General features: G+C 37.2%; 9 protein-coding genes across 10 annotated transcripts in view; 4 read left to right on the plus strand and 5 right to left on the minus strand.

Annotated features, from left to right (window-relative positions):
* Positions 1–1,959: 1,959 nt before the first annotated feature.
* LOC117295053 (endoplasmic reticulum-Golgi intermediate compartment protein 1-like) lies at positions 1,960–13,631 on the minus strand. Its single transcript, XM_033777624.1, has 10 exons — positions 13,422–13,631; positions 11,188–11,249; positions 10,578–10,650; positions 9,020–9,108; positions 8,246–8,370; positions 7,325–7,432; positions 6,163–6,229; positions 4,551–4,651; positions 3,341–3,463; positions 1,960–2,507 (listed from the first exon to the last, which is right to left on the minus strand). The coding sequence occupies exons 1-10, from the start codon at positions 13,439–13,441 to the stop codon at positions 2,400–2,402; spliced, it is 876 nt and encodes a 291-aa protein (XP_033633515.1). The 5' UTR covers positions 13,442–13,631; the 3' UTR covers positions 1,960–2,399.
* Positions 13,632–16,822: 3,191 nt separating this feature from the next.
* Positions 16,823–37,104, plus strand: LOC117295044 (dual specificity protein phosphatase 4-like). The gene is made up of 3 exons (XM_033777616.1): positions 16,823–17,462; positions 34,417–34,878; positions 35,333–37,104. Exons 1-3 carry the CDS (start codon positions 17,069–17,071, stop codon positions 35,803–35,805), a joined length of 1,329 nt encoding a protein of 442 aa, XP_033633507.1. The 5' UTR covers positions 16,823–17,068; the 3' UTR covers positions 35,806–37,104.
* A 2,753-nt stretch (positions 37,105–39,857) lies between these two features.
* On the plus strand, positions 39,858–43,925 carry LOC117294971. Its single transcript, XM_033777527.1, has 3 exons — positions 39,858–39,962; positions 41,857–42,345; positions 42,973–43,925. Exons 2-3 carry the CDS (start codon positions 42,008–42,010, stop codon positions 43,499–43,501), a joined length of 867 nt encoding a protein of 288 aa, XP_033633418.1. The 5' UTR covers positions 39,858–39,962; positions 41,857–42,007; the 3' UTR covers positions 43,502–43,925.
* An 18,292-nt stretch (positions 43,926–62,217) lies between these two features.
* LOC117295099 (protein FAM184A-like) lies at positions 62,218–82,174 on the plus strand. The gene is made up of 16 exons (XM_033777668.1): positions 62,218–62,355; positions 63,179–64,042; positions 68,777–68,897; positions 70,780–70,961; positions 71,914–72,120; positions 72,561–72,845; positions 73,768–73,889; positions 74,472–74,622; positions 75,149–75,361; positions 75,554–75,707; positions 76,288–76,415; positions 77,553–77,737; positions 78,732–78,878; positions 79,167–79,284; positions 79,680–79,787; positions 80,752–82,174. The coding sequence occupies exons 1-16, from the start codon at positions 62,218–62,220 to the stop codon at positions 80,965–80,967; spliced, it is 3,339 nt and encodes a 1,112-aa protein (XP_033633559.1). The 3' UTR covers positions 80,968–82,174.
* Positions 82,175–84,177: 2,003 nt separating this feature from the next.
* On the minus strand, positions 84,178–97,146 carry LOC117294698 (cell division cycle protein 23 homolog). Its single transcript, XM_033777208.1, has 14 exons — positions 97,017–97,146; positions 95,286–95,358; positions 94,533–94,670; positions 93,593–93,741; positions 92,801–92,933; positions 91,804–91,981; positions 90,885–90,982; positions 89,571–89,652; positions 88,840–89,004; positions 87,802–87,910; positions 86,902–87,118; positions 85,365–85,481; positions 84,697–85,171; positions 84,178–84,492 (listed from the first exon to the last, which is right to left on the minus strand). Exons 1-13 carry the CDS (start codon positions 97,139–97,141, stop codon positions 84,986–84,988), a joined length of 1,770 nt encoding a protein of 589 aa, XP_033633099.1. The 5' UTR covers positions 97,142–97,146; the 3' UTR covers positions 84,178–84,492; positions 84,697–84,985.
* A 127-nt stretch (positions 97,147–97,273) lies between these two features.
* On the plus strand, positions 97,274–105,254 carry LOC117294977 (serine protease HTRA2, mitochondrial-like). The gene is made up of 6 exons (XM_033777534.1): positions 97,274–97,818; positions 99,144–99,363; positions 100,139–100,330; positions 101,502–101,652; positions 102,768–102,972; positions 103,727–105,254. Exons 1-6 carry the CDS (start codon positions 97,274–97,276, stop codon positions 103,890–103,892), a joined length of 1,479 nt encoding a protein of 492 aa, XP_033633425.1. The 3' UTR covers positions 103,893–105,254.
* Positions 105,255–106,004: 750 nt separating this feature from the next.
* Positions 106,005–118,273, minus strand: LOC117294956 (C-type lectin lectoxin-Lei1-like). The gene is made up of 4 exons (XM_033777512.1): positions 118,066–118,273; positions 111,195–111,422; positions 109,845–110,030; positions 106,005–107,024 (listed from the first exon to the last, which is right to left on the minus strand). Exons 1-4 carry the CDS (start codon positions 118,124–118,126, stop codon positions 106,759–106,761), a joined length of 741 nt encoding a protein of 246 aa, XP_033633403.1. The 5' UTR covers positions 118,127–118,273; the 3' UTR covers positions 106,005–106,758.
* Positions 118,274–121,300: 3,027 nt separating this feature from the next.
* Positions 121,301–126,020, minus strand: LOC117294656 (perlucin-like). Its single transcript, XM_033777160.1, has 4 exons — positions 125,954–126,020; positions 125,228–125,455; positions 122,137–122,316; positions 121,301–121,565 (listed from the first exon to the last, which is right to left on the minus strand). Exons 1-4 carry the CDS (start codon positions 126,018–126,020, stop codon positions 121,315–121,317), a joined length of 726 nt encoding a protein of 241 aa, XP_033633051.1. The 3' UTR covers positions 121,301–121,314.
* An 11,988-nt stretch (positions 126,021–138,008) lies between these two features.
* Positions 138,009–144,179, minus strand: part of LOC117294466 (EIN3-binding F-box protein 1-like) — a 24,735-nt gene continuing 18,564 nt past the window's right edge. The window contains exon 12 of one of the 2 annotated variants that reach the window (XM_033776881.1): positions 138,009–138,089. The gene's annotated coding sequence lies outside the window, so the exon portion shown is untranslated. Of the gene's footprint in view, positions 138,090–141,346 lie in introns of those variants that run through there. The other variant, XM_033776880.1, reaches the window with a different exon arrangement.

Genomic DNA, 144,179 nt, shown 5'->3' on the forward strand with positions numbered 1-144,179 from the left:
GCTGGTGCTTGCGTAAAGAGCCTTGGGCAAGGCTAGCCACAATGTTGCCAACTCAAATATAAAAAAAATGTGTAGTTATAGATTCTTCATCAAATTAGGAATGTATCTACAAGTCCATTAAGACTATAACCAGTAACCACTAAGCAGCTAGCTCTGGGTAGAGCATGGAGGAGTTCCTGTCTCCATGCTTTAACCATACACTGATACCTGAGTTGAAATAACAAACATGCTACCCTGAAAGACATTGGACACTATTGGTAATTGTCAAAGACTAGACTTCACAGTTGGTGTATCTCAACATATGCATACAATAAACCTGTGAAAATTTGAGATCAATTGGTCGCCGAAGTTGCGAGATAAGTTTGAAAGAAAACAACACCCTTGTCACAAGAAGTTGTGTGCTTTCAGATGCTTGATTTCGAGACCTCAAATTCTAAATCCGAGGTCTCGTAATCAAATTCGTGGAAAATTACTTCTTTCTCGCAAACTACTCCACTTCAGAAGGAGCCGTTTCTCAAAATGTTTTATACTATCAACCTCTCCCCATTGCTCGTTACCAAGAAAGGTTTTAGGCTAATAATTATTTTGAGTAATTACCAATAGTGTCCTCTGCCTTTAAAGAAACCCTCACTGGAAGAAGCTTTGGCTTTTAAACTACAAAATGCTTTCCAAAAAATATATATATATAAATCATGCACCAAGAAGAGAAAATAAAGTACACCTTTGTATTTACACAATTGCAAGGCTTTTACATTGTTTATTGGAGTCAAGAATGCTGTGGTTGGTATCATGTTACACAACTGAGCAAGCTGCAGGCTGTAGACCTCACAGGTCTCAAACCGAGACAAAATGACGCTAATTTTGAAGACAAATAATTTGATCGATTTTGGTCAGTACTCAACTTGAATTACAGTCAATAAAATTTTTTTTTTTTTGCAAACAACTGAGTAGGCTTAAGACCTCATTGGTCTCAAACCCAGACACAGTGATTGTCATTTTGAAAACGAAAGTCAAACATTTGATCTGATCTACAGTCAATAAAGTTTGTTTTGATTGTACATGGGGCTTTGTTTTTAGATGTTGACTTCTCAACGATCAGCCTACTCTAATCACCTATGATTAGAAAAAGAAATTAGCAAGTCATTCATGCACTGTACGATAATGGCCTATAGAGGGCGCTGCAGCTCACTTTTCTTAAAATGTCATTTACAAAGTTATGACAAGGAACAATGACTTGTGTTTAAGCCTTCTAAAAAGAAAAAAAATGAAAGACAACGAAAACAAAAACTGCCTGCAGACAATTCTTTGTCAATGTAAAAAAAAAAAAAAAATGAAAAGCTATCTACAAAAATAAGTTTTAAATAATCAAGTTCAGGAAAACAAAAACAAGTTTATCTGCAGTAAAAGTTGAAGACACTTAATTTCATTCTGTACGGAAGACAAATGAGGAGAAAAGAAGTAAATGGTAATATAAGAAACAAATATAATTTTACCCTGGCATGAAATGTGAACCATTTACTCCAAGATATAAGCAAGTGAACTCAACAAACTTGAACCAAGATATGAATTCAACTGAATTCAACAGGCTCAGTGTAGCCCAATTTGACGTATTTTTCTCCAGCTAAGAAAAGGTTTTTGCCCTAAACTAATAATATCTACCACAAAGGTACTGATTTTTTTTTTAAATAACCTTTTTTTAAGACACTTTACTCAAATTGAAATGAGAGGCAGAGCACCATTTATACATCTAGAAACGATATCACATCTGAGAAGTCAGACAAGTCTACACATAGGTTAGTGTCAAAGGTCGTATCTCAAAGGTCAAAGCTGACAGCTCAGAGCAAGTTCGAGTGTGTACCATGGTTAACTAAAGGTTGACCATTTTGACTTGAACCCAGGCTGGTCGACCATTGGTTGACTACTGTGGTCAACCATTTAGAACCAGCCTCATGACCACTGTTTCTTCACTGGTCCCAATAACCTGATCCATAATAACATGTGTAAAGCACAGACGGGAACCAGTGACACTATAGCGAACACGCAAAAGGCAATTGAGTGTTGAATACCGTGGTACCTGTGGTTGACTTCCAATTGAGTTGTTTGATTAAATAAGTCACTGCACAGGTACGTTGCTAGTCAGTGGTCAACCACAGGTCAACTAATGTGTGCACCTGAACTTGCTCAAACAAGATCTTAAATACATTTTGTGGATAGTAACAAAGTTGCAGCATCTAAAAACACACCAATAATTTCTCTGCCATCCTTTCCCTTACCTTAATGTCAACAAATCCATGTGTGGAAAATACTTCTCCGCTAATAAAAAATGTCATAAAATTTTCTGGTTTTCTACGTCGCTACAGTTGCTTAAATCTCCCGACTGACTGGAGAGATGAACCTGATCAGTGGAGTTTCCCAAGCTCGGCTTTTCTGAAGACTTCAGCTGCTGTGAATATTAATGCATCGATGATCCCCGCTACAGTAAAAGTTCCTCCAACAATCGCACATATCTGGAAAGGAGACAACGGTGTAAATGTTTTGGTTTTCACCCATACAACACTGTGTGTTAGCACTTTATACTCTGTACTTTCCAGAGTCCTGTGAAACAAACATCAAAGGCATATTACTTGGGTGGGATTCGAACCCACTACCCTTGCAATTCTAGAGCAGTGTCTTACCAACTAGACTACCGAATTTGCCTGGTAGCTAGAGGCAATTCGAACCCACTACCCTTGCAATTCTAGAGCAGTGTCTTACCAACTAGACTACCGAATTTGCCTGGTAGCTAGAGGCAATTTGAATCCTATGTTTTGGCTGCGGGTTCTGCAACGATATAATAGATGTTAAATTTGCATAGGGATAAAGAATATTAATTTTTGGTTTTCACCAATACACCAATGTGTTAGCACTGTATACTCTGTACTTTCCCCGAGTCCTGTGAAACAAACATCAAAGGCATATTACTCTGGTGGGATTCGAACCCATGACCCTTGCAATTCTAGAGCAGAGTCTTACCAACTAGACTACCGAGATTACCAGGTAGGGAGAAAACAGTGAGTGAATACGGGTTAGACATGAACACTTCATGAACAAAATGTTGTTACAAAGCAGTGAACGATTTCTCTTGTACATGTAAAGCGGAGCAAAGTGCTTTAGAAGTTGTACCAGTTGCTACCCAAAAACCATCAACTTCTACTCAATATTGGCGCTCAGTATGTACAAATTTACTTCTGTCAAAATATTTTGCTATTTAGAAGTACTGGACGAAATCGATCTCTGAAAGAAATTCATTCACATGGTTGTCAGCAGTTGTTCGACTCAAAATTAAAAATGGTTTACTTACTGTTGTGATAAAGGTGTAAAATGGCGCCCTCTTTTCATGATATTTGACTGTTATTGGACTGATGTCGTAACGGAACCAAATTGCTGGCAAGACTCGATGACCGTGCCCGTGATTCTGATACTCCTGAATAAAAATAATTTTTCCAAACTCAATTAATGGCAGAATATAAACAGTTTATTGAATTTATATTGCGCTCTCTCCAGGACCAGCCTAGAGGGCACATAACAGTCGAAATGTCATAATAAATTTACACAGAAACATAATAAACTTACACAGAAACATAACAAATTTACACAGAAACATAATAAATTTACACAGAAACATAATAAATTTACACAGAAACACCAGTAAAAATAAGCTTACTAGAAATAAAAGCCTCTTAGACAAAACAAGTTTTTTTTTTAGTTTTTTTTTATATTAATAACAACAATATTATTGTAAAGTAAGAAAGATATAAGCACATTTGAGAAAAAAATTATTTTTAAATAAAGACAATTGCCAAAAATGAAGGACCCCAAAGTTATGAAATTACACACCACAAGTTGAACAAATAAACAAACAAAAGAGACAGTCAGTACTTTCCCCGAGTTCTATTAATAAAGTCACAGGCATATTACTCACGACTTTTGCAATTCTTGAGCAGTTCCATATCATACCAACTAGACCCCTGAGATTTCCCGGTAGCTAGAGGCAGTTCGATATAATGGATGTTAAATTTGCACCCAGGATCAAGAATATTAACTTTGTTTTTACTACTCAACCAACGTGTGTTAGCAGAACAACGGGAGACTTTTGGGACGCAGCAGACTTACCAGGTAAAATCCACTGTTCTCGGTAATGTGCGCATGCTCAGAGCTACATTAACAATAGAAATTTACCTGGTAATTTGCCACCTAGCGTTCAAAAGTCTCTAATTCTCCACACAATGTGCGTCTGCCTTTCCCACCAAATTTGGAGTCAATTCCTTTGTGTATATTTTGACTCCCAAAATGGCAGACAGGATAGGCGCGCCTAGTGTGCTGCGCGTTATGCGCAATTTTTTTAAAGCTAGGTGGCAGCATACTAACCAGGTAAATTTCCATTGTTTACGTCGTTCTGAGCATGCTCACATTTCCAAAAACAATGTATTTACTGGTAAGTCTGATGCCTTGTAGAGTTGTAAAAAGTCTCCCATTGCAAAATGTATTAAATAGGTCAAAGGTCAACTTACCTTATAAGCAAATGTATATTGATATGAAATGTTCTGGTTTCCCCAAAGATCTTCATAAACAGTTGGGACAATCTTTATGTAATAATCATGTGACGATTCCGCTAAAACGACAGAAAAACAAGGAGGACTGATTAGAATAAACAGTCTCAACCCTCCTACTGTCTGATCATTCAATATCATCCACTGTGGTTTTGCATGCAATATATGTGTGTTGATTGCATGCATCTAACTGTACCCATGCACCACAGTTGTGCCATCATAAAATAATGAAGAGTTTGGACTAGCAGGGTTAGAAAAAATGAGCGGTTTAAAAAGGTAAAAGATCAAAGGGTTGAGAATAGCAGGGGTAAAAGAATGAAGATTAGAATAGCACGGTTTAAAAAGCACTGAACATTATAATTGGTAATTACACACAATAGTTATTAGCATAAAAACTTACTTGGTAACAAGCAACATAGAACTGTTGATAGTATAACAAATGGTGAGAAACTGCTCCCTCTGAAGTAACGTCGTTTTTGCTCAAATATTTGAATCTGATAAAAGACTTCAGGCCTGAAGCCTTTTTTTAGGCATCGGAAAGCACACACATTTGTGCAACAAGTGTTTTTCTGTCATTATTCTCTTGCAACTTTGATGATCATTAGGCTCAAATTTTCACAGGTTTGTTATTCAATGCATCTGTTGGATACACCAAGTGAGAATACTGGTCTTTGACAATTACCAAACATGTACCTTTAAGGATTGAAAGGTCTACACAAATTGAATGTTTAGAATAGCAAGGTTAAAATTTAAAGGTCTAGAAAGCAGAGGTAATAGAATATTATAGGGTTTAGAATAGCAGGGGTAAAAGAATATAGGGTTTAGAATAGCAGGGGTAAAAGAATATAGGGTTTAGAAAAGCCGGGGTAAAAGAATGGATATTTAGAATAGCAGGGGTAAAAATTGAAAGGTCTAGAATAGCAGAGGTAATAGAAAAACAGGATTTAGAATAGCAGGGATAACAGAATATAGGGTTTAGAATAGCAGGGGTAAAATAATATAGGGTTTAGAAAAGCCGGGGTAAAAGAATGGATATTTAAAATAGCAGGGGTAAAAATTGAAAGGTCTAGAATAGCAGAGGTAATAGAAAAACAGGATTTAGAATAGCAGGGATAACAGAATATAGGGTTTAGAATAGCAGGGGTAAAATAATATAGGGTTTAGAAAAGCCGGGGTAAAAGAATGGATATTTAGAATAGCAGGGGTAAAAATTGAAAGGTCTAGAATAGCAGATGTAATAGAATAATAGGGTTTAGAATAGCAGGGGTAATAGAATAGAATAACAGAATAGAATAACAGGGTTTAGAATAGCAGGGATAACAGAATATAGGGTTTAGAAAAGCAGGGGTAAAAGAATATAGGGTTTAGAATAGCAGGGGTAAAAATTGAAAGGTCTAGAATAGCAGATGTAATAGAATAATAGGGTTTAGAATAGCAGGGGTAATATAATATTAGGGTTTAGAGTAGCAGGGATAAATAAGAATATGAATAGCAGTGGTTAAAGAATGATGGTTTAAATCACTTCAAAAAGTTTGAGTTAGAAAAATGTTGGCAGAAATGTTTTAATTCTTACCTTTTGCATTTAATCTGTCTTTGTTTAAAAGTGGATTAAATGCTGCTCTTTCACCAACAGACGAATTCTAAAAAGTTAAAAATAAGCAAAGTTTAGTCTCATGTGAAACTGAAATGTAGGAAATAATACCGATTTATCTGGTATCAAAAGCTTGTCTCTAACAGTTAGTGTGGTTTAGTTTCAATGGACTATCAAAATAACATTACAAATATTTAAAGGGCTTGGGTACTTTTTGTACAACACAAAACACAAACGCCCACAGATTTACATCTAACTTACATTGTTTAAAGATAAAGGTGACAGAAATCTTCTGTTTAAATACTACTTGCTGAGGTGCTGTAGTTTTTGAGAAATGAGTCAAACAATTTCACCAAAAATAATTTATGTCTTCAGCGAAACGAAAATTATTTTAGCATGTACAAAAGATTTATGTGACTCTCCTAAAAACATTGCTCTGTGATTTTCACTTTTTTTTCTCTCAAAAACTTGATGACTAATGAAGATGATGTAGTACAAACATCTTCATTCGCAGTGAGTAGGGAATCATGTCATATGGCCAACAAACTTGATCTACAAAAGGTATCAAAACCCTTTAATGGCCTGACATTTTGACTTTATCAGAGCCTTTCTCTCATTGTAACCTTTGAAAAAGACTGTTAGGCCGTGTCCGAAACGGCGACTTCGGCTACAGCTACGGCTAGATCGCGCGCGTCTGCCTATTCTTCAACACTGGTAGACGCGCTGATCTAGACGTAGCTGTAGCCGAAGTCGTCGTTTCGGACACGGCCTTAGGGTCAAAGCACCAGGACATTAACTATTTTTTAAATTTATACCATAGGTCCTTATGGTTGGTAAGCAGCTATCAACAGTCAATTCTATTTTCTAAATTACATTACGCTACAAAGTTAGCATAGTATGATGCTAGGAAAAAATGCTGTTAGGGTTGAAGCGTCAGAAAATTTATTACTTTTTTGCATTTCTACCATAGGTCAAAAAGGACCACTTGGTTGGTTATTAGTTTGCAACAGCCATTTCTTTTTCTAAATTAAATTACTTCTTGAATTTAGCAAAGTATGATGCAAATTTAAAGGGGGAAAAATGCTATATAATTTCTGAACGGTAATGATATTGATTGTTTGTGATTGAAACTTGCCACACTCACCGAAAGATCATCACCAAACGACACATGATCAATAAAATGAGCAAAGTCCGGTTTCAGTGGCTGGTTCATACCGGCTGCATGTGTTGAGACGTGGAAATTACCAGGAACCTTTGAGAGAAAATAAAGAAGGATATCAAAGGTTGAACTGCAACCGATTCTACAAAGAGATGAGATTGATCTTAAAGGCATTGGAGCCATTTCGTAATTATCAAAGACCAGTGTTCTCAGTTGGTAAAACCCAACATTATATGCACAAAATAAAAAAAATTCTGAAATTGCGACCCAACTTGTCATGGAAGTTGTAAGAGAAAATTTATACACAAAAAACTTGCACAAATTTGTTTGCTTTCAGATGCCTAAATATTAATATAATAGACTTCATCCCTGAAGCCCTTTAATATTTAAGTAAGAAATAACCTCTTTCTCAAAAACTAGGTTACAAGAGGGAGCTGTTTCCCACAATGTTTTATACTATCAACAGCTCTCGTTACCAAGTAAGCTTTTTACGCTACCCTATTAAATCGTTTGCAGTACCCGCTGCTAAACATAGGACTCAAACTGCCTCTAGCTACCAGGCAATCTCGGTAGTCTAGTTGGTATGAACCTGCTCTAGAACTGCAAGGGTCGTGGGTTCGAATCCCACCCGAGTAATATGCCCGTGATTTTGTTTTCACAGAACTCGGGTAAGTACCCAGTACACAGTGCTAACACACATCGGTGTATATTGGTAAATATATTACCAATATTGTCCAGTCCTTTAAGAATAATCTTAGTTCTTTGTGAAATTGAGCTATTGAATCATCTGTAAACCAATAGCTAGATTACACAAAGATGGGGTTAGAGGTCATAAGAGGTCACTAGAGGTCGTTAGAGGTCACAAGAGGTCGTTAGAAATCTTGAACATGTGCTTATTTGATTTACCTTATTTACAGAGAAGCTCGTTTCAAACAAACATCCTTTGTTATCATTGATAGGTATCTTCTTGGTGTTGTCTACGTATCCGACCTCATGGCGGCCCATGTCATCTTGTATATCCAATCCAAGTACTAAGACAAATTAAACCAATCATTAAACCATCAATCTGCATGCTTGATATCTTTACTACCAGGGGTCCAATTTCATAAAGCTGTTAAGCAGAAAATACTGCTTAGCACAGAAAATACTGATTAGTCAATTTCTTTGCCAATCAGAAACGAGTGGGGCACCAGTTGCAACAATGTAAACTTTGTGGAATTTCGGCTGGTGACTAGTTTCTGTTTTATGCTTACATGCTTTATGAAATTAGGCCCTGGCAACAGTCCAGCATTTGGAAACTACAGGGTACCTGACTAAGGAAGTCACAACAGGGCCAAGTTTAATTTTTAATTTTTTAATTGATAACAAATGCATTTTACCGGCTTGTATGCTTCGGTTTTGAAAGGGCAAGGACACCAAGGCATTTTCTTCTTGGTAAAGGGCACCCATATGATGAAATTGCAAATTTGTACTGGAGCATTTCAAGGGCACCAGGGCAATGACCAGGGGACACGGAGGCAATCGTGAAGTATCAGGCCTGATTTTAGTTTACAAGTAGCTATGCTGCTGGTACCGTAACCATTTTTTAAACAAAAAAATTTCTCAACAAACATAATCCAACAAGAGTGTCCAGTCCAGTCGTAGAGCCATTTATTGATACTTCTTTTCAATTTGTCTTACCTGTGCATGATAAACGAGGTAGGGTAATATTCAGTCGTACTTCAAGGCGTGCAATGGTGCCTGGATTGTCCACATACAACTCACTCACTCTGTTAAGAAAAAAATATCATATAGAAGTTTAATAACTATTTAATTCAATTTAAGTATGCAATTATTCACTCTTTCGTAGTGTTATCCAAAGTATCAACAGGGACAAAAATTTGAAAGGAATTGAAAAATGTAAAAGCTAAAAAATGCTTGTTAAGATATTGCCAACATGTCATTGTCTAGAATTTGGGCAAGGAGATGGGGCCTCAGCGCCCACACTCTGTGTGAAACGCAACTGGCAGTAGACTTTGGTAGGAAATTGTCGGATGCGAATTTGTGAAAATCTGCTTCAAACGTTCATTGGCATCAAGTATGTACCAGGTTTTAGTGCAAGTTCTCTTTTGTTATTCAAAGCATTCACAGACTTTTTGCAAAAGTGCAAATACCACGGCAACACCAACAAATGGTATACAGCCTAAAAGCCCAGTAGAATTACGCTAAAACTCAACAAAAATCAAAATTTCAAATCAATAAAACCAGGAGTCTGTGATGTATTATTTGCTAAATAAGCCAGGTGTATATAACCAGGCCTGGAATGACACACAAGCCACGCAGACCATGGCCTCTCTGTTGCCCTTGATCTTGGCCTTGATGCCTTTCAAAGGTTTCCCAGTGACATTCAAACATGCCCATTGAAAAAACTATGAAATTCCAGGCCTTGATAACAAGTTGAGATAACAATGAAGAATGCTGATGGTCATTAATTCATCTTCAACTTATCAAGCCACTAAAACAATATCACTTTCCTGGTAATAGGGAGCTTTCGTTATGGACAACGAATGGTTCTGCAACGGTAGGTAGTTTTCAGCCAAACGTTGTCGTTTTCAGCACAATGCAGATTCATCCCAAATACCGTTGTAGAAATTAAGGGACGACTATTCTCAAAGCTGACGCATGCGTAGATGACGCCAAACATCATCATTACCGTCGCAGAACCATCCTTTGTCCAAAACCAAAGCTCTCTAGTATACTATTTTGATAATTTACGACAATTTTACAAATTATAATGGAACTAATTTAATGCCTCACTTGGATGCCCTGTCTTTATAAACAAATATTTGCAAATTGGAATATGGATTTTTCTCTGTGGGCATTTAGACCATATGGTCTAACACAGTCTGTATTCATACAGCACATTATGCATAACCTAACTTTACTATGATACGTGAATATTCATAGCACAAAGTATCGCAGAACAACTACATGTACCCACCAGTATTTTAGAGATGCATGCACAATTGCCCCCCAAAATGAATTCCATTTCATTGGTGTCTAGTAAAAATTGTACTACTTTTTACTCTGACTGTAAGTGTTTTAAAAGTATATTTTTGTAAATAATGTTTTTCCTTATACTCATTTTTAAAGAAAACAGGTCCACAATGTAAAACAGCAGTTGTGCTTATGTTTGTATCTTGTATAGATCCCTAAAGATCTTGAAATAAATTAATAGTTTTCTGAGTAAAATACTTACACATCTGGTTTGATGAAAGTTGTAAACTCTGACAGCAGCAAGAAAACAATGAACAAAATACTGCATACCGACACTGAAAATGAACAAAATCCCAGAAAATATTGGTTGGTTTGTTAGCATTTCATATCTTGCCAGGCCTTGCTCCGTATCTTGTTATTAATTAAGTAGCCAACCGTGCTAAGAAACTCAGGGTTTAACTTGCCCCAGGAAGTTTTAGTAGCCCTGATTTTAAGCATGTATTGTCACAATCTTTCTGATGCATCAATGGTAGCAATAGCAACAAGTAAAAAAGGCAAATAAAGTTACACCCAAACACTAAAAAAAACTAGGCATTCTTCGATTACACAGCTAGCCCATAAATTTGGCGCTTGAACAGTGAGCAGAGAATGGTGTCAGATCATAAAATTGAATATAGTTTGTAATCAACCAACACTAAGCAGGACAAAAAATACATTGAATGTAAAATAATAAGTGCTCTCCTCAATTTCGTATTAATACTCAAGTGTAATCAAATTCTGGTAAACATTTTAATATTTTGTTGATGTTTTCTTAAGAATTAAAATAAAACAAAGGATAAGTTTCCCTTCGTTTAAGGAAAGTGCTAACGTACCTGCCGCCCCAGCTAGTGTTGGCTGTGTCAAATCCTTAGGAACTTTCCTGTATACGTCAAGTCTATAGAGCAAACCATAACATTATAGTAACAATATAGTAAGAATTTCAGAGTGTGTGGCTATTTTTCTGGTATAACTTTCCATATGGCGCCACCACTTTTTCACTCATTTTATTTTTACAAAAAGGGATATCTCATTTAGGTAAATTAAATACTATATTATTTCATATCAAATGAAAAAAAGGTGGCGCCATACGGTAACTTTTCTTTTTTCTGTTTACCAACCTCGCTTTTTTTAAAATTTGTATCCATTTTAAATTTACTATAAATGATGTTAAGGGCAATTCCACGTCATGGACATTACGTTTGGGGACATTACGTTTGGAGACATTTTTAGAACTTTGTTGGTCAGTTAAACACACCAAGAGGCTTTGATTTATAGTTTTGTGTGTGATACTAGTATCTTGTGTCCTAGTAAGTCAAATGATACTATATACTTGGAAAAGTTTGAATTAATTAAGGAGTCAGAGCATTGCTAACGAGCGGCATGGACATTACGAAAAGCGGAAGTGGGTTTTGGGTACAACACACTCAATTCCAAAACTCTGTGAAGTTAAAGTTCAACATTTTTAGAATACCTTTTTATTTTCTAAACAGGGAAGCAGTTAACATGAACAGTGATAATATTTTTAAGAAAACTTGTCAACTTTCTTGTTACACGTCTTAATAGAGCGTCATGGACATTACATTTTGGGTTATTTTTAGCGTCATGGACATTACGTCAAACTTGTAAAATATGCGTCATGCTTTTACCCTGAATTTATAAACCCATGTGCTGCCAATAATTTATGTGTTTTAAACTATATTGAATATGTCCCTGTCTTAATGTTTAACCTCTTCCAAACATTTTTAAGAACCAAAACTCCCCCGGAATCTCACTTAAACACCGCCCCTCGGTAAGTCCCCTTTTTTCACTTTCATTGTGAATAAATTTACAATGAAGTTTCTTTAAAATTGTGAATACTTACCCCCAGTTATATGTTTTAAGCTAAGAATAATTATAATATCATCTAAAATGTAACCAGGAGCCTCCTGGCAGGAGGGCATAATAGACAATTGTGCCAAACATTTCCCAAAAATCATAAAATTGGCAAAAAAAAGCTTTTTTAATAAACGATGAAAAACATGGAAAACCCAGAAAAAAAGAAGAAACAAACATAGATTTGAAATCCCTAGGTATCGCTCTTTCTTGCTACCCTAAATTTAATTCCGCAAATTTGACTTCAACTGAGGACACTTTTTGGTGGAATTGCCCTTAACAGGGATTACCAAACGATTTATTTGTCCCCATAATGTTATGCTAATGACAAATGTAAAACCCAACTGAATATTGCATAAAAATACGTTGTGACTAGAGACCCTTACAGTTCCCCCCCCCCTACTCTCCATTTGCTTTTAAAGGGAAGGTACATGTTTGGTAATTACTCAAAACAAATATTAACCTAGAAACTGACTTGGTAACGAGCATTGGAGAGCCGTTGATAATGATAGTATAAAACACTATGAAAAACGACACCTTATGAAGTAGAAAAGATTTTGAGAAAGAGGTAATTTCTCACCAAAATAATAAAAGACTTCTAGCCAGAAGTCTTTAATTCCTATCTGAAAGCACACAAATTCATACATTCGTCATTTTCTCGCAACTTCGATGACAAATTTAGATCAAATTTTCACAGGCTTGTTATTTTATGCTAAATCATGTTGGGAAACACCAAGTGAGAACACTGGTATTTGACAATTACCAAACATGAACCTTCCATTTAAATCTCTTTATTTAACGGTATTCATTTAATTTAGCTCTATTTTAAACAATGTCCATACATACTTTCCAGATAACTTTCTCCTGTATCCTGCCACCACTTTTTCACTCATTTTTTACAAATAAAAACTTTAAAATGGATCTCATTTGACAGTTTAAATTAAAACTGTTGAGAAAGACAGGTATAAATTAGACACTATTTATTTCATATCGAATGAAAAAAGGGTTGGCGTGATACGGAAACTTTTCCTCCTTTCTTACTTCATCAAATGATGTTGTGGGGGAACAAAATAAGTAAGTCGTTGTTGTTTCCTTCCTCAATGTTTACATGTTTTTAAAATGGAATGCAATGATGATGCAAACACCCGTTTGTTTTTTACCCCGTCCGGAAACTGGGCGCAAATATCTTACTCACCTCCGTATGTCAAATCCCATGATTGCAAATACGTCAGCTGCAGCTTACCATCAATAAATCTAAGGAAACTATATTTACTTCACCCTCCTCAATCCGAAAGTAATTAAGTGTTTAGAAACCTCAAAAATCAAACAAAAACACTGGTAAAAACACACACAGCCGGATGCAGAAGGAAATCACTACATGTTGAAGTGATCTGGTTTCGGCCGCATACAGCTCTTGCGTGTACAAACACAGACGGTGAGGTACAGTAGTTTACGCTATACAAAATTGGACCAGACTACATGTGAGAATAATTGACACGTCCACATGGTTGCTTGTGATTGGCCAATCAGCATTCTTGTTGATGATTCTCGATTTAGATCTACAAGTGTATCATCACAATGATTTAGAATGATTTTATCAAAAATGCCCTTTAAACTGTTGTCATCAATCAAAATGGACTTTAAAAGAAAAACTAGACGCACCCTTTTTTTAACTTCTTATTTCGTTTCAGCATGGAGGTAGCAGTGATAAGTGTGGGTGTCTCCCCGTCCAGGCCGTGCCATCCCACCCAACCAGCCCCCGGTCGCGCCCCCCGGCCCGATGCCCCGTCAACGGGGGAGGATAGGAATGACCCAAAACGTTGAGAAATCTTTCGAGAAATAACATCACAATGACACACTCATTCATACACTTTCTCAAACACATGTTTGTTGAATGACTTTTACTTCGGTAAAAGAAAGCGATGTCAAAATGTCACATAAAATGTACTCAGAGTGACCTTTGACCCTTCGGGCGTTACCACTCCTCCGTAGGGGATAGGCTACACCGCCGGCCTCTAACATTGTTTCTCTTACTACACAATAAATTGTCAAAAACTTAATACAGTCCAATCTGATCTTGTAAAAGATTTCTTCTTCTCGCGTATTTCGAGACAATATTTTTAGATTTCCGGAGTTGTGAAGCAGCCATAGGCTCTCTCGTGGCCTCGTCCACTCCCATCAGCACAGGGATGCCATTTGGTGGTTTAAACAAATGCATAAAAATAGTGATAATATCACTTTGATTTTTAATTATTGTTCCACAAAGTCTACATGTGTATTTATCATCATTTAAGTTTTTTGTTAAAGACAATGTTTGGGGCGTTTAAACCATTCGACTTTTTAACCCTCTATAAAAGTAGTTGAATAATTAACCTGTAAATTATCATTTCCAAAAGGTTGTCGCGGTTTTGAGATTTCGCCGAAACTCCAGAGAGAATAATAGAGTCCAGGCGCATGAAGAATAATCTATAGGAAAACACTATCTGAGAACGTTAACGCAGCAACGCTTCTCATATTTTTGGGATATGGTCCCTTTTCCACGTTTCTCAAAATGCGTGTCTCTATCCAAAGATGCTGTGGGCTACTTCTTGCCAAGTAAATTGTATTGCCATTCATTTTCAGATTATTTACAGGGCTTAAAGACTTCTCTTGAAATATTATTCCATGAAAAGCTTTACTTTTTGGGAAATCATTAAAACAATATAAATTCTTGATAGCGAGAATTACGGATTTATTTTAAACACATTATGTCATGACACGGCGAAACGTGCGGAAACCAAGGGTGGCTTTTCCCGTTATTTTCTCCCGACTCCGATGACCGATTGAGCCTAAATTTTCACAGGTTTGTTATTTTATATATAAGTTGTGATACATGAAGTGTGGGACTTGAACAATACTGTTTACCGAAAGTGGCCAATGGCTTTATGTTTTTATTTAACTTCCGGCGGTAAGGGGTAACATACGATTAAAAACACTTACTATACCAATACAATACTACATCAGACAGTATTCAATGAGAAAGAAAGCAAAAGGTGTCTCATTTTTAATTTTAATTTCATGACAGCTAATTATAGTGAAAGTTTGTCTCAAAAAAGAAAGCGAAACCACATCTGCTGGAAGTGCTGATTATAATCAGTAACTTTTTTTCCGCATGAAGTCAATTTAATTTCCTGGTTTCGAAGACATTTTCGTCTATTTTAGGAAAACGATTATCCTGGAGTGGTTTCCGTGTTTTGCTTTAATTAGACTAGACCTAATAATAGACCATAAGCAATTCTTTAGACTCGAATAGGGGAAATAATATGCATAATAATGAGTTCAAATGAACGGCTTTTTTAGCAACAACATTTTCCGAGAATACTGTTTACGAATAATAATGCCGCGAGAGACCTTTTTTTGTAAGAGACAATTTTAAAAGGCATTACCTTCGGTAATTGTCAAAGACCAGTATTCTCACTTGTGGTATCCCAATGTTGTTTACAATCAACAGCTCTCAAGTGTCCAGTAAAGATACACATGATCGTTAACAAATTCGGGTAATGAGACAGGCCGCAACACAGAAAAAAAAACTTAATTTTAAAAACATTTTAACTCTAAAGGCCCTCGCGGGCATCCTCTTTCTAGCCATCGATGTTTGGGTTTTCCCTTTTTGTCATTTTATTTTACGGAATGCCTGGTGGGCCATACGCATTTTATTTTCTGTAGTATTTAGACTGCCATCCTAAAAAAAAAACTCTCCCGATTTGTTGTTAAAAGGTTTTCTTTTTTTTAAATCGATTTAGAAAGAAAGACATTTCAAAAGCACCACGGCAGTGGCAGTTTCGGAGTGCAGAACAAACCACGTTTGAAACTTAAAAGCACTGGCCACGTGTCAAAAACATTCTCACTTGGTATATCCAAATATCTGCATAAAATAACAAATCTTTGAACATTTTGACTCATTGGTCATCGAAGTTGGAAGAAAATAATGAAACAGAAACAAAACCTTTTGTTTGTGCTCTCAGATGCATTAAAAGACTTCACGTTTGAAGCCTATAACAACTAAGTAAGAAATAAACAATATGCCAGCAACTATTTTGAATAATTGACAATAGTGTCCAGTGCCATCTTACATGGTTATATTCATTTACTTATTAAATTAATAACCAACAACTAAAACTGTGTCGATACGACCTCATTTTAATATCCAATCAGCGTTGCTGAACAAAGACGCTTTGCATGGGGAAAACCCTGTACTTGTGACGTCAAGGTTCATGAGTCACTGCGGAGTCTTTCATTATTCGGCATAGATCGGAACTATTTCATGCCATGTTTTGTTCAATTCCTAACAATTTTGAGTATAAACTGTTTCGATCAAAACGGTTTTGTATGATATGTTAATATCTTAGAAATCATATTATATTTTTAAATGCGAATTAATTATGAGCTATGATTTTTGACGTTTGTTATGAGGATTACTTTCTTCTGCGGAGGCGGAAGTTATAGCATGTGCTGCGGTATATTTTATGAATGGAAGTCGCGAGGCGTATCAAGCAATGATTGGTTGGGGCAATTCAGCTGCGGTTTTAGTAGCAGAACGGGTCATTCCTCACCACCACATTTCTATATAAAGATATTGGTTATATTCATTCGCGCCCAAACGTCAATAATAATCAACAGAACGTGGACGGTGAAAACACATGGACCACAGAGGAACCTCTGGCACTCTTGTTGTAGTACATTCTATCACGACGATCCCAGCACGACCTACCGTTCTATTGTGGTTGTAGTGTTTATGTGAAGACCAAACTCATAACTCATATCGAACTGTACTGTAATACACTTAAATCTACACGAGCAACAATGACGGTGTCCGTGCAAGTCCGGCCAATCTCTACCGTGGAATTGAGGCATTTCCTGGCAGGTGAAGCCGGTGAGTCTCGCGTCTTGCTCGTGGACTCTCGGCCATTATTGCAGTTCAACGAGAACCACATCACCGGCGCTCATAACATTCACTGCCCTACGATTCTCCGGCGTCGATCGAAAGGCCCACTGGCAATGGACTTCATTGTGACCTGCCCTGAAACAAAAGCTGAATTATTGGCAAGTTTATTCTCGACTGTTGTTGTGTACGATGACATGACAATTGAGGTAGACCCAACAGCGGAGAGAAACAACAATGATTTGATGTTGGTTTTAGAATCTCTTTTGCACGCACCTTTCAGCCATCTTACTACAGAAATTACATTTCTTCAAGGTAAGAATAATAATATTCATATTTACATTTGTAACTGTTGACATGTACCTGACTGTTCGTGAGTACTAAATTAGTGGTATTAAAATGTATTCAAGCAAACCACAGAGATCAATAAAAAACAGGAAGATTGACCTTAAATATTGAAATTGTGAACCTTATTATATTACTTACACGGTGATTAAATTGTTCAAATTTAGGGGGGTTTTTTTCTCAAAAAAAAATCCATCATGAGATTGGCTTGTGATTCCATCGATCTGATGTTTGTATAAAATAAAAATATAAAATAAAATATTAATAACAACATATTTACAAAGCCTTAACACTAATAGAAGCAATATAAACAAATAATGCTCATAATAAATTAATTAATACTACATAAAAAAAACAAATTAATGAATCAATAAAAATGAAAAAAGTAATAAGACAATAATAAGAATAATTTAGGGCCTTTGTATTTTACCCCTCCCCTTCTCCCCCAAAATAATGTTTAAAGGCTCTGTACACGTTTGGTAATTGTCAAAGACCAGTGTTCTTGGTATATCCCATCATAAGCATAAAATAACAAGCCTGTGAAAATGTGGGCTCAATTGGTCATCGAAGTTGCGAGAAAATGATGAAAGAAAAAATCACCCTTGTTGGACGAATTGTGTGCTTTCAGATAGGAATAAAAGACTTCTAGCTAGAAGGGATAACTTTCTGTATGGCGCCACCACTTTTTCACTCATTTTTACAAAAAGGGATATATCAATCAGGTAAATTAGATACTATATTTTTTTATTGCGAATGAAAAAAGTGGTGGCGCCATACGGAAACCTTTCCGCTAGAAGTCTTGTATTATTTGAGTAAGAAATTACCTCTTTCTAAAAAGTTACGTTACTTCAGAGGGAGTCGTTTCTCACAATGTAACATCTCTCCAATGCTCGTTACCAAGTCAGTTTTTAAGTTAATATTTGTTTTGAGTAACTACCAAACATGTACCTTCCCTTTAAAACCGGATCCTTTCCACTCTCTGAAATCTCTAGTTGTTTTTATCATCACTAGCAGGAAACGTATACAGCCCCATGTAAAGCATCGACTGGTTCCCTTTTTCACATCCAATCAGTTCTGTTGCCTTGATAAATATTAAAATTCAGGAACCGATAATTAGGTCGACTTGTTCAGTTATGTTATAGCACTCTCTGGAGAAAAAGCTGGAAAGAGTGATTTATTTATTAATTGTTCTGATAATTGCAAGTGTTGGTGCAGTGACGCACGCTGTTTGCTTTGTTTTGTTTTCTTTCTTTTTTTCCTCCTTAAAACAAGTACACTAGCTTCACTTCCTATTGTGTTTACTCTGACAGTCAATGATGTCCAAAACTAACAATAACATCCGATCTGGGAAACGTAGAGAATATTTATTTCGGTCTGTCCGCTTTTTTCCTTTTTAACCTTTCAATATTTACAGGACTGTGAAAAGGTGATTTTGCCAGCCTGATTTTGTTGATATTGACGTAATATAATACAACATAATATACACATAGTGTTAACATAATGGACAATTATGAACAATCAATGGTTTGAACAAGGCTTTTAAATAATAAATAGCCAGTCTAACAAATTATTGTTTTAAAACTCCGTACAAAATGTTACATACCTTCTTCAAGAAGAAATAAGTGTCTATCTACGTAAATACTTCAACTGTAATTTTGAATTTGTCAACAATTCCTCATCTCCTGCGGTATATGTACAAACAAAAAGTGATGTTATTTTTCTCAATTTCGCTCTTATGATCTGTATCAGTGGAGCCACAACTCCTACCTATAGGAAATAGAAATACTTGTAACATCGCAGAAAGGGTTTGGATTTATTGGTACATACCAAAATAAATATGTTGGGTATAAGGCAGACCTTTAATCTCAGTAGGCCATACAACGTGGTGTTGTTTAATCTTTAGTATTTCTTCTTAAGCAGTCATTTATATCAATTGAATTGAAGTTTGTTGACGTGTTTACTCAATGACAAAGTTTCATCAAACCACATCAGCCTATCAAACTTTTTACGCCCGTTGTGACGTCACGTGTTGGGTCTGTTAATCACCCATGCGTAAGTCCCGAATCCACACTGAGTTGTTTACAAAGCGGAACAATAGTCTGACACAAAAGTGTCAATATTTACTCACCTTCTGATGATCCCTGGTTATTTTTAGGCATTACATAATGTTTCTCCATAATCACTAAGAATAGAGCGATGTCATAAATGAGTCGTTGGTTTTGAACACACAAATTAAGTTATGACGTATTCAGATCTTGAAATGGAGTCCAAAAAAACTTTGGTATAAACCTGACTGGGGAATATGAAATACTCATTGGTTTTAAAATGCAAGCATTGCATATGTTCACAAAGAGGTGATTTTTTTAAACAACCACTTAAACAAACAATAAAATACAGACTTATCGCTCAATATGAAAGATATCAAAGGTGCCATACGGGTCTGAATCATCATTGAGTCGGTCAACGAAAGCTTCCTTGAAAGGAAAGGACTCATTTTTTCTCTGGCCTGATCATCGTTTGATCTGGTCCTTGCTGTATGTATAATGGTTTGATTCAGCAGTCACGAGACAAGGAGCTGTTATTGGGTTGTATATAAACAAGTACTTATTATTTTGTCATTAGGCTGCCCACATTAAAGTGTTTGGGTACTTTTGGGGGACAATAACTGGTAGATACGTGTATTTTCGTCTCCTGAGACGAATACTTTCGTGACATTGTTTCACTCCTTTCTAAAAATCTACAGCACAGTCGGCAAGTAATATTTTAAGTGAAGCTTTCTACCATCATTATCTTCAAACCGTGTATGTTTAATGTAAGGCTGTGGACATTGTGTTTTGTGTCGATGTCCTACAAAAAGTACCCAAACCATTTAACTGAATGGCATGCAGTCTAAAGTGTGTACATTACAGAAACACGATAATTGCATGCCATGTTCTCAATCGTTCAAATCAAACATTCCTGCGGTTTCTGTCCTATACAGTCGAATGGAAATCACTCTTTCTAATAATTCTCACTAACAAGGAAAACAAAAACATTGAGATTAAAATAAACATTCGATCAAGGACAGCTGATAAGAAGATGTTTCACAGCATAAAGGTAGATTTCGCGGTTGAAGTGTGTTCCCTTTGCGCGGGAAATGACCGTAATCCGAGTGATCACGCGGGAATCTGCCGGATATACCTGCTTCAACTTCACCTCATTAAGTCCAATTTACGCTGTGTCGTGGCATGGAAAGGTCGAAGCAATGACTTTATTGGAACATCCTCGTAGTTTTCGTGTAGTTTGATATGCTTGTATTATACAGATCCCTCCAACAATTTGGCACTATAGGCCTTCTCATGATTGTGTGGGTTTTTTTTTTTTGGGGGGGGGGGGTCGTTTTAATGTTAATTTTTTTTATTTTTTTTTTTAATCTTTATCTTTAGTTTTTGTTAGGTTTTCCCCTTTTTAAATTTTTGTATTTCAACACGTCACAATAACATCGAACAGACGCCAATTGTATTCGAAGTTCATTTATAGGCAACGACTTAATTACCACACACACAGGATCTTGTGAATTTTAACACCTTATACGGCGTGTGTTTGTTGATATACTGTCTATATAGCCTCAGCTTGAAGTCAATAAACGTATCTGTGTCAAACTGTATGAAGAGAAACTGGAAAGCCGATTCACAGTGGAGGAAGCGGGCTAAAGACTCTCAGACCTCGTGGTGGAAATAGAAAACCCACGGCCATTGATTGGTGTTTTATTCAATCAATAGGTTGCCACATCAGCGGAAGTCGTGTACATTACAACCGGAGGAACTTGAGCCTGTATTGAGCGACCCAGAGTTATCAAATAGAAGGCCTCTATGTTTGCTCAAACCCTCGGTGCAAAGGGAAACCCGAACCAGGGCTGTGTCCAAACAAAACGCTATTCCAATTCCTTGTGCTTTGAGCGGGATGGAAATTTAATATAGAATCCATTGGATGTTATTAATATCTCAAACTAAAAATGGACAGATTGTATCCCCGTCCGTTCTTTCCGGATATGTACTTTTTTTTCAATTCATGGCTTGTTTTTTAGTAGAAAGCTGTCTGGATGTTGACGAGTTTTTGAAAGAAGAGACTTTTGTGTGTCAGTGTGAAGGGCTTTGATAAGGTTTATCAAAGGATGATATTTCCGAGTTCTGTTTAAGTGTTAGCAATTATTTTCACTTTCATTTTAAACATGATTTTTTATTTTTTTTTCCTATTTTTTTTTTTTTTATAGTCTGTTTCCGTCCTCCAAAACTCTTCGGTGTTCTGTTAATTATTTGATTACAGACACAAATGGTTTTTGAGATTTGCTCCACCACTTTTTGCATTTGGGGTTTGTTATACTATTTTGGGGGAAGAAACGACACATTAAAGGTACGCGCAATTATCAAGATAAAAACTTGTAGATATTCCACCAAAACAGAAATAGTTGTTTCTTGTTTCCTTTGCCTTTCAAAATACTTTTGTAAGAACAAAATGATGAATTCATTTTTTTATACGAAGAGGTCAACTTATATATTCAAATGGCATAATACGATAATAAAGTTAAGTGATGTAAGAAAAATGCAATGCAATTGCGGATATTCCAGAGGTAAATGTTTATAGTTATAAGTTACAAATAATATTACTGATAAGTAATGTTTAAAAATTGCATCGTAAGTGTGGATAATTCAGAGGTAAATATTTATAGAATGATTGGAAATAATAATGAATGGCGACGGTAATAATTCATAGGAGCGAAACATCCGGTCTTCCCTCATTACGCTGGTTCAATTGATTGGTTGACTTAATTACCGGATGTCCTTCATCTGCTGTTTGATTTAGCCTGTTCTTATGTCTCATCCATACGGTATTAGGCAATGAGTGAAGGTAATTCCCAGTCCAGGCTATTAGCTTGACGGAAATGTTAATACAATTACAAAGCAAAAACAAAACAAACAAAAACACTTGAAAATAAATATTCGTTTTGCGGATCTTGGGTTCACTTATTTCTGCCCGTTATTTCATTGTTTTGTTGTGAAACAAATTGTCCTTGAACAATGTACAACCATGTACAACCATTTCTCCATGGTGCAGCAGAGTCATTTGGGAGTAAGGAAAAGTAATTCCAGTGTTTCAATTAATTAGTCGTTACGTTCCCGTCCATAAAGCATTATTACTCAATAAATCATGCCATTTTGCTCGATCCCTTTCCCATATTCATTTTTGTACTTGCGGGAAAATAAATTACCCTCTTCAATTTTCATGGCCGGAAGTAAAATGTAAATGAGATTACGAAAGACATTATGCTGACTGGCTATAATTCCCACCATTCTGTTATTTTCAGTGATATTGTGTGTTCAACTGGTATCACTTTTCTGTTTAGGGTTTAGGCTTTACCCTTTACCATATAATTATGATCACAGCCTCTGTGAGCTGTATAATGATCGCTATACACTTATTATTGACTACGTGTGGTTTATGAATTTCATTTTCGTCTGTACATCATTTAGAATCATGATTTTACAGAATATTAACGCAATGTCCGAACTGATGGCTTCGCGTAATAGTGGCTATGGCTGCAACATTGTCCAGCGGGGTCGTTGCAAGTAACAACTAGTATGTAGCCAAGTTATTTAAACATGGTCTATATACACATACATTATGTCGTTATGTATTGGCGAATAAAATTTACAACAAATTTCACGGTTCATGAATTGAAAAGGTGACGTCATGTATGACATCATCGGACCTTTGCGCAGCGAGCCAAAAGAATGCAAAACAAATTGAAGTTTATACGTATAGGCTATACTAATAGTAATACGCGACAATGGACACGTTTTCCTATATGGAGTTCTAGATGTTGAAGTCACCTTGTTCAACCATTGAGGAAGGAATAGTTCAACACAGATATTATAAGAAAGAACCGTGTGTATGAATGTACCACATTACATGTAACAATACATGATTAATTACCACATAACAAGAGGTGATCATTTCATTGTATGACGTCATCTTTGGGCGTTTGTCTTGTGTAAAGAGTTCTGACCGCTGGGATTATATCTCATTGGTGATCTATTTGTGGTTGGTGCGGTTGGATGACAGTCGATGACAGTCGTCACACGACATGGATATAAAATAATACCTTCATAGCGATAAGGTATTGCTGTTCTCTTATTCGGTACATTCCGGAGACCAGGACAAAACAAAAAGGGGGAAATAAAAGGACACAATTTATAAGGACATTCTAAAGTGGGTGCTCCATAAAGGAATTTGTGTACAAAGTTTATGGGAAAACAGTGAGTATAATTATGGACAATGGAAAGAACAAAAGATGCCTCCACATGGATGCATACAGGGATGCATATTTGTGAATGTGTGGACAGAAAGTGATACCAATTTGAAACTGGAAGAGTAATCTTATGTTTTTTTTTGTTTTTTGGTTGTTTTTTTTTTACATTACAATGAATACAATTTGATCAGGGGCTATCAAGGAAACACAATTAATGTATACAAACTGTCATGTCCTTAAATACATTATTCAAATGGAATCGATAGTGAACAATTTTACGAGTTATGTTCTTTTACAAGGATCCAATAGTGTTTTACTTCAAACTTTAAAGATATTTCGGTCCTTAGTAGCAATGGGAAATGGTTTTTAATGATAAAACATTGCATTCTTGATTGTGACGTGGAAATGAGGAACTTTGGATTGTATTATGCAATGATACTGTGGTATAATTTACAGAAAACCCAACAATTTTCCTGGAAAACAATGTCACGAGTCTGTGCGGTTACGTTAACAATTTTGTGGTATGTTTCGAGGTTACGAATTTGAGGGCCACGTGAACTCTACCACACTCGATAATTGTCAGGGTTTGTTGATAAAACGTGTCAACAATCAGAAGTGAAATTTTGTGTCCGTTTCTACAAATCAATATTCAAAATATGTTTTTGTTTTGGGATGCCTTCATATTGATTTCAGTTCTTGTAAATTGAATACCTGTTTTGTTTTTGTATCTTGTAATTATATACTCGAGTATTTCTTGTGTTACGACATTTTAGTTTTCCTTGTTTTGATCATGGGCTTTGACACAATCTACTTTTTACCAGCAAACCGCCCTTTTGCGTGACATACCACTACAGGATCGCAATAACATTCCAATCCTACAAAACATTTTGTACTTGTTTTTAGTTTTTCCATAAAATCCAAATCGAAACTGGACTCGTGTATCTTCACAATCTCCCACGTGAATAGTTTAAGTGAAGTTTTTTGTTTTTCAATCCATTGGGGGATTTTTTTTTGTTTCAATAATCAGAATCGGAACCGGAACTAAAGATGAGAGACCTTTTTTAAACGGAACGCCAAAACTTCCGCATTGGGTCGTGTTAATTGCCTCTCATGACACTCCTGTTCCTGCAGGATCACGTATACCACTGGGTCAATGATGGATCCGTTTGAAACATAAATCACGATCCCTTATTTTCCAAACGTCACAAGTTTAAGAGCTTGGACTGTTCGGAATCTCAGTAATGCAGTTGATAAATGTGCCCACGCGTCCGTGCGACCCCACTGGTATTTTATAACTGCCATAAAAATGGCTATGATATGAATGGTACATGAACATGCACTATGTGCCTCTCTGACTCTGAGAATCTGTGTAGGGATTGTTGTAGGCCTTATTCTGTTACAATTCTTGTGGTAACACTTGGTTTGATTACCGTCAAAACAACCAGGTTTTTAGACGAGACATCAAGAAGCAAGTTATAAATGTTGACATCAATTAGGAATAAATGAATGGTACGATCTTTTTTTTCCTTTTTTTTCGGGCAATTTTTTTTTTTTTTTTTTTTTTACAATTATCAGACATTAAAGGCAGTGGACACTATTGATATTTACTCAAAATAATTATCAGCATAAAACCTTACTTGGTAACGAGTAATGGGGAGAGGTTGATAATATAAAACATTGTGAGAAACAGCTCCCTCTGAAGTGACCTAGTTTAGGAGAAAGAGGTAATTTTCCATGAATTTGATTTCGAGACCTCAAGTTTAGGAAATCAAGCATCTGAAAGCACACAACTTCGTGTGACAAGGGTGTTTTTTCTTTCATAGTTAACTCCGACGACCGATCGACCTCAAATTTTCACAGGTTTGTTATTTTATGCATATGTTGAGATACACCAAGTGAGAAGACTGGTCTTTGACAATTACCAATAGTGTCCAGTGTCTTTAAGAATCAGCATTCTAAAGATTGTTATGTAGACAAATAAATGAAATGTTAATATTATAGGATGGTCGTATTGAGAAACATAGATGTACCGAACGTGTTGGCCTAAATGAAAGTATCAATTTGTTATCACGGACCATGTGAACTCTTCATTATTTAGAAAAAAATAATCCAAAGTAAATAATTATGTATAAGCAAAGCTTCAAATGTTAGTTCAACAACAACCTTAAAGAAACTTAAATCTTAAATCCATCTGAATGTCTGAGATATTTAATTGTTTTCAATGTTATTTGCAATATCTTATACACAAAAACAACGCATTCCAATTCACATTTTTTAGCTTTCTCTGTGTTGATTTGTTCTAAACCATTCCCTTCACAATTCGCATTATTATTTAGCACGAGTACAAGGCTGGTATAAAGTAATGTGATCGTACGATCGGAAGCCATTTTCTTCCCTAGAGCTGTCAAATCTCGCGAGATTACCCTTACAATTGATACATATATAATTACTTCCGTCGTGTATTGAGTTACAGAACTCCACTGTATACATCGCATCTGTCAAATCGAATACACAACATGCCCCGACACAGTGTTATCAGGATGACGGAACGTTAATGCATGAATAATGAGATCCGGCTACAGGATCGATTAGTACTATTCGAATATTTATGTTGTCGAGTCTCAATAAATTGTAAACCAGATAAATGTGTGTGAACACCAATTTGTATTTTTGTTTAAAGACATTGGACACCTTTGGTAATTGTCAAAGACCAGTCTTCTCACTTTGTGTATCTCAACATATGCATAAAATAACAAACCTGTGAAAATTTGAGCTCAATTGGTCGTCGAAGTTGCGAGATAATAACGAAAGAAAAACACCCTTGTCACACAAAGTTGTGTGCTTTTTTATGCTTGATTTCGAGACCTCAAGTTCTAAACTTGAAGTCTCGAAATCAAATTCGTGGAAAATTACTTCTTTCTCGAAAACTACGTCACTTCTGAGGGAGCCGTTTCTCACAATGTTTTATACTATCAACCTCTCCCCATTACGTGCACCAAGTAAGGTTTTATGCTAATAATTATTTTGAGTAATTACCAATAGTGTCCACTGCCTTTAAGGCACTGATGGACATGTTTGGTAATATTGTCAAAGACTAGTATTCTCACTTGGTTTATCACAGCATATGCATTAAACATTTGGGCTCAATTTTGGACATCGAAGTTGCAACTGGAAAATAAGGAGAGAAAAAACCATGTTGCACATATTATTTTGCTTTCACGCCTGAGAAAGTCAGACCTGTTCTCAGATTCAACTAATTAGTGAGAAATGCATTTTTCTCAAAAACTAGACGTTATTAAGTAAGTGTTTATGCTTATGTTCTGTGAGTAATTACGTGACGTGTAAAATGCTTTTCAGTTTTCATGAGCTTTTTATAGCTGAAGAATGGAATTTAGATGCGGAAGAAAAAAGTGTCATTACATGTATCGACATTTTTATTATAATTTGATTTTCGCAATGCTCATGTGTTGCGGAGGTATTTTTTTTAAACTAATGAGACAAGTTCAACACCACCGAGAGAAACCTTTTTCAAATTAAAAAATGACCAATAATATTTGAGAGTAAATATTATCCAGCTGTGATGTGAATGTAAAGAATTGCGTCCTGTGGTTAGGTCGACATCCGTTTGACATTAAGACGGAAATCCTAAGTAAATAAATACATTTATTATATAGTGTATTAATTATCATCGAGGGCAAATATTGGTGTGATGGGGTTTTAATTGTTGAGCATGTTGACACAGGACGAAACCTATGCAGTGGTACACCAACAATGCGACCTCATGGTTTAAAAGATTCGGGTACTTTTTCAAAATGTCCATAGATTTACATTAAACTTACATGGTTTGAAGATAATGATAGTGGAAAGCTTCCCTTCAAATATTACTTACTGAGGTGCTGTAGTTTTTGAGAAATGAGTATATAAAACAATGTCATGAAAATACGTTTGTAAATGTTTAAAATAATTATTTTCATGACATTGTTTACTCATTTCCCCAAAAACTACAGCACCTCAGCACGTAATATTTTCAGGGAAGCTTTCTACTATCATTATCTTCAAACTGTGTAAGTTTAGTGCAAATCTGTGGACATTTTGTTTTTTGTCCTACAAAAAGTACCCAGACCCTTTAAATGCACAGGGCCGACTTCACAAAGAACTTAGGACGAGTTTTAAGTTAGGACGAGTAACTCGTCCTAACTTGAGATGAGACTAAAGTCTGCTGAACTCGTTGTGAAATCCACCCCTGGCGGATTTGGTAATTGTCAAAGACCAGTCTTCTCACTTGGTGTATCCCAAAATATGCATAAAATAACAAACCTGCGAACATTTGGACTCAATTGATCATCGAAGTTGCAAGAGAATGTGATAGAAAACACCATTGCTGCAATTATTTGTGTGGTTTATTAGATTCCTTTAAAAGGAATGCACTAGACGTTTAAGAGAAATGGAAATTAACGCTTTCGCAAAAACTACGTTACTTCAAATGAAGCCGTTTTCACACTGTTTCTAACAGCTTTCTCCATTGCTCGTTATCAAAGTAAGTTTTTATGCTAACAATTATTTTGAGTAATTAGGCGTCTTTATAACACTGGTCATCTGATTATTTTAACCACAATGTTTTTCCAATCACATGTTGGTAAATCACCCTATACGTTTTACTGGGAATTTGACTAAAGTTTGTGGTTAAAGGCAATCAGTTTTATTTTCCGTGATTCTTTCCTCGGAAATGCGGTCAGACTCAATTTGTTCATGTAATCTTAAACAAAATGGTCAAATTACCACAAGCCTCACTCGTAATGCAAACATGCATCCACTTCAAAATGGAATTTACTTTTTATTTCCAGTAGTCAAGGTTTGTTCGTAAAAAATAAAATAAAAAATAAAACAACTCAACCTTAATTCAAGGCCACGCTACCGATACCCTGCTGTATTGTATTTTCTTCCCTGAAAAAGAAAACGGGAACAATAAACTCACCAATTCCCCCCCCCCCCACCTTTCCAGATTGCATTTTTCTTCCTGCACTCCGAAATTTCCCCTGTCGTAGTGCTTCTCAATTTGGAAGAAAAACAAATTCTAAGACACATTGGTAATTGTCTAAGACCAGTCTTCTCACTTGGTGTATCTTAACATATGCATAAAATAACAAACATGTGGAAATTTGAGCTCAATTGGTTGTCGAAGTTGCGAGAAAATAATGAAAGAAAGAAAAAACCTTGTCACACGAAGTTGTGTGCTTTCATAAAAATATGCTTGATTTTGAGACCTCAAATTCTAAATCTGAGGTCTCGAAATCAAATTCGTGGAATAAAATTCTATGTCACTTCAGAGGGAGCCGTTTCTCACAGTGTTTTATACCATCAACCTCTCCTTATTACTCGTCACCAAGTAAGGTTTTATGCTAATAATAATTTTGAGTAATTACCAATAGTGTCCACTGCCTTTAAACAACAAAAAATCAGGAACATTTTTTAGGATGGCAATTCTAAACTGCAGAAAATAACAAAGTTCGCCCCGATCTGGGCCCAATTTCATGGAGCTTAAAAGTTGTCTGCTAAGCAGAAATTAGCAGGATACCAGTCACAAGATGTACATGTGATATGGCATTGGGTGATAACATTATTCTGGTATAAACCATAAATTTGTTGTGCTTAAGCAGCTCTTTGAATTTGGGCCCTGCTCTTAGTGCCCCATTTCTAATCGTTCCTAAACCACAGCCGAGTATGTATTGCAAAGAAACACTGTTAGGCACAACACTACAACAATGTACGTGTGGTTTGTGAAGGCAATGAACAAAGGAGTTCACTGATATTATCGGAAGTGTCTACACCCAACCTTGGGGGTACTACACGTCATCAGTCATGCCCCGGGGGAAGGGAAAATTTATCACTCACGGTACAAGGTTTTGACAATTTTCTTTACAGTTTAGTTAAAAATAATATCAACTTTAACTTGTTGTTGTTGTTATTGATGTTTTTGTTAAATATCAGGTAAGGTTTGCGGTAACACCATACTGTAATAACGATGACCTCTAATTGCGTTGGGGTGGTTCTGAAAAGAACCGTAGGTTCCAAATATTGTTGTTGGTGTATTTAGTCATTTATTTGATAAAATCTTTAAAGAAATATTTATAGGGATATAAGTGACTTGTTCCAAGACGTTTTTGTTTAAACTTTCATCCAGTTGCACGCACATTTTGAATAGTGTATAGGCCATAGGGTCAAGTATAACGTTTATTCCAATCAAGTTTGTGCTCTTCAAAGCTAAAAGCAAAACAAACTTGTTCTTTTGGACACCTGCGGTTTTCGTCACTCAAAGAAAAATTGTCGACAAGATATTGCATGTAAATTTTGAATAGGCCATAATATAGGGCCAATTAAAACGTTTGTTCACATCAAGTGATTTATACACGTTTAAAGTTTGTGGTCTTCAAAGCTAATGTAAAAGCAAAACAAACTTGTTCTTTTGAACCCCTGCGGTTTTCGTTTAAAAGAAAAAAATGTTTAAAAGAAAAAAGATTTGATGCTTGAACTAGTTCCCTACAAAGTTGAACCAGTGGGGTTTAAAGGGTGCTATTTTGTTTTCGCATCTACTACGTCACAGAGAGGTATATTTGTCATAAAGGATCCATGTGTTAAGGAAACTACACACGGCCAATGTCAAGGTGAATGCTGCGGTTAGAGAGCCTTGATGATTGAAGTGTAACACTTAACCTGATAACCTACAACAACATGACGTTTAAAGGCACTGGACACCTTTGGCAACTGTCAGAGACCAGTATTTCTCACTTGGTGTATCCAAACATAATTTATAAAATAACAAATCTGTAAAAATGTTGACTCTTTGCAAGATAATAAGGAAAGAAAAACACCCCCGTTGCTTTACTTTGTGTGCCTTCAGATGCAAAATAAAAGGTTTCAGGCATATAGAAAGTATTTTATCAGATTCAAATATATTCAAAATATCAAATTCATAATATTTGAGTGAGAAATTACCTCGTTCTCAAAAACTGCTTTAGAGGGCCTAATAAAGATAATGATATTAAGCGCTGTACAATTTAGCAGGGTTCGTTTCTCACAATGCTTTATACGTTCTGTTTATACTATCAGTCTACATTAACAATTATTTTGAGTAATTACCAATTGTGTCCAGTGTCTTTAAGACAAAGCTCAGCCTACCAAGCTACGTGTGTTTACACGTGTCACTATCATTAGTGGATCAAGTGTCATAAACAATAAAGTAGTAGTTTCAATTTACCACGTTAGTGGAACGGAACAAACTATCGGGTAAAGGTTATTTTTGAAAAGCATTTGGTTATGGGTTTTTATTTTGGCGGCATGGTCAAGGATGACATGGGTCATTGACGGGTTCAAAAAGGGGTCATGATCGCGTGTGGGGTCGTTATTAATCAGAAGTAAATTAATATTTAGGTTGATGTACGACTATGATTAATATGGATTGGATGCCACGGTTTTATTTATTTAGGGAAATAATTATAACTTGAAAAATAGGAAGTTGAAATTATAATGGTGTTTACTTCAAACTACCCCATGCGCTGCAAGGAAGTATCTTGTAAAGGTATAAATAAAAAATAAATTGTCCCAACGGCCCCCATTAAAATTGTTGGTGGAACATTCCTTTAACATTTTTTATGACAAATATTTGTTATTTCTTCGTAAAAGAAAAGCAACATTTTTTTCTAAATAATGAGCCTGTCAAACAGAAGGTACTGAAAAGAAACAACTTCCACATTGAAGGGTTTGGGTAAACACAATATCCACTGATTTACATTAGAGGAACACGGTTTGGAGATAATGATGGTAGAAAGCTTCCCCTAAAATTTTCCTTGCTGAGGTGTTGTAGTTTTTTGTATAAATGAGTAAAACAATGACAGTCAAGAAAATAATTTTCGTCTTACGAGACGAACATTATTTCAGCATGTTCAAAGTATTTACCAGCATAGGCCTACTGGTAAAAACTTAAGTATTACCGTATTTATATTATACGCATCTCTCCTAAAAACATCGCTCTGCGATTTTCATTTTTTCTCAAAAACTTGACGACTAATAAAGCTAACACGTCCATAGGAAATTACAAACATCTTTAAATTTACAGCTAGTATGGATTAATGTACAGTGGCCAACAAATTGATCTACATAAGCATAAGGTATCACAACCCTTTAAAGAAATGATGTATAGTGTTTTTAATAACTACGAGAGGTGTGCGGTATAACATCATGTCAATATGTCTTTTGGGTGGTGTTGGGTCTGAAAAGAACCGGTGGTTAACGACTCAACGTTTCGATCAGTAATCTACGATAATCTTCAGGAGAACAAGAAATGTTGTAGTGCCCCCTTTAAGATCTGTGAATAACAAACTAGTACTGATCCCATCAGACCCCTCCGGGAACCGGTCACTCAGGTCCTCATTAGATTACTTCCGCGAGTCAATCCGGAACGTTCCAGTTTCTCGGAGTACAGCGGAACTCTTACTGATTTCCCTCAGTGTTCTGCCTTTGGTCTCTTAACTCGAAGTCGTTATAATTCACTGTGTATATTTTAGGATTATGTTGTCTGTAAAATCTTTCGTTTTATTTTGTGATTTCATAATAATCAAGTAATACTGCAGCATCATGTTTGTTAAATCTCTCTCAAAAGATTTCTTTCTGTGATCAGCCAGACTGTTCTGCCAGGCTTCTGTACATGTCCCCCCCCCCACATTCGTTGTACGTTATCTTACATGTTGTAAATTAACTTGAACTTCAGAAAAACGAAACTCTGACTACCTTTTATCGTGTCACATCCTGAGTAGCCCAAACAACATTTCCTTCAAGAGGTCGTTCATTTGTATGGCTGCTGGACTATGTTTAATTGTAGTTTCAATTAGGACGCTATAACAGTCAATAAAAATACATCCCATAAAATTCACCCAAGGTCAGTTCAATTATTGCATTTATAGCATGATGCCATTTTGGTGCTACAGTATTATTTTTGAATAGATTTGGTATTCGTAATCAGTTCAACCTGTTTTTACGAGTTATGTAAGGCGCGAGTGGATGAGTTTTGGTTTTCAAACGGAAAATGTCAATTTTCCTCTAATATGATAATTTGACAGTTCCTTTGTTTTCATGTTGCATGGTAATTCACCTTCCTGATGTATGTACAGCAACAAGTTCACTTACGATAATTGCATCTGTCCTCTATAGATGTTAAATATGTTTATCATAGTCAAATTATAGAAATCTTGAGTTGGTTAGTCAGTATATTATGGTGTATTGTTAAATCCCAAAAGATGATACCAATAGGATTGTAACAATGGACATGTGTTTTCGGTTTCAGATGATTGTCAGTATATTATCATGTTTTGTTACAACACTACAACAGATGATAACAATAGTGTATTGTTACAACCATTGTTATTGTTACAATCTTCTAAAGGATTGTAACAATGGTAATGACATGTGCTTTCGGTTTCAGATGATTGTCAGTATATTATCATGTTTTGTTACAACACTACAACAGATGATAACAATAGTGTATTGTTACAACCATTGTTATTGTTACAATCTTCTAAAGGATTGTAACAATGGTAATGACAGGTGCTTTCGGTTTCAGATGATTGTCAGTATATTATCATGTTTTGTTACAACACTACAACAGATGATAACAATAGTGTATTGTTACAACCATTGTTATTGTTACAATCTTCTAAAGGATTGTAACAATGGTAATGACAGGTGCTTTCGGTTTCAGATGATTGTCAGTATATTATCATGTTTTGTTACAACACTACAACAGATGATAACAATAGTGTATTGTTACAACCATTGTTATTGTTACAATCTTCTAAAGGATTGTAACAATGGTAATGACATGTGCTTTCGGTTTCAGATGATTGTCATTATATTATCATGTTTGTTACAACACTACAACAGATGATAACAATAGTGTATTGTTTGTTATACAACCATTGTCATTGTTACATCCCTCTATTGGATAATAACAAAATGACAGGCACTTTCGATTTCAGATCTAAACTTTTTTATAGGTCGAGGATTGTTTACAAGTTCTAGATCTGGATAATTGTTCTCGACGCTCTTAGAGCCAAACAAGAAGAAAAGATGATAAAGAAATTTTGGATGTGGGAGGAAAACCCCAGAGACTGATTCAGTCAGGGAAAACCCACGCAGTCAAAAGTTAAAGATTACTAAAGCCCCAGATACTCATCTACTTATTATTACATAATACATTGATACACAAGACGCTGGATTGTTGTCCATGACCACGCCCTGGTCTATGCAGCAGGAAGTATAAGTCGCTCTCTGATTGACTTGGGAATAGAATGACAATGGGCAGTGTTGATTCAAACATTTTCATCTTTCGGACTGCCTCTATTTAGCTACCGGGTAATCTCGGTGGTCTAGTTTGTAAAACACTGCTCTAGAGTTCCAAAGGTCGTGGGTTTGAATCCCACCCGAGTAATATGCCTGTTGTTTTCTTCACAGAGCTCGGGGGAGTAGATACTACGTATACACATCGGTGTATTCGGGTAAAACCAAAGTCAATATTCTGTATCCCCGATGTAAATTTCGATCTATTTTTTCATCTTTATTATTCATTCTGTGTGTCATTTCCAGGTGGCTTCAATAAATTCAGCTCGGAGTATTCCTCGTTGTGCACAGCATCTTCAATCCAGTCTAAGCCACCCACCGAAGCAGCAGCAGCAACAGCAGCAGCAGTAGAGCCTCCTGCCGCCGTTGTCCCACCCTCACTACGCCTACAGCGTCTCACGAGGTGCGCCACTGTACCTCTCGTACCAACCTCAGCGAATGAAACCTCAATACCAGCCCGTACCATCCCGATCCACACCGAGGGTGAACCGGTCCAGATCCTCCCTCATCTGTTTCTTGGGAACGCCTTCCACGCAGCTCGGCGAGACCTCCTTGAAGTCCATGGAATCACGGCTGTGCTGAACGTCTCTCGATGTGTTCCGAACTACTTCATGAATGATGGCGCGATCACATACAAGAGCATACCTGTGGATGATGATAACGAGGCTGATCTGTTGTCATGGTTTCCTGATGCCATTGATTTCATAAGTAAGTTTGTCCACTAAAGCTAAAAGCAGGACAGTTCTTTTCAGAACTGAGAAGTCTCCCGGACCGAAAATCTACTCCGCGGTAGTAGAATGTAAAGCAAGACAAGTTGTCAAAAGAACAAAATCCACTTTGCATGCAAAATCTACTCCGCAGTAGTAGAAAAGCAAGTAGTCTCACACTCTACCTGTAGATACACACATGGTGTAACCACAAACCAAAACATTAATACCTCACCATGCAACTCCTCAAATTTCATTCATTCTAATCTGGGGGTTTTCAACCAAGAATGCAGCGAAAAAAGCTTGTCAGACACTTTCTGATCGGTACCATCCCCCAATGTATTCATCTAATACATTTTGGTACAACAACCCACTGTATCGTCACACTACCCATGCAAGAACACTGGAAGACAAATTCTTATTATTGGTTCTTTTTTGTTTATTCATTTGTTTAGATGCTGTCCAACATGCTGGTGGCTCTGTCCTGATTCATTGTCGAGCTGGTATAAGTCGCTCAGCCACCGTCTGTCTCGCCTATCTCATGAAGGTTCAATCCATGCGACTAGAGGAAGCCTTTGAGTTCGTTCGCAGTCTCCGCAAAGTCATCTCTCCAAACTTCTCATTCATGCTACAACTTCTGAAGTACGAGGCCGAACTGAAACAGCAGCGGGACAACCCCCTCCAGCTGCCGGGCAGAGACTGTCAGACGCCCCATGACTTTAGGAAGTCACTGCCGGTGCTTTTCCCCGGTGCCAGGAGGACCCGGAGTGCATCCCTCCCGTGTCTGGTCCCAGCCTCTGATAAACCACGACACCAAGTGCCGCAGCCAAAATGTCCGTCCGTATTTAATTTTGCAATAGCGCCCTCTTGTGGTTGGCAACACCCTGACCATGGACAGGGCGCCAAACCAATTTGTTCGCCATCTTAGGAACAGAGAGAGACAACCATTATAAGTAAATTGTATATTTTGTATATTGTATAAAAGTTGATGTGTTTAACTCAAGAGATAACTTATTCATGATATTTTTCACATTTTAAAGTCAGAATAAAGTGTTTTGTATAAAACAGACCCAGTGTGATTGATAAAGTCAAAATCCAGTATTATAAGATTAACTATAAGCTATTGTCACAAACAAGCTATTTTTATTTCCTAAACATGGTGTGAAGTGAGCGATTGTTAACAAATTTTGAAGTTTTTACAGTAAATGTTATTATGTGGTTGTTTTTTAAGCTAGTTTTTAAATTTTTCACAATATACACCCACCCAAGTTCACATTCAGATCTGATCCAATGATAGTATATACTGTTTCCATCGACTATGCCATCGACCCTTCAAAATGACTGTATAATAATTATAGTAAGTATTCCTGACAACTCGGACCATTCAGACAGTCCCTGCTGCACTTATTTACAATGTGGAAATGTCAGTTTACACCAATCAATCAGCATTTTTTCAAACCGCTGTGTTGTTCTGTGAACTTTTACACTAAGTTCACTCATTTTCCCTGTCATAAAAACAGGGTCTATATACACGTAGCAGATTATTCGGGTCATAAAATGACATGAAAAAGATAGTTTTTTTTTTTCACAGCGAGTTTTCGAACAGTTTCGAACAGATGACAAGCAGGATACTATTTAGTCACAATGGTATGAAATGATATCTTGGATGGTTACCGTATTATAATAAGCTCTTTAAAATCAATATACCAGGGCCGTAAGCACCTCTTGTAACAGAGAGTGGCATTTTGAAGTAGAATATAACTTTATAACTTCATAATGTTGGGGAAGAAGGGCAAGACAATTTGGGCGGGCGCTTTGTTTACATCTCATTTTAATATTATTTACATCTTTGTTCCGTCGTGTATTTTTACAGTGAAAGTATTACCCTTTATTTATTTAAACCTAATATAATTTTGTTGTTAAGGTTTTGTATGTATTTTGTGCAATTTGTTACACATTTATTATACATTTGTACACTATTTGTAAGAAACCAAGTCGACTTGCCACTTTTGCTATATATGCCGTTTTTAAGCACGTTGTGACGTCATCAAGTTGGAGTGTTCCGGAGCTCCTGTTTTGTAAATTTTTTGTGTTTTATTAATTAGCAAAATATTCGTTTAATTTATGCTGAAAAGTGAGATTGTATTTTGATGTCGGCGGCTTTTTGATGCCGGCGACTGTTTCATGTTCCATTCAAAATAAACATCGAATGTTAAAGTATTATTAACACTTTGACTCAATGGCCATTATTTCATGTCAATTACTTTTGAAAGACACTGGACACTATTGGTAAGTGTCAAAGACCAGTCTTCTCACTTGGTGGGTCTCAACATGCAATCACAAACCTGTGATAATTTGAGCTCATTTGGTCGTCGAAGTTGCGAGATAATGATGAAAGAAAAACACCCTTGGCACACGAAGTTGTGTGCTTTCAGATGCTTGATTTAGAGACCTAAAATTCTAAATCTGAGGTCTCGAACTCTAATTCGTGGAAAATTTCTTCTTTCTCGAAAACTACTCCATTTCAGAGGGAGCCGTTTCACAATGTTTTATACCATTGACAGCTCCCCTTTAGGCCTACTCGTTACCCAGTAAGGTTTTATGCTAATCATTATTTTGAGTAATTACCAATAGTGTCCAGTGTCTTTAAGTGTTTCCTTTATTATTTATACTCGACCAATAGAGTCTCTGAACAAGTTATTAACTTTGGGGGGGGGGGGTATATATCTCCAGTTAAATTTAGAATGACCTTTGCGTTGTTTACATTTTTCTGGCGGTTTATTAGGACAGTGCATGGTAGCCATTTTGCAGCCATCTTGAATTTCTTCCATTGGTATCAATGTTACCAAACCGAGGCTGGAAGAACAAAATAGTCTGGTTCCTATTTGCAAAATGGTTATTAGCATTCATTATTGGTATTCGATACGATCGAGGAGTATGACCAATATGGAGGAAGCATGATAAAGGTCAATAGTTGTTAGACTGCATGCTGCAGGAATTACATTTACAAAGATGTGGGTTCGAATTATACAAGCTGCTGATCATCCAACGACTAGAATCAGCATTGGGCCCTACTGAATCACAGTTTCTTGATTTGTACAACTCATTCATAGAAGCTAAACCAATGCTTGTATGAGAGAGATTGGCTGGTGCCAGCTTGGTGTTAAACTCCCTCGCGGGAGTTTGCCGAGTAGTTCCTTTGACAGGTGAAGATTTTCAATTGTAAACAAACGAACGCTCGTCCAAAATTTCAAATGACACACAATAATTACGATTCGAACTCCCCTGGTCACGAGAGGGCGCAATAACATTAAGAAAGCCACTACTTCGGTCAAACCATGGAGTTCTTCCTCCGTGGTCAAACAAAAAAACGTATTTTGGGTTGTGCATAGAGACATGACATGTGCTGTGTAACGTTTGGAGAGAAATGTAGCCCATTTCACGTCAAGGTATTTTCAGCAAACTGCTGTTAGAAAAAACAAGGTTTGAACTTGCCCTTAACAAACAGGGAATAATCAAACAACTACAACCGAGATCTAGTGACGTTTGAGTATTCGTATCTCATGCACGAGTAGACATACATGTTGTCTGTTGTATACACTCTCCCCCCCCCCCCCCCCCCGTCCACTCCCGCAACCATATACTCGACCTAAACGCCCTCTATGCCCCTACCATAGAGCTATATAAAAGTTCTTTTAAATAACAGCTCTATGACCCCCTACTAACAGCCGTTTGTCACACTTCTATATTCAACTCAAATTCTGATTATGGATATAGCTTTGTAGCCTGAACATCTGACGTCACGCTCGGTCGAGGCTCATGGGTTACCAGAAACCTTTCCCGTGGGCCTACGAATGCACCAGCAATTTCAAATTGAGATTCCACAGTAATTTATCAAACAAAATACTTGATGTACAATCATTACGGTGCAAAACAACATCGGACCAATCAAAACACATGGAAAGCTTATACGTCATTTTACGTTTATCCAATGAAATCATTGTAAAACAAGGGCCCAATTTCATAGAGCTGCTAAGCACACAAATTTGCTGAGCATGAAATTTTTGCCTTGAAAAAATCAGGATTACCAACCACATTTCCACGTGATTTTCAGGATCAGCAAACAACAGCTGAATACCAGTATCAAGCAATATGCAACAGATGGAAATTTGGTTGGTTATCCTGTTTTTATCAAGGAAGAAATTTCATGCTAAGCAAATTTTTGTACTTAGCAGCTCTATGAAATTGGGCCCAGGGGACCGATCTCGGAGTCTATAGAGGGCGCTATTTCATTTCGCTAATGTCGGAAGGAACTCTAACTCATTACTTATGTCCCGATTATTTGACTATGGGTTTTACAGTTACAACGAACCAGAGTTAGGCCGTGTCCGAAACGACGACTTCGGCTACAGCTACGTCTAGATCAGCGCGTCAACCAGTGTTGAAGAATAGGCAGTAGCTGTAGCCGAAGTCGCCGTTTCGGACACGGCCTATGTCTCAATGGCTCCCACCATCAACAAGTAAGAATTCAAAAACTTGGGTACAACACGTGGAAGTTTTTTTGTATCTACTCGCCTATCTACGGAAGCGTATTGATGCCCTGACATGAATAAGAAAAACCCCTCTCTTATCGTGTTCGTATACTTCATCTTATCATGTACGTTCACGATCCAATTTTTACTTACTTTTTACTTATTGTGTACGTACACGATAAGAGAGTTTGTTTTTTATTCATGTGGCGGCAGTGTGCTTCCGTACCTTACCTATCAATTGCTGCGGTAAAAAAACAAGCATGGTTTTATTTTCACTATTGATTGGTGTTCTATGGAAATATAGGTCCATCACAACAACTGCATCATGAATTGTGTGAAAACGCCACCTATTGACTCTTCAATTTGGGTCAAACTGTTGGATTCCGATACTGAAAGTACGAATCCATCACCAGGAACTTACTCATTATTGTGGATGATGGTAGCGAAGTGTTAACACCGTGTCCCGTCGATTAAAACAGTTAAAGCAAGAATAAATAACACCACAGAGACGCGGAATGGAACAAAACCAACATCTCCTATAACTCCAACTACAGTAAGTTGAACTAAAAATAAGCAAACTAATAAACCTAACAAGTCTGCAATTTTTTTCATTTTCTGCCTTCCTAAATCCGGATTTTTATCATCGTAAGTGAACAACGCAGTTCAAAATGTCTAGGCTTACTAGCACAACATAGGAAAGAACGTTCAGACCAAACCCAATTCTATTTTTTTTACCATAAAGCAAAACAAATTTCAGCCCAAACCTAACAACATTTCAAAGTTTCTACTAGCAGAATATTAGAATGATGAACGTTTCGGTTTAAACCAAAATATCAAAATTTCTACTAGCATAACATTTGAATGAACAATACAGACCGAACCAATGGGTTGTCCACTTTTGGTCCTCCATAAAGTCACCGGTATTACGGAACTCACTAGATGGGTAGCGGTTGCATGGAAACAATTAAATGATTAAAACAACTAAGAAAATTGAGTTCCTTATTGCAAAAACTTGGTTGGGTTCTTTGCTAACATATGCAGGTTCATTTTGTGCCGTTTTTGCGACTCAGTTTTGGGTTAGCGACTCCGGCGTAGCACTCGTCAGAATGATGACGGGACTTAATGGCAAAGTATCAGGGAGCGATTTCGTCCAAATATTTGTTTGCGTAGGAAAACTACTGTGCATTTTTTTTTTTTTTTTTTTACCGAAATCATACTTTTGTTAACTATATAGCAGTCCATACATTTTGCAATCAGAAGTTAAGAATTATTTTTAAATACTGCAGGTAATGTAAACCTGCGAACAGTATGGTTTCCACGCGGGAAATGCTGTGGTTGTGAATGCTGTCGTGTATTCTTCATTGGTAAAATAAAAATCCAAAAGTCACATCTCCCGGCATAAATCTGGGAACCGTTCGATTGTGCTAAATCATATATGGACATGAATGTAGATATCAAAAACTAACTGTGGAAGTTTCATTTCAAAAGGTAAAAGCATTTTCGATATATCGCCGAAAATTCTGGAGCGGATATTATTGTTCGGGAAGAATATAATCCGTAATATTGTAACGGAAACGGAACCAGACCACAATATTATGCAATAGATATCGGATGATCAAGGCAGGACCAGACTATTCTCTATGACGACATTTTCAGAGAAAGTTAAAGGCACTGGACTATCGGTATTTACTAAAAAATTATTGTTTCCATGAAAACTTATTGGCATAATACCTTTCTTGGTGACGAGTAATGGGGAGAGGTTGATGGTATCAAACATCGTGAGAAACGGCTCCCTCTGAAGTGCCATAGTTTTCGAGAAAGAAGTAATTTTCCACGAATTTGATTTCAAGACCTCAGATTTAGAACTTGAGGTCTCGAAATCAACCATCTAAACGCACATAACATCATGTGACAGGGGTGTTTTTTTTTTCATTATCTCGCAAGTTCGATGACCGATTGAGCTCAAATTTTTACAGGTCTGTTATTTTATGCATATGTTGGGATACACCGACTGTGAAGGCTAGTCTTTGACAATTACCAATAGTGTCCACTGCCTTTAACAAACAATATTGGATAGAAATATATTGATAAAAAACATTGTGAGAAACGGCTCCCTCTGAGAACGTTTGGGAAAGAGGTAATTTCTCACTCGAATAAAATAAGACTTCATTTTATAGGAATCTAAAAGCTCACAGCTGTGTGCAACATGGGTGTCCGCTTTCTTTCATTATTCTCTTGTAACTTCGATGACCAGTTGAGTCCGAATTTTCACAGTTTTTGTTATTCATGTTGGGATACACCAAGTGAGAATACTGGTCTTTGACAACCCAAAGGTGTCCAGTGCCTTTAAATCTCTTTCATTCCATGTCAAGCCAACTTTGCTGTACTCAAATATCAATGCATAATGCAAGATCATCACCATGCAACTGTTTTCTCCCCCACCCTAGCCTCCAGAATGTTAGGTAATACTACTCCCATCTATCAGCAAATGTTTCAATGAGAACATCTCAAGAAAGGTGTTGCAAGAGCATCCGGGAACAGAAAATGGCAAGGACCCAAACTCGTTAGCTACATGTAGACCAGAACACATCAACAAACATGGCTGCTGAAACAACAGATTCAACTCGGGTGAAAAGAAATGATGTTTCAAATTCCACCAGCATGAACCAAACTTCGGAATACATGTCTGGAACTACACTTTCGGAGCAGCCGGATTTCTCCTCCTATAATACTACACCAATAATCAACACTACGTCCGGATTGTTTAATACCACAAGCAACACTACTTCTGGGGTTTCGGAACCCACTGCTAGTGTATCTTCGTGGGTGCCTCGAGAGCCTAGCATTGATCTTCAGGTGATCATACCTCTTTGTGTGGCCACCGGAATTGTTTCTTTTATTATCATTGGTCTCTGCTGCTTCATGAAGATAAACGAGTATGTCAACTTTCTTTACTTGGGGGTTTTATTTCCTAACGAAATAAAGCATAAAGTGCAGATCGTTTTCCAGATGGGTAAAACATTCCATAAGAGATAATATTGTCACAATGTATAAACAAAGCTTAGGGATATCTTAAAATTATAATAAGTTATAATATTTATCATCATTATTATTATGATGATAAATATTTTAATTGGTTCAAAACCCTAATGAATTGTTCTTCAATTTACTTTCTGATATATTACAACTTCTGAAAACTATAAGTCTTTTGGTAACATTTAAACTCATTGCCAGAAAACGACTCATCGAACCTTAAATCCCAAATTAGCAATCGTGGCTGGAGTCCCATCTCAAAACAGTTTGCTAATGATCTTGGCGGTTAAGGTGCACCAGACTATTCTCACAGTAGACCACATAGAGACAACATAGCCCTATCTAAAAACTACATTAAATGACTGATATTAATAGATTGAAACTTTCATCAGGGATAAAGAATATTAACTTTGGTACCCATATGCCTATACACCCACCGATGACTGTGTGCTAGCACCGTATAATCAGTAGGGCCTACTTTCCTTAGCTCTGTGAAAAAAACCCGTATTTTTCTCATTTTTCTTTGCCAGTTTGATGCCGAGTTTCAGCCGTAGTAAAAGACGTTCTATGAATGTAAGAAGAAGACCAACTCCAACATCACAACCCAGACAAGAGGCTCCTGGTGACACAGTCTTACTGCACAAACGGCACTCAGTATCAGCACCCAATCTATGCATGGTCCCATCCCACTCCTACCCAGCCTTTATCACCACAAACCAGAGAGTAATACAAATCCGACCTCCAGCCGAACGTGTCCCGAACACCACCGCACACTCAGACGATGACATTCATGCAGACATTCGATTGACCCAGAATAAGACATTTACTCAGAAGGGTCAAGTAGACGCTTACATGCTTGGACAAGAACTCAACATGGTGCCAACCAAACCAAACTCGATTGCGAGCAAAATATCGAACCCTCATCTCTATCAGAGTGTTAAGGCGGCTCAGAACATGAAGTCCTCTGATCATGGGCAATTTGCTTCGATTGGTAAACGGCGCTTAGCGCAGGCAAGAGTAGGTCAGGTACAGTTGACCCAACTGTGGAATCAAAATTAAGTGTTTTCAGATTGAATTCATAAGAAAATAGATTTAGCTGTTGCAAACAACTTATCAACCAAAAGAACCGATGGTATAAAGCTTTTAAAAAAATAGTTGATGGCCTGACGTTTCGATCCTATCAATGTCTCGAAGGATAAATATCCCTTCGAAAAAGCTTTCGAGAAAAACTGTGTTGGGTTGAAACGTCAAGCCATTGTCTATTTTTTGCAGATTGAATTTAGGCATGAAAGTATAGCTTAAGTACAACACAAACTTGCCTATGCTCCCATTCACTCTCGGTGGTTAGAACAAAACGCTCTAATCTGTACATAGGTAAATCATACTGCATAGTTCCATATCACAACAGGTGGAATGCCGAATAAAGGCACTGGACACTATTGGTAGCTACTACAATAATTGTTTGTTTAGCATAGTAACGAGCAACGGGGAGCTTTTGATAGTTTAAAACATTGTAAGAAACGGCTCTCTCTGAAGTAACGTAGTTTTTGAGATAGATGTAAGTTCTCACGCAATTAATATTTTAACACCTCAGGCCTGACGCTTTTTGCTAGGCAATATGAAAGCACGCAAATTTGTGCAACAAGAGTGTTTTTTCCTTCATTAATCTCTTGCAAATTCAATGACCGATTAAGCCCAAATTTTCACAGGTTTGTTATTTTATGCAAATTTTGGGATACACCAAGTAAGAATACTGGTCTTTGACAACTACCGAAGGTGTCCAGTGCATTAACATAAATTTGCCAGCTCCCATTCACTCTCGGTGGTTAGAACGAAACACTCAAACTGTACATAGTAAAACGTACTGCATAAGTCATATCATAACATGGAGAATAACATATCATGTCAAGAAATAACTGAGCTGTATAAATACTAAACAATGCTTGAGAAATGTAGTGCCTTTCCTTTCAAGACGTCTACGTTTTAAACATTGTTTTATTGCTTTAGGATTTTAAATGTAGGAGGAAAAATAGCCACAAATAATCAAATAATCAGAGTATTATGTGCTCCACTTAATAAGTAAAGTACGGATCCAAAATGACATTGAGTTTACTGTAATCAATTAGAACCTTGTGAACTTGTTTATTGAGCACCTTAATTGATTCCATCAACTCCTTTTTTAATTTTCGCAATTATTTACAAAGTAATGCGTTATGAAAACAGCCGGGTTCAATAACAGTGTAAATAACAATTAAGTATTGATAGCTTCACACCGCTACATGTGTAGAATTTCCCACATTACTAGAAAACTTGGTTCATTGTAATCTCTGTATATTCTCATCTCTTTCGCGTCACCAACCCATGACGTCATGCACAAGTGGGCGGGGCATCAGGGAGGAGGAAACTCTTAAAACCCAAACGTAGTGGGAATTTTGTTCTAAGGATATAGAGCCATTGCTTTTTGCTAAAGGCACTGGGCACTATTGGTATAGTTACTTAAAAAAAAATAGCAATGGAGAGCTGTTGATAGTAAACAACATTATGAGAAACGGCTCCCTGTGAAGTAACATACAAAGGGGAAAAGGTAATGTCTCACTCAAATTTTAGAATACTTCAGGCCTGAAGCCTTTTATTGGGCACCTGAAAACACACACATATTGAGGAGCTTCTTAAGTACAAAAAGCAGTAATATAAGCACAACAAAATTATGCTCAATAATATGTTACACGTTCAATTTGCGAGAGGTGCCCTTCTTAGTTATGCTTAGCAGAAATGAGAAAGTAATATTTGCTTCTCCTAAAAGTAATTTAGCCCAGAACAACTTAAAGTCACCTGGAAATAGATTTTTGTTTTCTTTCAAACATAAGAGTATATGATTACGAACAATAAAACAATTTTTTTAGTAATTGTTTGTCACGATTTATATGTTTAAAAAATATATAAAGTTGTTTGGGGGGCTGACTCCGCCTACCCCTTTTGTGACGTCAATCGAGGCAGACTTTGCCTGCAATGCGTGCATGTACGTCCAAGTCGTGAGTTGGTACATTTCAAAAAGTGTTTTTCTGCATTCAGCAGCAATACACCTGGTCGGCATTGCCGGGGGAAACAAAATAAAAATTCTTTTGAAACGTACAAAATCACGACTTGGTCCGTACATGTACTTTGCAATTGTGTTTACTCTACGCATTACAGGCAAAGTCTGCCTCGATTGACGTGACGAACAGCGCCCTCTCGGGTCGGGGTCTACTCTTAAATTTATAAATAACATAAGAACTGATTTTTTAAAACCTTAGTTAACTGTTTATTCACATTCCAATCATCAAAACACATATATTAGTGCAAAAGCTTTATTTTGAAAAAATACCACTTCCAGGTGACTTTAAGTAATGTCCTTCGTAGAATCTGTGTAATTCTAGGCCTGTTTTTGCAATGGAGATCACTTTACTTTTATTATAAGCAATTCGTCAGATACTAACTGGAAATTCCCTAAAAAGAAAAAGGAAAACGCAATTTGCAATGGCAATGTTTTCTGTTTCGGTTTTTATCACGAAGTTTCCCCTGTTCTGCCTCATGAGTAAAGCAGACTATACCGAAAGTAGGAAGTATGACACCAATTTAGCAGTGAAGATTCCATTCCGTGTGTTTTCTTAACTTAATCTCTTGAATCAACTTTCAACTTTTATGTGTTACACCGTTTTATAAAATGATTTCCGGATGAATTATAGAAACTATGAACCTACACATCAATGATGCTGATTTCTGAAACAACATTATTGTGGACTTATGATAACACACAATAAGTACGCAAGGTATGCAAGTCATGTTGACTTTATGTTTGTATTATAACGATGTATTTACTGAAAGAGCGTAATAACGATGATATAAATAAAACACGGCCTACGCAAGGTAGCAATTCATGTTGACTTTATGTTTTTGTACAAATACATCGTTGTACGTATTTAACAGGGTTTGGATTCTTATAGATATCGATATTTATCACAATAAAATGTTTGATGTTTTCCCGATAATGTTGTTCTTACTATGCAACATTGTTAGAAACGGCTCCCTATGAAGTAACGTGGTTTTTGAGAAAGAGGTAATTTCTGACTCAAAAGACTCATGAAGCCTTTTTAGGCATCTGAAAGCAGGAAGGTTAAAGGGTATTTTGGCAACTTCAATGACCGATATTGAGTCCAAATTTGTCAAGATTTGATATTGTATGCAACTATTGGGATACTGGTCTTTGACAATTACCAAAGGTGCCTTGAAACACAAAGGGTGGAATTAATAGAATGGAAAGGAGGATGTTTGTGTAAAGCTCAACAGGTTATTAGTAATTTCTTGCATGTTCGAGAAATGATACAAGATTCACAAAAATACTACCTTAGGTTTCTCAGTAATTTGCTTGTGTTTTTACATATTTTTTTGTTGTTCTCTTTTTATAACCATTGTATTGCTTTTTCTTGTAAATCTTTGATGTGCAATTTTTTAATACATGTATGTGTTTTTTTTCATGTTTGCTGGCAAATAAAATGAAATGAAATGAAATGAAATAGATAGTGAAGATAGTCCTAAAGGATTTTGTGCTCACATTGAGAAGCGTTGTGGCAAATCTGTGTTTGCTGTGTGCTAGTGTGCTTGTAAATGCTGGTTAATTAATGAGACTTTTGAAATGCTCTTGAGAACGTTCAGTTCAGGAATGGAGGTAGGGGGATTTCTACCTCCATGGTTCAGGCTCAGTCACACGCTAGCCTGAACATCTGACGTCACACTTCGAGGCTCGTGAATGACTGCATGCAGGCAACCGAAAGAAAGCTTTCCATATCTGTGTTTTGATTGGTCCGAGGCGATGTTTGTCAGCCGCACCCACATCATCCCGACCAATCAGAACACAGATATGGAAAGCATACGTCACTGCACGTTCACCCAAATAAACTATTGTATCCAATAAAATCACTGGTTCTGAAAAGCAAGTACCTTTCTTTATCATTGTGGATAAAGACAGGGGACCAGTCTACTTGCCAGTTTACCTCCGTGAACTTGGGGGAACCATCTATACCGTGTGAGACTTACGCGCTAGTGTCAACATTCCCACCACACAGATGTTGCACTGTGTGAAGTTATGATTTGTGAAAATATTGGCTCTTGCTAAACAAATGATCTCGTATCTACTATCTAAGACTAAGAATTTAAAGGCACTAGGCACATTTGGTAATTGTCAAAAAACAGCCGTCGATTTCACCAAACTGTTCATAACTTGAGATTAATCTTAGGACTTAGGACGAGTTAAGCTCCGTATCAATATATGTAAGACGCATTGAACCCATCCCAAGTTAAGACAAGTTATATATTCGTACCTTTAAAACTTTCCTTATAACAACTTTCTAACTTTTAGTTGATTTTGTAACAATAATAATGTACTTCCGAATGTTTCGGCATAAACTAGGAATTACCGTGTTTCGTTTAAAGGTTTAAAACAATGTTCACAATGCAAGTTCATTCATGACCGGACTCGTGCAACAGAAAACAGGAATTGCATTTAAAACAAATAACTAAAGAGCTGAACTTTATCAATAATAATGTTTGGTTAAACATGATTTTATTAAGAATGTTTTGTTGTGGGTTTTTTTGTGTGGGGGGGTTCATGTTGTGTGTGTTTGTGTGTTTGTTCTTTGTTTTGAGCTGGGGCTCAATATTGGCGTTTTGGTCGCGGTCGCATGAACCTGAAATGTTCATCGGGCCACTCGCCTGAAACTTTACGAACCTTTCGAGCCACTCTTAAACGTGTAATCACAACAAGCTCATGTATTGCAGATCTACCTCAAAAGATTACATGCTAATATGCCGTTACTAATTAAACAGGAAACTTGTATATACTAATCATATTAAAATAGTAATTGAAACGCAGTTAAGATAATAATTGAAAGTTAGTACATACGCCTCACCCAACCAAAGGAAATTAGACTCCTTTCATTGACGTCACAATAGCTGACACCCTACCTCGGAGAAATCGTGTCAAATCTCATGCTTCACTTGCAGTTCCCGCTATCAGTTAAAGTAAGAAAGGAAAGTGAACATTGAGGGGTATGGTTTTGCCTTGTGTCGCTAACGCACTGCACCGTGAGGCTAGCATGGGACCTGAAAATGGGTCCACAGTCAGGCCGTGCTTCCAGTGCGTAATCCCCCGGTTACTTGTCCGTGTCACGCTCGGTAACCGCCCGGAAACTAATCGCCTAATCTGCCCACTATGGACACAATTCGGATGAAAGGACAAATCAAAATAATATTTGAGGCTTCCTCTTATCACACAGTCAGTGATTTCAGGCTGTTTAAGACGTTTGTTTGTTCACTAACGGCTGCCGCTCGATCGTGTCAGCGTCGGATAATTGTTTGTTTTGGTAAAGTGTGTTACGAAATAAGGCATTATTTGATTTCAAAACCAATTCGAAACTAATTTAATCTGTATGGTATTAACTGGGGCATGAATGAAAACACGGTTATCTTGCCAGACGGAAGTATGTTCAATGGTTTGAAATCGATTTATTGTCAGAGTCTTGAAAAAATAATAATTTGACGAAGACCATTGAGTTATTGTGGCAAAATTAGTTGGATACAATGAGCGCGAACTAAAGCTATTGTTGTCATAACAACTGAACGTCAATCAATAATGGGGAAACAAATACCTTGAAATTAATTCCAGCGATTGAAAATGAAAGCTTTTCGATCTTTCAAAACAAGAACCAGGTCGGTAAAGAAGACGTCATTCGGCAGATGGGGGTTGGGTTCCCGATGGAACCTCCCATTAAATATAGGAAAAGTGTGCAGACTGGTGGGCATGCTCATATTGTGTGCACTCACTGTGTAGCCCACCCTCACTAAGGCCGTGTCCGAAACGGTGAGTTCGGCTTGAGATACGACTAGATCGCGCGCGTCTGGCTATTCTTCATCACTTGCAGACGCAGTGATCTAGCCGTAACTCAAGCCGAAGTCGCCGTTTCGGATCTGGGCCAGTAGTTCTAAACAACAAGTAGGCAAACTTGCATACCACAGGACTGATCTTATATATACCCAAGTCCAAACAAGTTGCTTTTGGGTGACATAGGAGTCTAGGAGATGGAGAGAGATATGCCATAGTAACAAAATTGCCTATAAGACTGTACGGGTTAGCTACGGTTTAGGGAAGTCAAAGTTACGGAAAATTATTATTGAACATTTATACCAGGTCAAAAAAGTAGGTCAGGCAACAATTTTCGTTAATTTATGTTCTGTAAATCGATAATATTTTGTGATCGCTGTTGTTGTCGATATGTGTTCAGCGTGGTTGATTTGTTGTTTAACAAGCGTCCAATGTTCGTGCAATTTTCTAGCACTACTACTACTGCATGCTAATGTCTGCCCCATGTCAAAGTCACTGTCGTTCTGTCATTGTCAATGCTGTTGTCATTGCTGTTGTCATTGTCGTTAATGCTATCAACGTTGTGTACTTTTAATTCCAGATCCTTAATTTAAAAAGACACACTTCAATACTTTCAAATGAAAATCATAAAATTGTCTCAGTTTTTAAAATATGTCAATGGAATCCAATTTCGGAATTCTGTCAATGAGCATATTAAAGCAGGACGTCATAACTGGACATTTACATGGGAGGGCATAGCCATAATTTGGGTGGGGCTATCTAACCATCAATTTAAGCAATGTTTCGATCCATTTGGCGTGGGGGGGGGAGGGGGGGGGCAAGAGGGCTAGCACAACTCCCCATTGTCAAAATAACTGATGGAATTGGAACCGCCCAAGCCGGAGCACAAGCCAAATTCGTTGTTTCGATAACGCCATAATGAACCAAAATATTCTGCCAATAGAAAAAATTTGTTGTGTGTTGTGTTATAAATCCAACCGTCCAATGAAGACTACCCAAGGCTGGTGTAGGCCTAACACACACACTGCCTCATCCATCAACTTCGTTTATTCAGCCTCTCATAATGCTGAATGAATAATTAATGGTCCATCATCCTCCCGTTTTTCAATGTGTGTACCGAGTTCGATTTTTTCCTCCCAGTGAGAATGTAAATAGAACAAGTTGATGGGATTAGGGGGTTTCAGACAGATGATTACAGCTCCACTGTCATTCACGTCACCCGTTGAAAACCACTTAAATACGGAGGCGTTACTGGCGCTAAGCCTCACACAACCCGTCACCACCCCGAAAACACCATTTATCAAAAGCGATGAGTTGGTGGAACTTCAAGGAGTATTAAAAGTGTCCGGTGTTCCATTCGGCATCTCATGACATTGAAATCCACTTTAAACAAACTCTGAGCTGAGAAAAGTCTGGCCCTTGCACAGCGAAGTATTTTGGAAATAGCAAATTTGGTACTTTTCACAATGATGAGTCCAGAGTCGTACCCAACTTTGTTTCCGTTCTCTTCACCGAGTGTCTGGCATACCAGCACCGGTCTACCACTCTCCTACGGCCCCATGGTTATCAGCCAAGCCCGCTATCTGTATCCTCTCTCCGCATCGTCATCAAAGAGACGACATCCGCGCTGCAGTGATGAAAAAAGAACATCTTCCTTCACCATTGATGCCATCTTAGGTCTTCGGGAGGCTGAGGTGAACAATTCAAAGGAGAAACACAACCTCGAAGATGCAGTGAATGAAGTATCATCTCATGAGACTCGTTTTGATGGTGTTGAGAAGATACCGAACAGGCGACACGCGACCGTGTTCTCACCCAAGTTGCCGGCCGGTCATATCGCGTTTGTGCCCGGTTGCCTCTCTCCTCTGTCTGGTGGTGATGATCAAACGGCTCGGAGATCCATATTGAAAGGAGAGATTGTGAAAGAGAGCACCTTCATCAAAGGGACTAATGAAGAGTTCAAGTTTCTCGGTTCATATGGAACAGCTGAAAGCTGCCGACAAGGACTAGGTAATTATGCAATGGTAACTTTCTAGGGTCTATAAAATTGAAAACAAAATGCACAGTGACGAATAGTCCCGCTTTTTCTAAGGAAATTTGATTTGAAACAGTCTAATTTAAAATACACTAATGGTACAGTATTCTGTTTCAGAAGTCCTAAGGAAAATAAAATATACTTTAATTATACAGCATAATAATGAAATTTCTGTATGATTTTGAAAGGTAGGCTATATAAAGAGTGCCTGAATAAGAGTAGGTTGGACGAGCAAACATAAAATGGTAAACTATATGCTGAACTTCTCCACACTACAGAATATTGTGAACGGTTGAATACAATCAATGTCATTTGTTTTCCTCTTGAGAATCGCCACATACACTTTGAATCGATATTGCCTGAAAATGTTGCCCCATTCAGTTTCAATAGAAATGTTAAATTAATTTTGTTGTGTCAATCGTCGAGTGCAAAACAGAAGTTTAATTCTGCACCTGTGTTATGACTCGCATGTTTTTTGCCAGAGCAAGGACCAGAGCTTGCTCTATGCATGGTTTTACTCAGTCACAATTAGATTGGTCAGAGATCAGTCCATCTTTATAAGTTGACGTTAGTCAAGATAAATTACCCCTGTCACTACCACCCTCGCCGTCCCGAGAGACCAGGTACTTCATTAACTTTGTTAATTACAATTCAATTGGAGCGAAGACTCCGCCTGGGCCACTTCGAGTCGTTTTGTACCCCTATTGATTATTATACCGAAATAGATATACAGTGCTAGCCTTACCCTGTCATTATTGTGAATAACGTTGTTTGTATTCAATTACGTCCAAAGAATACATTGAAAGAGTAGGGGATGGCAGCACATTAGGGAATCCTTTAAGATTTCAACCCCTCTTATTCAGACTGTCTTATGTGACAATGCCCAGGTGCGAAGACGGTCCCACTGGGGTCTAGAGGAGACAGTGGAAGTATCAACCCCCTTGTGAGAAGGGTGTGAAATGTACTGACCGTGTGAACAAAGTGTTTCCTCTCAGGCTATCGAATTAATCATGTTTATAGAAACAGTTTGGACAAGAAATCTGAAGAGCAAATAGAAAGTACTGAAGTAGTTTTAAAGATGGTTTAAACGAATTAAAGAGGGTGGCAGATATCTTGATTGATAATGTGTGATATTGCAACAAAGTCGGCTTAGGTCGAGGTGTTCTCTCTCATAAAAGCACTGATGACCATTGGTAATTACTCACCACTTACTTGCTAACAAGCAATGGAGAGCTGTTGGTATAGTATAAATTATTGTAAGAAACAGCTCACTCTGAAGTAACATAGCTTTTGAGAAAGAAATAATTTCTCACTAAAATATTTGAATTGAACAATTCACTCCGACTCTTGTCCGAGTGGTGACAGTTTTGCTCTTTGTAGAGTGAAAGTCAGTCTGTGTCACTCTTTTTGCGTGCACTTTGGAACGAACTTCATACTCTAAATCGAGTTGAAAGTATCCGTCTTAAGCCGTGTTCGCAAACTAACCGAGCCTATGGGTATAGCTTACACATTTCAAGTCCAGTGCGAACAGTCCGGGTAACTTTCCTGACAGGTATAACTTACACACGCCTAAAGAGTTGTCCGCCATTATGGCTCTTTGAAAGAATGGTTTGGCGGACAAAACACGTGATTTTTATTCATTTTTTCATTTTAAGCTGAAAAGGAGCTTATTTTTCAGACGAAATCATTCCAAACTTGAACCAGTCTTTATTATAACAGCTACAATCTTTTCTTCCATGAAGACTTAAATGTTACAACAACGATACAACAACGAGGGCAATTCAAAAATACCAATCTGGAGTTAATCTTATCATTTAAAAATCAGCTCAACATGAAAGCTTTTTTTCCATTGCTGCCCAGTCGAACCATTGAAAAAAATAATACTTTTATAAAACAAGACCATTACAAAAATTGCACAACCAACAATAAAAACAACGAAGGGAAAGGAAATTTTGGACTTGAGGATTGCTCACAATAAACAAAATTGGACTCATAAAATTACTCATCGAAGTTGCAAGAGAATAATGAAAAATAACAGACAATTAGTGCACAAGTGTGTGCTTTCAGATGCCTATTAAAATAAAAGGCTTCAGCTGAAGTAGTTTGTTATTGATTGAGAAATTACCTCTTTCCTCAAAATCTACGTAATATACTTCAGAGGTAGTCATTTCTCACAATGTTTCATACTATCAACCGCTTAGTTCTCGGTATCAATGAAATTTTTATGCGAACAAAAAAAATATTTTGAGTAATTACCAACATAGGCCCCTAGTAAGTGTCCAGGGTCCTTTAACAAGAAATTCGGATCTGGGTGATCTTATGCTATAGGTTGGCTTCTCTAACACTAACACTAAATAGTACCTGAAAGCTCATTAATTTATTTTGGTTTGGAGGGTTTTTAGTCCATTCTATGGTTTTTATTTTTAAAATTGTTGTCCCTCCCTCCTATTGCTACGGTGTTTTGTTGTGAGTGCATTTTTGTCCCTCTCAATAATCTGGATTTGCTTGTGTTTTAATGTTTTCTTGAGTGATTTTTAAATGTTTCAGTGCAATCTCCTTGTTATATTGTATAATTATATTTTTATTGTTGGCAGGGGTCTGGTTTTATACATCTTTTGATGACAGTTTTTATACTTTTGTTTTAACCTTGACAGCCCCTGTACAACTTCTGCCCTTTGTGTTTGTCTCAAGATTTAAAATAAATAAATAAATAAACAAAAATAATATCCTTTCTGAATGTAGGTCGACATGACTCCGGATTGAAACGGTCAACTCGACTCGATTGGAGCGATGATGGTATCCACGAACAGACCAAACCGAAACGGGTCCGAACCATCTTCACGCAGGACCAACTCGACCGTCTAGAGAATGAATTCTCCCGGCAGCAGTATATGGTCGGCACGGAGAGGTTGTACCTGGCATCACAGCTGGATCTGTCTGAATCACAGGTAAGGATTTGGCCCCAATTTCATAGAGCTGCCTAAGCACAAAAAGCGGCTAAGCACCAAATGCTTAACAGAATACTGTTACCAGCTAAAGTACTATGTCACATGTACAAGTGGTGACGGGTATCCTGCTCATTTCTGCTAAGCAGACCATTTGTATATCATATTTTCTGTAACATGATGGGTCCACAGTACAAAACTGGCAAAGATTCAAAATCTTAAACAAACTGGGCAAAAAGTAGTGAGTAAAATGCATCTAAATATTCTAATGACGGCCAGGAGCCGAAGCCGTAAAGGCTTTGCGTTCGCACATTCTTCTCGTAAAGATATGCCTTACGCTAAACGGCAAACATGTTCCCCTTATTAGCCAACCAATTCTCCCTAAAAATAGCAAATTTGGTTAAGGCAAATAAAGCACATTTACAAATTTGGCATAAATAATGTGTTAATTGCACCAAAACCAGAGAGCAAAATTCATGGGGCCCTAAAACGGGCCCGGAACCCACACTCGTTTTTCTAGTAGTTTTAACATCCTGGCTAGAATGCTGTGTGTATCGTGCGGCCCCTTATATAGGCGACTAATTCTCCCCTAAGAATATTAACCAAACAAGTTGTAATAAAAGGGAAATAAAGCAAAGCTCAACTGGGTGAAAACAATAACGTGAAACGCCTCTGAGGTGTCACAGAGAGCATTTGATGTAAACAATAAACCGCCGGGCCCACAGCGGACCCAGACCCCATGCCGTAAAGGCTTTGCGCTTCGCTTACCCGTTCTTGTGTTGGAAATTACCCATACTTGGTAAAGGGGTGTGATGCGTGGTCACGTTTGGACCCACACCCTCTCACCAGTTAGACAATTAAGAATCTTTTTAATTACAATTGGCACTGCAGTTAACTCATGCCCCACCGATGTCGCATGTACTATGGACACGAGCCCGTATAGAAGGGCATAATACGTCAACTGAGTGACGATGTATCAACAAGTATTACAGCGTTTATATAGACTACATGTAGTTCTGTAGCAAGAAAAGCCTTTATAGGCCATCATGCCAGACACGCTAACGCCCAAAAGCTTCAAAATTTGGACTCAATATTGGTCATTTAAGTTGCAAGAGAACAATGAAATTACTATTGGTAATGGTCAAAGATCAGTCTTGGTGTATCTCAACATATGCATAAAATAACAAACCTGTGGACATTTTAGCTCGGTTGGTCGTCGAATTTGCGAGATAATGTTGAAAGGAAAAAACACCCTTGTTACACGAAGTTGTGTGCTTTCAGATGCTTGATTTCGAGACCTCAAAATCTAATTCTGAGGTCCCAAAATAAAATTCATGGAAAATTACTTCTTTCTCGAAAACAACGTTACTTCAGAGGGAACCGTTTCTCACAATGTTTTGTACTATCAACAGCTCCCCATTCTCGTTACCAAGTAAGGTTTTATGCAAACAATTATTTTGAGTAATTACCAATAGTGTCCACTGCCTTTAACACATACTTTTTTTTCTTTCAAGGTTAAAGTGTGGTTCCAGAACCGTCGAATCAAATGGCGCAAGCAGAACTTGGAGCAGCAACAACACAAGTTGGCCAAGTATCGAGCCTTGAGGGACACAGAAAGAAAAGATCTACAAAGCGGCGACGATCGAAAGGTAAACGAGAGGTTTGACGAGGGTGACGTCACAGTAGACGTAAACATCGCCGAGGGAATTGTTTGTCAAGACAAGGAAAAAAAAACTATAACGAAAGGAAACCAGTCGTCAGGGAAAGAAGGCAGTTTCGATCCAGCCACCTCGTCCCCAAACTATCTCCTTGAAACCCATGAGTTAAAGGTGTGAAAAGAGTGTCTGTTATAATTAATTTACGAACGATCCATGCAGCCACTGGACGAACTTCGGCCCCAAAATATCTCCTGAGGATGTACAAAAATAATAGTTATTAGTATATTTTATTCCTATAAAATAGGAATTCAATGACAAATATAGTGAGTTGAATTTGTCCATGATGAAGGATATCGTAGTTGCAGTACAATCATGGTTTTATTAGCACGATGGAAATTACAAATTGGCCTTTACTTGTAAATACTCTGTTCTCTGTCCCTGTAAAAAAAAACATATTTCATGAATATCATGAGCTTTTAATCTATTAACGCAATCAATACATTTCTTACTTCTTTATTGTTTATTAAACCCAGATCCTACTTGTAGATGCCTTTTATCAAACAGTTGTCTATGCATCGTAGGCTCCAAAATGAGCATCTTCGGTCGGCAGTACTTGCGCTTTGTAAGTCTTACTTATTATTTATTATTTTCGCCGCTCGACCATTTACGTTCCCCGTCAATTACTACATAATGGGTCTTTTAATTTGTACTTAATTGGTCAAATTATTTAACTTGTGTGTAGGCAAGCCAAAACATTGATCCATTTTTCATTACACCTACCAAACGTTTAATTATTTCTGAATACCAAAACCGTGTGAAAACAGCACCCTGCCCCGTCACATCTCCTTAGACAAACATTTGACATATCGATTGGTTATAAGGATGCTCGTCAGTGAAGGGAGACTTTGCTTATAGAAGCATTGATTTCACGGCTACAGCTCATGTCGGTAAAAACCCAAATCATGATGATTGATTGCATTTTTGTACAAATTTAGTTGAAGTTTATCAGGAAATATTTACTGAAACTTTTGTGGAGTCATTGATATGGTCACAGCAGCTCATGTCAGAATGATTGGATTTTGTGTGTGTACAAATTTAGTTGAATTTATACATATTTAGTTAAGTTTATCAGCAAACTATAATGGCATATAGTATTTACTGAAACGTTTGCGGAGTCATTGATTTCATGCCACAGCCCAAAACATGATTGATCGCATTTTTGTACAAATTTAGTTGAAGTTTTACATTAACTGAGACTTTTTTGGAGTCATTGATTTCACGGCCACAGCTCATGTCAGTAAAACCCAGAAGATGATTGACTGCATTTGTTGTACACAAAATTTTCTAAACTATTTACTGAAACTTTTGTGAAGTCAAAGTTACATAAGTTTTAGAAATTAAAATAATATTATTTAAAATAATGATTGATTGCATTTTTACTGCAAGTTTAGTTGAAGTAAAGTTTATCGGCAAACTATTTACTAAACTAAAAACCTAAAACATGATTGACTGCATTTTTTTGTACAAAGGTTTAACTAAAGTGTATCATTAATTAGCAAACTATTTACTGAAACTTGTGTGGAGTCAAAATGACATTAGTTGTAGACATTAAAATAATATTTCAATTTGGAATTTAGCATGATTAAGATTGTTAAAGACACTGTGAGACAAATTGACAAAGACCAGTCTTCTCACTTGGTGTATCTCAACATATGCATAAAATAACAAACCTGTGAAAATTTGAGCTCAATCGGTCGTCGAAGTTGCGAGATAATAACGAAAGAAAAAACACCCTTGTCACACGAAGTTGTATGCTTTCATGCTTGATTTCGGCACCTCAAAATCTAATTCTGAGGTCTCGAAATCAAATTCGTGGAATTTCTTTCCTTCTCGAAAACTCCGTTACTTCAGAGGGAGCCGTTTCTCACAATGTTTTATATTATCAACCTTTCCCCATTACTCGTTACCAAGTGAGGTTGTATGCTAATAACTATTTTGAGTAATTGCCAATAGTGTCTACTGCCTTTACACACAATATGAAAACTAACTGGACTTTCATAGCTAAGGGTTATTATTTCTGATCATAATTGAGTTCTACTTCCTGGATATTAAAAATTTCAAATAACTATTTTAAATAATATACTTTTTGTGGAAGTAGATTTAACGATGTGTTTATATTTTCTTTCGAACAAGTGTCACTGACGGAATTATACTATTTTTGTTAGTATTCAAGTTTAAAAAATAGAATTTACTGTTTCAATCTGCCCTCAACCAAAAAGAATTTGGTATACTGGTCCAAGAAGTATTTTATTATGCACTGGATACTCTCTCAATGTAATAAGAGTGAAAACACCACTCTTTACATTTCGAGTTGTCCCTCATTATGGCTCTTTCAAATGAGTGGTGGTTATTTCACTCTTTTTGAGGGGTTTCACTCCAGGACAGAGTGAAAAATCACTCAAAAAGATGCAAACTTCAATCTAAAAGAGTGGAAGACCACTCGAAAAAGAGTTGTCCTTCATATTATGGCACTTCAAAGAGCGCCTTCACTCTTTTGCATTTAGAGAATAAGTGTGTTAATAATTGTCAAAGAACAGTATTCTCTCACTTGATGTATCCAAAAAATGAATCAAAATAACAAATCTGTTAACATTTGGGCTCAATTGACAAACGAACAAATGGAAGAAAAAACACCGTTGTTGACAGATGTGTGTTCTCTCAGATGCTTGAGAAAGGCTTCGGGCTCCAAAGTCTGTCTCAGATTCAAGGATTATTGTTTTAGTGAGAAATCAAAAACGAGAGAGTCGTTTCTCATAATGATTTTATCAACAGCTCCCCGTTGCTCGTTATCCAAATAAGTATATAATGCCAATATAAATTTGGAGTAATTACCAAACGTGTCCACACTGCCTTTAACGGTCGACGTTTCGATCCGTGGTCTTTAGAGACAATTAACGGCCAAAAAGTCTGACCATTGACTGTTTTGTTGCACTTTGTTTGATTAATTCAATGTCACATCGAGGGGTGCATCTGCGTTATTATTCGGCGGGGGAGGGGGTACAGACCAGGGCAAAGAACTAATTTCTATTTCAGTGGCATCGTACTTTACCAATTAATTACAGTGTAATGATCTATTGAGCCGTACAACAATACGTTGCGAAGCTAATCGTCTGGAATTATGAATATGAACAGTTATATTCGTGCGCATGCATCAATTTAACCGCAGAGTTTTACAAAAATGAGAAACAAATTGGCTCTGAATACCATTATTACCGGTTTATTGGGTTTTAAAGTTCATGGACTGATTTGAATAAAGAAATCTATGTTAACGTGTAATTTGTTGGCATTGGATTTATACACCTTTGATAGACGTTCAGTAGTCAACAACTTGTCTTCTTGTCGGTTTAATTAATTCGTTTATTTTGATTTATTATCACCAAGTAGGAGTGGTGCGGTGGAGTGGCTGGAAAACAGTCTTGAGGGGGGGGGGGGGCTTGGTCAGATAATTATGGAGTTATTGTGTACGTTAGGTTTTTAATAAAAAACTAGCGGGTTGCCGCGCTTCGCGCGGCACCCCGCTAGATGAGGAGGATTCTAGTAATAATACAAATGTTGTAAAAGGTAATGTGGGGTAAGGGAGGTATTCTTACAGGTAATAATCATTTCGTAGGATTGGATTAGAAATTATACTTATAATCGGTATTGAATATTGTCATTAATGTTGTATTTTGATAAATTGTTGAGCGTGCACGACATAGTTGTTAAACGTCGCCTCCCCTCCTCACCTTCTCTCTCTTGCGTTCTCCAACTAAAGGAATTAGTGTTTGTTTCTGGAATTGAGCTTTAACATTTGGGAAGGGTATACTTGGCATGATATGTAGGGTTTTACGTGATATTTTAGTGTTGATCGAGCGGGCCTACGCATTATCCCATTCGACTGTTTTATTCTTTATAAGAGATGTTAAATTTGCATCGGGGATAAAGAATATGAATTTTGGTTTTTACCCATACACCGATGTGTGTTAGCACTGCTGACACTCAGTGCATACCCAGTACTGTTTTATTCTTATTTAACTACAGAGTACAATAAAACAACAAACATGGGATACTTCCATTACAAAATAGGCGTTATGATTGGGTTACGAAATAAATGTAGAGTTCAAAGACTGGTTCAGGGGTTTGAATAATAAATGTAAAATTTAATTTATTGCCTGATAGATATTCAGTCGCTATTACTTTTCCAAAAGGCCAATACAAAAATATGTTTAGAGCCCCCCCCCCCCGCTTTTTTTTTTTTTAATGGTCGCCTTTTTTTAACTATAAAAAGGGAGACATTTTAACGATCTCAGACGGGAAAAAAACAACTTTGAATAATAATCATAGCCGATTGTTTTTCAAAACGTGTCCTCCTCCTTCCTTTTTTCAAAAAAGACATGTTTTTTCGCCTTATCGATTTTTGCAAATTTAGATTTTGCTTAATATTGGAGAGTGACAGAGGGCTAGAGGGCTGGGTAGTAGTATACATTTGTTTTTTTGGAAAAGTTTGATTGTTTTATATAATGCTCTTAAAGATGCTATGTCAGATTTTTTGCCCCAAACATTAAAAACTAGATTTTTTGAGTGAATGGTATTTCAAAGAGTATCACCCGCTATAACGAGAAAAAGTTAAGCTTTTAATTGTAATGGTCAGGAACCATGACAACAATTTTAAACGTTTCTTATAAAACACATAAGAATTGGTCTCGTGATATTGTCATGATCCAGACAAAAACTAATTTTGAGCACTTGATTTCACTGCTACTAACGATTGGCGGACTTTTTCGAGCAATGGCTCAAAAATGAAAGCTTGTAACTTTCTCGACCCCCATCAAAATACCTATTGAATTTTAAATCAAAACCTTGGGGTCAAATTGGCCAAAAATCTGACACAGCATCTTTAAAGTTAGATTATAATAAAACACATCTTGTAGGCCTAGCCTGAAACTGATATATATATTGTTCCGTAACCCTACTAGAAGCAATAATTTTAATTTCTAAATGATATTATTATGTTGTGATTATTTTCAACCACTTTTTGTAGCTTTGTTTTCCTGTCAGACGACAGAAAAGTTTTCCTAAAGTCCTCTTTCGATGTCCGCCCGATTCCCCCCCCCCCGTGAGGTCCTGCCGAAAATACCTATAAATCCGTCGCAATCTATCTCACATCTCAAACCTATCGCAAGCGCATTTTAACAGGGGTATTTAGACATCGAAGCCCCCTACCTTTAACCCCACCACCCCCCCAAAAAAAAAAAAAAAAAATAATAATAATAATAATAATATAGGTTTTCTCGGTCAAATTCGGGAAAAGAGCAGCCAATTTCATTTTCACGCTTTCGAATTAAAGCTGTTTTGCCTCTCCAGCTGTTACTGCGTTTCAAATTCAGAATTCGGCCATTCAATTTCGCTTTGAGTCGAGTCAAATTCCTTCAGCTCTCTGTTCAATTTAGCATAAAATCGCCATTCTTTTTCGTGACACACACGCCTCAAGAAGCGTCTGCGAATTTGAATGCTGCTTTGATGAATTGTTAAATTGAATGATTATTTTGTTAAATCGAATGACGCAACATTACATTTGACTAATCATAAAACGAAATCGAATGACGCTTTTCAGTAGCATTTGATTTCGCGCGAAATAGAATAGCTTGGTAGTTAAATTGGCTGCTCTTTTTCCGAAATTGACCGATAAAACCTATAATAATAATAATAATAATAATTATGGTTTGTGGTGTTCTGTTGAATTAAATAAATTTTATAAAACATTCTCCGGAAACCTTTCTTGTAAATTCTCATGTTTGGATACTTGAAGAGGCGCACACGAATGATTTTGGTTCCGTGTGGTTCAATTGCAACACCGCCCTCACTCGGTAACAGATCATTTTCCATTAATTTGCATAACAGTAGCGTAGCAACGGTAACAATGAACTACCGCGCTAGAGATGGTCAAAAGTTGAACTTCAAAATGTACCCGAAAACATAATCCTACAAATATACACAAAAATACACAAAGGTTACCCAATACGCTCAAATATGTTTTATCTAATCTTTTTGTTATCCTTTGAGTTAAAGTTTGTTTGGAATTTTCTATAAACAGTTGAAACTGTCCAAATAAAGACTGGCGGATGAATTAGGTAGTGGTATGGGATTTGTAGTTCCGGCCGGCCGTAAACATTGTGACCAAAATGGCGACCAAAATGTCATTCGGGAATTTATTTCACGGTAAACTCGGCGCTAGCGGGGCTGCCAGTGGGCAGGCTAGCGCCGATGTGACGCCAGAATTGCATCTGAAGATGTCAAAGAAGATCGCACAACTCACAAAGGTAAGTGGCATTAACAAAAATCTTGTAAATCGGTAAAACTTAATTGCAAAATAATTTGCACTCTACGCCTCGTATTAATGAACGGGAAGTCGTGTATTTCCGACACATGTACCCTGATGATGAGCTGACACGACTTGAGTAAGTTGAGTTGGGTCCTACTAACCGTATTAAAGTCGACAACAACCGACAACGCAGACGTTTGTAATTTTTCTGCTGAGTCTGGCTCCCAGTCCGACTCAATCCGAGCCTGAACTGAATCTGATTAAAATTAGTCATGAAAGTTCAAGTGACATCAAAACAGCCACGAGTACAGAGTATTTATGAGTAAGAATTTCATTGTCAAAATTGTTCGAAGGGGATTTCGAAATTGTTCTGGGATTTTTTGAGTAATTTGGCAAAAAATGTGCGTAATTATTGTGCTGTACATTGATAATATTGTGTTTTTCTAAAAATAACTTTGGTTTATATAGATTTAAAAAACAATATAAGGCTCCCCTGAAACTTATTAGTTTCTAGAATTGTACATTGTGTTCAGTTCAGAATATACAATACAATTACAAATCAAACTGAAGTTATTGCTTTCTGAACATTCAGAAATGGTCTAATGAACATTCTGAAAATGTATTGTTTGTGTTTTGCCCCAAGCTAGACTTTTTGATATATGAAGTTTCACAAAAAGAATGACTGAAAAAGAGTGGGAATAAGCTTTTCTCCAAGTTTACTTGATCCATTATTTCAGTAGCTGTGTGAATGTTTGTCTTGAATAAAAAAAAAAGTATATTATATAGTAACTTTTATTTCAACACGATTTCTCTGTGTTTAGGTTATCTATGCATTAAACACCAAGAACGATGAGCACGAAGCAGTTGTCAATAGTCTGAAAGAAACTCATGAGCAAGAACTTCAACAGCTCGTTCTTCAAACCAAAGATAAGATCGCTTCCTACCAGAATCGCATCGGCCAAGAAGCGGAACTCCGTCAAAGAATATCATCCTTGGAAACATCACTGAGAGACCATGAAAACCACAGACAAAATGCAATAGTACAATTCACCGATTTCAAACGTCAAGCCGAGCAGAGAGAATCAAATCTCAAAGCAGATCATTCTCAAACTGTACTCGGTTTATCGCAAGATCTCCTTGCAATCAAGAGGAACTTTGAAGAGAAATTGAAGCAGTTTGAAGATACGAGACGTAGGACTGAATTAGAACGAATTAACAACATTTCAGAGCTGCGCAAAACACATGCAACAGAAGTGGATGAATTGAAACAATGTTTAGAATCTAACCAGAATGGTCTTACTCAAGAAAGGCAAGATCTCATCGATCAGTACGAGGCAAACATTAAGAAACTTCATGAGCAGTTTGACGAGCTTCAAAGGGAAAAGAATCAATCCTCTGAAGACTATGAGGCAAAACTAAGCAAAGCTCAAGCTTTCTATGAAAGAGAACTCGCAGCATTACGAGATGGTGAACTGCGTAAGAATGCTGAAGATTGGAGAGAGAAAGAGGCCGTTCTTAGAAGACAATATTCTGAGAAACAACACGAAATGGAGAATCAGATTGAAGGTCTGTCGATGCAACTTGCTGTGTGTGAGGAGGATTTGGTCTTGAGTAAGGAAAAATTATTGAAGGCAGAAAATGAGCTCAAATCCAAGGAAAGTGATTCAAGCAGTTATAGCCAACAGGTAACTATTTTTCTTTCCTTTTCATTCCATTGGTTTCAATATCAAGCAGGCCTGTATGCTTCATTTGTGAAAGGGCAAGGGCACGGATGCATTTGCTCCTTGGTGACGGGCACACTAGTGTCAGGTCTAGGAAAATGCAAATTTATACTGGAGCATTTCAAGGGCACCAATGCATTTGCTCCTTGGTGATGGGCACTCTTTAGTGTTAGGTCTAGGAAAATGCAAATTTATACTGGAGCATTTCAAGGTCACATATGACCAGGGGGCATGGCATTGTGAAGTATTGAAACTACAAGGGAAACTGACCCAGTTAAATTAAAAAAGTTTTCCGGTTGATCGAAGATAAGTTTACTAGGTAGACAAGATTTGAATTATGCAATCTTTAAAACAAGGACATTGACAAAATAGGGAGACTGCCAACTTTACGGCTAGAAAGCTCGTTTGGTAGAGTGCCGGCATTTGTAACCCAAAATTATCTTCAGCAAAATCAACTGTATTTTTGTTTTAGATATTTTAAAAATATTTTCATTGAAAGCACCACTTACAATTTAGAAGTTGTCACAACCCAATTAGAACGGGCCAACAACTATAACAACATCCACAAATGATTGTTAAACATGGTTATTATTTGTCTTTATGAGGAAACTATTTTAGTGAACAAGCAATGAGCCCACAGATTTGAGCTTATTTCTACACACAGTAGCAAACTACTTATTATAGCTTAGCTTAGAGGGACTTAAAAATCTAGCTTAAAAGCAACCATTTGTGCTCAGAGTGGTATTTGGAACTTCTTATGTGTCAACAAAGGATGTGTCAACAATTAGAAAAGCTATCCTCCTCTGCTGTTTAAGCCCCTATCATCATGTGGCCTTGATTGACTCGACTGTTCTCTAAAGAATGCTTCTTACTGTACAAATCACAGGAAAGATTTGCTTTAAAGGCACTGGACACTTTTGGTACTCAAAATAATTGTTAGCATGAAAACTTACTTGGTATCGAGCAATGGAGAGCTGTTGATTTGTGTGGATCATTGTATTCTACTTATTGCAATATCTCTCTAACCAATATGCATTTTATAACAAACGACTTTTATAGACCAACTCGTTCGATCCAATGCAACGTGTCCCTTTAAGTAGTTTTGTAGTTTTGAGAAAGAAGTAATTTCTTACTCAAGTATTAAAATGCTCACAGGCCCGAAGTCTTTTAGCATCTTTGTATCTAAAAACACACAAATTTTTGCAACAAGGGTGTTTTTTCTTTCATTATTTTCTTGCAACCTCGACGACCAATCAAGTTTAAAACTTCACAGACTTGTTATTTTACGCATGTTTTGGGATACACAAAGTACAAACTGGTCTTTGACACTTACCAAAGGTGGCCAGTGTCTTTAAAGGGAAACAGATAACTCAAATTGTCTCATGATGATATTTTTATCTTTATTTATTGTAATCCATGGAATGTGAGGAGGGGGGGGGGCACTTCATTCAATAGGCATTACAATTTATTATAATATTACATTTCTTTTTCCATGATTCCAGGATTCCAATAAGTGCATTTAAGGCTTACTTCATATGTACATTATTCCTATTGATATATTTTAAAGTTAAATGGCAACCTAAATACCAAAGCTGGAATCACGATGGGGGCAGTTGCCTTCGTTGTCCAGATGCCCAGTGGCTTCAGAATGTTCCCCGCTGACTTTTATTTCAAAACATTGTGCTGTTAAAAATATCAGGGCAGATGTACTGGTACCTGCTGTGTTTTGCAAACTTCTTGCTGGCTAAAATAATCCTATCCTCTGATTTTGGCAAGCTGGCGCCTACATGTACTGCACATAATAAACATCTAAATAATCCTGTCAGTGTCTAGTCCCATACAAGACAGCTTTAAGATTGTCCTAGTACAGTAGTATTTAGATGGAGCCAAAGAGAATGATTAGCATATTGGGCAGATAATAGCTGGAGAGGCAGGAGAAGTATCAACATAGAGTAAGGGTCTCAACAAGGGACTTCTATCAAGGCCAGACACTTGATAGACTGGTGTGATAAGGCAGTAAAGTGGTACATATTCATGCAGATGGTTAGTCTTGGTGCAAGACGTTCTTATTGAGTTCCAAGGTCAACCTCTATGGTAAACACCATAGGCCCCATTCACTCACTGCTACACACGTTAATAACAACTTCTTGAACCAAGACTAGCAGATAGTTTGCAGAGCTGAAGGAAACTTAGCTTAGTAAACATGGCCAACAATGTTCAGCTGTAGCTACTCCTCAATGCTAAATCGCCTTGAGTGTCACTGAGCGAAGGATACTTATAAGCTGTATTAGAAGCCACTATTATGTAAAGTAGCAACCTGCCACACCCCTTCATTCCAGAGGGTTGATATAAAGTGTGGTTATGATTTTAACATATTTGAGAAGACAAATTATTTTGGCACTGGACACTATCAGTAATTACTTAAAATATTTATTAGCATAAAACCTTACTTGCTAACGAGCAATGGAGAGCTGCTGATAGTATATACATCAGCTGCTGATGTGAGAAACAGCTCCCTCTGAAGTAGGCCTAACATAGTTTTGAGAAATAACCAATTGACTTCGACAACCAATTGACCTCAATTTTTCATAGGTTTGTTCTTTTATGCATTGATGTTGAGATACACCAAGTGAGAAGACTGTTTTTTGACAATTGACAATAGTGAATGAACAGTGTCTTTAAAGGGTTTGGGTACTGTTTGTAGGACACAAAACACAATGTCCACAGATTTGCATTTGGTGTAGAAAGCATCCCTTAGAATATTAGTTGCCGAGGTTAAGCTTGGGCGATATGATATTATCGAATATCGCGATATTAATTTGGAAACGATTTCGATATCGGATGGATTTGGTTTTAATCGAAATATCGATATATCGCGATATATCGCGATAATCTTGCACCCCATAGGTTTGGAGTAAAACCAGAAGAATAGGTCATTAGAACACCTCTCTTAAGCTATGACTGTCTCTTCTACAACTTTCACTTGGAGTTTGAAGACTGATGATGTCAAATTTAATTAATCGCGATTATATCGAATATCGCGATATATTGTCGGCGATATATCGTGAATAAAACAAAATCGATATCGCCCAAGCTTAGCCGAGGTGCTCTAGTATTTTTTAGGAATGAGTAAAACAATGTCACAAAAATAGTGTTTGTCTAAGGAGTTGCTTAGAGGCTGGTAACAAAAAATTAATGAAAACATTCACTTTGAAACACAACCTTGTGAAATTCTGTTTGATTTCTGAACGAAGAGAAAACACAATTGAAATCTTTTACACACTGAGTTTATATTGTCTGAATTAAAATATATCTGTGAACCAATTATCAAAGAAAATAATTAATCATGACTGTCTCTTCAGGAATGTGTTAATTAGTCTATTAAATGATAGAAATGTAATGTGTGCACATCACCTAGCAATGACCAGACAAAACGGACCTACAAAATCTCAACAGATATTACATTTTAAATTGAACTTGTAAATTATATTTGTGTGTTCTGGGAAGATGTTGATGCATACTAAAAAGATTTTTAAATCTCAGGGCGACTTGAAAATAAAATTGTGTTGCATGTAAACATATTTACTGAACGTTTGATTTGATTTTCTGTGGAACTACATCGATTTGGTTCTGGGTGCATTAGTTCTAATGCAAACTATGATACCCAGTAAGAAAATAATGAAACTGTGCAGAAAAAATAAACTGTAGTATGAAAGGTGAAATTCTTAAGTCACTCTGGGTAAGGAGTGCTCGCTTCAATGATTGATAGTGAAAGCATAAACATAGGAAGACAGCTTGGAATACTCAAAAAAAAAAAAAAAAACGATGAACGAGAAATTAAATGCCAACTGTGCAATGTGTGCATGTGGACTTCAGGCCTGGAATTTGATCTTTGAAAGGGCAAGGCCATTTCATTTTGCAAAGAGCGCTTCCATTGAATATTATGGTCTACTCTATTGAGAACTTTGGAAAGAGCACCAAGGCCAATACTGGGAGCAACGAAGGCCATGGCCTCCTGGGCACCTTGGCCTGTGTGTAATTCCAGGCCTAGGACTTTAAGGAGTGAATTTAGGCCCAGTGACCAGGGGTAATAATGTGAAGTGCTTTGGGCCGCCCTCCTGGTGTGAAAACCGCTATATAAAAACTGGCTATTATTATTATTATTATTATTATTATTATTATCATTGTGAAATAGGGACAATCTATTAATGTCACTAACTATAAAGTTTCAATTCATAACTCTACCCTTTCCTTCTTCTTTTTTCTAACATCAAAAATCATTTTCCTCTTTTAAAAACAATTGCAGGAATGTTCTTGTTAATGAATGCTTTTGAAAAGTGAAAGACAGTGTACCAAACATCATTTATTTTACCAACATAAAACTGTTGACAAATTAACAAAAAACATTGCTTGGATCAGCTTAATTCCTCTTTTTATATTCCCATTTGTGCCATTCAAACTTGAAAAGATAAAAACATGTAGCCTAATTCCCTCTTTTTTGGTGAAGTTACAGGTGCATGCCTGAATAATACATGAAACCATAATCTGATTTTCAATGATATAAACAACATCTTAAAAATAGGTTTGTCAAAAAAGGTTGTCAATAAATTTGTACTTATTTTGATGCTGTCTATTCAAACAACTTTTTGTGGGTTTTTGAATAATTTTTTGATATTTTATGACTTGTCTGTCCTACAGCTTCTTGAGGCAAAGCAAGATTCATCTCAAGCAATGACAAGATTAAAACAGATTCAAGGAGAACTAGCAGCATCCAGAGAAAGATGCCAAGACCAGGCTAATGATCTTATCAAAAAATCAAGTAAGTAATGACCTTCTTAAGGGGTGATAATTTTCTCCTACTTAAAACTGCTCTGGTCTTAATGTTTAAACCAACTCAAAATAAACAGCTATGCACAAGCATGCATTTAGCAAACTTTCCACCATGACTCCTCTTAAATCCTTCACAATCCAACCCATTGGTCTCCCTGAATTTGAAATAACCATGAACAAACATTCCAATTTTGTTCATTCAATCGAAAATAGACAGCTTTTTACTAGCACAACATTTGGCAAACTTTCAAAACCTCTACAGTCCAACCCATTGCTCTCTCTGAATTTGATGGATTCCTTAGTAGACAAACTAACCATTGGTAAACATTCCAAAGTTGTTAGTATTCACAAGTCTGGATTAGTCCACCTGATTTTAAACAAGAATTAACATAAATGTATCTTTCTGATTCATTAATGGTATCAATCACAACCAGTATAATATGCAAAGAAATTTACACTCAAATACTCTTACTTTTACATTTCAAAAAATGTATTATTCACATCCAAATGGAAGAAATATCAGCATTTTAAACAAGTAGGTTGCACAGTTTCTGATAGCCCACAGGGCAAGTTGAGAGGTGGTGTTTACTAGCCTGTAGCAGTTTTGACTAAACAATGTATGCCAGGCTAGCCTGTAGCAGTTTTGACTAAACAATGTATGCCAGGCTAGCCTGTAGCAGTTTTGACTAAACAATGTATGCCAGGCTAGCCTGTAGCAGTTTTGACTAAACAATGTATGCCAGGCTAGCCTGTAGCAGTTTTGACTAAACAATGTATGCCAGGCTAGCCTGTAGCAGTTTTGACTAAACAATGTATGCCAGGCTAGCCTGTAGCAGTTTTGACTAAACAATGTATGCCAGGCTAGTCTGTGGCAGTTTTGACTAAACAATGTATGCCAGGCTAGCCTGTAGCAGTTTTGACTAAACAATGTATGCCAGGCTAGTCTGTAGCAGTTTTGACTAAACAATGTATGCCAGGCTAGCCTGTAGCAGTTTTGACTAAACAATGTATGCCAGGCTAGCCTGTAGCAGTTTTGACTAAACAATGTATGCCAGGCTAGTCTGTAGCAGTTTTGACTAAACAATGTATGCCAGGCTAGCCTGCAGCAGTTTTGACTAAACAATGTATGCCAGGCTAGTCTGTAGCAGTTTTGACTAAACAATGTATGCCAGGCTAGTCTGTAGCAGTTTTGACTAAACAATGTATGCCAGGCTAGCCTGTAGCAGTTTTGACTAAACAATGTATGCCAGGCTAGCCTGTAGCAGTTTTGACTAAACAATGTATGCCAGGCTAGCCTGTAGCAGTTTTGACTAAACAATGTATGCCAGGCTAGCCTGTAGCAGTTTTGACTAAACAATGTATGCCAGGCTAGTCTGTAGCAGTTTTGACTAAACAATGTATGCCAGGCTAGCCTGTAGCAGTTTTGACTAAACAATGTATGCCAGGCTAGCCTGTAGCAGTTTTGACTAAACAATGTATGCCAGGCTAGCCTGTAGCAGTTTTGACTAAACAATGTATGCCAGGCTAGTCTGTAGCAGTTTTGACTAAACAATGTATGCCAGGCTAGTGTTAAGGGCGAGCCTTGGGCCAAATTTCATAAAGCTGCTAAGCTCAAAAATTTGCTTAGCATGAAAGTTGTTCCTTGATAAAAACACAGGATTACCAACCAAATTTCCACGTGATTTTCATGATAAGCAAACAACAGTTAAATACCAGTAACAAGCCGTATGCAACAAATGGAAATTAGGTTGGTAATCCTGTTTTTTGTCAAGGAAGAAATTTCATTCAAATTGTTGTGCTCAGCAGCTCTATGAAATTGGGCCCTGGTTTAATTGTTTTACATGAGGCTCTGATGTGTTTTACAATAACAGGCAAGATTGGTACCCTGGAAGCCACCAGATTGAGTAATGAATCAACGATAAATGACCTCCGAGCGTCTCTTGCCAAACTAGAAGACAAACTTCAATGGATGGAGAAGGAGCGACAGAGTCTTGAAAGCAGCAAAAAGAATCTCTCTCAGGAGCAGAGCAGTCAGCTTCGATCTCTGGAAAAGGTACGTGTTTGTGCATGGTTGGTATTTAAAGACAGTGGACACTACTGGTAATTGTCAAAGACCAGTCTTCTCACTTGGTGTATCTCAACATATGCATCAAATAACAAACCTGTGAAAATTTGAGCTCAATTGGTCGTCGAAGTTGCGAGATAATAATGAAAGAAAAAACACCCTTGTCACACGAAGTTGTGTGCGTTCAGATGGTTGATTTCGAGACCTCGAGTTCTAAACTTGAGGTCTCGAAATCAAATTCGTGGAAAATTACTTCTTTCTCAAAAACTACGTCACTTCAGAGGGAGCCGTTTCTCACAATGTTTTATACCATCAACCTCTCCCCATTACTCGTCACCAAGCAAGGTTTTATGCTAATAATTATTTTGAATAATTACCAATAGTGTCCACTGCCTTTAAATAAGAAAATTATGCGATTTCGCCCAACTCACAAGGCTGTACGGCCACTCCAAGGTGAGGGCTACACTTAACTGATTTGCCGTAATGCTAATAAACCAAAATCAACTGTCACCAGGAACACGTTGCCACATGTATGTACTTCCTGGGGCAGAAACAGGGTTACTCCCTTCACACAAGGATGTAGGCTTGGGTATCATCCACTATGGGGCCTGCATTACCTTCTCAACTTTTTACAAAGCAATTTATGGTTGAGTGGCTTTGCTCAAGGGCACAAGTGTCATGACTGGGAATCAAACCGACATTTTGCTATACAAATATATAATATATTTGCAATGTGTGTTAAGCACTAGTGTTGTACTTTCATAAGTTTTGTGGCAGAAAAAATCCACTTGCATATCACTCGGATGGGATTCGCACCCTGACTCTTGTATGCTTGAGCAGATGTCTTACCACTGGGCCACCGGGCTAGCCCGATTACTAGAGGCAGTTCAAATCTATCAAAAGTAATTAATGTTTTCAATTGTTTTTGATATTTCCTAAGGCTCTGGATGAGTTATCAATCGAGAAACAAACCATGAAGGAGAAATATGAGAAGGAACTTGAGTTTACAAGAACCAACAGTAAAGATGAACGGACGAGACTTGCCAAAGATCACGAGGCACTGATTGGTAGAATACAACGAGAGCATAAAGAAGAGAGAACGCTAGCTAACACAGCTGCTGCACAAGACATTGCCAGGCTGAGAGAGGTTAGTAGTAAGGACACTATTAGAATTTTTTGTAATGTTTTTTTTTATTTTTAAATTAGATATATTGCCCAACTCACAAGGTCAGACGGCCACCAAGTTAAGGGCTATACTTAATGATTGGGACTGTCGATCTAAATCAACTGTCGCCAGGGACATGTTGCCACCTTCTTCTGGGGCTGAAACAGGGTAACCCCCTTGACTTTCCATATGGTCTTGTTGCAAGGTTTATTCCATTCAGTAGGACCACAAAGTCTGTTTTGGAAAGTGAGATCAGCGACACAACATTTGTGCAGAAAGTTATTGACAAACCCTAACAAGTGGGTTTTTTATCTTGAGTGTAAAGTGCTTTTCTGTATATCTAAAATACTCAAAGTCAATTTAAATTAAATTTATGTTTCTGTGATTAAAGTCTATTTTATTTATTTGTTATTTTTCTGTAGGAGTTAGAAAAGACTTTAGAAGAGACTACTCAGAGGCTTTCCAGCGAGCTCAACGCCGTCCAGTCCCAACTCGACAACACGAGAGAAGAACTGACCAAGAAACTAGAGACAGCCGAGGCGGAGTGTAGACGTCTTCAAGATATTCTTGATCAGAATAAACAAGGTCTAGGATCAGCTACTACCGAGATCACCAGCTTGAGCAAAGCTAACGCTGGACTCAAAGTAGATCTAGAGACATTGCAGAAAGAGCTGAGAGACTCAAAGAATCAGAGTCTGGCGTTCAGGGTGGGTAAAGGAGAACCTCTTGACAATGTTGTAATACTTTCTGCGATGAAACATTTCAGACCTTTAAAGCAATCGCACAACATCGGTAAACAGTATTGTACAAAGGCCCACACTTCTTGTATCACAACTTATATATGAAATAACAAACCTGTGAAAATTTAGGCTCAATCGGTCATCGGAGTCGGGAGAAAATAACGGGGAAAACCCACTCCCTTGTTTCCGCACGTTTCGCCGTGTCATGACATGGGTTTAAAATAAATCCGTTATTCTTCATATCGAGAACTGATAATTGTTTTAATGTTTTCTCAAAAAGTAAAGCATTTCATTGAACAATATTTCAAGGGAAGTGTTTCACCATTACCTTCTGTAAACCCTGTACGTTATTTGTAAATCTGTGAACTTTTAATTTTTGTTCTGTTCAGAAAGTGTCCAATGGCTTTAACTGAATTCAGACTTTATAGTGCTCAAGTCCGTCACTCACTGACGCTCATGGCACTCGTACATTATAACCCTTTATCACTGGTCCATTTATTTCATTCCTTTAAAAAGCTCAGCTCCCTGGGGAATAAACAGCCTGAACTACAAAGTATTTGGCGCACTAAGCTAAATCAATCACAAGAACCATCTCTGCCGTCACAGGTACCCATTTACCCCTGGGTGAAGAGAAGCATTTACAGTTAAGTGTCTTGCTCAAGGACACAAGTGTCACGACAGGGATTCGAACCCACACCCTGACAACTAAGCCACCAAAACTAGAATTTGTTGCTCTAAACCACTTGGCCATTACCATTTAACACCCCATATAAATAAAGGCACTGTGGACATGAAGTGGTGACTTGATATAAAAGAGTAGTGACTACAAATGTATCTACTTTATCCCATCAACTGTTTATTGTTTATTTGTATCTATTTGATTCTTCAGACCGAACTGGACAGGTTGAAACACACTCATGAAACCAAGATGGCCGAAGCTAAAGAGGAATTAAAATCAAAACTCAACCAGTTATCAAAAGATCTTGACGGACAATGGACGGATACACTCAGGTACTAAGACATTTAGAGCTCTCTGTCCTTAACCTTTCCCCCATTTTAATTTGTTGTTGAGAATATCGTTGTTACTTTAAAACTATGACTTAATCAAGTTAAAACATCAACCATTTTGGTAACATTTTGGTAATTACTCAAAATGAATGTTTATGACCATAAAAACTTGGAAACAAGCAAAGGAGAGCTGTTGATAGTATAAAACATTGTAAGAAACGACTCCCTCTGGAGTAACATCGAATTTTAGAAAGAGGTAATTTTTCACTACAATATTTGAATCGGAGAAAGATTTCAGGATCAAAGCCTTTTTTAGGTATCTAAAAGCACACACAATTATGAAACAAGTGTGACTTTGATGACTAGTTGAGCCCAAATTTTCACAGGTTTGTTAATTTATGCATATGTGAGATACACCAAGTGAGAATACTGGGCTTTAACAATTACCAAAGGTGTCCAGTGCCTTGTAGCTATATTCTAAGGTATTCTAAAAAAGTTATCAGAAAAACTATTTAGTTCATTTGGATTCTCAAAACGCAGTGATTAACAGACAACTTACTGGATGAGTTATGATTTTGATTTTAGGAAAGAATGTGACAAGCTTCAGAGTGAGTTAAATGAACAACATCATGAAGACAAGAAAGCTGGTTTGACTCAACTAGCCTTGATGAAGGAACAAGAACTAGAAGCATCTAAGATTGGATGGGAAAACAAACTCAAGGAACTTCTTAAAGAGGTATGAACAATAAATTGTTCCTTTATTTACTACTACTTATAATAAAGGGAATTTATAATGCACCTGTATCTAGTTTAAAGGGTTTTGAAAAAAAATTGTAGATCAAGTTATTTGCCATGACATGATTCATGAACTCCCTTCTCACTGGGAATGAAGATGTTTGTAATAAAATTTACCTGTTTTTTCAGCTTCATTATCACCAAGTTTTTTTGGGGAAAAACAAGTTAAAATCACAGAGCAATGTTTTCACGAGAGTTGTGTAAATCCGTTGTGCATGCTAAAATAATTTTTAAATGGAGGGCAATTGTGTTTACCATAATATTGTAAGCATTAATATTCATGAAATCAAAATTTTGAATTGAAAAAGAAAAAACTAAGCCAAAAAAAAAACATGACTGAGATTTTGCTATTTTTTACAATCTGTTGTGAAAGGGCAATCCAACCAATTTTGTTTTTTATATCCTAATAGCCAATAAGCACTCACATAATAGTGTTGACCTCTTATCTGTACCTCATTATTCTCTAGGTATCTCAACTAAGGAATGCGTTATCTTCAAAAGCAGATCAAGCACAGAGTGAGCTCGTGACGTTGCAGGGACTTGCCGACCAAAAACTCAATAAATTGAAATTTGAGATGGCCGCTCTCGTAGAGGAACATGCAAGGGCTATCAGTTTACTCAAAGCAGACAAGGAGAAAGAAGGAGAGACCTTGAGGCAAGAGAAAGAGGATGCCTTAAAGGTGGGTTACAGGACTTGGTAGTGTACCAAGTTAACGGTGCTTAAAGGCACAAAACACTTTGGGTAATTACTCAAAATATATATTAGCATAAAAGCAGTACTTGGTAAGGAGTAACGGAGAGCTGTTGATAGTATAAAACACTGTGAGAAACGACTCCCTCTGAAGTAACATATCCTTTGTTTTTCCCTCTAGGAATTAGAAGAGCGCCTAGTAAGCCAGTACAGAGAACAGATGGAAAAGGTGTTGAAGTCCCACAGGGATGCCGTTGAGGCATTACGAGATGAAGCAGAAAAATCACGACAATCCGATAAATACTCGACCAGTTCTCAACATAAACAGGCCATGGGTAAGATCCAGTTGATAAAAGTCAAATTTTGAAAGAATTTTCAAAAAGCTGTAATGAGAAAATAGAATTAGCTTTTGCAAACTGCTTACCAACCAAAAGGAAATAATTATGGTATAAATGCAAAATGGCCTGACATTCAGACCCTAGCAGAGTCTTTCTTGAAGGCTATTTTTCTTCTTCTTTTTTTAGCCTTCGAGAAAGACTCTGCTAGGGTCAAAAACTTCAGGCCGTTACTTTCTTTTTTTGCAAAATCTGTATTGTTTAAATTATTTTTGTCTTACTAACTGTTAATGGAAAAACTTTTCTTAACCCTTTTGATAGTTTTTTTAACCTTTGAGATCATAGTGAATTAAAATGTTATCAGCAAATCTGTGGTGAATGTGCAAGCTGGCTGTTTAACTTTCTCGCTAACCTATGATGTATGCTTATGCTTAAGCAACATTTTCTGCAAAAGTAAGCATGGCAATTTAAGCAGTGCTATAACATTAGCCCCTGGTGAATAAAGTAAATAGATTATCATCGATCCTTCCCCGAAGTAGAAATAAAACTTCTTTTTCTTATTATTACAATGTGATTGCAGAAAAGTTGAAGTTAGAGTTAACCCAGAGACAGATGGCCGAGATGGATCAACTTTCAAGAACACATCGTGGTCAAATGGCTGCCGCTAAAATGGAATTAGAACGCTCGATAGAGATCAAACAACAACAGGTCAGTTTAACGTTCACTACTTCAAACCAATTCAATGTTAGGCCTAAAAAAAAAATATGTTGGATTGCCCTATCCCGACCGACCGTAAAATGAGGAAAGTCTCGGTCGCGGTTTTTTTTATATTTTTTTTTACACTTCAGAATTGTGATTTCATGAATATTTTATGCTCACAAAATGGTAGATTTGACACAAATATTTATTTTCGGCCGACTACTTACTGTCGTCAACAATAATTATCCAGCAGTGCAACCATGGTGCAACACAGTCGTGGTATTCAACGGTCACAAACGCGCATTGGAGATCGATTTCCCTCTCACACATATCAAACCGCACGCATCTTATCCGACGTCACGATTTTACAAGGAACCAGTCTAACAATCCATTGAACAACAGAGGGCGCTGTTGCCAGTAATGCCCTTATATGGTATCGCTCGTTTATTGAATGGACGAAAAACACGGTGAATGAAATGACTCTCGGAAATAGTTTTGGAAGGATTTTGCCAAAATAAAGATGCAAAAAGAGTGCTTGAAGCGAGATATATAAGATGAAATACCTTGCTTGTTTGACAAACAGATCTTTCATGAAATGTTTATGCAGTTTTAGCAGGGCATTCTTTGACATCTCAAAAAAACAAAAAAAAATATCCCGACCGACCGACCCAAGCAAAAAATCGGGTGAAAGGGCAATCCAACATATTTTTTTGGGGGGCCTTATGTGCATTTTAAAGGGTTTGGGAACTTTTTGTATGACACACAACACAAAAGTCCACAGATTTACATTAAACTTACACCGTTTAATGATAATGATAGTAGAAACCTTCCCATAAAATATTACTTGCTGCTGTGCTGTAGTTTTTGAGAACTGAGTAAAACAATTGCATGAAAGTTATTTTAGCATGTACAACGGATTTACTCAACTCCCCTGAGAAACTTACTCTGTGATTTTCACTTATTTTCTCACAAACATGAAGACTAATGAAGTTCAAACTTCTACAGGAAAAATATATTACATACATCTTCATGCACAGTGAGTAGGGATTCGTGTCTTGGCCAACAACTTGATCTACAAAAGTTCCCAAATTCAGACACCCAAACAAAACAAACAAGCACCACTAACTTCTCATCTCTTAATAATAGGAGAAAGAAATGAAGTTCCGAGAGCAGGAGTTGAAAGAAGATGTTAAGCAACGAGACAGACACATCGATAATGTTGAGAAACACCTTGAAGATGTCAAGCAAGAGATCACCAGGCTGACTAAGGAGTTGAAGTTCAAAGGTCAAGAGGTGTTAAAGGTCAAGAGTGAGGCTGATGAACATCTCAGGTCAGTTGGTTATACACATAATAGTAGGGACTTTTCGTTTTCGACGACGGATGGTTCTGCGACGGTAAAGATGACATTTGGCGTCATCTGCGCATGCGTCGGCTTTGAGGACAGTCGTCCCTCAATTTCTATGACAGTACTTGGGATGAATCTTCGTTGTGCTGAAAACGACAACGTTTAGCTGAACAACCGTCGCAGAACCATCCGTCGTCGAAAACGAAAAGTCCCTATTCATCACCGATGCTAAAACATAGAATTCTAACTGCCTCTAGTTACTGGGCAATCTCAGTGTTCTAGTTGGTAAGACATCTGCTCTAGATTGGCAAAAGTCGTGGGTTCGAATCCCACCCAAGTTATATGCCTGGGATTTCTTTCACAGCACTTGATAAAGTACTCAGTATACAGCATTTACACACATCAGTGTTAGGGTAAAACCATAGAGCAAGCAGGCCTGATACTTCACGGAGGCAACGGAGGCGATTGCCTCCGTTGCCCCTTGTCATTGCCTTGGTGCCCTTGAAATGCTCCAGTAGAAATTTACAATTTCCTCATAGGGTGCCCTTTGCCCAAGAGAAAATGCCTTGGTGCCCTTGCCCTTTCAAAAACGAAGCATACAGCCCTGGAGCAAGGATGGTCAAACCAAATAATATCTAGTTGGTTATTGACCCAATTCACCTGACATCATCATCGAATAATCATGGATGAGCCATATTGGTGGGCAATGTCACTGGGCATTATTCATTGAAGTGCGCATATTAGGCGACGCAGCGTTTACACGTAAACCTAACTGCAAACCAAAACGGTGAGCGTGGCACAGTCGCCGCGTGTGACGTGGGTGCAAGGGGTCAATAGTTATATTTATGTTTGAAAGTAAATGGTTGGCTGAGGTGGTAAAGTATTGGGATTGGACAATCAACTCATTTTGCTTGATCGCATCACATTTTCTTTTACTCCGATTATTTGATTTTTCTTCCTGATTTGTTGGTCAAAACAGAAAGCAAGAGGAGAGACTCATCGAAGCTCACAGCCAAGACATGGACGCTCAAGCAGCAGAGCATATCCAAGAAACTCAGAATATGCTCGGAGAGTTCAACCGAGCGCAGGAATTACTCAAAGATAAGATCTCAGCTCTACAGATTATGTGAGTATCAAATGTTGAAAGTGTTTCTGAATTCAAAACTTTATTAGAGCTGGGTAGCATAGAATCGTAGTGGTTAGCAGAAACAGGTTGTCAGCTAAACGTGGTTATTTGTACTGTTTGTGACTGGTTTTTAATAGTGCTTAAACAGAGAAATTCGTAAGCAGTATTGTCTTGGGATGAAATAAGACAGAAATTGTTTTACTTCAATCTCACAGTAACCTGTAAAGACCAAATATGTAAAATTGGTAACCTGACTATATTGTTAATTTTTGCTGTTGATTGTTTTAGGTTGGAGGAGGCTGAAGAGCGATATCAGAGTCGAGATTCCAGACCAGAAGACCTAGAGCAGATTGCGAGACTCAAGGACATGGTGTCAGAGAAAGAGGCCATAATGCAGAAACTTGTGGTACGTTGATTTTCTATTAATTCACTCAATCATTTTACTAATAATAGTAATAATGGATTCTTATTTAGCGCTTATTCGTCACTCAGTAACGCTCAATGCGCTTCATCATACAGTATTTTCCTCCAAGGTAAATGGGACTAAGTTGAATTATAAGACCATCTCTTTTTACATAGCACCATGTAATGGTTTACAAGGTGCTGTGGCGCAAAATGCAGCCAGTCAAACCAGGAACACAGGGGCGAACCCCTTCTCTTTTTGAAAAGTGCACTGGGTTCTTTTTCCCACCGAACTTAGGAAAGTACCGAGTACATGTATACAGTTCGCATACACATATTGTGGTCAATAAAGTTCATTCTCAAATTGGATTAAATCTGATTGTTTTGATTTGTTCACAGGATGAGAAACGCTACTTCCAGTTGGAGCTGATCAATCGAGAAACTAATTTCAATAAAGTATTCAACATGAACCCAAATGTTGGAGTCCTGGATCCGTTCGCCTATAAGGTAGAACTTTCTATCATTTCTAATTCTTGAAAGAATAAAAAACATGCACAATATTCTTCCCTCTCTAGTCTAATTTTTGATAGATTTGCCTTTGGAAAAATCGTTATTGAATAGCCTGAAAAAATCTAATATTACTAAACCATACGCCACAACAACAATAATTATAATAAAGACTTGTTATGTGCACATATCCACCCTGCTGGGTGTTCAAGGCTGTGACATAAGATAAGTTCAAGGCGCAGTAAAAAAAACAAAAAACAAAACAGACACAACAAGATTATACGATGAAAACCTGTGACATAAGATAAGTTTTGAGAAGACAAGATCTTAGATTAGGTGGTAGAGAGTTCCAGATGCGTGGCGCAGCTAAAGAAAAAGACCTAGTAGGTCTGCGCTCAACAATTATTTTCCTACATTTTTCACATGACCAAATATCATGCCTGAAGAAAGAAACTAAAAAGTTGTGAATGAATGAATAGTCAACCCTTGTTAGAAAGATGTTCTGAATACATGTATAAAGAGTCCATTCTTATGTCCTGAATCACATTTCTGCGTCATGTTGCTTTGTTTTTGGTGTCCTCTTATAACAGCGTTTCTGATATTAAGAGGCAAGTTATCCAGTCCCAGAGATCTTGTTATTAACCAAGAGTCGACAGTACATTTTTAGAGAACAAAATTAAGGCAAGGTTTATTACTTTTTCAAGGATGGTATCTAATTCAAGATACTAACTTCAGCTAAACGTAGAAAGCAGAGTTCTAATAACGTTAGTAAACAATTATAACGCGCCATGTCTGTCAGACTTGACAACCCTGACGCGACTGAGATGAAAGCAAGAAAGCCAGAGGGCTGATGCATGGTGTAGGTAGTAGTAAGACTTACTCAAAAGTTCTTCAAATCGGAAGACAACACAAGCCAATAATACATCAAACAATAATTGATTTTGTGTTTCTTGTATAACAACAGAAAAAGAAAGGAGGTGAGGTAACAAGGGAGGCTCCGCGTTATGTGAGTGCACCGAGCTTAAACACGATGGCTGTGAATGGATCATCAAACAATAATAGTCCGAACCATCAAAGACTGGTACCACTTCCTGATTCACCCATTCATGATATCCAGCTCAATCCAAAGAAACCTCTTATACCACGCCCACCGAGGACTAAGAAGTTCATTAATACATGAGGAACCACGCCCAACAATCACCACTCCCACTAAGGACTAAGAAGGTCATTAATACATGAGGTACCACGCCCACCAATCACCACGCCCACTAAGGACTAAGAAGTTTATTAATACATGAGTTACCACGCCTCCAATCACCACACCCACCAAGGACTAAGAAGTTCATTAATACATGAGGAACCACGCCCACCAACAACAAAGAAGTTCACCATGCCCACTGATGAATAAAAAGTTTATTAACACATGAGGTTACCACGCCTGCTACACAGTATCAACCTCTACCCTCAGAGGAACCCATTTATAATGAATTATAATGGAGCGTCTTGCCCAAGGACACAAGTGTCATGATCGGGATTCGAACCCACATCCTGATGACTAAACTTTGAATTTGGTGCCTTAAACCACTCGACCATGACATCCTACTGCATGATAACTGTACATGTACATTCAATGTTGCAACCATAGTGTGTGACAGTGAATTCCGTAAGCCTTGATTACTGTGTTCTGTGTCTTCTGATATAAAATTTCGTCCAGTTAAACAGGCATGTAGCATTTTTTTGTTTAAGTAAAGCGTCTGTTGGATTTTGTAAATTATAAATATGTAAGTTATATATCATATACATGTATATTATTATTTTTTTTAAAGTGAAAGTCTAACCTGTGAATAGTTTGAGTGGTATGGAATTTTTAATTTGATAGTATCTTTGTATTATTCATATATTAACCAACTTCCGTCCATCTTTGTGTACAAATAACATAAATGAGGCGAAATATATTAAAGAAACCTTTGGTTTATTTCTTACAAATTGTATTATTTACATAAATTAAAGAACTGTACATGTACATGTACATGTAAATGTTTTCAAAGATGTCTTTTTTCAAAAGATTTCTACATCTGCATTGGTAAACACAGCATATAGAACTAGCTGTTGCAAACAACTTACCAACCAAAAGGACTGAGGGTATAAATGCAAACAAAAATAGTTAGTGGCCTGACGTTTCGACCCAAGCAGAATCTTTCTAAAAAATATGAATGTCCACAGATTTGCACTGAACTTACAACATGGTATAAACATGGTGGAAAACTTCTCTTTTAGTATTGATGCTTGAAATGCTAAAGTTTTGAGAAATCAGTCAAACAATATACAATTGTTGCACGCTGTGACGGGGTCCATGGCGTTTTGTACACTCGAGGGGGAAAATGGAACCAAAGGCGAAGCCGAGGGTGCCATTTCCCCTCGAGGGTGTACAAAACCCATGGACCCCAGTCACAACGTGCAACAATTGTTTTGTTATACCTTTGTTTAATTGTTATTCCTCTTCTCGAAGTTCTGTTGTCATCTTCAAACATTGTTACGACGGACTATTCATTGTTTATTAAACAGACGAACAATGTGTATATGCATAAAATAACAAATCTATGAAAATTTTGACTCGATTGGTCCTTGAAGATGCAAGAGAATAATGAAGAGAAAAAAACACCTTTGTTGCACAAATTTGTGTGCTTTCAGATGCTTAACAAATATTACAAGATTTCAGGCCTGAAGTCTTTTAATATTTGAGTAAGAAATTACTTCTTTCTCAAAAACTCGGTACTTCAGAGGGAGCTGTTTACAAATTGATTTATAATAGCAACATCTCTCCATTGCTCATGACCAGGTAAGCTTTTATGCTAACAATTATTTTGAGTAATTTCACTGCCAGTGTCTTTAAACTAATTTACTTACTAGCAAATAACACCTTTACATAGGATTTTTGCTTATCTCAGTCTCTGTACAAAGGGAAAGACAATACTTCTGAAACTAGATTTCCCTCAAGATGATCGCTTGTACTCGTCGACGATTATTAATAACTGCGATTCCTCCTGCTGGAATTTATGATTATAATTGTTGGATAATCTAACAAAACTGTTTTGTAAATTTTCAGTTCTTGTCATGATTTCATGCTCCGTTTCGCAAACATAAAAATGCACACGACGCTGAGTTGTACACAGGTTACTGGTGTATTAATTAGTGCCAAGCGTAAAGCTTGCGCTGCGCCTTTGTTTAAACATTTCCAGCCATTTTTGTATCACATGTTTAAACACCCCCGGGTGGGAAGTGCTCTCCACCAATAGGAATAGCAAACATGCCTTTAAACTATTTATTCTTGATTATTAAAGTATATATGGGCTACATTAACTAATGTTATCTAATCAAACCAAAATACTGTATGCCGTCCAGTTGCCATGGCAATAAATAAAATCAATACAATGTTGTTTTGGTCTAAAATATCTGTTTAATTTGCAATTTATGTTAATTATAATGTTGGACCAGGTAAATATTCAGGATTTTGCAGAGATAGAACTTCAGCAAATTTGAAATGTTAACATAACTTGAGTAATCCTTCCAGTTTGTACAACTTTTCAAAGCAGCTCAAGGTCGATTTATATACAAAGATTTTCAAGGGATGATCCTTGCAATTTTGAGATATCATCTGAGATATTTTATGGCATTTTTAAGATCTCAGCTGACTGACTATTGTTTATTGTTATTATGAAAAGAAATCAATTCCAGAGAAGGTTATTTATAAATGTTTATAATCAATTTCTTTTTAATGAGAGATTGCCTAACATCACAAGGCAAGTGACGCCCACTTCAAGGTGAGGGCAACACTAAATAAATGATTTGGGCTGTCGACCCGAATCAACTGTCTCCAGGGGCATGTTGCCACCTAATCCTGGGGTAGAAACATATGGATGTTGGCATGTGTATCGTCCACTAGGAACCTGGCTGGTAAAGCAAATCGACCCTTTCCAAAGTTACACAAAGCAATAAGACCACATAAAAAACAAAATTTTTGATCGTCCCGCCCGACCCTTCAAAACCCCCGACCCCATTTATTTTTCTCATAAAAAACAACCTTTTCGGCTGATTTTTTCAAAATGTACAGGTTTGAAAAGATGTTTAAAGAAGGTTTTTATTAATGTTGGCAAAGCTAGAACAATTCTTCAAATATTTACTTGGGCTACACTGTGCTTAGTTGTTTGAAAAAGTTTACAGAAAATGTCATCTAGGAGTTAAATTTGTTTGACAAAACTATTGAAAACATCAAAAACACACAAACCCTCTGTTTTATAGTGATTGTGATGATTTCTTTATTTTTGATTTCGTATTTGCCATGTCAACGATCAACAATTTTTGTTTTTATGTGGCCTTATGGAAGTGCCTTGCTCAGGGGCACAAGTGTCATGACCAGGATTCAAACCCACACTCTGCTGCTGCTGAAACATCAGAGCTTGGGTCTGTTGACCTAGACCACTCAGACACAACACACCACAGCCCACTGGTGATTTGTTCAGGCAAAGACTGGGATTTTTGACCGCGTGGTGGTGCTCTCTAACATCACTTCCGAGGGTATATTTATTCGTACCCAAAACAGTTGTTAATTATAATAATATAATAACATTTTGAGTTTATATAGCGCTGTTTCACTCCCGAACGGATGTCTTAAAGCGCTTCAAATTATTACCCCTGGTCACTGGGCCTTAATTCACTCCTTAAACAATCTCAGCTCCCTGGGGAGTATACAGCCTCGTGCAACAAATGCGCTATTAAATCAATCACAAGAACCATCTCTGCCCTCACAGGTCCCCATTTACCCCTGGGTGGAGAGAAGCAATAATAGCCAAGTGTCTTGCTCAGGGATACAAGTGTCACGATCGGGATTCGAACCCACACTCTGCTAAACAGAATCAGCAGAGCTTGAATTCGGTGCTCTTAACCGCTCGGCCACGACACCCTACATAAGGACTGAAAGCACATTACCACTACAGAGACATCTTAATCCATCACGGACAATAAGACCTTTAATTGAGTCGTTATAATCCACCGCTACAGCAACTTAACACTACTGCGCAACAAAAGTGACAGAATGCGATTAAAACTGTGCAGTACAAATCGCGTATACAAGGAAGTGATCAAAACACAACTGAAAGCGCCATTCAACTGTACATGGGTTTTAAATTATCAAGAGCGGATTATGGAGTAAAAGCCAGATTCATAGGAGACAATTGTCCCGATATCTCAGGATGATCGCTGATGTTTTGAGATGGTCTTGTAATTGATCCAATATCACCCCCTCTATTGATGTTATTTGTAGAGTCCTCCTCATTAGCACGAAGCTGGGAAATCTCCGTCTGAATCGACTTGCCTTCTTCTCTCGTCTGCAAAAAAAGGAAAAGTACTTTTCAATTTCACCTATAAGTAGGATTTGCATCAACAACAAAAAAAGGTCATAGATACATTGGATTTTCACACTAATCATAACATTTTCAAACAAAGTAACTCGTAATAAATACATGTTCAGATTTTATTTGTTTATTTCCAAACGTCCAAACCTCTTGAAGGAACACTTACCTCATTATATTCACAGCATTTATGAGCATAGTTGCTTGCTTCTTCAAAATTCCGCTTCTTGAGATGATAGTTGGCTAAGAATCGATAAGCATCACATTGCTCTTCAACCATGCCGGTCTAAGATAAGGAATAAAGAATAAATGTGCCGGTTGGTCAAGAAATCCAAAGCTTAACATTAATCAATAAAATAATGAAATCTTAAAAAGCGCATAAATCCATCAAAGTGCTCATGGCTTGTATTTGGGGCCATGAGCACTTAGATGGCATACACTATGTACAATAACCAAAATTAAAACGTAAGCCTAAGCTAAGAAGAAATCCAGAACATGTGGTAGAAAAATACAATGCATAAATCAATGTCTATAAGAAAACATAAAAGAATGAACACAAATCTATTACATTTACATTAAGATTAGGGAAAAAAAGGAATAACGACCTACATATATTATTGAGTGCTACACGTACATAACATATCATTAAACAGTTATGCTTTCAAATATTCAAATAAAATACAGCCATTCAATAAAATAATATTCAATATTCACATATTATAAAGATCAAGAACAGATAAATGCAATGATAAGTCAATGATATTAAAGGATTTCAAAGAGGTGTATGATAATAAATTTGAATATAAAATAGCAATGCAAAGCTGGGGAAAATCTTAGCAAAGTAAGCTTGAGAGAAGGGAAGAGAGTAAGAAATGAACAAGAAAACAAAAAACATTATTATTACTGTTATTCATTTGGCAAAAACATTCAAAATACAAACATATAATATATAAGAAATGTCACACATAAATAAGGGAAGTCAATATGAAAGATAAATTGTATCAAGTACCAATCAAAATGAATAAAAATGGATAGAGGTACAGTTAGAATGAGAGGGGGAAGAGATGGGGTTGGGATGAGGAACGTGTAGAAAGGGAGCAGGAGTTCAACTACTCCTTGAACATTGAGTACTGTAGTACGATAGTGGAACCTCATCGTATAGTACGATAGTGGAACCTCATCGTATAGTACGATAGTGGAACCTCATCGTATAGTACGATAGTGGAACCTCATCGTATAGTACGATAGTGGAACCTCATCGTATAGTACGATAGTGGAACCTCATCGTATAGTACGATAGTGGAACCTCATCGTATAGTACGATAGTGGAACCTCATCGTATAGTACGATAGTGGAACCTCATCGTATAGTACGATAGTCGCACGGACCTCAAAAGTGAAACACTGTGACTTAAAAGCATGTTCATCTTGCGCAAAAAAGAGAAACATGAATACAAAATATAAAAAATTATCATATAAAAATGAGTAGGATTTGAAACTTTGCATGGTGGAAATATGTACGATATATTCAAGGTTTGCGGTAACACCATGTAATGATAATCTCTAAATGAGTTGGGGTGGTTCTGATTTGGTGTGAAACCAACGGTTCTTTTTAGAACCACCCAACCTCATTTACAGATACTCATTACATGGTGTTACCGCAAATCTTGAATATATACTATAAGAATCAATGGATGTTTGGCTTACCCCCATGGCCTCTGCCTGCTCCACATATTTAGTATAAAATGTCGCTGCTCTTTCCCCTTCTCCTTGACTTTCATGGAGTTTTGCTAATTTAATCAGAGCCGTCCCTTCAATGTCTCCGACGGAATACGCTCGCCAGTAACACTTCTTAGCTTCTGGAATCTTCTCGAGTTTCTCATAGCTTTCGCCAAGAGCTACTAACATTCGTGAATCATTGGGTCTAAAAAATCAATGAAAATTATTAAGTTTGAGAGGAATTATGTAGAAAATTTGACGAAGCATGTCAGATCTCAAACCCCGGTTCATACTTCCTGCAAAATGCGAATTTGATATGAATTTTGACATCACAAATTCGCAACAAATAATTTCAACCACTGAGAAACATTTGCTGCAAAAACAGCCCTGTGTCGTCAAAACTCTTATCGCAATTATAGGCAGTATGAACAAGGCTAAACACATGTAGAAACAACATTCAGTTTAGACTTGGTTGATTAATGACACCAACAACATTCTGAGGAATACGGACGAACGTGTTCTTAAAATCAGGGCCAAATTTCATAGAGCTGCTTAAGCAAAAAATTATGCTCAAGCAAAAAAATCACGCTTAGTAAAATCAGATTACTGGCCAAGACTCCACTCAATTGATATGCTAAGTAAACAACAGTCACAAGCAATATATATGGCATGAAATTTTGTCCAGTAACATGTGTACAATAAGCGAGCTATTTTCGTGCTTAAGCATATTTTTTGCTTAAGCAGCTCTATGAAATTGGCCCCAGGTTCTAAACAGCGACATTTGACAAAACAATTTAGATCTTTGCCATGAAGTATGCAAATTGCACTAATGTAATAAGCATATAATTAGCATATAATTATTGTATTCTTTCAGCCTTGTCTAGTTACCTGACTTGTTGTGCCTGTCTGTAGTAATACAAACTGTACAGTGGCATGCGTAGAATCTCATAAGTCTGTCCTAGACAGTACCATGCTCGGAAGTCCCTCTTGTTTAATTCTGTGGAAAACAAAATATTAGAACACAAACTTAAAAACACTGAAAAGAATTCTTGAAAAAGCTTGGAATCCTAACCAGCAGGAAGATATAAACCCACATGTACTTAACCCAATTTCATAAAGCTGTTAAGCAGAAAATACTGGTTGTTGATAAATACTGGTTGTTGATAAAATTCTTTGCTTAGCAAAAATTTAGTGGGGCACCAGTCGGCCGAAAGTGCAACTGGAAAACACTGGGACCAATCAAAGCACAGGGGTGCGTTTGCACGGTCATAAATTTCTTTTTTAGTGGGGTACCGATGGTTAATCACTATTCATTGGGCAGAACATGTATTGCTCACAACCGCCAAAATGCATCCCCGATTTGGAAAGTGCAAGTCCAGGCATGCAACTGTCATTTAAAAAAAAAAAGGAAAATTTTCAAAGGCACAACGCAAGTGCGGAGCGAGGCAGCCGAAACGCCACGGGACATGATACCCACAATGGTACCCTAGAAAATGTTAAGGTTTATTATGCTCTTAGGTGCATTGTTAGAATGTACTAGGCTTATTTGACATGATTGTAGTTGTACACTGTTGTTGCCAGGCATATATAAAGCTAAAAAAAAAAAAAATCCGGAAACGCGGAAGAGTTGCATGCCTGCAAGTCACTGCACGTTCATTCAATGAAATCATTGTATCCAACGAAATCACCAATACCTGTCTTTATCCTTGCAGATAACATGCATGATATTTGGTCCTTGGAAAAAAGTAGGACAATTTCATCGAGTACAAGGACTGAACTACATGTACATAGGCTCTAATGGACTTTTCAGGCCTTTTTAATAACAACTGATTTTTCCAAGGGGAACAAAAAATCAGAAAACAGACTAAAGTTGGAAGAATATCACGCTTGAGATAAAGACAGGGGACCAGCCTAGTGTGTACGTACCGATAGCTTGTCTGTATGCCTCGATAGCAGCGGGTGTGTTCTTCATCTCCATGTATTCATGACCCATAAGAGTCCATGCTGATAGATAATGTGGGTTGAGCTTCAACGCTCGCTGGAAATACAAGACAGCTCTCTCATGTTGGGATCTTAAGGAGTAATAGTTACCTGCCAGGAAGACATAAGGAAATGATTGTTAAATAATGGAAGAGAATTGTTGAGAAAGTGGATCCGTCACAATTAAAAGGCACGGCAGGTGATTTCACAAATCGCTAGGATTAATCCTATCTTGAGTTAGGACAACATTACATCGACGACGAATTGAGCTCAAATTTTCACAGGTTTGTTAGTTTATGCATATGTTGAGACACACCAAGTGAGAATACTAGGTATGTGAAAGCACACATCGGTGTATGGGTAAAACCAGATAATATTCACTGAAAAGTTACTTTTAATATGAGAAAATAGAATTGGCCGTTGCAAACTGCTTACCAACCAAAAGGACCTCTGAAGTTAATGGCCTGATGTTTCTACCCTAGTCGAGTCTTTCTCGAAGGCTCAATGACAACACAACATGAACAGGTCACCAAGTGTACAGGTAACATAATAATAATAATAATAATACTACCGAAGTCTTATATAGCGCACGTATCTACCAAACAAGGTACTCAAGGCGCTGAGTATATACAAACTTTCAGAAAGATAGGTTATTGCAGTGAAGTGGAAATACTCACCAATAACACAACAGGTTTCAACTCTGTACTTGTCTACTTCACAAACATGATGGGCTAAGAAACTCAGCTCGGCCTTCATTTCCTGCTCCCCCCCCCCCCCCAAAAAAAAAAAAAAGAGAATAGAGAAAAAAGAAATAAGGATTGTTAGCCTGAAAAAAGGTGTCTGAAAGGGAAATTCTACCTTTGGTCTGTGAAAATGTTTGATTGTTTAAACTCTATATAAATGTAAATGTGTTCAATAAAAATAACATGTACAAATTTAATTACAAAAGGTAGTCACATTTTTGCACAATATTTAGCAAAAACACAAAATTTACAATAAACCTTCAGTTTCAAAGGATCAGTTTTGGGCCACAGTGTCTGAATTGGCCGATACAACTTCGGCTACGGCTGGATCAACATGCATTGAAGTTCAGGACAATCCTTAGCAACACCCTTAGCAACAGCCGTAGCCATTACCCTAGAAACCAATTCTGAACACGACCTTGAATTCCACTGTTCCCAGCCATTTGAAACGCATACACTGTGTATATATCATGTTGTTAATGGTTCGTTATTCAATAGATGACCTGGCAAAAATAACATGGCAGTAGAGTTCATTAAATACACACTCGAGTACACAATATGTTTTAACATGCTTATCAAATGTACAAGCAACACACAGGGATATTTGAAAAAGGATTCAGTGGGCAAAAGCAATTACAAACAATCAAATGTATACATGTTGCAGAGTATAATGCACAAGTTTTTACGAGCTGCAAACAGTAACAAATACAGTAGAAGTGGCAAATAAAAACCAATAAATATGGCATAGAGTAGTATTAAGTATGGTGATAAAATATAACAATCTAAAAGATAAGAAGAAATATGATGATAAAGTAACAATACAAGACATTAATGTAACACACACACTTGACCAGTATATCGATAAAATGACATTGATAAAAGGTTATGTGCAACAAACATTAACATGAGTTTTAGTACAGATCTGCCTTAGCAACATAGCAATAGTCGTAGCCAGTGTTGTAGCTGCGGTGGGCGGTGGCGGGCGGGCCTGCTAGAACTTACAAATTTCACCCTGCACTCTGAGCAAAACACACTGTGTTTACCAGCACAGATTTCCCCCAGTTGCACTTCAGCAATGATGGCCCCCATATCTAAACATGAATAATTTTTGTTGATCCGCACGCCCTTGGTGGAGTGATTGGATTTAGAGCCCACCACTAAAACAAATTTGGTCTAGCTACAACACTGGTTGTAGCCATGGCGTAGCAGATAGGGCCTACTATCTAGGCTAAAGACACTTTGACCTACCTTCACATACAATAGATCGGAGTAGATGTCCATGTTCTCAAGACGGAAAGGGTCCACTTTCTGTAACTGACCAAAAAGTTCCACAGCTCGATTCATGTCTGGAAAAAAAAGAAAAACAATTATAGTAAAAAGAAATTTGCAAATTCATCATGCAGACATGTTTTTTTATACACACACAATATCAACCTCTACCCTCGCACATACCCATTTATACCCATGGGCAATCATAGTGTCTGCTCAAATGACAGGGATTCGAACCAACAAAACCTGGGCCCAATTTTATATCTCTGCTTATCGCCCAATTCCGAGCCTCTGATCACGATTCCCCGCTTTTGTGCAAGCGCCGAATTTCTGCGCTAGCCTGGTAAGCGTAGAATGCCTACTAAACGTTGAGTACGCACGCGCAGAAGCCAAAATTTGCCGCTAACCCTTTAAATACACTTGCCGTAAGCATAGAATTCCCTGCTTCCGTAAGCGCCGATTCTGTGCTTACGGTAAGCAGAGCCATTAAATTAAGCCCAGACTTCAATACTCGTAACCACTCGGCAAAGACACCCTATAAGCAAGAAACACGCCTGATACTTCATGAAGGCAACAAAGACGATTGCCTCCATGCCTTGGTGTCCTTGAAATGCTCCAGTAGAAATTTACAATTTCCTCATCGGGAGCTCTTTTCCAAAGAGAAAATGCCTTGGTGCCTTTGCCCTTTCAAAATCGTAGTATAGACGATGTGACCTGTGTTTATATTTAAACCGACCTCTATTGAAAAAACACTGTATACGTCATGTTTCGCCGGGCAAAAAGACACGTAGTCATGGTAAGATTGCATACACTTTCTAGCTGGCTGCCAAAACACAAAGATTTTGCCCGCCAGAGGTCACATCGTCTATACATGCCTGAAGAAATAAGCAAATCTTACCTCTGACATAGTGGTGGGCAAGAGCAATCTGTGAGATAACGTAAGTGCTGTCTTTAAAGCCTGCATCACTTAGGGCTGTGTATTTCTTGAGTGCTTCATCGTTGAGTTGAAGCTCTAGATATGTCTTAGCAATGAAGAACTCTTTAATCCAGAGATCTGGTAATGTCAGAGAGTTTAGCTGGTCGGAGGACAAAGAAATACAACGACAATAAGTCTCTTTTTTTAATAATTGATGTTAAATTGTTGCGGTCCCCTCTGCTGAAACATCTGCTTCGAACTGCCTCTAGCTACAGGGCAATCTAGGTGGTCTAGTTGGTAAGACACTGCTCGAGAATTGCCAAGGTTGTGGGTTCGAATCCCACCCACGGAATATCCCTGTGATTTTGTGTTCACAGAACTCGGGATAGTACTGAGTTTACAGTTGTAGCACACATCGGTGTACAAGGATAATAAAACTAAAATAAATCCTTTCTTAATATATTTATTTAATGTCAACAGATATTGAAAATTTAAATTATGGTTATCACTTTAGAATTCAAGTCAACTGACCATGTGTATTTGCAGTTTGGTATTACATTAATCATTCTTCTTAGTGGAAGAGCTGGAAAAAAATATTGAATCAACAATGCTTGTTGAACATACATACATACATTATTCATAAATAAATACATTTATAAATAAATACATTTATAGATGGATACATACAGACATTTTTAAAGTGCCCACAAAGATTGAAGCGTTTTACAAAGCTTAGGCTTCATAAATAAAAATAAACACAAGCAATGCATTGATATAGATGTGCATAGGCACATATTTGTTCATGTACAAAAACAGTACATGCTATGAACAGTTTGAAAACCACTGATGTAGCAGTTATCTCGATGTTATTTACATATCCATTAACAGTCGCTGCGTCAATGATGAATAAAAAGTGCTTGAGTTTGTCGAGTATAAGAGCTACAAGAAGTTACTCAATACATGTATCTGTTGTTCATACCTTGTCTTTATCAGTCACTAGACTCGTCAGCTCAACCCAAGATCCCCAGTGGTATGGTTCCACTCGGATTGCTTCTACCAAGACACTCTCTGCTTCTTTCATCAACTCCAACTTCTTTAAAACCACTCCGTATCTACAATAACAAAACAGGTGGATAAGTTAGTCCAAAGTTGAGATAAATTGCCCAGAGTTGGGATAAATTACTCAAAAATTGAGATAAATTACTCAGAGGGTTGAGATAAATTACTCACATAGTTGAGATAAATTACTCAAAGAGTTGAGATAAATTACTCACAGACTCAAAATAAACTACTCAGAGAGTTGAAACGAATTACTCACAGAGTTGAGATAAATTACACAGAGTTGAGATAAATTACACAAAGTTGAGATAAATGACTCAGAGTTGAGATAAACTACTCACACAGTTGAGATAAATTACTCAGAGTTGAGATACAATACTCACATCATTGAGATAATTACTACAGAGTTCAAATAAATTATTTAGAGTTGAGACAAACTACTCACAGAGATTAGATAGACTACTTTAGAGTTGAGATAAATTACTCAGAGAGTTGGGATAAGTCATTCACAAAGTGTAGATTAAACACTCACAGAGTTAAGACAAAATTTCTCACAGAGTTTAGATAAATTACTCATCATAGAGTTCAGATAAATTACTTACAGATTTCAGATAAATTACTCAGTGAGTTGAGATAAATTAACTCAGGAAGTTGAGAAAAAATTTCCCAGAGTTGAGATAAATTTCTCAGAAAGTTGTGTTAAATTACTCACAGGTAAAGACAGAAGCCATCCAACGAGCCTTCTGAGTATTTCTTACTCAGGTCAATCCTAAGTGCTTTGAGTGTCTCATTCTTCATCGTCTTGTACTGGATCGGACCGGTCAGATCGGCAACTTCATCATATTTCTTCTTCTCACCTCCCTGAAAATAAATAAAAACAATGATTAACCATTTTTCCCATGGCATTTAAGACAGGTCTATTTCCACATGCATCTAAATCCTTCCTAACCAGACTCAATTTCATGGCTCCGACTCACAGCCTATAGAATTGTCAAAGACCACTGTGCTCACTTGGTGTATCCCAACATAAGCATAAAAGAACAAAAATCAGAGAAAATTTTGGCACTCAATTGGTCATCGAAGTTGCAAGAATAATGAAAAAAAAAATACCCTTGTTGCACATATTTGTTTACTTTCAGATTCCTCAGTAAGGCTTCAGGCCTAAAGTCTTTCTCATACTCAATTTATTTTAGTGAGATATTACTTCTTTCTCAAATAACTATATTACTTCAGAGGGAGTTGTTTCTCACATTTGTTACACTATCAACAGCTCTCTATTGCTCATTATCAAGTAAGTTTTTATGTTATTGCTAATATGGGCCTATATTTTGATAAACTACCAAATGTGTCCAGTGCCTTGAGCGCAGTTCTGTGGTAAGTAGTGTAGTGCCATGACAACTCTTCACCCAGGCAAAAAGTCCACCATGGATGGGACCCCGTGGCTGTGCAGTAGTGAATCCACTGAACTCTGAACTAACAATCAAATGTTGTTGTTCTTTTAGCAAAATGGTCACAAATGGACAGTCAAACTTGCACTTTCATTGCAGTAAAACCTCACTATTATTTATCTCGCAAAATAATTTAAACTTGTTTTGTACAAATGACCAAGAGCAAAGAATGAAGTCATTGTTTCTGGAACTGATAAGACGTACCAAGTATCGAGCGTAGACATGAAGAAAGAAGGCCTTTTGGCTGTGACATTTGTCAACAAAGTAAGCTGCTCTGTCGTATTCCTTGAGGTCAAAGTATGACTTTGCCAATGTGTACTGGTCAAACTCTGCAAGAAAGTCCTGTAATAAAAAAAACAAGAAATTTCTGGCCACTCATTAAGCTGGTATAATTGACTTCTGTTTGTGTGTCCAAATGAGTTGTGTGTGTGCAAACACACCTTCTGGCTATTAATATTAATTGGTTAAAATGCATACTTTTTAAAAGATTTTTTTGTAAGAAGAATTTACAAAGTTTTGTTTATATTGACAATAAAACTCATAGTAGGGGCCTTTGTTAAAGGCAGTGGACACAATTGGTAATTGTCAAGGACTAGCCTTCATAGTTTGTGTATCTCAACATATGCATAAAATAACAAACCTGTGAAAATTTGAGCTCAATCAGTCATCAAACTTGCGAGATAATAATGAAAGAATACAAAGTTGTGTGCGTTTAGATGGTTGATTTCGAGACCTCAAGTTCTAAACTTGAGGTCTCGAAATCAAATTCGTGGAAAATTACTTCTTTCTCGAAAACTAAGCCACTTCAGAGGGAGCCGTTTCTCACAATGTTTTATACCATCAACCTCTCCCCATTACTCATCACCAAGTAAGGTTTTATGCTTATAATTATTTTGAGTAATTACCAATAGTGTCCCTGGCCTTTAAGGGAACTTGACAATTTTAAAAAGGACAAACCTCTTGTGGTTGATTTTGTGAAGTCGTTGGAGATGGTTTGATGGACTTCAGTGCATATGACAACTCTGCACACCTGAATAAGAAGAATAATGATTACCAAGAAAAAGAAAAGATTTGGAATTCAACTAAAATCTCAGCCTAATCATTTCTAGTTGCGGATAACCCTCCAACCGCTGCAACCGTTGGAAGGATGTAGGGTTACAATTATCCTAACTGAACCATAATTACCTTAATTAACATCTGGCAATTTTTGTTTATATTTTTTTTATGCAAGTCGCCTGACACACAAGGCCTGAAGGCCACTTCAAGGTGTGGGCTACAATTGTTTTTTTTCCAGAGGCCGGTGCCACCTACTCCTAGGGCTGAAACAGGGTTACCCCTTTCAATGGCATGAAACAATAGGTAGCCATTCATTAAATGGAATGTAATGTACGATTCATTAATCAAATGCCACTGAGGATGCATCATGTCTGTACAATGTGTTAATCATCGCTGCGTCGTTACAATAGACCGATCCATAAAGCATTGCGTATTGACCAATCATTGCGTATTGACCAATCACAACCCTTTGCACAGCCAAAAGTCTGACACTTTTAAGTCCGACATGCGTGCGCGTATGCTTGGCGCCCGTGGCAGAGTTTTGCAGAAAGACATTGGAGAGCCTCACGTGTTCTTGCTCACTTGTGCACCATGGGGGGAGCCTAAATAATATTAATAATACAGATCAGTGTATTGAGTTTGACACCCGACGGAAGAAAAGTATAGACCTACTTCAGAAAATGTGTTATTTATATTTTCTGTTAAAAATACAGTATTTGTACTGAGAGCCTCCATGGAAAGCAGCGCTGGGTATAGACCTACTTCAGAAAATGTGTTATATTTTCTGTTAAAAATACAGTATTTGTACTGAGAGCCTCCATGGAAAGCAGCGCTGGGCGCTGATCAAAGAAGATTATTTTATAGATAAAGATAAAAAAAAAAGTTCTTTATAAAAAGATAATGATTAAATTTTTTAAAGGTTGTGCTCAAGCTCAACACTAAACAAACATCCATGCAAACACACTTTGGCTACAGTGAGTTAGTAAACAATCATTTGATTAATAAATACTAATGTAATACTAATAGTTAAAACATTTATTAAATTAAAGTACATTTATTTTATAATAATAATAATAATAATAATAATAATAATAATAATAATAATAATAATAATAATAAACATGACTGGATGGACCCTAAGCTAAAGGCGCTGTACACATTAAAAAATAGCTGCACACAAGAGCAAAAATGACAAAAGAGCATATAAAAGATTTCTAAAAATATAAACCACGAAATGGACCAGCCAATAATTAAAACCACAAATATTTTTATTATATATTTTTATTAAATATTGTTAGTATATATATAAATAAAAAATAGGTTATTTTTATAAATAAACAATTGATTGATGATAGGCTACCGGCTAACTTAACAAAAATAGTTTCTCATTTGGATTCAGTTCAGATTATTTTTAGGATTCAGCATCTTTTATTTAAAATTTTCTAAGGAGGGGTTCAACTTAAATTCATGAACTGAAATTTTGAAAGTTTTGTGGTCCACCAGTTAAACCAAAAATCCATGTCCGGAAACTGGGCTACACGTGCCCCTGCTGCTCTTCCCAAAATCAATGAACTATTTTACAGTATTATTATGGAATATAAGAGTAGACAAATAAGGAAAAATAACACTTACCATTTCACACTTTGTGTAAGGCCCCGCTGCGAACATTCTGTAATGCTGTTTAACAAATCACGTTTGACATTCGGCAAATCTATCTCGAGACTCGATTTACTTTGCGATGTCAAAATAGCCGCCATTTTTACGAAATAACACACAACAGCCGTCGGTCGACTTTGTAAACAATGGTCTGGGTCCCAGCCTATTCATAAGTGTAACAGGATGGAGCGAAATGAAGGGTACCCTGCCTCTTCGAAAAATTAATTTCCAAGATGGCGGCCTCCATGGTGAGAAGAATTTTGCTGTCTCAGACTCGGCCAATATTTCAAAGAAAAGTTCATGTGTTTTCCGTCCATCGACACATTCTTCAATCAGCGAAACCACAAACATCAATATGCAGGACCATCTCACAAGAAAAGATGAATGAAAATAAAAATTTATTCTTCAAGAGAATATTTCAAGGAACAGCGATATTTTGTTTTCTTTGTTTTATGACACCGTATCTTCATTCATTGATTGGTGCCCGATTTGAACCACGGAGAGATAAGAAACGACGGAAACTACTGGCCCTTAAAGAGGCAGAAGAACGTAAAAACTCCCCGTGGAATGACTTCCAAGAAGATGACTTTGGAAACGGCTCAACAAACTTTGCGGAGCAATCACAAGAAGAGTCAAGTATCTTTCCTGTTGTGAAAGCAGCAAAAGTTTTTGATGAAGGGGATGGTTTTGTACCACCACGTTCACACCGGTTCAACTTTATTGCAGATGCAGTGGATATTGTTGCACCCTCTGTGGTTTACATCGAGATCCACGGAAGGTATACAACTTACAATGTAATGTAGGGCCTCTACAAGCAAGAAGTACTCCTAGAAGTTAGAACTATTATGCAGTTTTGTTCCGCTATCGTGTCCCGTAACTTCCATAGACATACATCTCTCATGAAAATAACGAGTCTGCTTTTTTTCTGGTTCTTTTATAAAGTTTTAATTTTGTCAACGCAAATCTTTTTTTTCGTTTTTTTTATCTCGCCAAAATTAGGCTCTATGTGTCCTTTGAACTCTCATTGGCCCTGGGGCGACAGAAAATCTACTGCGCAATCTTGAAAATTGTTAAAAATGATAAATGCTTACCGTAATTCAGTCCCCAACTACTCCGTTTTACCACTACACTACAAATGTCGATTGTCCTCGACCGTGCGCATATTTTTTCCCAGGACAAACGTGAAGAATTATCTGCACGCGTTCGTAGTTCTCAGACACAACGTGTGCAGGACAAACGTGTGTGGATAATTCTCCACGTTTGTCCTGGGAAAAAAGTACGTGTATGTTCGGGGACAATGGGCATTTGTAGTGTAGTGGTAAAACGGAGTAGTTGGGGACTGAATACCGGTAAGAATTTATCTTTTTTAACAACTTTGTAGATTGCGGAGTGGATTATCTGGACGTCCCCCGAGTCAATGAGAGTTCAAAAGACACACATATAGAGCCTAATTTTGGCGAGATTAAAAAAGAAAAGAAAAGAGATTTGCGTTAACAAAATTAAAACTTTATAAAAGAATCAGTAAAAAGCAGACTCCTTATTGTCGTGAGAGATGTAAACCTATGAGGTTACGGGAGACGATAGCGGAATGAAACCGAAATAGTTCTAGGAGTATACGAGAAGTACAACTTGAAACCGTTATCTGTCTACTATATTTTTCTTACTTTTCTTAATGATGTAGAAAAAAAAACTGATTGTGAAGCTTTTATTTCTAGCTCATTTATTGTTATTATTTATGTTACTGTAGCCTTTATTTACTAAAAAATCAAATTAAATTAATAAATTTACAGTACTTGCCCCAGGCTACTCCACTAGAACTATTGTTATGTGACTCATCACATTGTGAGATTCGTTCCGCTATCGTCTTTGTGGAGACATTAACAAAATGAACCCTACTCCTAGAACTATGAGGTTCCTTCCGCTATGGCTCCCTGAACGCCGAGACAACAGCGGAACGGACCTCATAGTTCCAGGAGTAAACGACCCCCATATAGTTCTAGAAGTATTATCGACCGGGCACTAGTTAGTTTGGCCGAGTGTTATAAACACTTTTTATATTTCTCTTTTTGTAATTTTGTCAACAACTTTTTTTTCTACGAACAGGCACCCTATGATGGGTGGGAAACAAGTTGCTATTTCCAATGGTTCAGGGTTCATCGTCAGTTCAGATGGTCTGATTCTAACCAATGCTCACGTTGTGGCCAATAAGATGGGAGGTAAACAATCCGTAATGGTCAAGCTCCATGGTGGACGGATAGTTACTGGTCATGTGATAGCTATTGACCCAATATCGGACTTGGCTGCAGTCAAGATTAATGATGGGGTAGGTGTTCATGTTTGGATCACATCATTAAATAGACCCTTTAAATGTGACGTCACATGCTCAAAAATCTCTCACTGGGGTCAAAAAGGGCCCTCACGGGGTCAAATGAGGAAAATGGTTGGGCAATAGCTGTTCTTTGTGCGTAAAACAAGCGCGTGGGCTCTGCGTGCCTGTAGCGTTTTTCGTTATGCAAGGTGTCTGTAACTCATCTTTGTTTGGCGCATTGAATTCCTAATCATTCCAAACAAACCTTGTATTAATTTCCAGGCCTTGAAAACTGAAACAACCCATGTCAAATGTACAGTTTGTGACTGGTATCCTGCTCATTTCTGTTAAACAGGAAATTGTTGAGCAACATTTTCTGCTTAAGCGGCTTTATTTTAAACATATTGTTACACTTGATATTCATAAATTTTTGTTTCTGCAATCTGTCTGCTTATAAATTGCTTATAAATTTGTAGTGTTTTTGTCTGTACCGTTTGAATCAATTAACTTCCCCAGTGTGTTAAAATAAAGTTCTAATCTTATCATATCTTAATATAAACCACAAGGGAAACTGACTGGGTGAATCAACAAAATAGGGACAAAATATGGACACCGCCAACATAGGGCTAGATAGCTCAGTTGGTAGAGCTCCGGGACGTTAATCCGGAGGTCGTTAGTTCGAATCCCACTCTAGTCAATTCTTTGTTCAACTTTAAAAATCTTATCATATATTATGAAAACAGGCCCAAGTTATTGCTCTTATGTTGTTTGTGATGATCTTTTTCTGCAGACTGATCTACCAGCCATGAAGCTTGGTAAGTCCGCTCGGTTACGTCCTGGTGAGTGGGTTATAGCGATGGGAAGCCCTCTAACATTGAGTAATACCATCACAGCGGGAATCGTGAGCACAGTGAACCGTACCAGTAAAGAGCTGGGACTCAATAAAGACATCAACTACATCCAGACCGATGCTGCAATCAATGTAAGCTCATGGAAGAGAAAAAGGCTTTTGTTGTTCTTCTTCCGTTCTAGTGCAGCCTTCATAATTGAAGATAGTCCCACTGCCAGACAGTGACACACTGGAGCGAACCCTTTTTCTTTGCGATAAGTGTGTACTGGGGTCTTTATCGTACGTTGATAGTTGTTATAACAACACACAGGACCTTCAGCTTTACGTCCAATCCAAAGGATCACCTCGGGAGTAGCTTTAACCAGAGAGCTTAAACCAATCAATTTTGTCTCCTGTCGTCGATTTCACAAAAAGACTAATCATAGGACATGAGACGAGTCCCAACCCTGCACTGTAGCATGCAGACCTTAAGATTAATCTTAAGTTAGGACGAGTTACTTGTCCCAACTCGAGATAAGACGAGTCCTAACTCTTTGTGAAATCGACCCCTGATGATGACTAGAGCGTGCTAGTCGAAGCATTGAGACCAACTAAGAATTCACTCCGCATTAGTGAAGTTAATAACAATCCTCTGTAAGTTGGAGTAGTTTTCCCTGTCGATTGTAGCAGTTAAAAAGCAGGACAGTTCATTTCAGAACTCTCTCTCATACACAACATTGGGTTCATGGCTGTGATTATGGATGGCGCAAGTCAAGAAATTGTGATTCAGTAACTAGTAGACAAACTTGATTCTAGTCATTGTGAAATCAGCAAATAGTTCGGTAGGATTCGAACCCCAACATTGTGATTGCAAGTCCTGCAGTCTAACCACTGAATCCCATTTTTTTTCAAGGGGGGGGGGGCAAGATGTGGATAATTTTTTTGTTCAGAGTAAGTTTTTGTTTGGGGGGGTGGAATTATTACTTGTTAAAAATCAAGTAAGCTCAGTGGTTTTCTCCTTTCACCTCTGTGGACCCTGGTTTACCTCTGTGGACCTGGTTTATCTCTGTGGACCCTGGTTTACCTCTGTGGACCTGGTTTATCTCTATGGACCCTGGTTTACTTCTGTGGACCCTGGTTCAAACCCCACCTCCTACTGGAGCCTTGCATGTGGATTGTGTTTTCGGTTTCATTACATGGGTTTTCCCCATTTTGGGATTTTCCTCCCATATCTAAAACTAAACAATTCTTTATTGTTTCTTTTTTACCCTGGTTTTGGATATGTCCTAAACTGACTAACCTTTTTTTTCTTCTTTTTTTCAAGTTTGGTAATTCAGGTGGCCCATTGGTGAATCTGGATGGAGAAGCTATCGGAATAAACACCATGAAAGTAACGTCAGGGATCTCCTTCGCTATTCCCATTGATTATGCCCAGGACTTCCTGGACAAGGTCAATCAAAAGATCAAATCAGAAGGTAGGGTCAAAGTTCACAGGTTATAGCATCTCAAATTGATTAAGCAATAATAACAGATACATTTGTTTATCAAACAGTGTTTAGTAATCGTAGAGGCAAAGTATACCTTTGGTATTTGGAACCGTTTGATTGTTGAATCCTTTTAAATGACGAAAATATGTAAACAACCAAACTAACAAAGTTTTTTTTTTTCACCGAAAATTCAGAGCGAATAAAAATATGTCCACGCAGGAAGAATAATCCCTAATAGGAATATACAATCTGAGAAATGTATCTGACAGTACAAATTCTCAAATTAAAATTTGGAGGCATAAAACATGACATCTTTTTACATTACATTACTTCTCAAAATGCTTTATACTATCGAAAGCTGCTGTAGGCTTCTAATCAAAACGTGTTATTGCCATTGAGTCAAAGAATGATTACCAGAGGTATAACTTCCCTTAAACCATTACCATGTCACCATGGTCAAGTGGTTAGGCTGCAGGACTTGCAATCACAAGGTTTTGGGTTCGAATCCCCCAGCTGATCACTGATTCCACAATGACAAGAATAAATATTGTTGTCTAGTATCACAATTTCCTAATTTGTGTAGTTTCATAATCATAGATGTGAAACCAATGTTTGTATGAGAGAGATTGGCTGTTGCCAGCTTGGTGTTTATATCCCTTTGTGGGAGTTTGCCGAGTTCCATTGATGGGAAGATCATTCAAACAACAACATGTGCCTAACAATGAAATACATTTTTACAGGGTGTTCAATACATAGCTGTGGAAGATTTTGAGGCCCAATCAGCCTTGGTCAAGGCAGAGGCATTATTCACTCCGAAAGAGACGCTGTAAACCAACCCGTATACACTGCGTAATTTGTGTACTCACATTGCATCACAACTGTATACACTTTGCGTAATGTAATGTGTGTATCTCACGACACATTACCAAAAATACGCACAGTGTATACGGGTGGGTCGTGTGATAAGGTAACACACATTAAGCCAGTGTTTACAGATGGGTTTACAGCGACTTTTTTGGAATGAAAAATGCGACTGCCTTGAGCAAGGCTAAGGTCCAATAAACGTTAAACTCTTCATGAGTATTATTTTTTGATTGCTTTAGATTCTTCATCAGGCTTGACCGGTAGCTGGTTCTCAGGTGGGAAAAAGACAACAACACCAGATGAGAAACGAGGCTACATCGGCATCACCATGTTGACCTTGACCCCACCTCTGCTTAATGACCTCAAGTCACGCATGGCTGACTTTCCTAACGTCACACATGGAGTCTTAGTGTACAGGATTACTGTGGGATCTCCGGCATACATGTAAATATTCAATCAATATTTTTTATTTCTTTTCTTGAAAATTACTAATGCACAGTTAACAGGCCTGGAATTTAATTTTTGACATGTTGAAAGGGCAAGGCCATTTTCATTTTGTAAAGGGCACTTCCATGAACCAAGGCAAACACAAGAAGCAACGGAGGCCATGGCCTTTGTGACCTGTGTGTCATTCAAGGTCCGAGATAAATTTCACCAAGAAAACTTCACAGCCCACTGTGAGTTTTAGTTTTTGAAACGTTTGCCCGCGTTGTTCAGTATAGACCTTATTATCACACTACTCTATTCCCGGGGCAACCCTTGGATCGCTTTCCCCCTGATCTACCCCGGCAAATATGCGCATACCCCGGGGAAATAGCCAACCTTGCTCTGGAGTAGGTCTAAGCAGTAAAACGCCAGGATATTCTTGAAATGTGCAACCAGAACCCCATGGAAAAGGGACCTAGGCGGGGACATGTGAAAGTGGGTTGGGTAACTGTGGGGTAAAAAAACTCCTGGGGGCTTCTCCAGTGATGTATTCCACTGGGAGAGAGAAGCAGTGTGAGTAGGATTTGAAACTTTGCATCGTGTCAATACCATACAGAAAGGTTTCCGGTAACACCATGTAATGATAATCTCTAAATGAGTTGAGGTAGTTTCTGAAAAGAACCATTGGTTTCAACTCCATGTTTCGATCAGTATGCTCTGATCGTCTTCTGGAGAGAGCTGATTTGAAACTTTTGTCTATTTTTATTCACAGGGTTGGTATGAAAGCTGGTGATATTGTTACTCACATCAACGGCAAACCAGTCAAGTCTGCTACGGACGTCTATAATTCAGTGCTCTCTAACAAAGAAGTGGAAATAGCTGTAGTCCGTCGCTCACAGACACTAACTATTAAGTTAGTTCCAGACGAGTCCCAGTAAAACCTCCACACATCAACGGCAAACCAGTCAAGTCTGCTACTGACGTCTATAATTCAGTGCTCCCCAACAAAGAAATGGAAATAGCTGTAGTCCGTCGCGCACAGACACTAACTATTAAGTTAGTTCCAGATGAATCCCAGTAAAACCTCCACACATCAACGGCAAACCAGTCAAGTCTGCTACGGACGTCTATAATTCAGTGCTCCCCAACAAAGAAATGGAAATAGCTGTAGTACGTTGCTCACAGACACTAACTATTAAGTTAGCTCCAGATGAATCCCAGTAAAACCTCCATACAACGAGGTCAAAGGTCACATTGGTTAGGACACACTGATTGGTTGGTTGACCATCTCTTTGATTGAAGGCCTGGGCGACTATTTCAATTTACAACTTGACTAGCCGTGCCTCAAATAGTCGCGACTAATTTTTAATTCCCAAGACGTGTTGCAGCATGTTTGCCACAGGTGCAATGTAGTCAAATTCACGCTGAAAGGATTGTTACACTGATGTCTGATTGTGTTTTGTAAGTAAATAATGTTGTTGTGAATAGCTGTAAGCGACACAATTGGTTCACCAAACAGGTAGTCACACAACAATTTGTGTTAGTAGTCGCGACTGTTTTTTTTAAGGGTGGCTAGATTACCCGAGTTGTTAAAAAACGGTAGTCGCGACTCGACTAAGCAATCAATAGTCGGGACTGAGACACTAGTTGCCCAAGCTGCCCAGGCTTAATTGATTGCGACCACTCGAATGGAAAATGACAGTAACTAGTACGCTCTCCATAGTACACTTTATCACAGAGATAACACAAAATAATAATAATACACAACCTACAACTGAATTTCAAGGAAATAGACCTCATATTGACAAGCCACAAGCCATAGATTCACATGGGAATTAAAATGTGCAAACACAAGAAACAATCAGTTTAAAAGGATTTATTCTTCTCAAACATGACGTCGTACAATGTAAATAACTAGCTCTTCAAAGTATAGAGGGTTTTTTTCAGTACAAAGTGTTCATGTTGTGTTTTGTTTATGAAAAACTACCGCTAGTAAACTTGTGGTGTACACAAGAGTTCCTTGCTCTTTGGTACAGCCATAGTGCAAGGGTACAGCCATGTATAAAGTTTGTTGGGTGAAGTGTTGCACTGAAAAGAGCCTGTGTGGTCTCATCGTTTTATGAAGAGTGTCCTCTACTTGTCTTTTCATACTTTGTTTTCTTTTTGTGCAAAACAAGATTCCCCCAAGATAATCTTGAGAAAGGGAAGAGGAGTGTAACAAAGACAAATTCGTGAAAAAAGCATTGTAGTGTTAGGGTGTTTGTTATGTTTTTAGTGTGTTTTTTTTTTTTTTTTAGGGGGGGGGGTGAAGAAAACTGTTTTGAAGAAAGAAAATATTTCTTTGATTCAACATATTCGTTGAAGTCTGGAAAATCAAACAAATCGTGTTTAGTAAATGTAGATATTTTGTTAACATGGAACAAACTGTGAAATGGCAATCCAGACATGACATTTTCCATTTCGATTGATGTTAGTTTTGCATCGGAGAAAGAATAAATTTATCCTTACTCCAAACTTTCCTGAGGGCAAAGAACCTGAGTATACAGTGCGTATAACACTTCAGTGTTAGGGTAAAACAAAATTGATAGGCCTATTTTCCTTGTTAATCAACTCTTGCCTTCATTTCTGAACACTTTGTGTATTTTGCTATAAGTCACTTGTAGCAGCTTTTGCCTCTTCCAGCTGATTGCTTGCATATTTTTTTTTAAATGATAGATAAATTGAATTCAAAATAAACAATGGATGGTTGGACAAAGATCAAATAAAACTTTTGAGTCGGATCATTGAATATCATTTGCAGTATCTATTATCATAAAGTGTCCATTTCTAATGAACTTGACAGGCGTTTTAAATTTTTGTATACATGAAATAATGCCTACTCTCAGGCATGCAACTCTTCCGCGTTTCCGTGGAATTCCGCTTTCTTTTTTTCTTCGTTTTTTGTAAAATAAGCCTAGTACATGCTAACAATGCACCTAAGAGCATAATAAACCTCAACATTTTCTAGGGTACCATTGTGGGTATCATGTCCCGTGGCGTTTCGGCTGCCTCGCTCTGCACTTGCGTTGTGCCTTTGAAAATGTTCCTCTTTTTTTTCAACGGGCAGTTGCATGCCTGCTACTCTCAAGGGGTTGTAATTAGAACCCAATGTCTGTTTCAATCCTTTGTACTTTTTATACCATAAAACTATTCTGTGAAAAAGTATTTTCTAAAGGTAGTAGCATTTTTTATAGATATTGACAAAAATCTGGAGCAGTTATTTCCATGCAGGAAGAAAAATGTGCTATCTGAGAAACGCTACTGTCAATGTTCTCGGATTCAAATTTGTTGTAGTACCACGCGTGTACGTGCTTCGCTTGACTCTCGTGCACTTTTCACATGTAAAATACATCAAAGATGGCTGTCAATGACGCGTATTGCAATCCATCTATACATCAAAGATGGCTGTCAATGACGCGTATTGCAATCCATCTATACAGCCAGAGGTGTGATTGATACCCTGTGTCACTTCACTGAACATGAATCAACATTCGTGATAAAATACCATGAAAGTTTTGTTGCTGTTTTCTCAAAAAAAAGGCACTGTGAAATTTTTACATGTGACTTTTATTGTATCTTTCTTGATAATTTTGTCGATAAATCATGATAACATGGACACAAACCCAACAATGACACATCCTTTAAGAACAACATATTAAACTCATTGCATACAATACAATTTGTACAGTTTGTACAATTTTAAATGAAACTGACAGGGTACATGTTAAATGATGTACCACTAATTAATTTATTCATGAATCTAATTTACATATCCAACTCTGCGTACATAACTCCCTTGCGCACCACAAAGCTGTCTTCATTACCAGCCTTGGAATAACCATTTAGTTCACACATTTTGCGAACACGTGTTTCTACGCCACTAGCTCCACTGCGGTCAAAGTTCACTGAAGTACAATCCAAATGAGACATGCATGCACTGCAGCATTGACTTAGGGTGAAGACTTCTATTGTTTTCAGGACATTGCCATGGAGATGGTAACCCTTGGTGATCGAGAATGTTTTGGCGGGACCTATTCAATAGAAAAACATCCTTTATTTATAAGTAGATGTTTACAACTTAAAGGCTCCGAACGCGTTTGGTAATTGTCAAAGACCAGTCTTCTCACTTGGTGTATCTCAACATAATATGTACAAAATAACAAACCTGTGAAAATTTGAACTCAATTGGTTGTCAAAATTGCGAGACAATAATGGAAGAAAAAACCACCCTTGTATCATGAAGTTGTGGGCTTTCAGATGCTTGATTTCGAGATCTCAAAATCTAATTCTGAGGTCTTGAAATCAAATTCGTGGAAAATGACTTCTTTTTCGAAAACTACGTTACTTCATCATAGGGAGCCATTTCTCACAATGTTTGCTACTATCAGCAGCTCTCCACTGCTTTTTTCAAAGTAAGTTTTTATTGAGCAATTATTTTGAGTAATTAATAGTTTCCAGTGCCTTTAATAGCAAGATATAAAGAATCGTATATATGTGTTTTTGAGATCTTTCAGGTGGGTGTGTTGTTATGCTGGGGTTGATTTCACAAAGAGTTAGGACTAGTCCTAACTTAGGACTAGTGCTAGGAGATATACAAATTGCATGGATAGTCCTAAGTTAGGACGAGTAACTGGTCCTAACTCTAGATAAGACTAGTCCTAACTCTTTGTGAAATCCACCCCCGGACTATAGCATCTGATTAGAGTAGACACATCTATATAAGTTATCACACAAGGCCGACTGGAATACGGAAAAATATAGCACTTCTGCGTCCCATATCCAACGAGGCCGAAGGCCGAGTTGGATAGTGGACGCAGACGCGCTATATTTTCCGTATTTCCACGAGCGCGCGTGTGATAACGTATTTATATCTTCAAGCAAACTTGGCACGTGACATAGAACGCACAAGGTGCAGGTAGTGATATAATGCCGTGTCCGAAACGGCGACTTCGGCTACAGCTACGTCTAGATCAGCGCGTCTACCAGTGTTGAAGAATTGGCAGACGCGCGCGATCTAGCCGTAGCTGTAGCCGAAGTCGCCGTTTCGGACACGGCCTTAGGTTTTTATCACCACTCCATTCTGCAAATCTGATTGGAGGATTAGCGTGTACTTGAAGATAATAATAAGTTATCACACAAGCGCGAGTGGAATACGGAAAAATATAGCGCTTCTGGACGCAGACGCGGTGTATTTCCACGAGCGCGCGTGTGATAACGTATTTATCTTCAAGCAAACTTGGCGCGTGATATAGAACGCACAAGATGCAGGTAGTAATATTAGCCGTGCAATATGGTTTTTATCACCACTCCATTCTGCAAATCTGATTGGAGGATTAGCGTGTACTTGAAGATAATATAAGTTATCACACAAGCGCGAGTGGAATACGGATAAATATAGCGCTTCTGGACGCAGACACGCTATATTTTTCGTATTTCCACGAGCGCGCGTGTGATAACGTATTTATCTTCAAGCAAACTTGGCGCGTGACATAGAATGCACAAGATGCAGGTAGTGATATTAGCCGTGCAATATAGGTTTTTATCACCACTCCATTCTGCGAATCTGATTGGAGGATTAGCGTGTACTTGAAGATAATATACACATAATGAATGTTTATGAGTGCAATGGTGCGAATATGTTCATGAGTTGAAAGATGGAATGTTCTATTCAACGAGGCGGAGCCGAGTTGAATGGAACATTCCAGCTTTCAACGAATGAACATATTCGCACCATTGCACGAATGAAAAACATTCATTATTTGTTTTATATAACATCCAAGTAGAACTTTGTCATTTTGATTGAAAGATACAACTTTCAAAACAAACAATTTCAACTGTAGAAGCCGAATGCTAGTAATTTTACTATGCCTTCTTGCAGTAACACCTGCTGCGTTACCAAAGACACGCGCACGCAGTGATGTTTTTACTCAGCTTTTTCGTTCCATCCGAAAAGTAACATTGCACGCTGCCAGCGTGCAATGGTACTTTTCGGATGGAACGAAAAAGCACGGCGAGTGACTTAGCGTGCAATGGTACTTTTATTTGCTATCACGTGACGGACAATCCTCCAATCAAATGGCAAGGATCTGCTTGGGTGTTATATAATATACACATAATGAATGTTTATGAGTGCAATGGTGCGAATATGTTCATGAGTTGAAAGATGGAATGTTCTATTCAACGAGGCGGAGCCGAGTTGAATGGAACATTCCAGCTTTCAACGAATGAACATATTCGCACCATTGCACGAATGAAAAACATTCATTATTTGTTTTATATAACATCCAAGTAGAACTTTGTCATTTTGATTGAAAGAAACAACTTTCAAAACAAACAATTTCAACTGTAGAAGCCGAATGCTAGTAATTTTACTATGCCTTCTTGCAGTAACACCTGCTGCGTTACCAAAGACACGCGCACGCAGTGCTGTTTTTACTCAGCTTTTTCGTTCCATCCGAAAAGTACCATTGCACGCTGGCAGCGTGCCAGCGTGCAATGGTACTTTTCGGATGGAACGAAAAAGCACGGCGAGTGACTCAGCGTGCAATGGTACTTTTATTTGCTATCACGTGACGGAAAATCCTCCAATCAAATGGCAAGGATCTGCTTGGGTGTTATATAAAGGTTTTTATCACCACTCCATTCTGCGAATCTGATTGGAGGATTAGCGCGTACTTGAAGATAATATGTAACAATAGGCTCCAATCTACAGTTGTTCTTTTATTTTGTTTGTTCTTTGCCCATGTTTGCCTGTCGTGTGTTTTGGAGTTGTCATTTATGTTTTTTCTGTTAAAAACAAAATGAAAATGAAAAAAGAAAAAGAAAATGTGCATTGAAGTAGCTGTACTTACATGAGCCCTGTTCACATATGCTTTTGAATTTTTTAGAACAAACATTGTCGTTCAAGAATGAGCCATTTGTCCTCGCTGTATGAACATGAACACAATGTTCCTTTCCAGCATAATTGTCGGGTTGATTTGTACCCCACATAGTGGAATCCGAGGGCAGATCGCTCCCATCCAGCCATTTGAATGAACCTAAAGATGAACCCCAAGAGAAAGGTTTTCATTGTTGATGGACAGCACCATGAACAAACCTGAAAACCTGACAACTTCTCAATTACTGGTAAATGTTTATATTGATGATCAAATGAATGTTGTTATCGTTAAAGGAACACATTGCCTTGGATCGGTCGAGCTGGTCTTTGAAAAGCGTTTGTAACCGTTTGTTATAAAATACACATGGTTAGAAAGATGTTTTAAAAGTAGAATACAATAATCCACACAAATTTGCCTCAAAATTGCATGGTTTTCCTTTTACTTTGCGAACTAACACGGTCGGCCATTTATGGGAGTAAACAATTTGACTCCCATAAATGGAAATTTGACTCCCATAAATGGCGGACCGTGTTAGTCGACAAGGTAAAAGGAAAACCACGCAATTTCGAGTAATACTTGAGTGGATCATCTACTTTTAAAATATCATTCTAATCATATGCATTTTATAACAAATGGTTACGAACGCTTTTCAAAGACCAACTCGACCGATCCAAGGCAACGTGCTCCTTTAACATCGTTTACGTTTTTTTCCCCCATTAATTTAGAGGGCTAAATGGTTTTAACTATTTTGTAGATCAACATAAGTCCCTAATCACTGTGGATGAAGATGTATAAGTTATTATTTATCTGTAGAAGTTTCAGCCTCTAGAGTCAAAAAGGTTTTGAGGAAGAAAACAAAAGTGAAAATCGCAGAGCAATGTTTTCAGTAGAGTCGCGTAAATCCATTGAACATGCTAAAATGATTTTCGACGCACTGCAACAAAAGTTATTCTGGTTAAATGTGTTTACTCAACTAAAAAATACAGCACCTCAGCAAGTACAATTTTACGGGAAGCTTTCTACCATCAATGTCTTTAAGCTGTGTAAAATGTAATTCTAAAAATGTGAAAAAAATCTTTAATCTACGAGGCGATATGCAAGATTATGTTTTTCACAGGACTCCAGAATGACCACAACAGCCTAAAGGCCAAAAAGCAAATAATTATTCTTTGATTAGGTTTAGATTACAGGCACTGGACACCTTTGGTGATTGTCAAAGACCAGTCTTCTCACTTGGTGTATCTCAACATATGCATACCAAAAAACCTTGAACTCAATCAATTGGTCGCCGATTTTGACCAATAGTGTCCAGTGCCTTCTTACCCTCTTTTTCTAAGTCACTAGCCCCAAGCCAATAATGATGACGAATTGCCTGATCTCGAAGCAGCTGCTGAATAAATTCAAATTCCTCTTTTGTTTCAAGGATAGCAAGCTCCTTCCCAACGGATCTACAATAGTCACGTGCGTCACTCCAGGTTCGCTCTTCTCTGATTATTGTGTAATCAGCACGATTCAAGATAGTGACATCATTATGACACTTTGCAAACCCACCTGCAAGAAATGCACATAATTAAAATATGCAAATTTGTATAATAAAAAAAAATAATAAAAAATGTAATAACTAGTTCTTATATAGGGAATTCTAAAATAATAGATAGAATAGAATGGTTTATTGGCCAATGATTCAAAACAATCACAGGAATTTGAAGTATTGGACTCACATCATAACAAAAATAGTTATTCACTTTACATTAGTGCCCTCACTGATCAGCTTCCTGGGCAGTATACAGGCCTGCCGTAGCACTCGTAAGCCTTACAGGTACCCATTTACACCCCTGGGTGAAGAGAAGCAATAATGGTGAAGTTTCATGCGCAGGGACACAAGCATCATGACAGGGATTCGAACCCACACTTCAATGACTTAACTGCCAGAACTTGACTTCGATACTCTTAACCGCTTGACCATGACACCCTAGAAAACTATGGGTTTTAAGTAATATTTCTTTGAAGAAAAAGTGTACCCTCTTGCCAACCCTCTCCGTCAACACATATTTAAAAAAAAAAACCATAATTAACAAAGTAATCAAATCTTTACTTGTTGGTTGAAGTCAGATTAATCAGTCTAAAAAGTATTTCATATCGACGTTTCATTGATTAAAAGACATAAACATAAACACAAAAGCAATGAATCAATTGACATGTAAAATGTCAAGGGTCTCACAGACCAGAAAAGGTGACCTTAAGAAGTTGAAGTTAAAGGCACTGGACACCTTTGGTAATTGTCAAAGCTCAGTTAGATGTATCCCATCATAATTCATAATATAACAAATCTGTGAACTTTTGGACTCAATTGGTCATCGAAGTTGCAAGAGAATGATTAAAGACAAACACCCTTATTGCAAAAATTTGTGTGCTTTCAGGTGCCTAATAAAAGGCTTCAGTCTTTTAATAATTATTTGAGTAAGAAATTACCCGTTTCTCAAAAACTACTTGAGAGGGAGCCGTTTCTCATAATATTTTATATTTTCAACAGGTCTCTTCTGCTCGTTTCCAAGTAAATTATTTTCAGTCATTAGTGTCCAATGCCTTTAAATATGAAACATAAATTTACATGTAGGCCTACGTTGTTTTCTTTCCAAGAAAGTGTTTGTACGACTTGAATAGGTTGTGCTCATTCCATCTATCTTTAAATTACCATACAATCAGAAAAAGAATGGTAAAAAAAAGTTATGTTAAATGTGTTAAGTGAAAAAATACTTAACATAAGTAAAAAATTAATGAAAAATTTAAACAAAATGTTTGTGTAAATAAAAAACTACTCAAATAGTTAGTAAAACTAATAGTTTACATAACTTAGCAACTTTAAACACATATTATGCAAATTTTACTGAACTGGTTGTAAAAGTTTACATGGTGTTTAGTAAACCACGATATTTTACTCAAGTATTGTGCAAAATACGCAGCGTGTGACTTGTCTGCTGGGGTCGCGCTCTGCAGTACCACAGTGTAACCACACACAACGTAACGAAATGGATCTCATGAAAAAAAAACCTTCTTGAGTGGAACTTCCCTCATTTAGTTGAGACGTTTGAAGGTAAGTACTATAACATATTTCTGTATTGATGTTATTATCTGTAGTGATAGACTATACACGACTCGTTAGCACGAGTTAGCACAGATAAAGGGACAGTTGAACGTCATATTTTGACTGACAACACTTTTGAACAGTGACTTGAATATCACAAATACATACGTAGGTCTGATCAATGGTCCCCGTATTGTGCACATAGTACACGTACAGCATGCATCGTTGAAGACCATTGTACACATGTACATCGCCACTGTGTTAAAGCACCACCACTGCATACAGCCACGGTGCATCAGGCCAATGATTGGGCTAACTTTAATCTCTCATTTGTTCAGAAGAACAATCAAATAACTTTTCAACATTTTGTCTTTACAAGATACTGACAAATGATACAACTGACTTAAAATGCAAATTCTGGGAGAGGGGAATCGCACAAACACATCTACCCTTTGTTTATTTTAACCTGTTAAAGGAATTATTCAAGAAATCTCACCCCCCCCCCCCACACAAAAAAAAAGGACGAAAGAAAAAGAACAAAAAGAAAAATCAGATAAAGATCAAGAAAAATCAAAGTTTTCAGGTAGCCTACTGTTATGTGGGATTGCATATATAGCACCAAAATTATCTCTCCTCCTGGGATCCTATCACCTTATTCCAGAACTGCAAGTCTCCATCATTGAACCTTTTGTTGATTTGTTTATTTTTTAAGCCCCTATGTATTTGTTTATTTATTTTATTTTATTTCAATTTGTATTTGTACTTTTTTAAATTTATGTGCATGTACATCATGTACAAATTGTATTGCACATACATTGCAGTACTGGAACGTTGTCTCTATTGAAGTGTTGTAATATGATAATTAAACCACTATTGATATAAAATAATGGTTTAATCTGACATTGTGTGTACCCCATCCTTAAGACAATCAGATTAAATCATTATTTTACAGCAAAATTGGTTTAATTGTAATATTACAATACTTTAAGTTCATTACAGACAATATACACGTGTCATACAATTTGTACTGCACCCCCATTGAAATTTAACCTATTGTGTTTAATATTATTCCCCTTTATGCAGGAAAACACAAGTTTGGACCAGTATTTGAAAGACATCAACAGGGACACCAGATCGCAACCATGCTGATATTAGGTGGGTCTGCACTGGCTCCACAGCAAGTGTTCGTAATTTTTGAGCAAATGCATTTGAACAGTCATCCCTTGTGAAAGCACTGGATGTGTGTTTCAAAACACATTTTGTCTTCGACTTGAGCTACCAGGAGGAGTGTTCTGGCGTTTGGGAGTTCATTGAATTGGTTGTGTTTGAACTCAAAGGCGGTGTGAAGAGCAGCACTATTCGAGAGTTCAGGGCTTACTGTTCATCTCATGATGCATCTGATTAATGTTGACCATTCCATAAGCATTGTAGTTAAAGAAGTTCTTGCACAAAATGTTTGCAAATACGTATCAAAATCATAAGAGATGTGATAGTTGTGATAGTTTGGATTTATGGAACAACCTTACAGTTTAAATAGGAACTCAAAGGTCAAATTCAAATTTGTATTCAACACCCTTCCAGTTTTGTCAAATTTGTCAAAATGTCAAATTCAACGCCGTTTTGATTGCTTAGCGACAATGAGGATAAACCAATAATTCCCCATACAAATTGTTCAAACCCAAAATTGAATTTTTACCTTGGAGTTCTTCTTTAAGCTGTGTTAGCCTGGAAGTATTTATTCTGACCTTGCCAATTAATGTAATTTGACCATTCCAGAAGCATTGTAGTTAACCCTCTAGTCCCTGCACCGCCCGAGTTTCTGAAAACCAATTTTTCAAGATTCTTGCAGTAAATAACTGGAATCGTAGTTCAATTTTTAAAAGATAGCTTAATATTTATGCACAATTTTTTACCCTTTCGGTAATGTTTGTATAAAAGTACAAGCTCCCATTGGGAACAATAATCGGCTCTCGAATATTTTTTTGGAAGGATAAAATGGACACAATAGCTTTTCAAGGCTTTAATCTGACTCAATGCTCAAACTAATTAAATGCGAAGGCGTTAGTTTTCGACAATATCAATATTAATGATGAATAAATACAGTTTCCTTTGTGTTTACTAATTGGTATGAGCTAAATTATTTCATCGTCATTAGCTTCGATGAAATAATTTAGTTCATACTAATTAGTAAGCACAAAGGAAACTGTATTTATTCATCATTAATGATTGATGATATTGTCGAAAACTAACGCCTTCGCATTTAATTAGTATGAGCATTGAGCCAGATAAAAGCCTTGAAAAGCTATTGTGTCCATTTTATCCTTACAAAAAAATATTCGAGAGCTGATTATTGTTCCCAATGGGAGCTTGTACTTTTATACAAACATTACCAAAAGGGTAAAAAATTGTGCATAAATATTAAGCTATCTGTTAAAAATTGAACTACGATTCCAGTTGTTTACTGCAAGAATCTTGAAAAATTGGTTTTCAGAAACTCGGGTGGTGCAGTGAAAGTTCTTGCACAAAATGTTTGCAAATACGTATCAAAATCATAAGAGATGTGATAGTTGTGATAGTTTGGATTTATGGAACAACCTTACAGTTTAAATAGGAACTCAAAGGTCAAATTCAAATTTGTATTCAATACCCTTCCAGTTTTTGTCAAATTTGTCAAAATGTCAAATTCAACACCGTTTTGATTGCTTAGCGACAATTAGGATAAACCAATAATTCCCCATACAAATTGTTCAAACCCAAAATTGAATTTGACCTTGGGGTTCTTCTTTAAGCTGTGTTAGCCTGGAAGTATTTATTCTGACCTTGCCAATTAATGTAATTTGACCATTCCAGAAGCATTGTAGTTAAAGAAGTTCTTGCACAAATTGTTTGCAATAAAGTATCAAAATCATAAGAGATGTGATAGTTGTGATAGTTTTGATTTATGGAACAACCTTACAGTTTAAACTGTGTTAGCCTGGAAGTATTTATTCTGACCTTGCCAATTAGGTAGATTTTTTGTAATTTTTTAAATTCACTGAAATTGTTGACTGATTATGAAACATACAGAAAACCCATTTTTGCACATGTGATGTTTTGGATTGTTAATATTATTACCATTAAATTTTTATTAAAAAGTTGTTATCTTGAAATTCATGTTGTAGTCGCCAAGTCTCAGTATTTATGATGTGTCCATTTATTACAGCCCTAAACTCCATGAAATAACACTTTGCTAGTATTCAACACAAGCATTGTGTATATTATTACCAGTTTTAAAGGCACACAGTTTACATTAAAAATCGGTAAAATCTATACTTCAAAATTGAGTAATTATTTTACATGAGTGGATTTATACCCAGCAATTCAGTAAAAAAAAATACCCAATATTGATGTAAAGTTTTACACAACTATTTACATTGTAAAGCGGTAAAGTCTTACGTCACAATTAAGTAATATTTTACATGAGTGGGTTTACCCAACAATTCAGTAAAGAAAACTACCCAATATTTATGTAAACTTTTACACAGCTATTAAGCAAGATATTACCCAACGCCTGTTGGGTAAAGTTTTACCTAATAGTTATGGTGTTCGCCCACTACATCTAAAACAGGTAATATTTTACACAAGTTGTGTAATCTTTCCTCTGTGTGTATCATACAACTTTTTATAGATGGGCAATTCCACACTAATGGACCAAAGGGGTAACTTTGTAAGATAGCCATGTGAGAGCGAGACAAAAGGAACTATTTGGTTACAGTCTTTTCCTTTACATTTTAAATCTGTTTATGAGTGTTCCTGGTAAAACAAATTTAAATAAATCGGTGACCTCTAGGAATTACAAGGTCATTTGAAATGTGTTACGTATGTAACAAAAGACAGACATATGGCCTGGAAAGTAAAGACAAAATTTGAAAACAATTACAAAATATTGTGTTAGTAACTTTCCTGACTCTTAAAGATTGTAAGCAATCAAACTGAGATGTCTCTGTAGGTATTAAGGCAATAAAAATGGGGGAAAATTGACGTACGAACAGTGGACAGACAATTTGTGACAAAATTCTGTCCTTGTTTGTACATAACCATTTGTTTTAAAAACTTAAATTTCTTAAATAGCAGGGAAGAAAATTTCTTCATTTTGGCTGGTAACTAAGGGTCTGTAGAATAGGTATCTGAACAACATTGGGCAATACATTTATTTTAGTATAACTTCTATCAAATGATAACCAAAATGTCTGTCCTTGTTACGTACGTATAAATCTTGAAGACTTATCCTTCCAGTTTCTTAAATACTCGGTCATTTACCTTCTTGTTTTGTTAACCACAATCCTCATGTGCTTCTGAATGTACACAGACAAAAATACATGACAACATACTTCATTTTGTTAGTACTATATCCAACATTCCCTTCCCATAGCACACTTTTGTGCCCATTAGTGTGGAATTGCCCAGTTGTAGTTAAGTGTTAGTTGTTGTTGACATGTCTTAAAGGCACTGGACACTATTGGTAATGACTCAAAATAATTATTAGCATAAAAACTAACTTGGTAATGAGCAACGGGGAGCTGTTGATATAAAACATTATCAGAAACGGCTCCCTCTTAAGTAACAAAGTTTTTGAGAGAGAAGTAATTTTCCTCAAATTAATTACGAGACCTCAGAATAAAATGTTGAGGTCTCTTAATCAAGCATCTGAAAGCACACAACTTTGTGTGATAAGGGTGTCAACGACCAATTGAGTTCAAATTTTCACAGGCTTGTTATTTTATGCATATTTTGAGATACACCAAGTGAGAAGACTGGGGTCGATTTCACAAAGAGTTAGGACTCGTCTTGTCTCGAGTTAGGACGTCCTAACTTGGGATTAATCTTAAGGTCTGCATGCTACAGTGCAGGGTGGGGACTCGTCCTAAGTCCTAAGATTAGTCTTAAGTTAGAAAGAGTTTCGTGAAATCGACGGCTGGTCTTTGACAATAACCAATAGTGTACAGTGTATTTAAGGCTGAACCTCGACAAGCCCTGCTTTTTAGAAACATGCCTGTGCATTATCTTAGTCATTGTATCCTCTTAATTTTAATGTGTAAATAAGTCAAGGAAATTGAGTTTAATACTCACTCTGAATAATAGCAAACTTCAAAACCAGGCTCCAAGTTAAAATCCTGCTGGCGTAAAACATTACGTTTGATGGTTAGTTCAATTCTTCAATCATAGGCAGAGAAATTGCTAATGGTTCAAACTTGAAGAGATACTGCGAGTTGATTAAAAAAAATGTCATCAAACCAACAGTGGGCGGTGTTTTGATCTCGGTGTAGTGTTGGGAAAACCATGGTAACAATTAACACATCAATACACATCAATACACTAATTACCCACAAAGCCACTGTAAATATGCACAGAATCGATCAAGAAAAAAATCCTACCTTGTGGCACTAAAGACGCTAAGAACAAGTTGTTAAAAAAATGCTTCAATCTGAAATGCCATAAAAAAACACATAAATAACTGGTTCAACACATAAATTGCCCCTCCCCCTTGCCCCCAACCCCAGCCACCCCAAAAAGTGCTTGACTCCTCCCCATCCACTAAGTAAACATATCTGGATAAGCCGCTGATGGCAATAAAGCCACTTCAGAGAAAATTGATACTGCATTTTTAACTGCATCACTTAGCATTCATTTAATACCCATTTTCACGCTTAGATAGGCTACCCACGCGTTTTTATTTTCATCATTATTCAAGTAGAAGATGATGTATATTAGCTGTTAATTAACTTTTCATCTTGTTTTAATTCATAATTATCTACTCGAACTTTAAGCGTGGATGACAAACAACTTCACACAAAAAGCATGAAATACTCTCATGAAATACTCATGAAATACTCATGAAATACTCATGAAATACTCAAATAATTGATATTCACAAGTTAAAGGGAACTGGACACTATTGGTAATTGTCAAAGACCAGTCTTCTCACTTGGTGTATCCCAACATAAGCATAAAATAACAAGCCTGTGGAAATTTGAGCTAAATTGGTCATCAAAGTTGCGAGAAAATGATGAAAAAAAACACCCTTGTTGGACGAGTTTATGAGCGTCACGAATAAAAGACTTCTGCATGGCTAGAAGTCTTTTATTATTTTAGTGAGAAATTACCTCTTTCTCAAATCTATGCTACTTCAGAGGGAGCCGTTTCTCACAATGTTTCATACTAGATCAACAGCTCTCCATTGCTCGTTACCAAATCAGTTTTTAAGTTAATATTTATTTTGTTTTGAGAAATTACCAAACATGTACCTTCCCTTTAAAGGTTCAATATATATGTTTTACAATGTTTTATACTGTATCCAATCATTCTTTTATTAGTACTATCATAATAATATATGTTTGTAAAAACATAAAATTACAACTTAACTTTTATCTCTTGGCCTTGAAGTATTCAATTTTAGTGACAAAACAATAGCAACAATATAAAATAAAAAAACAGAAACATTCTTATGCGAGTTGTTTGTAACTTGACTGGAACTTGATTAGTGTTGTAGCCCTGGTGGGCGGTTCTGGGAAGGCCTCCGAACAAATCACATTATTCAGCCCAGCAAAGAATTTTCACTAGAATAAATCAAAATAGTGTCCACTGTGAATTGATCTGAGACACAGCTAATGAAGACAGATGTGCGTCGCGTCGTGCCGTCGCATGTCACATAGAAAGAACACAGTCAAAAGGCCATTCAACTTTGCATGACCCCAAAACATGAATAAGTTTGTTGATACGCTTGCCCTTAGCGGACTTTATTGCCCACAACTAAAATTGGTCTAGCTACCTTTGTCATGAAATATAATTATTAGTATCTAAATTTATTCAAAAGAGATATTCCTTTTGGTAAAAAAATTGTGAAAAAAAGGTGGCAGGATATTATGGAAATCTTTCCAAAACATCTTCCCGGACTGTAAGTTTCAAGAATTTGATTTTACCTCTAAATTTAAGTGTACAAAACAAAATTTTTTACAGTTAAGTTGATTGGAACAGGAAGTGTTTCTCAAAATGTTTGATACTATCGAAAGCTGCTGTAGACTTCTAACCCAAAGTCTGTTTGATTCAACATACTCAGTGAAGTCTGGAAAATCAAACAAAACGTGTTTAGTAAATTAATGTAGATATTTTGTTAACATGGAAAACACTGTGAAATGGCAATTCAGACATAGCATTTTCCTTTTTGATAGATGTTAGTTTTGCATCGGGGAGAAAGAATAAATTAAACCTAACACCCGTGTGCATTAGGCACTGTATACTCCAAACTTTCCTGATGGAAATTACCGAGTATACAGTGCGCAATACACATCGGTGTTAGGGTAAAACAAATTGATATTTTCCTTTTTTGAGAGAATGAAAGTTAGTCAAATCTTGCCTTCAATTCTGAATGCTTTGGGTATTTTGCTACGAGTCACTTGTAGCAGCTTTTTTCTGTGAAGAGTTTTTTTCTTTGCAGCTGATACCTTGATAAATTAAATTCAAAATAAACAAATGATTGTTGGACAAAGATCAACTAAAACATTTTAATCAGATCCTAGAACATCATTTGCAGTATCTATTATCATAAAGTGTCTATTTCTAATGAAACTGACAGGCATTTTCAATTGTTATCTATAAATAATGCCTACTCTTTAAAGGGTCTATGTAACTTTTGTAGGACATAAAAACACACTGTCCACAGATTTACACTAAAGTTACACAGTTTGAAGACAATGATAGTAGAAAGCTTCCCTGAAAATACTACGTGCTGAGGTGCTGTAGTTTTTGGGAAATGAGTAAAACAATGTCATGAAAAAAATTTTTGTCTCATGAGACGAAAATTATTTTAATCATTTACAAATGGATTTTCATGACATTGTTTTACTCATTTCTCAAAAACTACAGCACCTCAGTAAGTAAGATTTGAAGGGAAGCTTTCCACTATCATTATCTTCAAACCCAGTAAGTTTAATGTAAATCTATGGACATTTTGAACAATTACCAAAATCCTTTAAAGGGATTGTATGCGTTTTGTAATTGAAACCCACTGTCTGTTTCAACCCTATTGAGGTATGGTTTTTAAGAAATGAGTAAAACAAGTCACGAAAATAATAAAAACTACAGCACCTCCGCAAGAAATATTTGACGGTAAGCTTTCTACTATCATTATCTTAAATTTAAACGGTGTAAGTTAAATGTAAATCTGTGAACTTTGTTCTACAAAAAGTAGCCAAATCCTTAAAGAACAACAAACAAAATTCAATGCATACAGTATGTACAGTTTGTAAAATTTTAAAGGAAACCGACTGGGTATATTATGTTAAGTAATGTACTATTAATTAATTTATTCATGAATCAAATTTACATATCCAACTCTGCATATGTAAATCCTTCACTCTCGACAAAGCTCTCTTCATTACCAGCCTTGGAATAACCATTTAATTCACACATTTTGCGAACGCCAGATCCACGGAGGTCAAAGTTCACTGACTTACAGTTCAAATGAGACATGCATGCACTGCAGCATCGAGTCAGGGTAGAGACATCCATTGTTTCCATGACATTGCCATGGAGATGGTAACCCTTGGTGATCGAGAATGTTTTGGCGGGACCTATTCAATAGAACAAAAATCCGTTATTCGCGCTGGGATCGCTTATTAAAGTAGGTCTTACAGGCAAAGCATACATTTGGTTTTTGGAACCGTTCGTTTGTACTAAAATCCTGTATAAATGAATGTATACAATGAAACTAACATGTGAAAATTTCATTTCAAAAGGTAGTTGCCTTTTTTAGATATCGTCGAAAATCCGCAGCGGTTATTATGCAGCGTATTAAATAAGCCACTTCGGAATGTAAGTGGCGCATGTCTGTTACTGCTGACAACGGATGTTGTCTATCTCACGTAACCTTTTGACAATCAAAGGGGCTTTCAGGCCTGAAGTCTTTTTCAGATTCAATTATTTTAGTGAGAAATTACAATTCTCAAAAACTACACTATAGTACATGCATTTTTGTATCACATCACGTGATTGGTTCTCGACCAATAAAACTTCACAATTTGTTACCGAGGTACAACAATGCATATTGTATAAAGCGATATGATTTATGGACACACCACAGCAGTGTCAAATTATATCAAACATCAGCAGGTTAAAAATTTGCACTGAAGTATCTATACTTACATGAACTATGTTCACATATGCTTCTGAGTTTACTTGAACAAACTCTGTCGTTCAAAAAGAAGTCATTTATTTCATACGCATGAACACAATCTTCCACTCCGTTACCATTGTTTGGTTCACCTGTATGCCACATAGTGGAATCCGAAGGCAGAACGCTCCCATCCAGCCATACAAATGAACCTAAAGGTGAGAAGAAAAAAAAAGGAAAAAGGTTTAGTTAGATTTTCATGGTTGATGGACAGCACCATGAACAAATCTGAAAAAAAATTCAGAAAGCTTTTCAACTCATATTCATAAACACCCAGGACAGTTTATCCATTCTGATTGGCCTAGAGGGCATCACGTGGCTATGTTTAGACGTGTGATATAAACACATAGGTGGTTAAAATATTGCGCAGAAGGGAAAAATAATATTGGGCCCTATGCTAAAAGTGATATGCAAGATTATGTTTTTAACAGGACTCCAGAATGAACACAACAGCCTAAAGGCCGAAAATCAAATAATTCTTTGATAAAGGTTTAGATTAAAGGCACTGGACACCTTTGGTTATTGTCAAAGACCAGTCTTCTCACTTGGTGTACTCATCAACATATGCATAAAATACCAAACCTGTAAAAATTTGAACTCAATTGGTCGTCGAAATGGGGTCCGCCCGATAGTCCGATGGTCCGTTAGTCCGAAGGTTCATTAGTCCGAAGGTTCATCGATCCGAAGGTTTACTGGTCCGAAGGTTCGGTAGTCCGAATTTAGAATAAGGTTAGTTGGTCCGAAGGTTCGATAGTTCGAAACAAAAACGAGGTTCAACAGTCCGAAGGTTCATTATTCCGAATCGACGATAAGGTTCGATAGTCCGAATCGACGATAAGGTTCGATAGTCCGAATCGACATGCACTAATTATGGTTCGATAGTCCGAATTGACAAAACAAGTTGTTTAAATAGTCTGACTCTATCGTATTGGAAGGTGGAGCAGAATGACATAATGACACTTGACGCACCCCCCCCCTCCCCATTAAATCGCGTGATGGGACGGCAACGGGAGTGTCCCCCCCCCCCCCCCACTCAAATAAAACTAATAATAATAATTATTATTACTATAACCGGCAATGGGTTATTGGGGAGATAACCGGTAATAGGTAATTAGGGATTATAATATAACAATAATAATAATCTCCCGCCTACCCCCCCCCCGGTATATACCCTTTTATGTCATTGGGTTTTAGGTTTCTAATCTGCGGCTGAAATTAACACAGCAGCCCAGCCCAGCCCAGCGCTTCACAGTTATTAGTTCCCCGTCCCCCAACCTTGACAAAAAATCGCCACATTGTACTCCAGTGGCCAGACATACCCAAAAATTGTTTCCGAGGTATGTTCTGAAGTTATTCTTCTATATATAAGAACCTGGTAAAATGTAGTTTTGAGGGAATATTTCTATAATTATGTAGCTGAACTGACACCGTACCAGTGTGTGTTTGATTTCTCCGTTTTTAATCACTAATCGGTCACAGCTGCCGCAGCATTGTACAGTCGACATCAATACAATTGTAAATTAAGTTTATATTAGTGTCAATATCATAGTACTTTTTACAGGTAATAAGAATTCGTGTGGCAGTTACACAGTCGATATACTAGTTTATAAGTGTACAAAAAGAAAGCAGCAGTTGCCCTCTGCTCGACTCACTTGCGAATATCACTGCGAAAGGAGGGTTGTTACGTTAAATTCACGTCAAATTCGCTTCGCATTCGCAGGAAGTATGAACCGGGCTTATAGCTGCAATTCAAAACAATTCCAAAAAAGATTCAGCAACGTTTGAATTGAAATCAAGACCCATAGAATATTGTTTTTCTCGAAATAAATCTTTAATTTGGACTTTTCATGTAAATTCGGACTATATCGAACCTTAGTGTCGATTCGGACTATCGAACCTTATTGTCAATTCGGACTACCGAACCTTCGGAATATTTAACCTTATCCTATTTTCGGACTAACAGGCCATTCGGACTATCGAACCTTCGGACTGTCGGACCTTCGAACTATTGAACCGTCGGACTAACGAACCTTCGGACTAACGAACCTTCGGACTAACGGACCTTCGAACTATTTAACCTTCGGACTAACGAACCTTCGGACTAACGGACCTTCGAACTATTGAACCTTCGGGCCATCGAACCTTCGGACTATCGAGCGGTAACCGTTTTTTCTTCCATTATTCTCTTGCAATTTCGACGGTTACCGCTCGATTCGGACTATCGAACCTTATTGTCAATTCGGACTATCGAACCGTATTGTAAATTCGGACTATCGAACCGTATTGTCAATTCGGACTATCGAACCTTATTGTCAATTCGGACTATCAAACCTTTTGTCAATTCGGACTATGGAACCTTATCGTCGATTCGGAATAATGAACCTTCGGACTGTTGAACCTCGTTTTTGTTTCGAACTATCGAACCTTCGGACCAACTAACCTTATTCTAAATTCGGACTACCGAACCTTCGGACCAGTAAACCTTCGGACCGATGAACCTTTGGACTAATGAACCTTCGGACTATCGCATCAAATGTTCGGATTAACGAACCCTATTACATTTTCAGACTAATGAACCCCCCTTATGGAAAATTTGTGCGTTCGGACTATCGAACCTTCAGACTATTGAACCTTCGGACTAACGGACCTTCGGACTATCGGGCGGACCCCGAAAAAACACCCTTGTTGCACAACTTGTGTGCTTTCAGATGCTTGAATTCGAGACATCACCTGAGGTCTCGACTTTAATTCAAATATTTGAGTGAGAAATTACTTCTTTCTGGAAAACTACATTACTTCAGAGGGAACCATTTCTCACAACGTGTTATACTTACAACAGCTTTCCATTGCCAAGTAAGTTTTGTATGCTAACAATTATTTTGAGTGATATAGTGTCCAGCAGCCGATCTCACGAATCCCTGGGATTAATCCTATCTCGAGTGAGGGCGAGTAACCCGTCCTAACTTAGGACGAGTTCAATGCGTCCTGAACTCGTCCTAATTCCTAAGATTAATCCTAAGTTTGGAAGAGTTTGATGAAATCGACGGTGAAATTCTCATTTACCTTGTATTTCTAAGTCACTAGCCCCAAGCCAATGATTTTGAGGAATTGCCTGATCTCGAAGCAGCTGCTGAATAAATTCAAATTCCTCTTTAGTTTCAAGGATAACAAGCTCCTTCCCAAGTGATCTACAATAGTCACGTGCGTCACTCCAGGTTCGCTCTTCTCTGATTATTGTGTAATCAGCACGATTCAAGATAGTGACATCATTATGACACTTTGCAAACCCACCTGTAAGAAATGCAAACAATTAAAATATGTAAATTTGTAATAATTTGTTATACTCAAAATAATTGTTAGCATAAAAACTAACTTGGTAACGACCAATGGAGAGCTGTTGATAGTTTAAAACAATGTGAGAAACGGCTCCCTCTGAAGTAACAAAGGTTTTAAAGAAGAGGTAGTTTCTAACTCAAATAATAAAAGACTTCAGCTGAAGCCTTATTATGTATCTAAAAGCACACACATTATTTTATGCAACAATGGTGTTTTTCTCTCATTATTCTCTCATTACTCTTGCAACTTAGATGACCAATTGAGTCCAAATTTTCACAAGTTTGTTATTTTATGTTTTGATACACCAAGTGAGCTTACTGGTCTTTGACAGAACTTTAACAAAGGTGTCCAGTGCCTTTAATGTAGAATCAAATGTTACTTGTAATTGAAACTGAATTCAATTGAATACTCACTCTGAATAAAAGCTAACTTCCAAACCAGGCTCCAAATTACAATCCTGCTGGCGTAAAGCATTGCGCTCGATGATCAGTTTATCCTGGATAAACTCTTCTTCAATCATAGGCAGAGAAATAACTAATGGCTGAAAATTGAGATGACTGCGAGTCGATTAAAAAAGAATGTCGAACAGGATGGGCAGTGTTTTGATATCGTTGTTGATTGGGCGCAATGAGATACCATGGTAACAAAACAGAATAAATTTTCATAACTCATCAATACCATGAAAGCCACTGTAACCATGTACAGAAACGATCCAGAAAAACAGTTTCTAAAATCCTACTTTGTGTCACTATGATGCTAAGAACCAGTTGACTTAAGAAATGATTCCATCATGAAATATTGAACTTTTTTTCTTTTTTTAAATACCACAAATTGTTTTCATCATGTAAGTATAACATTATGTAGTGTTTAAATGGTATTCAGTGACCAAATAAAATAATCCATGTGAGCCAGGCCAACATCAGGGCCCAATTTCATAGTGCTGCTAAGCACACAAATTTGCTAAGCATGAAATTTCTTTCTCTATAAAAATAGGACTACCAACCAAACTTCCACATGTTGCATAATGCTTGTTACTGGTATTCAGCTGTTGTTTGCTTATCCTGAACATCACTCGCAAATTTGGTTGGTAATCCTGTTTTTATCAAGGAAGAAATGTCAAGCTAAGCATTTTTTTGTTTGCTTAGCAGCTCTATGAAATTGGGCCCTGATGTAGCAGTTTAACATAGTATGGTGATAAAGGCAAGTAGTGGTGGTGGTGCAACCAGGATCCGTGGCAGAAACCTTTCCCCCCAAAAAAACATAAACAAAATGGGTTCAACACATCATTCAAATATCCCCCTCCCCAGCCACCCCAAAAAGTCCTTGACTCCTCCCCCTCCACGAAGTTAAAATTACTGGATAAGCCGTGATGGCAATTAAGACACTTCAGAGAAAAATGATACTGTGATAACTGCATGACTGAGCACCCATTCATTACATCTAGCTCATTTTCACGCTTGGATACCCACACATTATTGTCTAATGTTTTCATCATCATTCACTTAGAAGATGATGTATATCTTGACGTTACTAATTATCTTTTTATTTTGTTTTAATTCATATCTACTCGACCACCTGGAAACCTGGCATCACGCCTTAAGGCCCGGTCACACAGGCCCCGATAACGAGAACGAAAACGAGAACGATAAAAATGCACGCCTTCGATTGGTTGATTTCCTCAACGCAGAATACGCACCAATCAAGGGCGTGCATTTTTATCGTTGTCGATTTCGTTCTCGTTATCGGGGCCTGTGTGAACAGGCCTCAAATCTTGCACTTCAGCAATGATAGCCCCGTAATTAAACATAAATAATTTTGTTGATCCGCGCGCCCTTGGTGGACTTTATTGCCCACCACTAAAATTGGTCAAGCTACAACCCTGATCTTGATGGCTACATTTACCCGGACAACAGACGACCAAAACATCAACAAAAATTCAAGATCCTGCCACCACTTTTTCATTTGTTATGAAATAAATTAGTTTGATTTTTGAGGTTGAACAAAGAATTGACTAGAGTGGGATTCGAACCAACTGAGCTATCTAGCTCTATGTTGGCGGTGTCCCCATTTTGTTAATATCTTTGTTCTGGGGTGCCAGTCAGAAGCTATACAACCATTAACTGCCGTGTAGCCAGGGAATACACCCAAACTACGATACAACCTGGGAAGCGGCAGCCAGGGGATCACCTTGGGATGTGACTTTTTGTTTCACATATCAATATAGACCACAAGGGAAACTGACCAGTCAAATTTAAAAAATGATTTTTGGGGTTGAACAAAGAATTAACTTGAGTGTATCTAATTTATTCAAATGAGATATTCCTTTTGGTAAAAATTAGTGAAAAGGTAGTGGCATGATATAAAAAAACTGTCCAAAACATCTTCCCAAGGTTTATAAATAAACTCTTCTTTATTCACAGACAGAGAATTTACTAAATGGCTGAAAATTGAGATGATACTGCGAGTCGATTAAAAAAGAATGTCGAAACAGGATGGGCAGTGTTTTGATATCGTTGTAGTGTTGATTGAATTTTCATTACACATCAATACCCTGAAAGCCACTGTAAATATGCACAGAAACGATCCAGAAAAATTGGCAAACACTTTCTAAAATCTAACTTTGTGGCACTATGGTGCTAAGAACCAGCAGCCGATTTCACGAAACGCTAGGCTTAATCCTACCTCGAGTTAGGACGTGTAACCCGTCCTAACTTAGGATGAGTTGAATGCGTCCTAACGTCTTTGAATACGGAACTGAACTCGTCCTAAGATTAATCCTAAGTTAGGAAGAGTTTGGTGAAATCGTTTCGTTTGGTGAAATGATTCCATGTGAATTACTAATTTGTTTTTATTTACCCCAAATTCTTGTCATCATGTTAGTATAGCAACATGTCAGGTTTAAATGGTATTCTGTGACAAAATAAAATAAACCATGAGCAAGGCCAACTGTAAAATTGGTCTACCTACATACAACCCTGATCTTGATGACTACATATACCCTGACCACAGACCAAAACATCAACAAACAATTCAAGATCCTGCCACCATTTTTGGGGGTTGAACATGAAATTTACTAGAGTGGGAATCAAACCAACTGAGCTATCTCGCTCTATGTTAGCGGTATCCCTATTTTGTCAATATCTTTGTTCAGGTGTGCCAGTCAGAAGCCATACAACCGTTAACTGTCGTGTAGTCAGGGATCACACCCAAGGTACAATACAAACTGGGAGCGGCAGCCAGGGGATCACCTTAAGGGGATGCAACTTTTTGTTTCAGGTATCAATATAAACCACAAGGGAAACTGACACTGACTGGGTAAACTTTTAAATGATTTTTTGTGTTGAACAAAGAATTGACTGGGGGAATCTAATTTGTTCAAATGAGAATTCCTTTTGGTAAAAGTGAGTGAAAAGGAGTGGCAGGATATGAAAATCTGTCCAAAACATCTTCCAAGACTGTAGGTTTCAAGAAAATGATTTTACCTTGCTCTAAATTTAAGTGTTTAAAACAACATTTTGTACAGTTAAGTTTATTGAAATGGGAAATGTTTCTCAAAATGTTTGATACTATCGAAAGCTGCTGTAGGCTTCTAACCAAAAGTTGTTTATTGCCGTCATTTTTTAAAGTGATTTACATTAAACTTACAGGGTTTGAAGATAACGATAGTGGAAATTTAAGCTTCCCTTCAAATATTACTTACTGAGGTGCTGTAGTTTTTGGGAAATGAGTAAAACAATGTCATGAAAATGCGTTTGTAAATGCTTAAAATAATTTTGGTCTCATGAGACCAAAATTATTTTCATTACATTGTTTTACTCATTTCCCAAAAACTACAGCACCTCAGCACGTAATATTTTTAGGGAAGCTTTCTACTATCATTATCTTCAAACTGTGTAAGTTTAGTGTAAGTCTGTGGACATTGTGTTTTTTGTCCTACAAAAAGTACCCAGACCCTTTAAAATGCTGAACTTCTTACCACGTTTGTATTGCCATTAACTTTCAGAATCATTACCGAACAAATACACACCCTTTAGACAAACTTTTCCAGCTACCAAAATGGACTTTCGTTTTTAATTCCTTCCCTCTTCCATAAAAGTTTAATGATACACTTTTGTTAGACATGATCTTTTTGACAAGTATAAAATCAATAAAAGTAGTTCATACTTGAATCCAAAAGGAAATTGTATATTTTTGATTTGAAAGCCTACTTTGTTTGTATTAAAGGATGGTAATGGTGGTAATTTAATCTGAAATGCTCCCATTGATTAGAAATCAATAAAAGAATTGCCATAATATGTGTATCTCAAAAGATCGCCGTCAGACTTTAGACATTTCTGTGGTACTGGTTTGGTCCTTTGATAGGCTTCCCTCAATACAGACAGAGGTGCGAATGATACCAAGTTTAACCTCGTTAAATGTGGATTCTTGCTGAGGTGCTTTAGTTTTTAAGAAATGAGTAAAACAAGTCACGAAAATAATAAAAACTACAGCACCTCCGCAAGTAATATTTGTCGGTAAGCTTTCTACTATCATTATCTTAAAACGGGGTGTAAGTTAAATGTAAATCTGTGAACTTTGTGCTACAAAAAGTAGCCAAATCCTTGAAGAACAACAAACAAAATTCAATGCATACAATAATATGTACAGTTTGTAAAATTTTAAAGGAAACCGACTGGGTAAATGTTAAGTGATGTACTATTAATTAATTTATTCATGAATCAAATTTACATATCCAACTCTGCATATGTAAATCCTTCACTCTCGACAAAGCTCTCTTCATTACCAGCCTTGGAATAACCATTTAATTCACACATTTTGCGAACGCCAGATCCACGGAGGTCAAAGTTCACTGACTTACAGTTCAAATGAGACATGCATGCACTGCAGCACCGAGTCAGGGTAGAGACATCCATTGTTTCTATGACATTGCCATGGAGACGGTAACCCTTGGTGATCGAGAATGTTTTGGCGGGACCTATATTCAATAGAAAAACAACATTTATTTGCGCTGGAATCGTTATTTAAAGTTAAAAATTAAAAGTTCACAGATTTACAAATAATTTACAGGGTTTACAGAAGGTAATGGTGAAAGACTTCCCTTAAAATATTATTCCATGAAATGCTTTTCTTTTTGAGAAAACATTAAAACAATTATCAAGGTTTGTTTATATATATATAAGTTGTGATACACGAAGTGTGGGCCTTTGGACAATACTGTTTACCGATGTTGTGCGATTGCTTTAAAGGCAGTGGACAGTATTGGTAATTACTCAAAAGAGCATAAAACCTTATTTGGTAACGAGTAATGGGGAGCTGTTGTACTACACATTGTGAGAAATGGCTCCCTCTGAAGTAACGTAGTTTTCGAGAAAGAAGTAATTTTCCACGAAATTGATTTTGAAACCTCAGATTTAGAATTTGAGGTCTCGAAATCAAGCATCTGAAAGCACACAACTTCGTGTGACAAGGGTGTTTTTTCATTCATTATTATCTCGCAACTTTGACGACCAATCAAGCTCAAATTTTCAAGCTCAAGGTTTGTTATTTTATGCATATGTTGAGATACACCAAGTGAGAAGACTGGGCCCAATTTCATAGAGCTGCTAAGCACACAAATTTGCTTAGCATGAAATTTCTTCCTTGATAAAAACACAATTACCAACCAAATTTCCGTGATTTTCAGGATAAGCAAACAACAGCTGAATACCAGTAACAAGCAAAATGGAACAAATGGAAATTTGGTTGGTAATCGTGTTTTTATCAAGGAAGAAATTTCATGCTAAGCAAATTTTTGTGTTTAGCAGCTCCGTTAAATTGGGCCCTAATAATAATAATAATAATAATAAGACTTGTAATGCGCACATATCCACCCTGCTGGGTGTTCAAGGCGCAGTAAAACCAAAAACAAAACAAAAAACAAAAACACAACACAAAGAAAAAAACAGACACAACAAAATTAGTCATTAAAAACCTGTGACATAAGATAAGTTTTGAGAAGAGACTTGAATTTTGCAGTACAAAGACAAGATCGAAGATTAAGTGGTAGAGAGTTCCAGATGCGTGGCGCGGCTGAAGAAAAAGACCTGTCACCCCATGAGTGTCGAGACTTGGGTTCAATGAGGAGAAGCATAGAACTTGATCGAAGATTCCTTGATGGAGTGTAAACTTGAAGCAGTTCAGAAATGTAGTGGGGAGCCTTGCCATTAAGAGCTTTGTGGACAATGAGCATCAGCTTGAAGATGATTCGTTGAGAGATAGGGAGCCAGTGTAGTTGTTTCAGAATGGGGGTGATAGAACAGGATTTTCTAGACAGTGTCACAATGCGGGCAGCAGTATTTTGGAGCCGTTGAAGTCTGGAAATCTGGTTGTTAGGAAGACTGTAGAGCATTGCCGTTGTCAAGACGAGAAGTAACAAATGCGTGAATGACCTTTTCAGTGGCACTTTTGTCCAAGTACTTGCGAATCTTACCTATATTCCTGATGTGATATGATGATAAACGAACAATGTTGTTGATGTGTGGCTGAAGTGTCATTGATGAATCAAAAATAACCCCTAAGTTCCGAGCTTTCAGCGAGGGAGCTATCCGAGCATCACCGATGGAGATGTATGGCACTGAAACCTTAGTTAACTGTTGACGTGACCCAAATAGAAGGAACTCTGTCTTATCATCATTTAACTTCAGGAAGTTTTGTTGTGTCCAACGTCGAATCTCTTGGATGCATTTCTCAAGTCTTGCAATAGATGCATTGGCGTTTTCTTGAGAAGATTTAAACGTGATGTATAGCTGAGTGTCGTCTGCGTACACATGGTAATTCAGATTAAATTTCAGGATGATGTCACGAATCGGTAAAGTGTATAGCGTAAACCACTGCGGGCCGAGTACCGACCCCTGTGGCACAGAGTAGTTCAAAACAACAGGGTCGGATATCGCGGTGCCAATACATACATGCTGAGTTCTATTGTCTTTGACAATTACCAATATGGTGTCCAGTGTATTTAAAGGCAAAGTATACCTTTGGTTTTTGGAACCGTTCGTTTGTACTAATCCTGGATGTATACAATGAAACTAAATTTGAAAATTGCATTTCAAAAGGTAGTTGCCTTTTTTAGATATCGTCGAAAATCTGCAGCGGTTATTCTGCAGCTTGTAGATGCTTGTAGATGCCTGAAAGGGGCTTTCGATCAGGCCTGAAGTCATTTTCAGATTCAATTATTCCAGGAAGAAATTACAATTCTAAAAAAATACACTACAGACCATTGACGTCATCCACCCGCCATCTTAGAGGAAAAACGGTGACGAAACAATCGAAACGCACAGATTTGTACGCGCGGCGCACAGTTTTTGACCTCTTTTGACCTCTAGGTGAGGGCGCCCTACTGAAATGACGTCATGTGCATAAGGTCTATAGGCCCCACATGCGTTTTTGTATCACATCACGTGATTGGTTCTCGACCAATAAAACTTCACAATTTGTTACCAATTTGTATAAAGCAATGATTTATGGACACACCACAGCAGTGTCACATACGCCATTGGCATGGCCAGTATAGTTTTTAATAATGTCTGGTACAATGACTTTCTTAGTCATAAAATACAGCTTACATTTTAATTCCTCAGACTATAGAGACAAATGCCAAATGGTTCGGGCAAGCCTTTGATTAGCAACCTCCAGGGCCCAATTTCATAGACCTGCTAAGCACGAAAACTTGCTTAGCATTAAATTTATTTCTTGATAAAAACAGAATATCAACCAAATTTCCATTCGTTGCATATTGATTGTTACTTGTATTCAGCTGTTTTTTGCTTATCTTGAAAATCCTGAGGAAATTTGGTTGGTAATCCTGCTTTTGTCAAAGAAGAAATTTCATGCTAAGCAAATTTTTGTGTTAGCAGCTCTATGAAATTGGGCCCTGATGAGCAGACCCTGTGCCATTGTGCCATAAACATCCACTCAGAACTTAGGTAACTAAGCAAAAGCTTGCCACTAAATATGTGACATAGCAACTGTCTCGATAGTCTGAGGAAGACATAGCAACTGTCTCGATAGTCTGAGGAAGACATAGCAACTGTCTCGATAGTCTGCGGAATTCAAATTTTATTGGTAACTGCTGATCAAGCACGTAATTTTACCAGACAATATTCAAATCTCACAGGCAAATATGGCTAATATAAATATCAATTATCACTATGATAAAAATGTGTACTGAAGTATCTGTACTTACATGAACTATGTTCACATATGCTTCTGAGTTTACTTGAACAAACTCTGTCGTTCAAAAAGAAGTCATATATTTCATACGCATGAACACAATCTTCCACTCCTTTACCGTTGCTTGGTTCACCTTTATGCCACATAGTGGAATCCGAAGGCAGAACGCTCCCATCCAGCCATTTAAATGAACCTAAAGGTGAGAAGAAGAAAAAAAAGTAAAAAGGTTCAGTTAGATTTTCATGGTTGATGGACAGCACCATAAACAAATCTGAAAACTTTTTCAGAAAGCTTTTCAACTCATATTCATAAACACCCAGGACAGTTTATCCATTCTGATTGGCCTAGAGGGCATCACATGGCCATGTTTAAACGTGTGATATATATGGAGTGTTTAAACATAGGCGTGATGCGCAAGCTTTATGCTTACTGTTATTTTACGCAGAACGCACTCATACCGGTACTCAATGTAAAAACTTTTAGCATGCGCGCATATGCATCAATGCAATTTTTACCCTTCGCAAAACGAACCCAGATAACGTGAGAGAAACCTTCTGAATTGTTTAATAGACTCTTTCCAACATTACGCTTTTTATCAGAAGGCCATTTATGGAGGGAAAAAGAGTCTTTTGTTCTCTTAGTGAATGTTTATACTGATGATCACATGCTTTAACTGTAAATATCTTACTTTTTTAAAACCCATACAATTCAGAGGGTTAAAAGAAAAGGTGACCCACATATAGTTTTCAACAAACTCTTCTCGTGCTTGCTCATTGTTTTGCTAATACTAAACATGATTAATATAAACATTTAAAGGCACTGGACACTATTGGTAACAGTATAATATTAATATATAATAACAAACCTGTAAAAATTTAAACTCAATTGGTCGCATGAAGTTGAGAGAGAATAATGAAAGAAAAAACACAATTGTCGCACAAGTTGTGTGCTTTCAGATGCTTGAGTTCGAGGCCTCATCAGCTGAGGTCTAAGATTCAATTCAAATATTGAGTGAGAACATACTTCTTTCTCAAAAACTGTGTTACTTCAGAGGGAGCTGTTTCTCACAATGTGTTATACAACAGCTCTCCATTGCTCGCTACCAAGTTAGCCCTATATAGGACTCTTTCTCTGTACACAGATACAGCTATAATACGAAAGTGTAAGGCCGCCAGGGCTAGCTACCAAGTAAGTTTTTATACTTACAATTATTTTGACCAATAGTGATGTCCAATGCAATTAAAGACCCTGGACACTATTGGTAATTGTCAAAGACCAGTCTTCTCACTTGGTGTATCTCAACATATGCATAAAAATAACAAACCCGTGAAAATTTGAGCTCAATTGATCGTTGAAGTTGCGAGATATTAGTAATGGAAGAAAAAAACACCCTTGTCGCACAAGTTGTGTGCTTTCAGATGCTTGAATTCGAGGCCTCATCAGCTGAGGTCTCGAATTCAGTCCAATTTGAGTGAGAAATTACTTCTTTCTCAAAAACTACGTTACTTCAGAGTGAGCCGTTTCTCACAATGTGTTGTACAACAGCTCTCCATTGCTCGTTACCAAGTAAGTTTTTTAGCTTACAACTATTTTGACCAATTAGTGATGTCCAGTGCAATTAAAGACACTGGACACTATTGGTAATTGTCAAAGACCAGTCTTCTCACTTGGTGTATCTCATCAATGCATAAACTAACAAACCTGTGAAAATTTGAGCTCAACTGGTCGTCGAAGTTGCGATATCGCAAAGTTGTGTGCTTTCAGATGCTTGATTTCGAGACCTTAAAATCTAATTCTGAGGTCTCAAAATCAAATTCGTGGAAAATTACTTCTTTCTCGAAAACTACGTTACTTCAGAGTGAGCTGTTCTCACAATAATTTATACAACAGCTCTCCATTGCTCGTTACCAAGTACGTTTTATGCTAACAATTGTTTTGAGTAATTATCAATATTGTCCACTGCCTTTCAGGAACTCTCATTTACCTTCTTTTTCTGAGTCACTAGCCCCAAGCCAATAATTTTGACGAATTGCCTGATCTCGAAGCAGCTGCTGAATAAATTCAAATTCCTCTTTAGTTTCAAGGATAGCAAGCTCCTTCCCAAGTGATCTACAATAGTCACGTGCGTCACTCCAGGTTCGCTCTTCACTGATTATTGTGTAATCAGCACGATTCAAGATAGTGACATCATTATGACACTTTGCAAACCCACCTGCAAGAAATGCACATCATTAAATATGCAAATTTGAAGAAAGAAAAAATCTGTAATAACTAGTTCTTATATAGGGCATTCTACAATAATCATATCAATGGAATAGAATAGAATAGAATGGTTTATTAGCCAATGATTCAAAACAATCACAGGAATTTGAAGTAGTGGACTCGCATCGTAACAAAAATAGTTATTCACTTTACATTAGTGCCCTGGTCATTGCTAGCTTCCTGGGAGTATACACCCCTGGCCTGCCTTGGCACTCGTAAGCCTTACCTCACCCCTGGGTGAAGAGAAGCAATTATAGTGAAGTTTCATGCTCAGGGACACAAGTGTCATGACAGGAATTCGAACCCACACTTCAATGACTTAACTGCCAGAACTTGATTTCGATTCTCTTAACCGCTTGAACATGACACCCTAGAAAACTATGGGTTTTAAGTAATATTCTTTGAAGAAAAGTGTACCCTCTTGCCAACCCTCTCCATCAACACATATCAAAAACACCATAATTAACAGAGTAATCAAATCTTTACTTAGGGGTTGAAGTCAGATTAATACTTAAATCAGTCTAAAAGTATTTCGCTTAGAAGTTTTCATTTTAAAAGACATACAAACACAAAAGCAGTGAATCAATTGACATGTAAATTGTCAAGGGTCTCAGAAACCAGAAAAGTTGACCTTAAGAAGTTGTAGTTAAATGCACTGGACACCTTTGGTAATAGTCAAAGCCCAGTGTATCCCAACATAATGCATACAATAACAAATCTGCGAACTTTTGGACTCAATTGGTCATCGAAGTTGCAAGAGAATAATGAAAGAAAAATAACCTTGTTGCACAAATTTGTGTGCTTTCAGATGCCTAATAAAAGGCTTCAGGCCTGAAGTCTTTTAATAATTATTTGATATCAAATAATAAACCACAAGGGAAACTGACTGGGTACATTTTTAAATGATTTAGGATTGAACAAAGAAAAATTTACTAGAGCGGGATTTGAACCAACGACCTCCGGTTTAACGTGCCGGCGTTAATTATTTGAGTGAGAAAATTACCCGTTTCTCAAAAACTACTTGAGATGGAGCCGTTTCTCACAATGTTTTATATTAATATCGAAGTCTTATATAGAGCACGTATCTACCAAACAAGGTACTCAAGGCGCTGAGTATATACAAACTTTCAGAAAGATAGGTAATTGCAGTGATGAATTCTGAGACCCAATTATTTAGCACCTTATAAGGGTTTACAAGGTGCTACGGCGCATTAAGCAGCCACATCCAGGAACACCGGGGCGAACCCCTTCTCTTTTCGATAAGTGCACTGGGTTATTTTACATGCGTTACACAACACATGGGACCAACGGCTTTACGTCCCATCCGAAGGACAGCTCTCTTCTGCTCGTTTCTAAGTAAATTATTTTCAGTAATTAGTGTCCAGTGCCTGTAAATATGAAACATATATTTACATGTAGGCTTATATACATTGTTTTCTTTCCAGGGATTTTTTTTTACGACTTGGATAGGTTGTGCTCATTCCATCTATCTTTAAATTACCATATCATACAACTTTGTATAGTTGTAGTTTATTGTGTTGACCTGTCTTACGGGCAGTGGACACTATTGGTAATTACTCAAATGAATTGTTAGCATAACAACTAACTTGGTAATGAGCAATAGAGAGCTGTTGATAGTATAAAACATTGTAAGAAACGGCTCCCTCTGAATTAGCAATATTTTTAAAGAAGAGGTAGTTTCTCACTCAAATAATAAATAAAAGACTTCAGCTGAAGCCTTTTATTATGCATCTAAAAGCACACACATTTATGCAACAATGGTGTTTTTTCTTTCATTATTCTTTAATTACTCTTGCAACTTCGATGACCAATTGAGTCCAAATTTTCACAAGTTTGTTATTTTATGTTTTGATACACCAAGTGAGCATACTGGTTATTGACAGAACTTTACCAAAGGTGTCCAGTGCCTTTAATGTAGAAACAAATGTTACTTGTAATTGAAACTGAATTGAATTGAATACTCACTCTGAATAAAAGCGAACTTCCAAACCAGGCTCCAAATTACAATCCTGGCGTAAAACATTGCGCTCGATGATCAGTTTATCCTGGATAAATAAACTCTTCTTCATTCACAGACAGAGAATTTACTAAATGGCTGAAAATTGAGATGATACTGCGAGTCGATTAAAAAAGAATGTCGAAACAGGATGGGCAGTGTTTTGATATCGTTGTAGTGTTGATTGAATTTTCATGACACATCAATACCCTGAAAGCCACTGTAAATATGCACAGAAACGATCCAGAAAAATTGGCAAACAGTTTCTAAAATCTAACTTTGTAGCACTACGGTGCTAAGAACCAGCAGCCGATTTCACGAAACGCTAGGCTTAATCCTACCTTAACGCCCCCCCCCCCCAAGCCTTCTTAGAGTCAGAAACCCCCCCCCAAAAAAAAACAAAAAAAACAAAACAAACAAACATAGAAAAACAGACATAAACAAAATGCATAAATAAAGGATTCAACACATCATTCATAAGTCCCCCAGCCACCCAAAAACGTCCTTGACTCCTCCCCTTCCACGAAGTTAAAATTACTGGATAAGCCGTGATGGCAATTAAGCCACTTCAGAGAAAATTGATACTGTAATAACTGCATGAGCACCCATTAACTACATCTTCAACCAACTTTCACGCTCGGATACCCACACGTTATTGTCTATTGTTTTCATCATTATTCACATAGAAGATGATGTACCTTGACGTTTCTAATTATCTTTTTCTCTTGTTTTAATTCATATCTAATCGACCTTAAAATGGGGATGACAAACAACTTCACACACAATGCATTCATTGAGATGACTCTGATCAATCATGACATACTCAAATGAACACGTTTGATAATTTATTCACAAGTTAAAGGTACAATATATATGTTTTTCATCTTACACTGTATCATTTTTTTTATTAGTACTCTCATATCTGGTTGTTTAATGCAGTCAAAACATAAAATTACAACTAACTTTCATTTGTTGGCCTTGAAGTATTCAATTTTGAAAGACAAAAATAGCAAAAATTAAGTATTTAAAAAACCTAGAAACATTCTTAAGAGAGTTGTTTGTATTAAAGTAGATGCATACAGCAAACATATCAAGAAAATGACTGGAACTTGATCAGTGTAATAGCCATGTTGGACCATAATTCTTGCCCAGCACTCAGGGCAAATACATTGTGCCCCACAGATTTGCCCTAAATACATCAAAATATTGTCCGCTGTGCGTTGATCTGATAATTAGGATAATGATAAGGGGCATCAAATGTCACAGAGAAAGAAACACAGTAAAGGTCATTCAACTTATTGCACGGCCCCATAACACGAACAGTTTGGAAACCTGGCATCACGCCTTAAGGCCCGGTCACACAGGCCCCGATACAAGAACGAAAACGAGAACGATGAAAATGCACGCCTTCGATTGGTTGATTTCCTCAACGCAGAATACGCACCAATCAAGGGCGTGCATTTTTACCGTTGTCGATTTCGTTCTCGTTATCGGGGCCTGTGTGAACAGGCCTCAAATCTTGCACTTCAGCAATGAGAGCCCCGTAATTAAACATAAATAATTTTGTTGATCTGCGCGCCCTTGGTGGACTTTATTGCCCACCACTAAAATTGGTCAAGCTACAACCCTGATCTTGATGGCTACGTTTACCCGGACAACAGACGACCAAAACATCAACAAAAATTCAAGATCCTGCCACCACTTTTTCATTTGTTATATTTGTTATGAAATAAATTAGTTTGATTTTTGAGGTTGAACAAAGAATTGACTAGAGTGGGATTCGAACCAACTGAGCTATCTCGCTCTATGTTGGCGGTGTCCCCATTTTGTCAATATCTTTGTTCCGGGGTGCCAGTCAGAAGCTATACAACCATTAACTGCCGTGTAGCCAGGGAATACACCCAAATTACGATACAACCTGGGAAGCGGCAGCCAGGGGATCACCTTGGGATGTGACTTTTTGTTTCACATATCAATATAGACCACAAGGGAAACTGACTGGGTAAATTTTAAAAATGATTTTTGGGGTTGAACAAAGAGTTGACTTGAGTGTATCTAATTTATTCAAATGAGATATTCCTGTTGGTAAAAATGAGTGAAAAGGTAGTGGCAGGATATAAAAAACTGTCCAAAACATCTTCCCAAAGTTTCAAGAAATTGATTTTACCTTGCTATAAATTTAAGTGTATAAAAAAACCAATTTTCCGTAAACGTTTCTCACAATGTTTTTTACGATCGAAAGCTGCTGTAGGCTTCTAACCCAAAGTTGTTTATTGCCATCAGTTTTAAAAGCGATTACCAAATGTATACATTCCCTTTAAAAGGGTAAAAGTTCTTAAAATGTGCATATTTACAATAGTTTTCCATAAAGAAAAAAAAAAATTAAGAATTGGTGTAAAAAAAAAAAAAACTGATTAAAATAGAAATAATATCTCAAAATCACTTAGCAAATGGAAGCTTACACTTGTATTTACATCTGTATAACTATTTCCAATTGCACACATAATATATATAAGTAAATGCTTTCAAAAAACTTCACATGTTTTTGCCTCTCCATACAACAGAACATAGATTTTAAACAAGTCTTTAGGGAGTTGTAACATTGAAAAGGTGTGGCAGCGTCAAGTTTTATTTTACAATTTCATCAACACATTTATTTCATTCAACTATCTGTAGGTCCTCAACAAACATGAAATTAAAAAGTGGATGAAATTAATTTAATAATTATCACATCTACATAGCATGCAAGTGTGAATTTATTGCATTATTGTTTACACAAATTATCAATAGCACACATTAGTTTTATACATATTCCAAAGAAATAAAGGGTGTCATGGCCAAGTGGTTTAGAATTCAAGTCTTAAAAACCATCAGAGTGTGGGTTAGAATCCCATTCATGACACTTTTGTCCTTGAGCAATATGATTTACTTCTCATCACAAGGGGGAAAAAAAGTACCTGTGAATGCATGGTTCTTGTGATTGATTAAGCTTAGTGCACTACACATGTGGCTGTTACTCCCAATGGAGCTGAGATGGTTTAAAGACTCTGGACACTATTGGTAATTATCAAAGACCAGTCTTCTCACTTGCTGTATCTCAACATATGCATAAAATAACAAACCTGTGAAGATTTGAATTCAATTGGTTGTCGAAGTTGCGAGATAATAATGAAAGAAAAAACACCCTTGTCACACGAAGTTGTGTGCTTTCAGATGCTTGATTTCGAGACCTCAAATTCTAAATCTGAGGTCTTGAAATCAAATTTGTGGAAAATAACTTCTTTCTCAAAAACTTTGTTACTTCAGAGGGAACCATTTCTCACAGTGTTTTATACTATCAACCTCTCCCCATTACTCGTTACCAAGTAAGGTTTTATGCTAATGATTATTTTGAGTAATTACCAATAGTGTCCACTGCCTTTAAAACCCACTTCGGAGACAACTAGAGACAGCAACAAGGACTTCGTCAATGATAGTTTTCTCCTACATGGCCCAAACGAGGGCGATAGAATGTTAAAACTGAAAAAGAATCATATGAAGAGTTTACCACTGGGAATGATTTTTAAAATCATCCCAGAAAGTATCATCCTCTATGGGTCAGACGATTCAGTTGTCGTCGCTGATGAACAGGGGTCTTTTCCAGCACTAGATGGCTTCTTGACTCGGACAATCTCGGGTGATAAGGAACCAAAGTCACCCAGTCATAATCCGTTTGGATTCAACTTCAACATGATCCCCGCTCAGTCGGGAATGAGGGGTATGCCAACTAAAAGGAAGAGAGGCCAGCGAAATAGTCACAGATGGCAATGCCCCAACCGCGTCCATCAAAGTCTTCAACCACAGTCTCAGAAGGCAGCGTTATTTATTTAAACACATGTTTTGTTGTTGAATACATGGTTGAGTGAGCAGTGGATGTCTTTCCGAATCGCTCTCGAATCTTACCCAAATTAATCAAATATTACCGTTGACATATCTCAGTTTGTACATATTTCATTATCCGGTCATAGTTTCAACATGTCAGACTCGAATGAATCACCTAATTTGTCCGACATCGAAGCTTGGCGAAAAACCATAGTTCCATACATCAACCATGATGACAACTACAGTGAGATTTCCATCCTGAAGAACCAAATAAATGACCTTCAGATCTTGAATATGCCGGAATGAAGCTTGTGCTTGATTACTCGTGGAATATGAAACCAAATGAAACAATGATTGAAGAGTTCAAGTGTTGTCCAATTCCAATTCTGATCGGAGGTATTGCGTGGAGGAACCACAGGAAAAAAGAACTAAGTCAGAAAGCAAAACCAAAGACGCAAAGTCTACAGCAGCTATGTTTCCCCTTTCAATTGTTTTAAAGTTTCTGCTTGCCTCACCATGCAGTATGAGACCATGATAGAGGAGTTTAAGTGTTGTCCAATCCCACTTCTGCTAGGAGATATAAGAACCTCAAAAAAGAACTAAGTCAGAAGGCCGAACCAAAGACGCAAAGTCTACAGCAGCCATGTTCCCCCTTTCAATTGTTTTTCAGCTTCTGCTTGCCTCGCCATGCAATAGGAGACAATGATTGAAACTTTCAAGTGTTGTTCGATCCAAATTTTGATTGGAGATATAAAAACCACAGGAAAAAGAACTAAGTCAGAAGGCCGAACAGAAGACGCCAAGTCTATAGCAGCCATGTTCCCCCTTTCAATTGTTTTACAGCTTCTGCTTGCCTCGCCATGCAGTATGATTGAAGAGTTCAAGTGTTGTTCAATCCCAATTTTGATTGGTGGTATAAAAACCACAGGAAAAAGAACTTTTCGCAGCTTCGTAATTTTTGATGGGAGCAAATATTATTTGAGTGGGTACTTGCGACTTGAGATATCAGAGGAGAGGCCGTGTATTTGTCAGCCTCAATATTTTAGAGCCAGTTATTGAGAACTGAGCTAGTTGTTTCCAGATTAAATTCTGAAGTAGTCTCTTATTAAATGAGCAATTGAGTTCTCCGAGAGTGTCTAGTACGACCTAACTAATATTTCAACTGATCATTAAGCAGTTTCATTGGCGTACTATTCTAGGCCAGGATCGAAAGAACGACCTGTAAGTAATCATATTTTGTTTTGTTTAATAACTTGATTTGAGAAAGTATTTGTTTGATTAACATATTGAGATCAAGTAATTTGAAGTGCTTTTATTTTGGTTAAGGTTGTCAAAACGATTAGTGTTCACCGAATAGTCGTAGACTTGTAAATTAATGTATTTATAGGCCTAGTTTCATTCGTAAATGAATATGTGGACAATGCGTTTGATTTGACCCTCTCTTGTGTTTGTGTGTTAAACTATCTACTAATGGTTATGTCCGGTTTTGGCTAACTTCCAATTCAGGGATGTGACACTGAGGAAAAGCTATTTCTGAGCGGGGGAGATAATTAGCAGGAAGGACAAACATTGATGAGGACCCCAAACTTTCTGAGTGGGTGGAGGACATATCGTCTCACCAACTAAGACATGTCAGATGAAGAGAGTGCGCAAATGGTGTTTGACCATCTTAATAGCTTGTTCAGGTAAGAAGCATGAGTATTTTCCTAAGCTAGAATTCCGTATTGAAAGTGGGGCAATGGCAGCGTATTATAAATAGAGAATAGCACACCCTAAAAAAAAAAGAGAGATAGGTATTCACAGTCACGCTGGCCTTTTGTTCATACAAGATGCGTTCAGTGTGAACTTGTAAAAGCATCAAAACTACACCGAAGTGACAACCGCTCACAGATGCAGCATGAACAGTACAAAGAATCAGCCTCTTTCAGGGAGGAGAAACGACAGTCTTCAGACAGCAGCTATGAGGTGTCAAGTACACCAAGTTCTGACACAGACTCAAGGTTAGTTTACTATAGATTTACTTTATTTTATTGCCAATTTTCTTGAATGGTTTTTGAGTTCTATCTTTATGGAGATGTCAAAAACAACAGAGGGCGCTCTTCATCATGGTGGCTGTGCTTTTTTAAACTCTCCTCTTGCCTTGTAAGAAAGCTGAGTTTTTTACCTAAGTTTGGGCAAGTTTTTAACATTATTTATGTTACAATGTGATCTGTAGTTTGTCTAAACTGTTTGTACTGCCTATGTCTATGGATTTATATTTGGACCACAATATCAAAAGAGGTTCACCAATTTTTTGTTGAGTTTGTTTGTACAGCTCTGATAATGAAC

Source organism: Asterias rubens, chromosome 9 (assembly GCF_902459465.1).
Source record: "Asterias rubens chromosome 9, eAstRub1.3, whole genome shotgun sequence".
Classification (NCBI taxonomy): Eukaryota; Metazoa; Echinodermata; class Asteroidea; order Forcipulatida; family Asteriidae; genus Asterias; species Asterias rubens.

What these genes read in the sequence shown, in the direction of transcription:
- LOC117295053 (XM_033777624.1), bottom strand. Translation starts at nt 13,441, where the DNA reads ATGGGATTTGACATACGGAG. An exon ending in AACACTAGCTGGGGCGGCAG is followed by an intron (nt 10,651 to 11,187) that starts GTACGTTAGCAC and finishes GTTCATTTTCAG; the next exon opens with TGTCGGTATGCAGTATTTTG. An exon ending in AGACAGATTAAATGCAAAAG is followed by an intron (nt 4,652 to 6,162) that starts GTAAGAATTAAA and finishes CTGTCGTTTTAG; the next exon opens with CGGAATCGTCACATGATTAT.
- LOC117295099 (XM_033777668.1), top strand. Translation starts at nt 62,218, where the DNA reads ATGGCGACCAAAATGTCATTCGGGAATTTATTTCACGGTAAACTCGGC. An exon ending in AGCTTCGATCTCTGGAAAAG is followed by an intron (nt 70,962 to 71,913) that starts GTACGTGTTTGT and finishes ATATTTCCTAAG; the next exon opens with GCTCTGGATGAGTTATCAAT. An exon ending in CAATGGACGGATACACTCAG is followed by an intron (nt 73,890 to 74,471) that starts GTACTAAGACAT and finishes TTTTGATTTTAG; the next exon opens with GAAAGAATGTGACAAGCTTC.
- LOC117294656 (XM_033777160.1), bottom strand. Translation starts at nt 126,020, where the DNA reads ATGATTGAAGAAGAGTTTATCCAGGATAAACTGATCATCGAGCGCAAT. An exon ending in TGCTTTACGCCAGCAGGATT is followed by an intron (nt 125,456 to 125,953) that starts GTAATTTGGAGC and finishes CATTTCTTACAG; the next exon opens with GTGGGTTTGCAAAGTGTCAT. An exon ending in TAGTGACTTAGAAATACAAG is followed by an intron (nt 122,317 to 125,227) that starts GTAAATGAGAAT and finishes TCTCACCTTTAG; the next exon opens with GTTCATTTGTATGGCTGGAT.
- LOC117295044 (XM_033777616.1), top strand. Translation starts at nt 17,069, where the DNA reads ATGACGGTGTCCGTGCAAGTCCGGCCAATCTCTACCGTGGAATTGAGG. An exon ending in AGAAATTACATTTCTTCAAG is followed by an intron (nt 17,463 to 34,416) that starts GTAAGAATAATA and finishes TGTCATTTCCAG; the next exon opens with GTGGCTTCAATAAATTCAGC. An exon ending in TGATGCCATTGATTTCATAA is followed by an intron (nt 34,879 to 35,332) that starts GTAAGTTTGTCC and finishes TCATTTGTTTAG; the next exon opens with ATGCTGTCCAACATGCTGGT.
- LOC117294698 (XM_033777208.1), bottom strand. Translation starts at nt 97,141, where the DNA reads ATGGCGGCTATTTTGACATCGCAAAGTAAATCGAGTCTCGAGATAGAT. An exon ending in CTTACACAAAGTGTGAAATG is followed by an intron (nt 95,359 to 97,016) that starts GTAAGTGTTATT and finishes CTTCTTATTCAG; the next exon opens with GTGTGCAGAGTTGTCATATG. An exon ending in TGAAACCTGTTGTGTTATTG is followed by an intron (nt 89,005 to 89,570) that starts GTGAGTATTTCC and finishes TCTTCCTGGCAG; the next exon opens with GTAACTATTACTCCTTAAGA.
- LOC117294971 (XM_033777527.1), top strand. Translation starts at nt 42,008, where the DNA reads ATGGCTGCTGAAACAACAGATTCAACTCGGGTGAAAAGAAATGATGTT. An exon ending in TGCTTCATGAAGATAAACGA is followed by an intron (nt 42,346 to 42,972) that starts GTATGTCAACTT and finishes TTTCTTTGCCAG; the next exon opens with TTTGATGCCGAGTTTCAGCC.
- LOC117294956 (XM_033777512.1), bottom strand. Translation starts at nt 118,126, where the DNA reads ATGTTTTACGCCAGCAGGATTTTAACTTGGAGCCTGGTTTTGAAGTTT. An exon ending in GAAGTTTGCTATTATTCAGA is followed by an intron (nt 111,423 to 118,065) that starts GTGAGTATTAAA and finishes CATTTCTTGCAG; the next exon opens with GTGGGTTTGCAAAGTGTCAT. An exon ending in CATATGTGAACAGGGCTCAT is followed by an intron (nt 107,025 to 109,844) that starts GTAAGTACAGCT and finishes TCTATTGAATAG; the next exon opens with GTCCCGCCAAAACATTCTCG.
- LOC117294977 (XM_033777534.1), top strand. Translation starts at nt 97,274, where the DNA reads ATGGCGGCCTCCATGGTGAGAAGAATTTTGCTGTCTCAGACTCGGCCA. An exon ending in CAGTCAAGATTAATGATGGG is followed by an intron (nt 99,364 to 100,138) that starts GTAGGTGTTCAT and finishes CTTTTTCTGCAG; the next exon opens with ACTGATCTACCAGCCATGAA. An exon ending in AGACCGATGCTGCAATCAAT is followed by an intron (nt 100,331 to 101,501) that starts GTAAGCTCATGG and finishes CTTTTTTTCAAG; the next exon opens with TTTGGTAATTCAGGTGGCCC.